This window comes from Lycorma delicatula, chromosome 1, assembly GCF_047948215.1.
Source record: "Lycorma delicatula isolate Av1 chromosome 1, ASM4794821v1, whole genome shotgun sequence".
Classification (NCBI taxonomy): Eukaryota; Metazoa; Arthropoda; class Insecta; order Hemiptera; family Fulgoridae; genus Lycorma; species Lycorma delicatula.
The window spans coordinates 51,827,038-51,940,396 of NC_134455.1; the positions used below are offsets into that span (position 1 = coordinate 51,827,038).

Below are 113,359 nucleotides of genomic sequence, written 5' to 3' on the forward strand. Positions count from 1 at the left end.
ACAATGTGTGCGGTTGCCATCTTACTTCCGAACACTTATTTATTTTTTATAATTTAAAACTAAATGAATTACATATGAAGGGTAAATACGAATAGCTAATTTATTTGAAGATTACCTTTCATCCCTGTGAAGTCTGTTTGATACAGGAGGTTGCGTTTTTATTAAAGTACTGTTTAGTTATATTTATTTTTTCTTCACTTTGTCTGAAATAGTACATTTATACTTTTTGATCTCTTGTGAGAGAAGAAATTGCCAAAAATTTAGTTCTTTTGCCAGGTAATGTAGTGGTTAGGTTAGCTTGTTGACTATTAGATTAGGTAGTCTGCAATTCGATTCTTGACAAGGGTCTGGTGTTTTTTTATTAATAATCTCTTCCATCGTATCTACTTTATTAAATCTTTTAAATAAGTGGATTTTTTTAAACATAGATACTCCATTTAAGTTGTTCATTTTTTTTCTTATGTTTTGAGAGTAAAAAACACCATTCTTATGTAATAATACAAGAAACGTAAATACTAAGGACAGTTGTTTTTTGCATATATAATATTATTACATTTTAGTTATTAATAAAAACACAAATAATTATTGATTTCTAATTCACAGGTAATGGCAGTTAATATTTATTATTTCTACATTCAATTTAAATAAAATGATTTATTTCTAATACAAACATCATTAGCAGTTTGTTGTTATGTGATGTACTCGCAACATTTGCTGCAACACTTTTAACTACCATTACACCAAAATACAAAATTTGTGAAAATAAAACAGTGTACTCTTTAAACTATACAATATAGGTTTTATTTTATTATTCTGGTGTCTGTCAAGTGGATATATATTTTAATGAGGAAGATGAGTTGGATGAGATCACAGATGAAAAATGTCTTCACAAAAAACAAACCAGAGACCAGTATATCTAATTCTAGCATTTTATTATCAAAAAGAATACATTCTTAACTTAATTGCACTGAATATTATTATTAATAATTAATTATGTTGGTTTTATTTCGTGAAAAAATATTTTTTATGTTCATTACAGTTATTGTATCTGAATCTTTTCCTTTTGTTTCTGGTATTATAAATACTGTTAGTGTTATAATTCCTATGCATACCAAAATGTAATATATAAAAGCTGGTATTATTTCATAACTGAATACAGCAATATTTCTTATTGTAGCAGTAAGACACATAAACCAAAAGAATGACACAGTTGCTGTGATTGAAACTGCCTAAAAAAAATTTAGAAAAGAGGAATATATTAATTATTTTCATTATAAATATCAACTATTTTTAAGAATGAAAAAACTTCAACTTGCCAAGTCAATAGGATGACAGCGTATGTAATTTATTTTACAGATACTCATAAAATTATTAGATATCAAAGTTATTTTAATAACTTTTAAGATATTTTACTTATTTTTAAAATAAATTTCTGATATCAATCCTGTACAAAACAGTTTTGTTTGGAAATATCTACTTATTTCTAGATTTTCACATTACCTAGTGGAGCTTTTACTTGACTCCTGACATCATTCTTAAGTAATATCCTTCAGGTCAGATATAAGGTTTTTGAGAACCCTTGCCTTATTTTGATAATTGTTTGTCTGATACCTTCAGATATCATTTTATAACATCCAAGAAGAAGACACATAAGAAGACACATAATTTTGTTAAAATTACTGAAGTCTTCTAACTAATCTCTGTCTATCTTTCTTGATTATTTCCTAATGAAGAGATCAGGTAGAAAGTTATGAGTCTTTCTGTTGAAAGGTTTTTATGTGAGCCTTATCTATCTGATGCTTATGGCATCACTAATAAGAAGACACATAAAAGATATCTGAAAAAGTACATCCCAAATAACTCCATCAATAACTCAGTTGAACACACCTGCGTGCATTTCATTTAACACTTAATATGAATTTACATTGTACTGCAAAATTTTTTAATTTTTAACTTTTTTTTTTTGTCTTCAGTCATTTGACTGGTTTGATGCAGCTCTCCAAGATTCCCTATCTAGTGCTAGTCGTTTCATTTCAGTATACCCTCTACATCCTACATTCCTAACAATTTGTTTTACATATTCCAAACGTGGCCTGCCTACACAATTTTTTCCTTCTACCTGTCCTTCCAATATTAAAGCGACTATTCCAAGATGCCTTAGTATGTGGCCTATAAGTCTGTCTCTTCTTTTAACTATATTTTTCCAAATGCTTCTTTCTTCATCTATTTGCCGCAATACCTCTTCATTTGTCACTTTATCCACCCATCTGATTTTTAACATTCTCCTATAGCACCACATTTCAAAAGCTTCTAATCTTTTCTTCTCAGATACTCCGATTGTCCAAGTTTCACTTCCATATAAAGCGACACTCCAAACATATACTTTCAAAAATCTTTTCCTGACATTTAAATTAATTTTTGATGTAAAAAAATTATATTTCTGACTGAAGGCTCGTTTCGCCTGTGTTATTCGGCATTTTATATCGCTCCTGCTTCGTCCATCTTTAGTAATTCTACTTCCCAAATAACAAAATTCTTCTACCTCCATAATCTTTTCTCCTCCTATTTTAACATTCAGTGGTCCATCTTTGTTATTTCTACTACATTTCATTACTTTTGTTTTCTTCTTGTTTATTTTCATGCGATAGTTCTTGCGTAGGACTTCATCTATGCCGTTCATTGTTTCTTCTAAATCCTTTTTATTCTCGACTAGAATTACTATATCATCAGCAAATCGTAGCATCTTTATCTTTTCACCTTGTACTGTTACTCCTAATCTAAATTGTTCTTTAACATCATTAACTGCTAGTTCCATGTAAAGATTAAAAAGTAACGGAGATAGGGAACATCCTTGTCGGACTCCCTTTCTTATTACGGCTTCTTTCTTATGTTCTTCAATTATTACTGTTGCTGTTTGGTTCCTGTACATTTTAGCAATTGTTCTTCTATCTCTGTATTTGAACCCTAACTTTTTTTAAAATGCTGAACATTTTATTCCAGTCTACGTTATCGAATGCCTTTTCTAGGTCAATAAACGCCAAGTATGTTGGTTTGTTTTTCTTTAATCTTCCTTCTACTATTAATCTGAGGCCTAAAATTGCTTCCCTTGTCCCTATACTTTTCCAGAAACCAAATTGGTCTTCTCCTAACACTTCTTCCACTCTCCTCTCAATTCTTCTGTATAGAATTCTAGTTAAGATTTTTGATGCATGACTAGTTAAACTAATTGTTCTGTATTCTTCATGTTTATCTGCCCCTGCTTTCTTTGGTATCATGACTATAACACTTTTTTTGAAGTCTGACGGAAATTCCCCTTTTTCATAAATATTACACACCAGTTTGTATAATCTATCAGTCGCTTCCTCACCTGCACTGCGCAGTAATTCTACAGGTATTCCGTCTATTCCAGGAGCCTTTCTGCCATTTAAATCTTTTAATGCTCTCTTAAATTCAGATCTCAGTATTGTTTCACCCATTTCATCCTCCTCAAATTCCTCTATAACACCATTTTCTAATTCATTTCCTCCGTATAACTCTTCAATATATTCCACCCATCTATCGACTTTACCTTTCGTATTATATATTGGTGTACCATCTTTGTTTAACACATTATTAGATTTTAATTTATGTACCCCAAAATTTTCCTTAACTTTCCTGTATGCTCCGTCTATTTTACCAATGTTCATTTCTCTTTCCACTTCTGAACACTTTTCTTTAATCCACTCTTCTTTCGCCAGTTTGCACTTCCTGTTTATAGCATTTCTTAATTGCCGATAGTTCCTTTTACTTTCTTCATCACTAGCATTCTTATATTTTCTACGTTCATCCATCAGCTGCAATATATCGTCTGAAACCCAAGGTTTTCTACCAGTTCTCTTTATTCCGCCTAAGTTTGCTTCTGCTGATTTAAGAATTTCCTTTTTAACATTCTCCCATTCTTCTTCTACATTTTCTACCTTATCTTTTTTACTCAGACCTCTTGCGATGTCCTCCTCAAAAATCTTCTTTACCTCCTCTTCCTCAAGCTTCTCTAAATTCCACCGATTCATCTGACACCTTTTCTTCAGGTTTTTAAACCCCAATCTACATTTCATTATCACCAAATTATGGTCGCTATCAATCTGCTCCAGGGTAAGTTTTGCAGTCAACGAGTTGATTTCTAAATCTTTGCTTAACCATGATATAATCTATCTGATACCTTGCAGTATCGCCTGGCTTTTTCCAAGTGTATATTCTTCTATTATGATTTTTAAATTGGGTGTTGGCAATTACTAAATTATACTTTGTGCAAAACTCTATAAGTCGGTCCCCTCTTTCATTCCTTTAGCCCAGCCCATATTCACCCACTATATTTCCTTCCTTGCCTTTTCCAATGCTTGCATTCCAATCTCCAACTATTATTAAATTTTCATCTCCTTTTACGTGTTTAATTGCTTCATCAATCTCTTCGTATACACACTCTACCTCATCATCATCATTGGCGCTTGTAGGCATATAGACGTTAACAATCGTTGTCGGTTTAGGTTTTGATTTTATCCTTATTACAATGATCTATCGCTATGCGTTTTGAAATACTCTACTCTCTTCCCTATCTTCTTGTTCATTATGAAATCTTTTAACATCATTGTCATATTTATTACTTCATTAATAGAAAGAATATATTCAGATGTTCAAATGGTATTTTACCCAGTCTGATATAAAAAAGGAAAACGTAATAAAACGGGTCATTTAATGCAAGAACCATAGGTCAAGCATATTAATTGAAGCTATTTGCAGAGTACATGTTTATAAAATTTGTAAATCCTTTCCCCTATTATCATTTTTCCATCATCTAATCATTATTATTTCCTAATTGGGTTTCCATCTGTCTGCTACTTGATAACTACTTCTCCATTTCACCCCTTATTCAATATAAATTGTTTCCTTCTCTTAGTTCTTTCCATTCTCCATGCATTCATTCTGTTTCTACTAGTCCGCAAATCCAGTTTTCTCTTTTTCTTCAATTCATCTATATTTGATACTTTTCCAAATGTTGTTTGAACAATCAGTATTCCTAATACTGATTGTTCAAATGTTTTTGAATGATTGTTTCATTTCCATTTTTTACTGCCTTTTGTGTTTCATTTTTGAAAGCACATTGTTTATCTATTACTAGCTTCACTATCACCTTACTAGCCACCCATCACTTTACAAAGTTCCTGAAGATCATTCTCAGGTATCAAACCAGTCCAGGGCCACTCCAAGTCCCCTAATAACTTTACAGGTAGCCTTGTCCATCTGTAATTATGACAAACAAGGAGTTGGACTTTCATAAACTTTATATCAGATTAAATGATAACGAGGTAAATTTGTAAATATTTTAGAGTGAATATATTTACTATATTAACTATGACAAACAAATGACAAATATTAACTCAGAAAATTTTCAATTACAGCTCGTGCAAGCCAAAACAGTTTACGTAGGAAAATGAATGAAATTATTTTATTTCAAGTGAAAGGTTTTCATATACTTTTATCATTTTCTCAAATATTACTTATTAAATGTTAATTTTTACTAAATGCTATTGTGAAATGTACTTACTTTATGCTGATGAGGAACTAACTCATTCATAATTACCCAAGGTACAGGACCAACACCAAATGAAAATGAACCAATATAAAAAGTAATGAAGGATATTTCTACTGTTTTTGAAGTTACACCCTAAAATAAAATAATAATATCTAGAATTAGTAATATTTAAACTCTAGTATGATTTAGTCTTTCATTTATTATTTTTTTTAAGAAGTCGTTGAATTTAATGTCAATTTTGAACTTTGGCTACACATCTTCTAGAATGTTTTGGTCTCAGATTTAAACATTCATGTATCTAAATACTCAAACAAATAGACCTCCCAATAAAGATAAAGTTATTTCCTACATTTAAGATTGTAATATTTTAAATAAGTTCTTTCACAATGAATCAACTTTCATGACACTGCAAAGTAAATTACAGTAAGTAGTACTTCAGAAGTATATGGTTGGTGAAAGCGGTTGACAATGTTACGTAATATTGAAATTCATCCTACTAACGTGGTTGGAATCAATTGTATGACTGAAAAGGCGTATAGTGTTCTTATGTTGTAAAACCTTACAGTTCATTGTACTATTGTCATTCATTTTCAGCCAGTACTGTTTATAATAAGGTATAATGACATAAAAAATAACCTTTACTGACATAAAAAATAACGTTATTCAACGTACTAGCTGCAGAGGGCGTGCCTAGGGCACGCCTTCGCAGTTAGGCCCTTCGGGCGGGTTGCCCTGGCGGGCGGCGTCTCGGAATGAGATTAGGTATTAATAATTAATTACCTCTTGTGTAAAAATACTCTCTTTTGAATGATGAAAATTGATATAACGAAAGTTAAATTAGAAATTTAACTCTAGAAATTGATACTAACGAATCAGAATTTTCCACTAGTGATTGATACATTCCGGTGCCTACTTTTTTGTTATAGTTCATTATTTTATGAAGAAAAAATCACATAAATAAATAAAAACTCCACTCTTAAATTAAATGCACTAAAAGGTAAAAAATAATATTAGGACGGTATCTCAGAATGGATTTGACAATAAGCTTTGTTTGATGATGTTATGTAAGATTATGTGAAAGTCATAACTTCAAATTAAGAATTTGATTTTTTTGCCAATGTTTACTTATGCGTGTTTACACTCCACTCAGGCCATTCATCACGCAGAAGAAAAAAACTGGCAAAAACATCTAATTTTTAATTTGAAGCTATGATTTCCACATAATCTTACATATCATTATCAAATCTTGTTGTCAAATACATTCTCAGATACCGTCCTAAAATTATTTTTTTACTCTTAGTGTGTGTAATTTAAAAGTGATGTTTTAACATTTTTTTACATATTTCTTATGTTCTACTTTTTAGTCTTCATAAGTTTATACTTTACATCTGCGCTGGCACACAGGTTTGAGCATATTTAGCGAAAGATCGGATGGTTTTACGGTGGATGAATGCAATCAAAACATAGGGCTAAACGATTTAATTTCCGGTCGATCAAAGGTGTACCCAATGCTTTAAACAGTTAGCGCTCGACCTGCTGATATTTACGCCAATTGAATCGTGAAAATCAGACGAAAGGTTGCCGAGATATTACGGAGGCACCCCATTGCACCCCCTCACCAATTTCCGAACAGCGCTCTGAGGGCACTTGAAAATATTACCATCCAATGGGTACCACTGGGAGCAGTTGGTGTATCGTCGAGGGAGGTCGATAGAAGTTTTTAGGTGGTTTAAAGCATTTTCAGATGGCCAGGAATCACTTACGTCCTAAAAAAGCAAAAATGGGCGAATCAAAAATCAAAACCATGCTAATTTGTTTTTTTTATAGTAATGGCATTGTCCATAAGGAATTGTTTTTGTCTACAGTACACACTATAAATCAGTATGTTTACCTGAGAAATTCTTGAAAAACTGTGGAAAAGAGTTGCCTGTGTGAAACCAGCCATCAAAGACAACTGGATGCTGCATTATGATAATGCACTTTGTCAGACTATACTATCAATTAATAAGTTTTTGGCAAAGAAAAACATTACTGTAGTTCCTCCATTTCCTTATTCACCTGACTTGAGTTGCCGCGACTTTTTCCTGTTCCTGACTTTATAAAAACACCTCAAAGGATACTATTTTGGAACAGTAGAAAACAAAAAAAAAGTAACTGACCATCTGAAAGATATTCCGGTTTCTGAGTTCCAACACTGCTATGAAGAGTGGGCAAACCATTTGAAGCGTTGCGTGGCTTACCAAGGGAACTATTTTGAAGATGATAGAGTCCATGTATAATTGTATTGTAAATAAAAAGTTTTTCTGAACCTATCTCATAATTTTATTAACAGACCTCTTAGTTCAGAACTTATGACAAATATATGTTTTTTCTAATTCTTTTTATGCAATTTTGGCCTTTATTATAGTTTTCTTCTGTAGCTGTACACCCAGTTTTGATTTATATTCTTTAGGTAACTGAAAACAATAAATGCATGAGTTGATTCTCTGAATATTATGAACTTACACTACAAAATAGATTTTCTGAAGCTTTTTTTACATCTCTTGAATCTGTTATTATAAATTCTGTTGTTATTATTATAAATCCTTCCTTCAGTTTTTGAACATAATCCTTCCTTCCAATTTTACCACTGGTAAATGTTTTTCACATTTACCCCTGGTTGGTGTTCAATATTTGTAATTAATGACTTCAATGTAATTCTTTCTTTTCAGATAGATATTACATGATAATTGATCATTTTGCAAGAACTGTACAGAAAATAATATCTTATTTTTAACAAATAAGGCTCAGCTACTCATGTAATTTTATTTTCCAATCTGGAGGTTAATGACTTACATCTTGCATGTTTACATATTGAATTAGAACATTTTTATTATAAGATTATACACTTTTTTTATATACCTGCAGAACAGAACATTACCTATTTTCTAATTCTTTAGATCCCTAATTTGTTTGAACTTATTTTTTGAGTGGTAATGGTATTTTAAACTTGGAAGTTTATTCTCTATGTATACTACATGCAGCATGATGATATGTGCTCCTCTTATTCCAGAAATAATGATACAGTTCATTATCTAATAGAGGATTGTTATCCATACAGGAAGATAAAAAAAACAAACTTAAAATTAACATATCATCTTGCAAATACCTTACCCAATTTAGGAGTAATAACAATAGGAGTCATGCTATTTTTATGAGGAAAAAAGTTTATCAATTGAATAAATTTACTATCTGTTTGGGCTTAATAATCTGTTAAGTGGTTTTCATTTTAATGTTTCTTTACTCCATTTTAGAAATTTTTAAATTAATTTAAAAATATGATATATTTGATTTACTTTAGAGTTATCCTGTTGTAAACAAACCAAGTGACATATTAGTAGACTGTGCCAAAGTTATGCATACAAAATAAATAACAGTAAATAATATAAGAATGAATGTATTATAAATACTGGTGAGGACTAAAAAATTGAGTTACCCAGTACATTACTGCACTAACACAATTGCCACGCTGCAGTAAAATCTCACTACTACAAATAACAGGTAGGATAGCTCTTACACTGAACACAGTATATTTTATTATTTTAGACTTTTAATTCTAGACAATGTTCCTATGGACAGTTGACTAGAATTATAATTTTTCTCCTAAAAAATCTACAACCTGAGATTTATATTATAGAAATGTTATTTAAGTTATTTATTTCATCAATTGGTGACAGCATGTTGGAAATGAGAAATTAACACCAGTGGACTTAAAAATATTAAAAGAAATTAATGATTTGGTTTCAAAATTACAAATAAACTGTAATTCTAGTTGATCATTTTGAAATTGATAATGCAGAATGTTATGCGTCGATTTAGCCTTGAAATTCCTATGTGGACCTAAATTCCTCATTAAATTTAAATGAGCTATCCTGTTTTATTTACATATTTTATGGTTTATAAAAAAATAATAAATTTTATGTTGCTCATTAATTTGGATAAAACTTTATATTTACTTTTAGAAGTTTAGATTTCAAGAATTTTTTAATTATCTGTGTTATAAATTTACTTCAAGTTTAATTAATCTATTTTTGTTACTTTTGTGAAATTTTAAACTTAGTTAAAAATGTTATGTTTATTTCAAATTCATAGATGAACATAAAAATGTAATTTAAATTTTTTATACAGGTGTCCAACAAAGGAATGGAAAAAGTTTCAGGAACTGCTCTACTGGCAAAACTAGTGAAAAATGTTCATTTAAACATAGGTCTGGAAATGCTTTGTTTTTGAGTTACGGCTAGTGAAAGTTTCACTTGGATTTCAGCTCTTCTAATGAAAGAAACATTACTGTAGTTTTTGGGACCAAAATTAAGAAGTAAAGATGGTGGTCTCTATGTAATTTGAGCTTGGAAAGGGATAAAACATGTCCCAGAACTGTAACTAATAGTTTTTAAGATATTCGATGTAAAACATAAAATTTGGTGTTGAAAAACAGGATGTTTAGGTTTGTTTAGGTTTGTAGTACATTAGCTTTGTTAAATTACTAATAAATGTGGAAGATTTAGTAACAAAACTTGTAGAGAATTTAATTCTGAGAAAATTAATGTAAATACAATCAATAAAAAGTAAATAAAGACTTTTAAAAATGGGTTTTTTATTGAAGCAAAATAGAAGAAAAATAGATAGAAAATCATATTCTTTGTGTACGTAATAAACATGGCTCTTAATATAGCAAAAAAAAAAAAATTAAATTTATGAAATGATAACAGAATAACAAATCTCAGTTACAATAATTATTTGAAATTCCCTCAACAATGCTCACAGCACTCTGCTCAACGTAAAATATTTCCAGTGATTCAATAGCATTTCCCATTTTAATGAGTAACTCTTCCTCAGCATTAACTTTTTTACATGGTATACTATTGTTCTCATATGACCAAAATGAATCAATCAAGTGGTGTTAAGCAGGTGATCATGGTGTCAAATTGATTGGTCCATCCAGTTTAAGAAATTAGCATTCAAGTGATTTCTAGCTACTAAAGAAAAACCCAGATGAAACTTTCACTAGCCATAACTCGAAAACAAAGCGTTTCCAGACCTATGTTTATATGAACTTTTTTCACTATTTTCACCAGTAGAACATGTGCAGAAAGTTTCTCCATTTCTTTAGGGGATACCTGTATATAAATAAAAAATAATTAAAAAATTAACTTTCTAAATACTTAGAATGTGCATCTAGATTAACTTTTATCTCATTAACATTTACTCTCATTAAACAAAATTATAAAATAAAAGAAGAGTTGTAATAAACAGGAAGTTAAAATACCAGTTATCAGTTTATTTAAATTATCATTAATGTAATTTAAAATTATTAATAATTACTGTGGGTAACATCCAAATCTTGTTCTTATTTAGTTAAGAAATCCTAAAAAGCTTTTCACTATAGCTTATTGAAATTTCTTGTCTTAACAAAATTTATTTAACATAACTGAATTATCTTCCATTAAATAAATGTAATTATTTAAAATCTGACTGGGATAGTTTACCAACTGATATGATATGTTACAGACCAGCCAACTAATCCAGGTAGATTAGGGTCCAGTCTGAATGAATGTGTAATCATTTCAATAGAGGATACTTCTACTAATGTTATTTTCAGGCAAATGTGAGTGAAGATCATAGTTCAGAATAAGTCGATGACCTTGTTCTTTTCTTTACTGTTATAATGTAAATTACAATTTTAATCTGTAGCAGATTTCATATTTCTCCATTAAATTCATTTGACAGATTGTTAACAAATGTTTTGTTATTGTTTCACAATAATGCTAATTAGAAATGATTTTGGAATAGTAAATGTTTAAGAGAGGTCAAGTGTTCTATATAAAATCATATACATATATAAAGAAATATTTGTACCGCACATAGTTTCTAAAAAGTATTAAAAAAATTATCTTGATTCAGTATGGTCGTAATTGAATAAGTGCAATCATAAATAAAAAGCAGTGGCTTTTATATGTGGTTGCCTATAAAATCATTCTGACTATTATTATATCTGATTATTTTCATAATTCTTTGCACAGCACTTAATTATCATCACAGTGAAACTGTTTCTACCAAGATTGAAAATATTTTTATTGATTTTAGTTAGTCTAAAGTTTAGTTGAAGAAATTTGTTAGTTTGTAACTGTGAATGCTTGAATGCTCTTTTGAATTTTTACAATTGTATTCTTCACATCATTAAGTTTTTGAGATTGTTATTACTTCTATTAATTTCTAAATATTAAATAGAATGTTTTCTTCTGCCATCCCTTTATTATTTTGTATATTTGTTTTTATCATCTATCTATTCTAAGTTTTACTTATGGCATATTTCTCATTTCTGTTATTATACTGGTCTACAAGAGTTCTGTTTGCAGATATTTTTTGCTTATTGTTGTGTATTTTTTGATACTGAATACAAATATTACCTCTAAATTTGTCTTCAGGCTTATTTTTTTTTTGTTGTAATTGTCAGTAGTAAAAAATTGAAATTGTTAAAACAATCTATTTTCTCCATTAAGATTAAGCGGTTGTAACATTTGTTGTGAGTAAATGTTTATATTAATAATGAAATATGAATGTCTAAAGACATTTTTAAATGGCTCAAGAGTGAAACTATTCAGAAATGATCAGTATAAGATTTAATTAATTTAATAACCTTTATTAACATCAAAATTGATAGTCATTCTATTACTATTTTTGCTATGGAATAACCAAATTGAAGATTCGGTTTCATTCTATTATCATCAGAAATTTTGTCGTTTGTTTTATTCCTATTTTATCTCATACAAATGCGAATTTTTTTTGTTTTTTTATGAATTAGTAATTTATATAAAAAGCCTCATAGTTGTATAATCTATATATGTAATCTAATATGAACTCTATTTTGGGTGAAAATAAATCAGGACAAGTCTTGTCTCTTCATATCTGTGCGACTTTATATGTAACTCGCTAACTCGGATGCCAACGCCGTTTGTTGTTTCTATGGTATGAAAAGAAGACCAGTTGACAGACTGTTTGTTATATTTGTATCTCAAAAATCACAATCGTCATAAGTAAATTCAAGAAATCTGTTGCATATTCTAGTCTTTCTTCAGCCAGAAGACTTTTTCCATACAATGAAGAATTATCTGTTCCACTTCCACCAGAAACATGGAGTTTAAAGGAAAATGTTGAAGATGATTGGCTATGGTGATTTAGAAAGTAATGAAGAAGAAGAAGAGGATCCAAATTTTAAGGTAAGAGCCCTGAACCTCACAAAATTATTCAAGCAGAACTTATTGATCTGGTTTGTGATTTTGTTTAAAGTGCAGTCAGAGTTACTGTCATTTAAGTTAAAAGGCTGGAACCTCTTTAAAAGTGGCATTAAAATATGTATTTTCCACGATTCAGTTTCGGCACCTGTTATCTTTACAAGATAATGTAATGTATGGCAATAACATAAATTCTTTATTGGATTTACTAAGCAGTATCACAATCCTGCAGAATGAAAGCTGTTTATAGATTCCTCTGAAATGAGTTTGAAAGCCCTCCTTCATAGTGCAAATGAGAAACCATCAATTTATCTTCCGTAGGCAGCACAAATGAAGAAGATGTATGACAATATGACATTTTTATCGACAGTGGTACATTATGAACAGTGTTTTGTTGGCTATATGTGTAGATGTAAAGGTAATAGTAATAGTCATTGTTTTAGGACTAGAGCGTGATTATACAAAGTACTGTTGTTTCTTATGCGAGTAGAACAGTAGAAGAAGGGAAAAATTACATTAAAAAAGACTATAGAGAGATGCACTCATAGCCGGGCAGAAAAAGTTATTTGTCAAGCTCTTGTGAATCTGAAGAGTGTGTTCTTTGACCGCTACGCATAAAATTTGGTTTGATGAAAATGTTTGTCAAAGCAATAGATCATAACGGGCAAGGTTTCTCATACCTTAGGAGTGAGTTTCCCAATATTAGCGAGGCAAAAATAAAGATGGGATATTTTTGTACCAAAGATAATAAGCGAATGAACGGATTTAGACTTTGACAGGAATTTGAATGAATTTGAGAAAGCAGCACGGGTATCATTTCAAATTATTGTTAAATCATTCCTGACAAAAAGAAGGCTGAGAACTATATAGAATCGGTGAGTGAACTTCTTGAAAATTAATGTGCTTGGTGGCAATATTATATTCATATTTAAACATTTTTCTAGTTAACATTGGTGATGTAAGTGATGAGGAGCATAGTAAATATTTTCACCAGAATATATCAATGATGGAAACATGCTGTCTAGGAAAATAGAGCCAAAATATGCTTGCTGATTACTAAGACTGAAAATGGACATTCCAAAAACTGAATTCTGGAGAAAAATAAAGAAAAGTAGATATTAGGTAAGATAATATCAAACTATATATCATACTGTAGGATATGTAGATCTTAAAAAGTCAGGTTATATACTTATATCATACTATAGGATATGTAGATCCTTAAGTCTGGTTTTCTTTTAATCCATTTTATTAAAAAAAAAACCTGTCCTCTACTAAATTTTGGTTTGCAAATTTAAGATTAGTATAAAAAACACCAAAAGACATACCTTATTGAATGCATGTAACAAAGAAAATATTTTTTTTTTATCCTGTGTTGTTATTTTGTAGTTGTTTTTGTGATTTACCTATATTTATTTATATGTAAAATTCTAAATTTTCAGTTGATTTTTCACTTCTGTTCCATTTAAAAGTAGGTATTTTGTGATTAAATATAAATAAAAAAATAGCCTGGTCCCATTAGAATAAAAAAGTTAAATTGCATCATTTATGTTTTTTTATCTTGTATTACGTGCTGGCAATCATGCATATGGTGTTATATATTTATGTTTACTGCTATGCTGTAACTTGAAGTAGATGTACCAAAATAACTTACAAAGATAGATTCTAACAATACAAATGAGGAAATACAGATAGCCATGAGTGATGCAGAAATTATCAATAGTAAACGTCTTCCTAATCGATCAATAAAGAATGCTGCTCCAGCAATGCCAATCATCTGAAATTAATAAAAAAATTGCTATATTATAAAAGTATATACAAATCAACTTCTTAAGTGTTCAAAACAAGATTTTTCATAAACTAACATTGTTTCTATATGTTCTCAACAACATTACTTGTAATACTTAATGGTTCTTATTTTAGAAGATTAACAATAGTTAATTTCTTTTTAAAAAAAAGGTTGTACTCTCTCTATTAAAAATAAAAAATATCAAAGCATGCAAGTGGTAAGATATGGGAGCAGCCTAAACTCATGTTTCTGAACACATATAATGTGACTGAAGTCATATACCAAATTACTTAAAAACAGTTTATTTTTTGTGTGCTTTAAGCATTCCAAACAAAAATTCAAGGCTCGTGAAACAGTTTCAGAAAATAAAAGAAATTATTATTTAAATCATAGAAATGTAAAATAAACTATAAAATAAATACAGTAATACTAAATTATAATTTTTTTTCATCAGAATATTGACAACAATAAATTATTCAAAAAAAAAGTCAAAACTCCTTTTTTTATTTTTACACATAATTATCATAGATGTTTGTAAATCTCCTATTGGCAAAAGTAAGCTTTTACTTTATTTAAGCTTTATGTATCACTTAATTCTCATAGTAAAACAATGTGCTTTAATTACAGGGTGTGCAATATAAAACCGAACCCATAATGAAAATGCCACCCAACACTATTTATAAAAGACTACTAGATGCTAGTTGTGTTCTCACACAACTAGCATGACTATGGATGTATAAGTTACTACTGATTGTTGTTGTCGTTTGTCAGGTGGTTAACACGTCAGTGAAGTATATGTTTCGTTGCAGTGCTGTTTTGTGAGTGCAGTTGTGTAGCTATAATTGGGCTATATATAGCCTAACTATAGCAGTAGTTGAGGCCTATATTCGCTCTCCACAGGCCATTGCCGATATTGAAAGTATCAAGTCGGTATTGAAAGTATTTTTTTGCCGATCCAAAAAAAATCACTATGCAAGTTATCCCAAAAATCTGGTGTTAAATATACATTAAATACACATCTTAACCTAAAATTCTTCTTGAATTAAAATTGAAACCATACTGAGTTAACCGTACTGAAGGAGACAGACAACGAGCTGTTGGCAGAGGACGGTATGTCCTCCATGTTTCCCAGAGTTATCTACTTGTGAGTTTTTCCTTTGGGGCTACTTAAAGGAGAGAGTTTGTACATCTAATCCCCATAATATTGATGAACTGAAGGTGAACATTCAATCAACGCAATTGACAACAATGTTTCAGACGACTTTCAATATGATCAGTCGAGTGCAAAAGTGCATTGATGCCCAGGGTGGTCATTTTGATCATCTTTTTTAACAATAAGGTAAATAAATGCAATATTTAAATTACGTGTTATGTTTTTGTTATTTAATTTATCCATATCATTCATAAAATTTCATTCCAACATAACCTACTGATTCTGCAGTGGTTACGTTACGGGTTTTGGTTTTATGTTGCTCACTCTGTACTACAGTCACCATCATATATATATATATATATATATATATATATAAATAGTTGGAGATGCTATCACTGTCTTCAAAACACCCTTATTTTATGGGTGTATATATAAATATATAATATTATGTGAAATATTAACCACAAACACAGTAACTAGATAAGTTAAACCTACCATATTAATTTCCAAGAATAAATTTTTGCAGCATCCCACATTTTCAGTTTGTATTGAATTATAAAATTACATTATAATACAATTCTTTTAAAAAGATTGTTTAATTTTATTTTAGATTGTTTTTGTTTTGAAATTTTTCAGTACTTGTTTTAAGAATACATATGCAAATTTTGCTGTTCAGTACTGGAATATGCCAAGTATTAAATTGTAATTTTATTATGTTTTTAATTAAATCATCATCTTCGAATGTGATCTGGTAGTTCATCATTTTATATTTCTGTTTATATTTTTGAATGTAATATTTATCGAGTATATTCATTTTTTTATCTTTATTACACACACTTCTAAAGTCTCTAAATTATTTTTACAATTGGTAATATTATTTGTATTCTAATAAACTACATTACATATACCTTTTTTGTTTTTGTATGCTGTCTAATGTTCTGTAAATCTTTTTTAAATTATGTATTATTTTTACCTATATAAATGTATTACATTCATTGCACATAATTGTGTATGTTCCTCTTAATTACTCTATATCATATTTATTATTGTTATTTTTTAAATATTCTATAATGTGATTATTTGGTTTATATGCTCTTTTTATAAATATTTTTATCATATGCATTAATAGTTTTTTCTATTTTTTTATTTGTGTAATTGTGTTTAGGTATAAACTATTATTAATCTCTGCATTATTTTTTTTTTGTTTTATTTTAATATAATTAATTACCTTGGTATTTTCTATTCTGATTTTTGTCATTTATTTCTACAATTTCATCATCAAAACCATTAGTTATTTCATTTGTTTTATTTCATGTATTTCTTTTATGAGTTTATTTTTGTTTTATTTATTTATTTATTTATTGAGTAGCTCTTAAAATAAGGTATTTATATGTATTAATCTTTTGTGACCACAACTAGTTAGAATTTAAATTTATTGTAATATTATTTTTTGTGGGTTTTCTATAAATTGATGTTTCTATTATGTTGCTTTTGTTTATTTTGATTTCAGTATCAAAAATATGTATTTTTCTGTTATTTTCAACTCCATATGTAAATTTAAAATTCTTATTGCAATTATTAAATTTATTTAAAATGTCAAATGTCCATTATTTATGGTTGGGTTATATTTGATTAAAATATCATTTACAAATCTTATCCACAATATTTGGTGTCTTTTTAATATGCCATGAACTATATTATTTTCAAATTCTTGTATAAATATTTAAGAGATATTAGCAGATATAAGTGATCGCAATTGTAATTCTTCTGTTTGTGAGTAACAATAAATTATTCTTACATTCAAAACAATTTTGAAAACAAATTTTTCTTATAATAGTGATTAATGATGCCTGGTGTATTCTGGAGTTTCATTTAATATATTTTTTATTATTTCTATTGATTTATCTTTGGGTGTATTTGGAGTACATTTTAGTGATTATCATAAACTAATCATTTTTGTGTTATAATTAACTTAATAGAATTTAATTTATTTTTACTTTGTAACCATTTTTTAAGTTGTTTGTGGGTAAGATTCAATTTTATTCTAAGTATTTTAGCCATGAAACATGGAGGTGCTGTTTTATTAACACAGTGGTCAATATGTTAATATTAATATATGAGATCTGTAAATAAAGTATTGATAATGGTTCAGAAAAACACTTTATTTACAGTCCAATTATAGATGGACTCTATCACCTTCAAAATAGTTCCCTTGGGAAGCCACGCAACGTTTCAAACAGTTTTCCCACTCTTCATAGCAGTGTTGGAGTTCAGAAACCGAATCCTTCAGATAGTCAGTTACCTTTTTTTTTAATGTTTTCTACTGTTCCAGAATGGGGTGTCCTTTTAGGTGTTTTTTCAAAGTCAGGAACAGGAAAAAGACACAGGGACTCGTCAGGTGAATAAGGTGTTGAGGAACTACAGGAATGTTTTTCTTTTCCAAAAACTCATTAATTTTTTTTTTTTGTTGTCTGTGGGCGAAAAACGCCTGGGCGTTATCATTGCCCGGTAGATATTAGTAAAAGGGTAAAATAACTCCGAAATAATAAATTATACAAGGTGTAAACGTAACATTAATCATATAATAAAAATTTAGTAAAACAAGCCAAGAAGGCAAAATAAAAATTCAAAACCAATACCATAGACAAAGTTGATAAAATATAAAAGTTAAAATAACATATTAAAGAAAGCATATAACTTACCTAACTCCGATGGGTTGTGCAAAAATCCCCTCCCCGAATAATAAAATTAAATACGTAGAACCAAAAACCAAATTGAAAATAAAGGTTAAAATTAAAAAAAAAAAATACTCTCCTTACAGAAAAACATATATGAGCATATTAAATCATTTGCAGTAACCCGGTACTATGCAAAAAGAGAAACACCTGTTCCAAAACCCCGCTATCGTTGCACAAGATATCACGGATGTTTCTGGGTATATTACACTGACGACGCAACGCCGCATAACATACGCAGTCCACGAGAATGTGGTGCACAGTCATGCGGCAGTTGCATCGTGTGCACAGGGGTGGGTGGGTCTTCTCCTGACATTAGGTATTCATGTGTGACCCTTGTATGTCCCAACCGTAACCGGCAGAGGACCACTTCCTCACGACGAAAGTTTCTGCAAGAAGAGCCCCATGGCAACACTGAATCCTTAATCCGTCGGAGTTTATTACTGACGGTAGTCGTCCAGTCACTTTGCCACCTCGCTCGCAGTGATTGTTTTATATGATTGATAAAATCAAAGGTAGCAACTCGGGTGGTGAAAGGAGGCTGAATACACGCTTCCTTGGCAGCAGAATCTGCTATTTCGTTACCTAGAATTCCAACGTGGTTAGGGATCCGGCAAAAACCTACCTCCTTGTTGCGTTTACCTAACTCAGCGATTTTATCATAAATGTCAATGATGACAGGATGTCTGGAATAAAGGTTTTCCAACGCCTGGAGAGCACTGCACAAGTCACTGCAAATAAGAATGCTCCTACATTTAGGGCCAACGATACTTAGAGCCCTATCCACAGCGAGTAGTTCTGCGGTGAACACACTCGTAACACCGGGTAGGCCAAACAGATAAGTCTGTTCATTGACAACAAAAGCACAACCAACATTACCGTCATGCTTCGACCTATCAGTGTATACCACCACGCCTGGGTTCGACTTGGCAAGGAGAAACTGAAACATCTGCCGGAAAACAATAGGTGGCGTGGAACGTTTATCGTACGTTGTAAGATCAAACGTAAAATTTACATGGTTTATTCTCCAGGGGGGGGGGGGGTTCGAGCACGGATGTGATGGAAAGAACGAGGGAGTGTCAACACTCATACGCTGCAGCAGACGTCGTGTACGGACACCCACAGGCGCAGTACAACGTGGACGGTCCTCATACTTCCTCAAATTAGGATTCTTAAGAACTGGGTCGAGAGCTGGGTGATGCGGCTGCCCGCTGAGACGGGCAAAATAAGACAACAAAAGCTGGTCTCGTCTTTCCCAAAGTGATGGCTCGCCACTGTCTACAAGTAAGCTTGTGATAAGGCTCGATCTAAACGCACCTGTGGCAAGCCGAAGCAAAGCATGATGCACACCGTCCAGCATTTTAAGTACTGTTTGACGAGCTGAAGAATAGGCGACACAACCATAACCCAAACGGGAATGAACAAGGGAGTAGTAAAAACGTAACATACATGACCGAACGGCCCCCCAGTTGGTGTTACTAAGGACCCACATCATATCTAAAAGTTTTAAACATTTTGTCCTCAATTCCTTATATGTTCGATCCAGGTAAGACGGCTATCAAAACCAAAACTAGAAAGTTAACGTAAGGAGAGACAGGAATAAGCTCCCTGCCCAGAAAAACCCGCGGATTAGAAGGGTTCCGTAGCCGAGAAAAGACTACACATTTCGTCTTGTCGGTCGAAAATGTGAAACCAGTAGTTCTTGACCACGCCTCAAGGCGAAATATAGTGTTCTGTATCAGTCTCTCCGCAGTGGGTGTAGAGCGGCTCACAACGTAAATAACAAAATCATCAACGAAAAGAGAACAAGAGACATGAGCCTGTACACAATTGGTAATGCTGCTTATGGCCACAGAAAACAAGGTGGCACTTAATACACTACCTTGAGGCACACCATTTTCCGAGACGACACTGTCTGAAAGCGAATCGTCTACACGAACACGAAACGTTCGGTGATTTAAGAACCCCCGGATAAAAGCAAGCATATTGCCATTGATTCCCCACCTCCTAAGGGTGTTAAGAATGCCACGTCGCCAGGCCGTGTCATACGCCTTTTTATATCGAAGAAGATAGCAACGAGGTGTTGGCGGTTCAGGAAGGCGTTTTGTATGGCTGTCTCCATTGACACCAAATGGTCAATGGTTGATTTCCCCTGTCGGAAACCACACTGTTCCGAAGAAAGAAAGCAATGTTTTTCCAAGTACCATGCAAGTCTGCGGTTCACCATTCTCTCCATTATTTTACACAATACGCTTGTTAAAGAAATAGGGCTGTAGCTTAAGGGATCGGTTTTCTCTTTACCAGGCTTTAGTACTGGTATAATAAATGCTTCTGACCAGCCGGGCGGAAAGACTTGTTCGGAGAATAAACCATTGTAAGTACTCAAAAGATGTTGTAGTGCTGATTTAGAAAGGTGCGAAAGCATACAAAGGCGAACGTTGTCTGGTATAGGGGAAGTGTCACGTGAGTTCTTATGTGCGTGCAACAATTCTTTAAGTAAGAATGGAGTATTCAATTCACCAACCGAAACACCAATATTTCCATCTGTGCTTTGTACTTCTGAAAGTCGTTACTATATGATGAAGCGAGAGACACCGAGCGGAAAGATTTCGCTAAAGCATTTGCTACAGCCGAAGATGATGTAAGGAGTTCTCCCCCGTTGACGAGACCGAGAATAGATTGCCCTGGCGACCTGAAAATTGCATGGATTTTTCTCCACACAGTAGACGTGGTTTTAGTACGCGAGATGGTGTTCACATATTTCGTCCATGAATTCCTCTTAGCGGTCAAGAAGACCCGACGGCATACCGCCCTAGCCCTGCGGTACAAATCTAGATGTTCAGTTGTAGGTCTGTTATTGAATTTGCGTAGTGCTCACCGTCGATTCCGATAGCACACTTGCAATCATCATTCCACCACGGAACGGAAGGACGTTTAGGATTACCCGATGTTTGTGGGACATATCTGCTGGCAGTTTCAAGTATTAAGGACGTAAGAGAGGAAAGTTGCTCAAGGACGTTCGCAACGACGTCATACTGCGATTGGAAGGCCTTACGATATCGCCTTACGATATCCATCCCAATTCGCCTTTTCAACAATCCACCTCCGTGGCTTTCTCCGAATCTCGTGGTCCACATCGAAACCAATAACATAACAATTGGTTTATGGTCGCTGCCATGAAAATCATCACAAACAGACCAATCAAAACGAGGGAGTAAAGCCGGCGAGCACATGGAGAGATCGATATTAGACACAGTACCAGATGATAAAGACATGAATGTATGAGACCCATCATTCAACAAACAAAGGTCCAAGTACTGTCTCACATTGTGTACTATATTTCCCAGAGTGGAAATATAGTGCACTCATTAATTGAGGGTACAGTGTGACAAGGTGCACATTGTCATGATGCAGCATCCAGTTGTCTTTGATGGCTGGTCTCATGCAGGCAACTCTTTTCCAGTCTTTCAAGAATTTCTCTGCAAACAGTTTGATTTATAGTCAGTTCCTCATAAGCAAAAACTCCTTATGGACAATGCCACTACTATTGAAGAAACAAATTAGCATGGTTTTAATTTGTTCATTTTTACTTTTTTGAGACGTGGGGAGTTTGAAGTGTGCCACTCCTTGCTCTGGTGGTTTGTTTTTGGGTTGTACCCAAATATCCAAGATTCATCACCAGTAATAACATTTTTTAAAAAATCAGGATCAGTTTCAATTCTCCCCAGAAGATCGTGGCACACTTACACCCTGATGTTTTTCTGTTAAACAGTGAGGTTTTTTGGGACTAATTTTGCACAAACCTTTTTCATTTCCAATTCGTTTGTCAAAATTTGATGGACTGTGGTTTGGTTGAAATTCAGTTATTCTGCAATCATTCTGACAGATAATCACCAGTTGTATTTTATCAAGTCTGATTTGCTCAACATTGTATAACCTTTTGACGTTAACAGTCTTCCAGATGGATCATCCACAACTGATTCCTGGCCATTTGAAAATGCTCTGAACCACCTAAAAGCTTGGGCTCATGATGAGCGTCATCTTGATTCACCCTTTTCAATTTTGAAAACATTTCAGTAGAATTTTTACAGAGTTTAACACAAAATTTGATTGTACAACATTGCTCATAATTACTATCTACTTTTTTGTAAAGCCCAACAAAAATTCATTTCACAAAAAGTTTGTATACTTCTTACGTGGCAACAGTAAATTAAAAAACATTTATATATAATATAAATCAGCTGTTCATATAACCATATGTTTACTGGTATCTTTAGAGTGTTGCCACTTTGTTTGCCAAAAAAAAAACTACTCTTCTTATTTTATTTACAAACCTCATATATATAATGTAAACTTATTCAGCCATTCCACAAAGCTCAGAATTAAAGATCACTCACCTTAGTTTTTTCATTTTCAAAGCGCTTTTGAGCCTAAGCTCATCTTCAGTAATTAAAAAATTTATTTATTTTTTACATTTACATTTTAAAATACATGATTTAAAATAACTAAATAAGCTTTTGCAATAGTTGCCAGCATCCTAAACAATTTCCTTGAATTTTCTGATAACTGGGCTTAGACAAAGATGTAAATGGAGACCCAATGAGAAAATGTCCTGGAGTTAAGGCAAACTTTAATCTGAGTTAAAATTGTAAATAATTCCTCAAAGTTAAGAATCGTTTGACCAACAACACAATACATGTGATGTTTGACACTTTTAATTGCACTTTCCCACAAACCATCAAAATGAGGTGTGGGAGGAATGAATGACAAATTGAAATCTTGTTTCATTGAAAGTGATTAAATGTTTGATTTAAAATTGTCTGATTTAAAGAGTTGATATAAGTTATAAAGTATGTTTTTAGCAGAGCGAAATTATTACTACTGTCAGAAAAGATTTGCTTAAGAATATCTCTACAATATATGAATCTTTCTAAGCCTGCAATGAATGACTGTGTAGATAAGTCAGAAACTGGTTCTAAATGTATTACCTTAGTGACAAGACATATAAACAGTGCAATATAAGCTTTAGTGAAAGACTTAGATCACTGCCTGTCATGGCGTATCATAATTGGACTGCCATAATCCACTGCACAAATAGAGAATGGTCGAGAAGGAACTACTCTAGAACGTAGTAGCTGACCAAGTTGTAGAGTTTGAGTTCTTGCAAACTTGAAGCAAGTCAAAAATTTACTAACGATTGATGAAATAGATCTTTTGGCATTTGATATCCAATACTTCTGACCCAGGGAATGATGTGTTTAACTGAATACCAGCATGTAGATGCCCTAAATGTTTGGCCTTAATGATTAGTCTTGTGATGTTAGCATCAGGATGTTTTATATGGTAGTGTAATAAAGAGTTTTGCAGTCTGCCTCCTACGCATAGTAAATATGAGTTATCCAAGAATGGATCCAAAGAGATAAGTTTACTATGTTTAGCAATAATGTGATTATTTTTAATACTATGTATCTCAAGATCAAAATGAATGAACTGTGATTGTTGCAAGAAGAAGGTAAGCGTGTTGTTTAATTCCTGTGTAGTCAAAAGACCTGAATTTCGTTGTAACTGATTAAACTTAGTATTGTAAATGAATCTAAAACTGAAGTTAATATGCAGAATAGCTTGTGTAAAGATGAATATTTCTGTGTATAATCAGGTATGACAGTGGATAGACATGACAATAACATAGATTTGTGTTTTCTGCTAAGCATTCTGGATTTAAATCGCAATTGTTAAAGGCAAAATAGGTTATTATTAATTGGCCAATAGGAAGAAGATCATGAAAGCCAATTCAGACCATGCCACCAGAATGATATATCAATTAATTTGCTTGGAGGACAACCTCCTAGACAGTACGTCAGCAAGAATATCTGAAGATTTTAACGATTTGTGGTATTATGTTGGATTTCTGAAACTCTATTGCTAATAAATATCTTCCAAATAGATTGTTGTCCATGAATCCAGTAAAGTGCAACCATAGAATCAGTATACAAGTGTATTTCATTAAAATTTATCTTTAATACATTAATTACCTTTATTAACAAGCAAGTAAGTAATAAACACCACATAATTCAAACTTGTAATGTTATTTGTTTTAGAGAGGCCAGTTTTGATTTTGAACCCAGTAAATTACATAGAATTGAATCGTCAACAAATAATGCTTGTATATAAATACAGCAATCATAGTCCTTTTTTGAGGCATCGAAAAAACCATGTAATTGAATTGACTCAACCTTAATATTATTATTAGGAATTATAGATCTGTTTATTTTTATAGATTCAATTAAATACGACTGATTGTAAACTGTCAGCCATTGAGATGTTTTGGGTAATGTTTCAACCCAGTCAATTTTAATCTGCCACAATGACTGCATAAAACAATAATGAGAAAATACAACAGGACCAGTGAGACCAAATGGATCGAATATACTAGCTATGATGAAAAGAATATTTCTTTTTGTATAGATGTTAGAATAATTGGAATGAGCAAGTTGATAAAGTAATATGTCTGAAGTATTATTTCAAAGGATTCCTGAAGTTTATATGTATTGTTCTTGATTGGGTGGAAAAGAATAATTATGATCAAGGGAAGCACTGATTGAATTGTTGGAAAACAAAGAATGTAATGAAAAACCATACTGTTGTAAAAATTTAGTAATGTCAGTTTTCAATTGATAAACCTGATCTAAGTTATTTGAACCTGTAACAATGACATCAACATAGAAGTTGTTTTGAATAGTGTTACAAGCTCATGGATAATTAATTTCATTTTCCTTTGCTATTTGTATTAGACATCATATGGCTAGGTATGGTGTGCAAGGAGCTCCATAAGTTACCATACTTAATGCATAGTGTTTTATCTCCTGATCTGGAGAACCATGCCACAGTACACGTAAGTTTGAATCACCAAGTTTGACTAAAATTTGTCTAAACATTTTTGGTATGTCTGATGTAATGACACAATTATGTATTCTAAATCTATCATAACAGAAAATATATCTCGTTGGACTACTCGACCGACTTATAATAAAGTATCATAAGTGATTACTTAACTAAGTTTTAGCCAAACCATCGAAAACCACTTGAAGTTTTGCAATTGAACTAGATGGTTGAAATACTTAATGGTGGGGTATGTAGCACACATTAGCTCATTTAATTAATAAGTCAACAAAGTTAAGTGATGACCCAGGTCTAAGTATTCTTGGATGAAGGTAGAATAATCTTTTGAGCTTAGAATCATTATTTAACCATTTTTCTAAATAAAAAAAATTATTCCTAGCATTAACAAAGGAATCACCTAAAAAAATATTGGAATAATGGAATAGTATATTTACATGGTAATGAAATCACAAATCTATCTTGATAATTCTGTGCCAGTTTAAATTGAAAATGTTTTTCGCATAAGGAATTGTTATTATATGAAATATCAGTATTGATTTCTTTGATCTTCCAGAATTTCTTGATTATGTTGGAGAGATTTGTAGAATCATTACAAAAAAGAAATGATGTAGTGGAATTATTGCACTTAATATTAGTTGGAAAACTACCGCTATCTATATATCCCATTTTAGTCTCTTATATATCCTAATTTAGAAAATAGGATCATTAAAAGTTTGAACATATTTCCTAGGAAGAATGAGACTCAAATAAAATTGAGCTCCAATTAATATATCAATGCCATTTGTGATCTTAAAATTAGGATCAGAAAACAAATAAAATTTTAAACATGTCGACTTTTATTAACAACAAAACAGATTAATTTTTAACAGATTGAAAAAACTTTTTCGTTATGTACAGTAGAAAATAACTGGAGAAGAAAGAATACTTACTGTTTTTTTTATGATAATGATAAAATGCTGCTTACAAGTAGTATGGTTTAATAACAAAAATTAACAGAATTTTACTTTTTTTAACAGACTTGGTTTTTATGCACTGTAAAATGAAAACAAAATTACACTTCTTAACAGTTTTATGAAATTTTTACGATAAGAATTCGACGTAAAACTCCAAACACGATTGATCAACGAAAGGTTATTTAACACATTACCACAATTACCTGTAGTATTTAAACAAATTGTGATGAAAAAAATCAGTGTTGCCAAGTTGTTTTCCGTAGGTCTAAAATTATTGTACCTACTAGACACATCTGTTTTCTTTTTTTTGTAACATTTTCTTCTAAGTTTTCGTCGGTTTTGTTAATAAGAGTCGACATGTTTAAAATTTTATTGGTTTTCTGTTGACATTATTTACATCAATCTTCTTATAATTAAATTCTCTACAATTTATGTTTAAAAAATGTATGATTTATTGCCAATTTAACGTTATTGTACGTCAAACGTAAAAAAAAATGTTTTTGACCCTATTTTTGGCGTTTTACATGGGATTTCTTAGAAACTGAGAGAGATACAGTTGTGGGACTTATTTTTTCGATACCAGCTCAAAAACCATAAGAAACAATTGAATTTGCTCTTTAATTGACCTTCCCAGAATTTCAGAAAGCCTAAAACCCGGAAAAATTGAAACTCGGGCGAAATCTTTCACTCTGTATAACTTGCTAACGAAGCGTTTTCGGACCTATGTTTATATGAACTTTTTTCTTATTTTTAGCCTCTAGAATGAGTTGTCAAAGTATTGCCCTATCCTCCTGAATCACTCAGTATATATAAACATAAATTCAGCCTAATGAATCTGCAGACAGAATTTGATGGGAGACATTCCTATAAATATTATTTGAGTTGGTAACACATAGCTAAGACATTTTTAATAAATCAGATAATTAGTACAGTACTGTATTGACATATTATTGACAGCATGTTAAAGATTTTAAATAATATAACATTTAAAATTAAAAAAAAAAAATGTTTATTGATTGTACAAATATTTGTTCTACAAATTTTAACGTGTCATGTATTTTAATATGTAAATGTAAAAAGGAAAAAATTAAGAAGTTACTGAAATTAAGAAGTTACTGAAGATGGGCTTAGGCCCGAAAGCACTTTGATAATGACAAAAAGTAAGGTTAGTGTTCTTTCATTCTGTACTTTGTGGAGTGGCTGAATTAGTTTATATTATATAATTAGCTAGAATTTATGTATAGAGGAAATATGGGCTACAAAAAATTAAATTTAGTAAATATATTTACTATATTGAATAATGGCATAATGGCCTATGCAGCTGCAGCTGCAGTATAAATTTGCCAGTTTATAAAAATTATGAAATTTCATAAATTTTTCCTGAAGAACTTAGGTCTAAATCTCTCAAATTAATTTCACAAACGTTTTTATTTGAATTTGAAATTTTTTTAGCTCTAATCATAATATTTTTCAAGTATGCTTATTAAAACTTTTCAAATATGATACTTAAAAAGTATTAAAATAAGAAATAGTATTAAAAAGTAAGTGAAACAGCAAAATAAAATTACATTTTTTAATAAATTTAATTTGCTGGAACCATGTAACCATTTTAAAGAATACGATTCAGTCATTGATTGAAGATATTAGTCAAAATGTGATACTGCAAAACACAAATGCTGTTTGCTACAACTAAGACTAACTGCTTATTCAAGTTTATATCTGCAGCTGCCCTCAAAGTTCATATAAAAAAAAAGAATCTTTCAGACTGACCTCAATTCATACTATATGTAGTGAATATCAGTACATACAAACATTTACCAAGGCATTATAATTTATATATAAATACTAGTGTGTGCTATGTGTATATCATGTTTTCCGTAATACTTCACAAAAAAAACCCAACAGTAGATTTAAAATTACTGATTTTTTTCGAGCTAGCTACTTGTCTTCCTCATGAGAGAATATTTTAACTCAATGTAGATCCTGTTTTTTGGAAATGGTAGTTACCTTATGGCAGGACCAATCCTCCCATTACAATTGATGCAAGGTTACTACTGATCTTCCAGAAACATATAAGAAATGGACATCACCATTACGTTTATTATATCACTGAAGAAAAAATACCAAACGCAAATAGGAAATCAAATTGAAGCTTTCAGTATGAATCATTTTTAATATCAAATGAACTCCTGAAACAACTTTTGGTATTAAATGTTGAAATTTTTACAGTGAATTAAATTGAGGGGGTATTCCATTTTAATTCAACAAATTTTCAAAAATTTTATTGCATCACTATTTTTGATTTTGATGATATTTGGTATATGATAACTACCCACCTTGTAGTGGCCAAAAAATATTTTTTTATATTTAAAAAAAAATAATCTTTTCTTGAGTAATAGACTATTTTCTAACTTGCCGACAGGTAAAAACAGCCATTTTTGTCACTTTTTTCATGAGCTGTAGCATTCTCATTTTACATCATACAAAGGTCAAAAAGGGCGTTTTGGAAAGAGTAAAGATGCAACTTCATCTTAGTGTACTCAAAATTCATTTTGTTACATAACCAAATCTTGCAATGTTTACTGAAGTTAAGTTTACAAATTGTGGGCACAAGATAAATAATGAAGGGCTTAGGGTAATAGGCTTTTTTTTTACCTCTTAAGTAGTACATAAAAAAAAATTGGACTTCCGAGTATCCTTCATTAAAAACATGGCTGCCAAATCATAAAATTTTGAAAAGTCTCATTTTTGGGGCACAAAACCCACATGTGGAACAGGTGGCAAAAAACCAAAATGTTTACAGCAGTAAATACTTTTTATGCACTTTAAAACCATATAAAATCTATTTTGTTACACAAAGGGGTTGACGAGTAATGAAGCCATCAAAACTGCTAAAAACACCATTCCTTCTAACTGTGAACAGTGTCTTCAAAAAAATTCACAGCATGTGTTTTATCAGATAATAATGTAGGCCTACTATACAAAATATTTTATATGTCTATAATGACATAGCTTATATTCTAGATAGTTTGTTACTTAAAGTATGACTCACAACATAAAGTCATGTTTAAACACGAAACTGAATAGACATGAATGCTTGCATAATTCTGAATGTATACATTGTAGAAGGCTCAGTTACTATTTTGATTTCAATATGATATATTGTTGCTAGTGTTAATACTGTGGTTAGGTAATGTTCACTTGTTTGTAAAGTAATTTTATTAGCAGTGAACTTCTTTCTCTTTTATGCAATATTTTTTATTTTATTAATTACAAAAATTTTTATTTTAGCTGTAGAGAAACTGGGATAAGACAAAGTGAGGTGCAATTGGTAGTTTTATAATTTATACTAGCTGTATTGTTATTGTAAGAACCTTGGATTTTATAAAATCAGTTTATGGAGTGTTCAATGGCATTCATAATGAAACAGTATGTCGCAAATTGACTTACAATAGATCTTCAGTACTGCGCGATATTGTAGAGTTTACTGAACAGCAAGTAACATTGATATCTTTAAGAAGTGGATGTAGATAAACAAAAAACATCTGTACTTATCATAAAACCAAATATTTAGATGAATATTTTCATGTTAATGGGAAAAGTTGCTCTGACCCATTTAGCTATCACACTAAATTGGTTAAGAAATCACTTTGACAAATGTCTTTGACACTTTCAACAAGCAGTCCAAATTTAAAATTAATTTCAGGGAGAGCACTGTGTACAAAATGCTTAAACAAAAAATCACAAGATGATACAGAAAGCCACAAAAACCACAAGAAAAGCCATAAAATAATAAACCACTAGATGATACAGAAAGCAAACTGGAATTTCATGATATATTTGAGCTGCAATTTGTTATAGTCGAATCTGTGAATAAAGCTTGTTCAGCACTTGGCATTTACCCCATTAAGATTAAAAAATTATCAAAGGAACCAATTTTAAAAATAAAGTTACAAAAATAGCAGTCAGTTACCAGTAAATTAAACGATTCCTTTGATTTAAATATTTCTACAGAAGAAACCAGTTTAATACCACAAAATTATGCTGATTTAGGTAGGGAATATGAATATGAATATGCTGGCCTTTGTGGCGTGAGTGGTAGCGTTTCGGCCTTTGACTTGGAGGTCCTAGGTTTAAATCCCAGTCAGGCATGGCATTTTTCACACACGCTACAAAACATTCATCTCATCCTCTGCGGAATGAATTGCTTGACTGCAGACCTGGAGGTAAAAAAAAAAAAAAAGGTAGGGAATATGAAAAATTAATCATTAAACTAAAGGATTAATGATTAATCCTTTAGTTTAATGATTAAGTCATTAATCATTAAACTAAGTGAACAGTGAATAGTATATAGTAAACTATATGATAGTTTATTACCAAGCAGCTGGATCATTCAAAAAATTCAAAATGTGTTTAGTTTTAGTATTTACCCTCTATCAATCCAAACAATTAGTTAAAACAAGTGGAATTTTTTACAAATTGGCAAAAAGAAACCCAGTCACGCAATTTATGAAAATGTTATTAAATGTGTCTAAGATTACAGTAATGATGAGCTCAGCCGAATGATGCCAGGCAAGAAGGATTGTGTCTATATGACATGCTTACTGGAAAAAAATTAATATTCAAAAAAGGCTTATCTTATTTAACTTAAAAGAATTGTACACAGCCTTCAAAGAAAAAACATAAATTAAAAAATGGTTGTTCAAAATTTGCTAATTTAAGACCTAAATTTTGTGTTCTGGCTGGTGGGTCAGGTATGTTGGTGCTTGTGTGTATATGTGTGTGTGTGTGTGTGTGTGTGTGTGTGTGTGTGTGTGTGTGTGTGTGTGTGTGTGTGTGTGTGTGTGTGTGTGTGTGTGTGTGTGTGTGTGTGTCACCCACCAAAATGTAAAATTCATGTTATCTGCTCTAAAAATGGAATTTGATTATAAAATTCTCCTTTCAACCATGGTATCTGATGCAGAAAATGAAACGTGTGTATTGTCAGTGTGAAAAATGTCCAGGCAATAATGAAATACTATGCTGATTACTTCAAGAGAGCTGGAATGATTTGACTCTGAAAATATCTTCAAACAGTGGGCTTCTTTTGACTGTTGTGAACTACTAACTACTCAAATTCTTTCATTTCAAGAGTACTTAGATAAACTTATTGAAAATTTAAATAATCTAAAAGAGCATCAGTTTGTTGCAAAGAAAGAAGGTAATTTCCTCAACATTAAAAAAGAAAACTTGTTGGAGAGTGAATGTATTGTAATCGGAGACTTCTCTTAAAATTTTCCTTTTGTGATACAGGATGAAGTCCAGTCATATCATTGGTCAAAAACTTATGCCACAGTACATCCATTTCTCATATATTTTAAAAAAGAAGGCAAATTACAAAGCCAAAGCTGCTGTGTGATTATTGAGTACTGAAGTACAATACTATATCATTCTTCTGCTAACAAAAGGAAGTAATAAATAAAGTAAAAACACTGTTACCACAAGTTAAACAATTATTTTATTTTTCCGATGGCTCAGCCCAGTATAAAAACAAGAAAAAAATTAACAAGTATAAATTTTCATAAATGTGTGCTAGCATCACTAAAATTTTGAAATCGCAGCTGAATGGCATTTTCCTGCCTCATACCATGGAAAAGGACCATATGATAGTATTGGTGGAACTGTAAAAAGGACTGTGACTAAAGCAAGCCTTCAAAGGACAATCAACAATCAAATTGTTACACTTTCTGAAATGTTCAATAATTGCAAAGACAATATTAAAAATACAACATTTATTTTCTGTTCTAATAAAGATGTTCAAGAGACTAAAGAATACCTCAGTTTTTGTTATCAGGTAATCACAACAGTCCCAGAAACAAGAACCTCTCACAGTTTTGTTCCAACAAGTCAGAAATGTATTCTGAAAGTCTGGGTGACCTGTGAGTCAGAAACATTTACGTTAGTATTGGTATACAAGGACATTAATGTTTCTGATTGCTTTACAGGTGTACCAAAGCCAAAATGTAAAAATTATGTCTGGTGTGTATACGATGGCAAGTGGTGGTTAGACGAAGTCACTGAAGTCAAAATACATGAAAATGAAGAGGAATATCGAATACACTTTTTCCATCTGCAGGGTCTTGGTACTTCATTCAAGAAATCATTCAGGGATAATCAAACACGGGTTCAACTTGAAAATATTTTAAAAATCCTCATGCTTTCAGAGCTTTTTCTATCACTACTGGAAGAGGACACAGCATTACACTAAAGATGAATGAGGACTTATCAGTTCTACTCAGTAAAAAAGTGGCTGGATCACTAAGTTATGTTAGTTAAGTTTGTTATCAAAAAGTGCAAGATTTATTCATAACTTCAGGAGTAAAATAAGGTAAAACTGAATTGAACAACTTGTATTTGAATTGTTTATTATTTAGTAATTGACTATTTATTAATTATTAATTTATTCATTCTAATGAGTTTAGTTGTAATTTTTATAATCTGAAAAAATACATAACATCAGTATTTTTGGATACGTTGTTTACGGTTAGAAGGAACATTATTCTTAGTGGATTTGTTGGCTTCATTGCTCATCAACTCCTTGAGTAAAAATTACATTTTAATGGTTTTAAAGTACATAAAAAGTATTTACTGCTGTAAACATTTCAGGTATCTACTACAAGTCCCACATGTGGTTTTTGGGCCCCAAAATTTGACATTTTCAAAATCTTACAATTTGGCAGCCATTTTTTTAATTAAGGGCACTTTGTAACAGTCCAATTTTTTTTTATAAGTACTACTAGTACCTTAGAGTTAAAAAAACAGGCCTGTTACTCTAAGCCCTTCATTATTTATATTGTGTCCAAAAATCAAAATTTGAAAAAAACAATTTGTAAACTTAACTTCAGTAAACATTACAGGATTTGGTTATGTAACAAAATGAATTTTGATTTCACTAAGATAAAGTTCCATCTTTACTCTTTCCAAAACGCCCCTTTTGACCTCTGTATGATGTACAGCTCATTGAAAAAGTGACAAAAATGGCTGTTTTTACCTGTTGGCAAATTAGAAAATAGCCTATTACTCAAGGAAAATATTTTTTTAAATATAAAAAATATTTTTTGGCCACTACAATGTAGGTAGTTATCATATACCAAATATCATCAAAATCAAAAATAGTGATGCAATAAAATTTTTGAAAATTTGGTAAATTAAAATGGAGTACTCCTTGATATTTATTTTTAATGAGATAATTTTTACATAAGTGTTAACCCTCTTTTTCTTTCCCATTTAGTGTGATTTATCTTTCAAAATAAAAAAAAAAACCACAATAATCTACTTTTTTTTTTAAATTTTTATTCCCAAGCATATTTGTTCAACTAGTGAACAACAAGCAACCACCATGGTCCAATGCAATGCAGATGATATGAATGACATATAAATGAGGTGTAATTCATTTACTTAACAATAATATTATGTTAGATATAAGAAGTGAGATGAAATACAATAATTTACCTGCATAAGAAGGAAAAATGATGCTATTCTTCCGTGCATAGTTTCTTCTTCATGAAACACATATTTATATAAACGAAAATTAAATCCATCAAAAGCTGCCATTCTGCTGAGTAACATTAATAGAAGGGATGCAATGATAGCATTACAAGGTTTTTCTTCTTTTAAAATACCTTTAAGTGTGGTTTGTTTTGATACAGATTGTTTCAAGCTTTCAATCTCTCCCTGAGCAAAAAAAGGAAAAATTTACAAATTCAGTGATTTTTGCTACTGCTGTTCAAATGATAGGAGTTCTTTTGCCAACTGTTGTGTTTTATGGTTTCTTGTCTTAGTTATGTATTAATTATACTAGGGAGTTGAAATAACAATATAGACAATAAATAAAATATAATAGTATTTGTATTTGTATGTTACAGTATGTATTTTATGAATATGTAAATATGTATAGTACAGTATGAATATGTGTATACTCATTCATATGTATTTGTATATATACAGTTACACATGCACATGTGTGCGTGTTCTGTATGTATATTTATAATTTTACTGAAATTGCAATATCTGAGATTGCGATCTCATTGTTATACTTTTGAGTTATAGTTAGTGAAAGATTTTGCTCTGAATCTCCTTTAAAGCTAAAATAATACTACACTAAAATTCTTGGTAAAATTTAGTGCTTTTGTTTGATATTTGGCATGAAAATTTAAACAAAAAACAGGTAAAAAATAAAGCTAAGAAAGTTTGATGTCATAAATCACATATATAGGTTTGGTATAATCTTTGCAAAATTGCCAGTAAAGAAAATAAACATTGTGAGAGGATTTTTTTAGAAAATTTTGACATAGTAACATGTTAAAAATAAATTTGTCTAAAACAAATACAAATTAAAAGATTTTACTATTTAAACCAAATCAGAACAAAATGTAGGAAATATAAATTTACACCAAACCAAAAAGTATCTTAACATTTAGCTAACTAAAATCATAATTGCTTTTACTTTAAAGATACTGTTTAAAATGGCCTCTATATTTTTTTAAATTAGCCTTGCACAATTTGCAACTCAGTACAGATAGTGCAAATTACCCAAGTAAAATTAATGTTTTTAAGAACAAGAAATATTACTTACTATTGGTAACAATGTAAATCAGATTTGAATGTTATGTTCAATAGTACTAATAAATTTCTTTGCTGAAGGTATGATAATGTTTTTATTTTAACTATTAAAAATTTCATTATTTTTTTAATTTTTTTCAATTTTTTTTTAATATTAAATATTACTACATATCAGTATTACTAGTCATATCAGTATTAAATGTTATTTATTCACATTACATTCAAAATAACAGCTAACACTTATTTTGACACACTATTTTCAGCTGATGTTTCAAAAGCATGACATTAATCATGTAGTATAAGAAAACCAGCTGAATAATTGGTTCATTAAAAAACGTTCACATTAAAGATATGCTATTGAGAAATCATCATTCTGAACTACTGTTCGTTACTTATTCTTTGCCACTTGTTTGGGACAACAGACCAGATTGACACAATGATTTCTTTAGTTTTCTCCAGTATATCAACTGAAATAGTTGTATGGTGCATGTGATCAAGCTCCAAAGCCTTGTCAACTAAGGTTCATGGAGCTTTTTCGTACTATCACAGAATGGTATTAATTAATGTGTCAGTTTACAAAACTATAACTGAGAATAACTCGTATCCGGTTACTAAATGCATTTAGGCCACTACACTTATTAGTAAATAAAAACAATATTTATTTATTTTTATTTTACTTATAAAATATTATCATGTGTAGAATATATTATTATTTCATGATAAAATTTTTTGTGAAATTTGGTATTTTTAGCTAACTATTATAGTAGTATCATTTTCGTCTTACATGAGCAAATTCACTGCATTCCGTCATAGCAGATAAATAAATATCACTGCAGCAAGACAGACTTAAGTAATAACAATATCTTATTAATGGCTTTAACAGATAAATTACTTGTATTTGTAAAAGTAATTAAGATTAATGTATGCATTCTTGTGTTAATAAGATTTTTTCTTTTTATTATTTAATCAGGTGGGAAACTACCTTCTAGATTACTTTCTTTTTGTATTTATTAAAATTTGTTATTTTTCCAATTTATTTAGTGTAAATTTGGTAATGACTATTAAATCTTTTTTGTTTATTAAATATTTATAAAGTTTTGATCCATATCATTCGCTTTACATTTTCATTTTTGAAAGTAGTTAGTTTCATATGTACGACTTTTGTTTTGTCCTTTACAGATAATTTAGTCATGTGTATTGTGTGTTTATTTTGGATTATGTGCATTTCTGAATTTGAAAGTGGGATTAAATTTTGTTTAGAGTAAATCAACAAGTATAACAAGTATTTTGAACGTTCATATTTGGAAGATAGTTGCCCGTAAGTAATTTAGAAATTAAAATTTTAAAAAGTAATCATTTCAAAGCAATCATGCAAGGTAAGTTCTGTCTGATACATTTTCTGATTTCAAGTCAGAAAAACTTTAAGGTAGTTGAAAAATTTTAAGGATGTGCATTGTTTTTAAAGTACCTTTTTATCCTTTCATGGTGCATATTATTTGAGTTATCTTTGTTTTTTTTTTTTTTTTGTAAAACTGTACACTCAGTGAATCCCTCTGCTCATAGTATTTTTAGGATAAAGTAATAGATTATATTTTTTTAAGGTCTCAAGCTTTCTATCCACTATGTACTGGCTCAATTATCCTCCCTTCAATACAATAAATTTCAAAATAGCATTTTGAAAATTGTATTCAACAATTAAAATTATGACATCTGCAAATTAGTTCTCATTTTAATGGCAGTATTTAAGCTGGTTACATGCATGTATAGAAAATATTTAAAAATGGCATTTTATTGGTAGTTATTTATTATTAATTACCACTTGAAAACAATAGAGGGTTTACAAATTTCTGTTACCTCTGGCACAGTAATGATTTTTGCATTTTGGCAAAAAGTCACACCCTTTTAATATTTATGTGTAAATATTAAAAAGTGTGTAAAGAGGTATTTACATTATTGCTTTATGACACTATAATGATTTACAGAATATGAAATTCAGAGAAATATATTTTAAAAATCTAAATTTAAAGACAAGGAGGTCCTTAATTAGTAACAAATGGACTATGCATGGTACCTTTTAAAACTTCAGCAATAACTGTTTTTACTAGCAAAGGAATATGGAACACTACTCAGATTACTACTCTAATCCACTACTATCAACTTTCATATTTATAGAGTTGGGTTTAAGGGTGTATATTGAAAGAAAACTTGACAGAATTCTATGTTAAAATTTCTTCTGATATTTAATGATGTTTAATTATGTAATAAAAAAATGCATTATTAAATTAAATCTATGAATGACATGGTTAATCTAGTGTGTCACCCTAATTTAACTGAAATGAAGCTCTATCATAAAATATAACAGGCAATTATATAGATAAATAAGGAAAACAGATTCCTCTGGTACCATAATTATTTTTGCATTATAAAATTACAATTACTTGAAATTCTAGAAAAAAATTAATATTTTTTAATTGCAAAATGAACGTTTTCATTATGAATTGCAACTAAAGTAACCCACTTCTGTTAAAAGTCACAATTTAGTTAGGAAATAATTGTTCCTCTTACTGTACAATTGTGGGGTACTTCAGTGCCTGGAATGTCACAGGGCACTCCAGAAATTGAAGGGTGAAAGTGGAAATAAAATGGCAGTGCCCAAGGTACTGTTTAATAAACTGGTTTCCCATTGATTACTAAAGTTGAAGAATTTTGGATGCATTTCACTGCATGCCGATGACATTTTTTAATGATCATAGCAAATGTCAATTAAAAAAAAAATCAGTTTTGCGGTCATATAACATAAAAGACCCTTAATTTTAAATTATAAACAAAACTTGTCTGATTTAGCGCTAATAATTTTTAAGATTTAAGATTTAAATTTAGAAATACTTTTGTAGAAAATATGTTTAAAAATGTTTACTAAATTTTACTTTTTCCTTCGTACAAGTTATTAAAAACTGCGTTTTGATTATGATTTGGTCTCATAAAGCACTTATTAGTAAGAATAATATCTACTGCTTGTATGAAAAAGTGTTTTAACATAACTACCATCATGTACATTTAGCTGAGGTGTGAAACTAATTCAGTTATGAGCAATTAACCAATACAATTGAATGCTCATAATTCCATTATGAGCATTCAGTTATGAATAATTCAACTATTGAGCAACGGTTTTCATCTCCTCCATAAAAGAAGTAAAACTTATATTTTTACAAATAAGTACCATTTAACCTACTTCACTTTGATATAAGGAACCACGAAAGAACTTTATGCTGTCTTTTGCTTCATTTTCTTCCCCTTTAGCTAGAAGAGAATATGGTGTCTCTGGCATCCATATAAATGTCACTAAAAATATAACTGCTACCAGAATACAGTTAACAGCTATTTCATTTAGGTTGATATCTTTCCCTGAAATAAGTAGAAATACAAAGAATCAAAATATCATTCGACTGGAAAACTCTTGTTTAATTTTTATCTAATTGACTGTATTTATCTGCTATAATTTTTCATCTATGATGTTGTGTGTTTTCTTACAGTTGAGCATTGTAATCTAAAGTTGTTTTTTTATCATTATCCTTATTTTTAAGAAAATAATTAGTGGAAACAGATATAAATAAGAAAAATTGACTATTAGCCAAATATTAATCAAACCTTTGTTGCAATTTTTACTCAGTGAATTACACAGATTGTATTAATTTAGTTGTTACTTTAAGAATATTTCAGCTGTTCTTAGGAGAACAAATTCTCTAGAAAGATAATTTTTAGTTGGTTTACACAAAATTGTTGGTCAGTAGTATGTCACTTCCATCAGTAAAAATGCCCTGACCTTCTGGAAGAAGTGTAGGTAGGATGGACATCTCTGCCTTTCCCACCATGTCGCCTTTTAATTAACCTTGATTCTTCATTTCTCAGTTTCAGTTTTGTGGAAGTAATTCCACTAGAACCATTGCTAATATATTGGAAGCTGTTCAGCCAGTGCATCGTTAGTATGATCCATGACAGGTGAGTACAAACTTTGGGACTTTTATTTCTTTCTGGAGACTACATAATAATCTTAATGGCTGAAGTGTTCTTTGAGTAAAATGATGTTTCTTAAATACAAATACTAGTGAAGGTAAACAAATAGAAGATTAGCTATGTTTAATAGTAAATATTAAAAAGAAATAATTGGCATGCGAGTTAATGATTGAAATAGTGATTTATAGCACATTATATAAAACATTTTAGAATTACCTTCAACTGAGGTAAAAAGTTCTCCTGCTACAAACTGAAGGTAGAAAAATATACTTAATATTCCTCTGACTGAAATCTCTGTCACTTCTGCAATGTACAGAGGAACAGCTACCGACACTACACCAGATGCAAAACCTCCAAGTGCAGTGCCTATACTCAGTGATATCAAAATTCTGTGTGAAAATAAATATAGGATCCAAGTGGGCATTATTGTAATCCCTCCTAATATCTGCAACATAAATAAAATTCCAATATAAATCCTGACAATTTAAATTCTTGTATTAATGAATTACAATATGAACATCTATTTATAAAAGCAGAATAATTACACATTTACAATAACAGCAAAATAGTACATCATATAATGTGACTTAATTACATTTGTAATGCAGCCTGATTGTGAACTTGAACTTTTTTTTTTTTAATCACAACATAAATATGTTTCAAACATATGCTTTGGCAAGGTAAATATTTTGCTGAGTATACAGATGAAGACCAGAACAGTTATCTCATTATGCTATCTTCTTGCAACTGAATTAGTTGTCTTGTAGCCTAAAATAAGTATGTTATGTTTATATAAATAGAAGAAAATACCAATCATTGTAAATTTATGATATTAAAAAAAATCTCTGAACTATGTCAGAAAGCCAAAAAACTTCAGAGCCAAGTCTTGAGTGTGCAGTCCCCAGCTAAACCTAAATATTTCACTAAAATTAAATTAGTTTAATTTGATGTTTCTTTTGGTTTCACTGAATTCCTTTGTATTAATAACATCATGTTCTCACTCTATAACCCTTTTTTCTGCCTTTTTGTCAATAAGAATATCTATTTCTCTTGCCCACTAGTACACTGACCTCCACTTCTGTTTATAATTAGAAATTACTATGAATTCTTGGAATTTTATCTCTTTCATGGGTTATGTACTTTTGATAAAAGTATCTGTTCAAAAAAGTCATCCTGTTCAATTATATTGGTACAGCAATCTCTTAGTGGCATATATTACAAATCCAATTCTACTTTCATTATTCATTAACAATGTATATCAGTTATTCTTTAAATTCATTCACATAGAATATGTATGAAACTGCCATGTATTTACTGTTTGTCTTAAAGTAAGTATTATTTACTTAGTGATGCATTTTGATTGGAAACTTTCATTTAATAACTCTTTATGCTTAGTAAGGTGCATGTGTTCTTGCATTTCTTGAGATATTCATGTTAAAACAAATAAAGTATACAACTTAAAGTTTCTTGCAGAAGTTTACACAGTTAATGTGGTAGTAAAGAGGAGAAAAAAAAGCTGAAATCACAGACAGCACAAATCTTAAAGAGAAAGATTTGAAGTTGGATTCTCCCAGTAGTAGCGACAGCAAAAGAATGAGAGCATTGTTGAAATAGAATATAGCACACTACAGTTATGTTTCAGTGAGTAGGTGTATGCTTAAATTTACCCAAGAAGTTTGCTGTTGAATTAGTAAAGTAATTTTAAAACTAGCTATTGCATTTTATGCTTGGGTGCTGTGCAATATTGAAGAGAGTAATAGGAAACTAGTTTGATTAGTATGTAAAAAAAGTTCTTCAGTTTACTTTGATGCCGCTGTCGCTACTAGTGAGTGGAGATAATAACTAATCAAATTTATTCATCCTCACCTAATTTTCCATGCTGATGAAACCGAAGCTGGTAATTTTTTTTAGTATTTATGAATGCCTATGTGGTAAAAATAAAATGTTAGTTGTGAGGCACCCCTCCCCCAGACCTTTAACATCATCATATCTTCACATATCATGTAGTAATTGCATGCATTTTTTTTGTTCAGATTAATGGTGGTTATCATAATATTTTGTTAACAGTTCCTAGATCCAGATCCATTGGAATTTTGAAGATCTAATCACTGATGCCAAGATTTTTTTATAATGTAATATATTCTGGGTTGCATAGTTTAATTGACACAGTGCATCATCAAACGGAATACTGATACTGGCCTTCTGTGAGTGAATCAGAGTACTGCTAGTATGAGTATCCTAAAGTAATAGTATACACAGTATGTCTGAAAAATTCCTGAACTAAAATAAAAGTACAGATTTAAAGATAAACTAAATCTAGTTATACATTCGTTGCAGCGCCAGTAGAGCCTGTCAAATGCTCTGGATATATCAATTTGTGGGATTGCCTTCAACTGCTCGGTGCAAGCCCTTTGGACTGCCGGAATGTCGTCGAAAAAGCGGCCTTTCCTTCAACTTGAGTTTTGGGAACAGAAAATAGTCTGCTGGGGCCAAGTCAAGTGAATAAGGCACTTACGATAATATGGTGATTTGATTTGGGGCGTAACAAACTGTTGCCATGTTAAAACTGTTGCCATGTGTGCCGGGGGATTGTTGTGAAAGAGAGTTGTGAAAGAACTGCCCGGATCCTGGTACTCGAGCCGGATTTGACGAATGCGACTCATCTGGCGTTCCATTACTTCCAAATAGAGTTTGGAATTCATGGTTCGACTAGTTGGGACAAATTTATGATGAATCAGGCTCTTAGAGTCGAAGAATGCAATCAAAATCGTTTTCACTCTAGATTTTTGCTGCCTGATTTGCTCCAGGACACAACCGAGCAGCAGATTGACGATTCGTTTGCGGATCATGAATGAAGCCTCAGCTTTCATCCCCAGTTACAATTGTTTGGAAAAAATTCGGTACGCTATCGGCAGTTTCAGCGAAGTCTTGAGCGCAAGAAAGACGCACCTGTTTTTGTTCTTCGGTCAAGAAGTGTGGAACGAAACGAGTACACACCTTTCGACGGTTCATTTTTTTCTGTTAGAATTGTACGTACCGCGTCTTTACCGATGTTAGATCTTCTGCTATGTCCGAACGGTAAGTTGAGGTTATTGGAGTAGGAGCGCGCGCACTTTCCCAACGTTTTCGTCGTGAACAGCTGTTGACGGCTTTCCGCTTTGTTCGTCGTCATCCAATGACTCTCTACCGTCTTTAAACCGCTTCCACGTATATGTTGTAGTACGAAATGCGGCTTCATCACCGAATGCTTGCCCCCGGACGGGGAGTCTTATTCTTTAAGACTTTGGGGTTGGCGTTCCCACGGGCCTAGCCTCTGTAGCTTTTCTTCCCACTACATACTTAGCTGCAGAACATTTTACACTATACACGTACACTACACCAAGAACATTACACAATTTACAACATATACCCACCCTTACACGACTACATTACAACATTCTACACTATTTCCTCTTACACATACACTCGGGGATGTAGCGACACCTTACGAAACGTAACCGTAACCCAAGGTGGAAACTATCGTTCTGACGGGTGAATGGCTCTATGTAGTGAGTCTTAAACGATGTCCTCTGGGCACCGGGGCGAACCCAGTTGTATTTAGCTCTCAGTGGGCGCGCGCTCTGCTGGAGTAGTCCGTTATATCGCCGGTACACGTGGGACCAAAATTTCAGTTCCATATATAAATCCTGTGATGGTTGGTAGTCCATCTGAAAAAAAACACCAATTTTAGTCTAGTGAAAAGGCCTCGGTCAGCTTTGTTTGACGAGAATAAAAGTCCTGCAGAAGAGAGTTGTAAACAATTAGACGTTAAGTATAAAAACGTTCGTTTTGGTGTTCTTAGGAAAAATCTGGAAGGTGGCTCCCTTAATAAGGTCTCACCTTTCCTGATCAATAAGATAGTAACTGGTGCAAGCGGTTCCCCCAAGGACATAAGAAAACTGAGAGACGGATCAATATTAACAGGGGCTCTCAGTGATGAGCAAAGTAGATCGTTCCTACGTTTGACAAATATGGGGTGGTATAAGTATAAGTGCGGTATGTCATAAAACCTTGAATACTAGCCGAGGAGTTATTTTTTGCCTGGATCTCCTTGAGGTGGACGTTAAAGAAATTGCCGAAGAACTTCGTCCCGAAGGTGTTGCAGAAGTGAAGAGAATAATGAAACATCAGAGTGGGATGGAAGAAGCTACTCCCTCTCTTATTTTAACCTTCAACCTTCACACACCGCTGGAGAAAAGTAATGAAGAATACATATTGGTTAGAATACGATCATTCATCTCTAACCCACAGCGGTGTTTCTAATGTCAAATATATGGCCATACTACAACTTTTTGTCCGAACACCGCAATATGTGCCAGGTGTGCAAAAGAAGGCCACGAGGACACCGACTGTCAAGAGGAAGAAAAATGTACAAACTGTGGGAGAACACAGCTCGATCTCGAGATTGCCCATGTTTTAAAGAAGAGAAGGCAATCCTAAAAATATGTACCGTTCAAAAGATTTCCTTCCCAGCCGCCCGAAGAGAATATAAAAAGACACTTAGCTCCCGAAACCTCATTAAACCAGATGTCTCTTTCGCCGCTGCGACATCAAGTAAAGCTCTTATAAATGGAAACAACCAACAGTGCGGATCATGCAGTGAGCTGAAAAAGCTTGTTCAGATTTTATCTGATCTGGTTGCTTCACTTACTGCAACTATTTTTGAGTTAACGAAAACGAATAAGAAGTCGGTACTTACAGTTAGTGAAACTAACACTAGTGGAATCCCCCTGAAAGTTCCTGCACCTAAAGTTTTACCTTTGCGGACAGGAGTAAATACAGCTGGTGGTAAACCACCAAATAAGCTCCCTATTAAAGGAACCCACACAACTGCCTCCTCTGGGATGTTATCTGCAACTTTCCATTTCTCAAAATCTCCCCCTCTAACACCACGTTTACTGGAGGATATGATAGAGGAAACGCCCGATCCCAGAGCATCGGAGTTTCTCAAAACAAAAAAAATCGAAAAAGAAAAATCGGATCACCTATAACTAATTTTGTTATATATTTATGTGTAATTCTGTATCCAACTAACTTTCTTCATGAGCATTATTCAGTGGAATGTTAGAGGTCTTCGGTCCCGCATTGAAGATGTTAGAGTGTTGAAGTGCGCACATGAACCATTAATAATGTGCTTCCAAGAAACATATCTATTACAGCAAGATGCGGTAACACTCAGAGGCTATACATGTGAGAAATACGATTGTCTTGTAGATAATAGAGAGCGTGGTGGTGTTGCTATTTTCATGCGAATGAGGTGTCGGCTACAAGGCTACAACTAGCTACCTTCATTCCTGCTGTTGCTGTAAAAATCTCAGTCCCGTTTAAATTGTATATCGGAACTTTGAGTTCAATGCTGTAGAAAAATCAAATCTCCTTTCAAATGCCATGGCCGTCATTAATAGTAGGAGACTTCACCATATTTTCTGGGGCCATCTTTCTGCTCCGCTCGAGAAAATATGATAAACAGTCAGACAAAACTTGGACCTTTGTCTTATGAATGATGGGTCATACACATTTATGTCTCCCTCTTCTGGTACACTGTCAAACATCAACTTCTTATGTTCACCGAATTTACTCTCTTCTTAATTGGTCTGCTTGTGACGACCTTCACGGCAGTGACCACAGGCCAATTATTATAACCATTGGTGACCGCGAGCCGAATGAAAAGCCACGTAGATGAATTGTTGAAAAGGCAGATTGGAACGGTTACCATAAAGCCTTCCCCCACAGTATGACGATGGTGCAGACGCCCTTGACGAACTTACATCTCCTACGTCTCTGACACTTGACAATCCTAATAGGTATATCCCACAAGCATAGGGAAACCCAAGACGTCTTTCTCTTCCTTGGTGGAATGATGATTGCCGAAACGCTATTAGCAATTGACGACAGGCACTGTGCAAATTTAACCGCAGGCATACAAATGAACACTTCGATTTGTCCCGTAAGGCTAGAGCGGTAGGTCGTCCAGTATTCTTGGACGCTAGGAGGAAGTCATGGAGGAAATATGTGGACACCATCTCATGCACTACTCCCACGTCTGCTGTGTGGAAAAAGATCCATACAATTTGCGGATCACCAATACAATCCATTCTCGGACTTAATTCATGAAGGAGAATTCCTTACATCACCTTCTGCAGTGGCAAGTAACTTGGCAGACTCGTTCGGTTTGGTATCTCTCACCTCATAATACAGTAACGAATTTCAGAGGTACACGATACAGACGGAAGTACTACCGTTAAACGTTAGTCATTCGGTCGGTAAACGCTCCATTTTCATTCAACGAGTTATTACACGCACTTAAAAATTCACATGACACCTCCCCTGGGCTTAACACATTCGTCTCGGTATGATCTCGCACCTTCCAAATTCAGCGCTACAACACCTAGTGTGTTTTTAATAATGGTTTATTCTCCTGACAAGTTTTTCCTTCGGTCTGATCAGAACCCATTGTCATACTTGTGCTTAAATCTGGTAAAGACAAGAAAGCCCCTCAAGCTACCGCCCTATCTCCTTGACAAACGTCTTATGCAGAGTAATGGAGAGAATGGTGAACCGCAGGCTTACATGGTACTTAGAGAGAAATGGCCTTTTATCTCCAGAGCAGTGTGGTTTCCGACAAGGACGATCTTCCATTGACCATTTAGTGTCATTGGAAACAGCTATTCAAAACGCTTTCCTGCTATGCTAGCGCCTCGTCGCTATCTTCTTTGATATGAGGAGGGCGTTCGACAAGGCCCGGCGACGTGGTATTCTAAATGCCGTCAAAAAATGGGGAGTAAAGGGCAACATGCTGGCTTTTATCACAGGTTTCTTAAATGACCGAACTTTCTGTGTTCGTGCTGGAGATTCTTTTTTGGGTAGCGTCACTTTAGAGACTGGTGTCCCTCAAGGAAGTGTATTGTGCCAACTTGTTCGCTATAGAATCAACGTATTACTGATTGCGTGCACCCACCTGTTTTATGTTCGTTGTTTGCTGATGATTTTGCCGTATATATTACGTCCCTTTCAACAGCCACAGCAGAGAGACTTTTACAGAACACAATATGTCGCCTTGAAGCTTGATCCAAGGTGACCGGCTTCACATTTTCACCTGAGAAAACAAAATGTGTAGTCTTTTCTCGCTTGGGGAAACCATATACTCCGCAAGTTTTTTCAACAGAGAGCAAATTGCTATCACTCCTAATATCAGGTTTTTAGGTTTGATTTTTGATAACTGTCTTACGTGGGCGAAACACATTAAAGAGCTAAAAACAAAATATTCCTTACTGCTATATATGATACACCAACTCGGGAGGCGATAGGTCATGTGTGTTGCGATTTTATTATTCTTTAGTTCGTTCCCGTTTAGATTACGGTTGTGTCGCCTACTCTTCAGCGCGTAATACCGCGCTGAAGATGTTAGATGTTGTACATCACGCTTTTCTCAGTCTTGCTACAGAGGCTTTTAGATCAATTCCTGACACTAGCATACTTGTTGAGTTCGGTGAACCATCACTTTCGGATAGACGTGACCAACTTTCAGCATCTTACTTTTCCCGTCTTAAAGGGCAACCGGATTACCCGGCTTTTACCGCAGTTCTTGCGAATCCTAATTTACAAAGATATGAGGACCATCCATGATCTACTGCACCTATGGGTGTACGTATCCGGCAGTTACTACAGCTTTTAAATGTAGACATACCTGTTATTTTTCCAACGTATCCTCCGTGGAGAATCAACGTTATAAATTTTATTTTTGATCTTACCATATACAAGAAACAATCAATATCATCTATCATCTTTGAGCAAAATTTTCACTACATCCTCCAAAATAAACACAGATGTAATAGTATACACAGATGGATCAAAACAGAATGATACCGTTGGTTGCGCATTTATTCTTAATAACAGAATCTATATGTTTGGGTCTATCTAATGTTACAGAACTAATTTACTGCAGAACTGTACGCCATCAATAAGGCTTTATATATCGTTAACCCAAAATACCGTCATATCGTTATTTGTAGCGACTCGTTTAGTGCACTCCAAGCTTTGGAAGATTTTTACTCTAGAAATCCGTTGGTCACCGAAATCTATAACGCAATCGTCGAGTTGAACCATCGTAACACACAAATGAGTTTCTGCTGGATTCCTAGCCTTGTAAGAATTGTGGGTAATGAACGCGCAAATTCTACTGCTAAGAGCAGGGTGCTGTTAAGTCAACCTTCTTTCACCAAGCGTGTTACTAGATGCGATTTTAACAATTGTGTAAAACACGCTCTTCGAACAAAGTGGCAAGGTGACTTGAGTGCCACAGTGGATAATAAACAACTATACATTAAAAACACGGTGTTGCCATGGGATTCGTCTTTTAGAAAACTTCGTCGAGAGGAAGTAGTCCTTTGTCGATTGCGGTTAGGCCATACTGTTAGTCACACATGGATATCTAATGTCAAAAGTAAATGCACCAACATGCGTACGATGCAACTGGCGTTTGACTGTGCGCTACATCCCTGTGGATTGCATTTATTATGCGGCCTTGCGTCGTAAATTTAAATTGCCCAGGAACATTCGTCAAATCCTGAGCAATGATAAAGAAGTTTTGGACCGGGTCTTTTAATATCTTAGAAATATTAATATTTTACATACCTTTTAATAGTGGTATGTGTTTTTTTACTGTTATGTGTTTATTTTAAATTTATATTTTCTTCTGTTATTTACACTCCTCTCGGAGTTCTTTACATTTATTTCATTTTTATGTGGCTATGTATATATAGTTATTTTTATTTTTTTTTAAAGTTTTTTATCTGTGATAATAGTTTTATTCTTTCTTTAGTGATGTTTTATGTTATTAGTTGTTACGTTTTAGCTTTTTAATATTTTAGTTTATAACTAGGATTAGTTTTTTATCTTAATTTTTAGTCTTCCCCTTATCCGAGTAGGGACTCTAAGTACCCCTCTTGGACTTTTTAAACTCTTTTTATTTTATTTAAATTTTACGTTTTTAGTTTTAAGCTTATTTTTAATTTTGTATTTTACGGCTGTGATTTAGTTTTATGCGTTTTTAAAAATAAATTTTTTAGCTGTGGTATTATTTGTAAGTTTTTGTTTAATTTTTTAGTTTTTAAGACAGTTTTTTGTACTATTTTATTTTATTTTCTGTTATAAAATTTTATTCCGGGCGATTATAACACCAAAGCGTTTTTTACCCACCAAAAACACAAAAAAACCGAATACTTGCTGTATCATAGAATAAGTTTCAACGAAAGATTTTTGAAGTCGAACACAAAATTTTAACGCTCTTCTCTGTTCAATCTCGTGAGCTCGCACAAGTTCACGTGTACACAACATACGCGACCGAATATAACTCGAGACTGGAGTGACGAAACGTGATGAAATTTTATACACACTCTCGTCAGCATCGTACTACATTGTACAAGTAGGTGGCGCAACTTGTATCGACTATAAAAATTAAGTTCGGGAACTTTTCAGGTCTACTGTGTACAATGTACTTAATAAAATATGTTGAATTATATTATCAATCATACATTTGCAATATAGGTATACATGTAGTGTTAACCAATTTTTTTTTGACATGTAGAAATTATTGCATATAATTTAGACTATGTGATGGTGGAATTTTGAAACAAATAACAAAATGATTTTCCACTTATTAAATATGGTATCTTATAAAAAAGCTTCCTGTAATGTACTTTTTCAAGCTTAAACATGTACAAAAAAATCTTTTTTTGTACTCTTGTTTGTTATGAGAGTACTAGTTGCTTTAATCTGAAATAAATAATCAAGGCTTTACATTGTCAGTGATTTGATTCTGTAGATTTGTTTATTATCTGGGTTCAGATCATCTCATCTCATCATCACTTTAAACAATAACACTATAACTAACATCTCAGCAGAGGGGGCTGACTGACAACCAAGTACAACCTCTTAGATAGGCAGTACAGAAATGCTGTCTTAAATCCACCAGAACCTGTTATCTTGAAAATGTTAGGATACATTATTTTTTCATTTCTTAAAAGTTTAGACTTTGTGTTTAAAATAGTTAAAATAGTTATTTTTGATCTTTTTGCTTATGAAGGGAAATTAAAAAAACATCTTTTCATCATAAATCAACATGATTCGCTAGGTCAATGATTTATAATATCTGTAAGTTTACTTTTATTTTTATCTTGTAAGTACACCTCTATTTGTATTTCATACTAAAGTTTATACTTTTCATTTTGTGCTGAATACAGTCTTTCCAGCAGGCTTGTTTCAGTCAGTTTGAAAGCCTTTCTTTCTTTCTTTTCCTGTTTAACCTCCGGTAACTACTGTTTAGATAATACTTCAGAGGATGAATGAGGATGATATGTATGAGTGTAAATGAAGTGTAGTCTTGTACATTCTCAGTTCGACCATTCCTGAGATGTGTGGTTAATTGAAACCCAACCAACAAAGAACACCGGTATCCACGATCTAGTATTCAAATCCGTGTAAAAATAACTGACTTTACTAGGACTTGAACGCTGGAACTCTTGACTTCTAAATCAGCTGATTTGGGAAGACGTGTTCACCACTAGACCAACCCGGTGGGTTCAGTTTGAAAAACTACTATTATGTAATGCAGTTTATCATTTGGAGAAGAAAACATTTTAACTACCATCTGGGATCTAAACCGGAATACTGATGGGTTTCCCAGTTTTACATTAGAATGTTACATGAAGGCTGAATGCTACTTTTGATCACGTATCGCTGATCAATAAATGGCAGCGTTATTTATGAAATTTAAACTTCTACTGAATTAGAAAGAAATTTCTTTTAATTGGCTAAAGGAGATAGGGAGACTAAAAATTGTGGTAATGATACAATGACAGATTAACATACAACTACGGATGATTTGCTCAGGAACAATATACTTTATCATTAACACTTTGCATTGCAACATATGCATTAATTATGTAACATTGTTCAAAAACACTTATTTTGATGGTATTTTTAATATCAGATACTACATATTCCCATTCGTTTAAGGTGAAGACACTGAACATTTGCATAACCATTGAACATACGCACAGAATATAGTTCATATTATTAAACTGTAATTTATTTTAAATTTAAGTAATTCAGCCTAAAAGTGGTACAAGTGACAAAATCATCCTACTTTTATTATTTGAAAAGTTTCATTCAATAAATGTGACAATTTTAATGTTAGTGTATGAAACTTTTAAGTCTAAATAAATTATTTTAAATTTTGGGGATAATATACAACAAAAACATTATTACCAGTGTCTGCTTTCGACCAATTTTATCAACAAGATATCCAGATGCTAGAGCTCCTAGTAATGCTGAAAAATTCATGATGTATGAGAACAACTTCATGTTATTATCATTGAGCTGGCCTTCCTTCTTTTGTATTATTGCCGTCATCAGCCATCCATCTCCTGTCCCAACAGCAGTTGCAGCCAAACCAGCTGTTAGGAATAAGAAAAATTAGTTAATACATTTACTAATAATAATTTAATATTTAAATGAATAAATATTTTATCAATCTTAAGTTTACTGTTAAAGAATCAATAACGTGTTAAAAATCTTACGTTTTTTAGGCTCGGTAATCTTTATTACTGATGAATTTAGTTTTCAAAAATACACTTATAGATTCATTTACGAATATTCAATAGATTGTGAAATTCATCATTTTTTAAACTTCTAAATATTTATTTGTCTTTATTTTTCAGTGTTCTTTATTTAAAGAAAAAAACACATTAAAAGTAGTGGTTAAGTAACTAAAGGGTTAAATGAATATTCTGCTTTGGAGGAGAATGTATATTTCCGTGCCTTGAGCATCTCAACCACCACCCCTAAAATTTCTAAGCGACGTGATAAAATATCCAGTAGAATAATAATTACGCTTTGTATTTAGATCCCAACATGAGATTTTTATATTTTAAAAATATTTTATAACTGCTCTTAAAAATATTTGATCAATTTTACTTTTGTTAAGGATTCACATTCTTCAGTGAATAAATTAATAACACTGCTATCTTCAACACTGTGTGTTAGGAAATGGCCTTTGTCTGTGCGACGAATAATTTAACTACAATGCATTATTCTGAGCGAATGAGTTATAGACGAATGTTTATCTCATTTAAACGGCCAAAGAATTTCAGCCCAGCTGCAACATGTATAAAAACAATGATGAGAAAAACAGCCAGTTCAATGTTTTTACAATGTGCGTAGTGTGGAAGTGATCAGATACTGAAGTGAAATCCTTTTCACTTCAGAAGAAGATTTCAATCTAGCCTGATATTATTAAAATGGAACTATGAAGGGAAAAAGGAAGCACAATATTATCTAAAATGATGAATGAGGTTTATGATCTTATGTTGGAACTAAGGATTAACATTGATGAAATAACTGAAAATAAATTGAAGTGAAGAAAAGTACTAAATCTTGTACTAACAAATTTCAGAACTATAACAATTTTATGAATTTCACCTGCATCATCATCTAAAACATAGCTGTTTCTAAGCTAGTTTAAATATCAGTGTAATCCGACATCATGAACTGAATGAAGAATATAACACACCATTATGCAGGGAATGTAACAATCATTATCCAAATTGGCATATAAGAGAATCAACAGATAACGTGAGAAATGAAAACCATCTGGTGTGCACCAGACTCTAACAACAAAAAACCACTTCTTTATGTCAACCATCTTGCATGGGTAATTTCAAAGTCAACACATTTAAAAAGAAAGAAGTGAAATAAAAAGAAAAAATAAAAGTAAAAAAAACTGGGAGTATGAGAGTAAAAAACTATAGTGGAATGCTAATTCACAGTGCAACCTACTACATGTTACATCTCATACATATAAAACAAAAAAATGAAAAAAAATTGTTTGCAGTACACTACTTGAATGCAAATATACAAAATATACAATTAATTATTAAAATACAGTCTGAAATTATTTTTTTGTAATATTAATATATACATATTTTTTTTACTTACCTTTCTTCAAGAAAAAGTCAATCTCAACATTCTTTAAAGAACCACAGTTTTACAATTAATAACCTATTTATAATTAAATTTAAATGTCACATCACAGTTAAACTATACACATGGATTTTTATTTTATTCACAGATTTTTTAAAAACACGTTTATTAAATAAAATTATCAACTTTAATAGTTTTAATTATAAAATCAGATTTAATTTGATTCTAGGAAGTATGTTTAATTTTGTGGATAGAGGAGTAAAGAAGTCCTTTCAGAATATCTGATATCAAGGGATCTTCTGCTAACATTTTTGAATACAACTATAGGGCTCTTGCTGCTCCACTGCATCATTATTATAAAGTACAGACTGCTACACCTGTTCATGCTCCACAGTGCGGATCCTGCACGGAACTTAAGAAGCTCATTCAGATGCTTTCCGATCAGGTTACTTTGCTTACGGCCACTATTTCCGGGCTGACGAGGATGAGTGAAAAGTCCTGCATCTCAATAACGGAATCCAGCAGTGTGGTCCGTACAAACGTTCCTACTCCCAAAGTGCTGCCGACAGCCACTATTTACGGGCTGACAAGGGTGAGTGAAAAGTCCTGTGTCGCAGTAACTGAATCCAACAGTGTGGTTCATAAAAACGTTCCAGCTCCTAACGTGCTGCCGGTACAGGCAGAGGCTACCACAGACGGCGGTAAGCCGACTAACAAGGTCCCCACGAAAGTGACCCGCATGGCCACCCCCTCTGGGATGTCAGTAGCGACATCCCATTCTCATAAATCTCCTCCGCCGTCACCTCATATACTGGAGGATATGGTTGAGGAACCTCCCGACCCAAAGGCGTCGGAGTTATCTAAGGTGAAGAACACAAAAAATACAAATAGAATCACTTACAACTGAATTCTATATGGTTTCCTGAATATATTTATTATTATTATTATTATATTTATATTTTTTACTTTATTTTAATTTTATGAACATTATTCAGTGGAATGTTTGGGGTGTACGGTCCCGCATTGCAGATATTGGAGTACTGGCGCAGCTGCATGATCCGATTGTCATGTGTTTCCAGGAGACTCATCTTCTGCGACATGACCCAATCACACTCAGGGGATACTTTTGTGAGAGATTCGACTGTGTAGTGGACGGTAGAGAGAGTGGTGGAGTGGCTATTTTCTTGAGGGATGAGGTATCAGCTACAAGGATTCGACTGATCACTCTCGTTCTCGTTGATGTTGCAGTGAAGATCTCTGTCCCCTTCAAGTTGCATATCTGCAATCTATATCTCTCGCCGAACACTGAGTTCAGTGCTATGGATATCTCAGACCTCCTCGCACAAATACCATCTCCATCATTAATAGTGAGAGACTTCAATGCCCACCATGTTTCTTGGGCTCGACTTTCTGCTCCACTCGGGGAAATATAGTACACGATGTGAGACAGGACTTGGACCTTTGTTTGTTGAATGATGGGTCTCATACATTCATGTCTTTATCATCTGGTACTGTGTCTAATATCGATCTCTCCATGTGCTCGCCGGCTTTACTCCCTCGTTTTGATTGGTCTGTTTGTGATAATTTTCATGGCAGTGACCATAAACCAATTGTTTTTCGTTTCGGTGTGGACCACGAGGTTCGGAGAAGGTCACGGAGGTGGATTGTCGAAAAGGCGAATTAGGATGGATATCGTATGGCCTTCCAATCGCAGTGTGACGTCGGTGCGGACATCCTTGAGCAACTTTCCTCTTTTACGTCCAAAATACTTGAAACAGCTAGCAGATATGTCCCACAAACATCGGGTAATCCTAAACGTCCTTCCGTTCCGTGGTGGAATGATGATTGCAAGTGTGCTATCGGAATCGACGGCGAGCACTACGCAAATTCAATAATAGACCTACAACTGAACATCTAGATATGTACCGCAGGGCTAGGGCAGTGTGCCGTCGGGTCTTCTTGACCGCTAAGAGGAATTCATGGACGAAGTATGTGAACTCCATCTCACATACTACTCCCACGTCTACTGTGTGGAGAAAAATCCATGCAATTTTCAGGTCGCCAGGACAATCTATTCTCGGTCTCGTCGATGAGGGGTAACTCCTTACGTCATCTTCGGCTGTAGCAAATACTTTAGCGAAATCTTTCCTTTCGGTGTCTCTCACCTCGTCATATAGTAACGACTTTCAGAGGTACAAAGCACGGATGGAAGTATTGGGGTTGAATATTGGTGTTTCGGATGGTGAATTGAACACTCCATTCTTACTTAAAGAATTGTTGTACGCATTTAGGAACTCTCGTGACACTTCCCCTGGACCGGACAACGTTCGCCTTTGTATGCTTTCGCACCTTCCTGACTCTACACTACAACATTTTTGAATATTTACAATGGTTTATTCTCCGGACAAGTCTTTCCGCCCGACTAGTCGGAGGCATTTATTATACCAGTACTAAAGCCTGGTAAAGAGAAAACTGATCCCTTAAGCTCAGCCCTATTTCTTTAACAAGCCTATTGTGTAAAATAATGGAGAGAATGGTGAACCGCAGACTTGCATGGTACTTAGAGAAACATGGCTTTCTTTCTTTCGGAACAGTGTGGTTTCCGACATGGGAGATCTTCCATTGACCATTTGGTGTCGATGGAGACAGCCATACAAAACGCCTTCCTGAACCGCCAACACCTCGTTGCTATCTTTTTCGATATAAAAAAGGCGTATGACACGGCCTGGTGACGTGGCATTCTTAACACCCTTAGGAGGTGGGGGATCACTGGCAACATGCTTGCTTTTATCCGGGGATTCTTGAATCACCGGACGTTTCGTGTTCGTGTAGACGATTCGCTTTCAGACAGTGTCGTCTCGGAAAATGGTGTGCCTCAAGGTAGTGTATTAAGTGCCACCTTGTTTTCTGTTGGCATAAACAGCATTACCAATTGTGTACAGGCTCATGTCTCTTGTTCTCTTTTCGTTGATGATTTTGTTGTTTACGTTGTGAGCCGCTCTACACCCACTGCGGAGAGACTGATATTGAACACTATATTTCGCCTTGAGGCATGGTCAAGAACTACTGGTTTCACATTTTCGACCGACAAGACGAAATGTGTAGTCTTTTCTCGGCTACGGAACCCTTCTAATCCGCGGGTTTTTCTGAACAGGGAGCGTATTGCTGTCTCTACTTAGGTCAGGTTTCTGGGTTTGCTTTTTGATAGCCGTCTTACTTGGGTCACACATATGAGGGATTTGAGGACAAAGTGTTCCAAACTTTTGGATATGATGCGGGTTCTAAGTAACACCAACTGGAGGGCCGATCGGTCGTGTATGTTACGTTTTTACTACTTCCTTGTTCGTTCTCGTTTGGATTATGGTTGTGTCGCCTATTCCTCAGCTCGTCAAACCGTACTTAAGATGCTGGACGGTGTGCATCATTCTTTTCTTCGGCTTGCCACGGGTGCGTTTAGATCGAGCCCTATCGCAAGCTTACTTGTAGACAGTGGCGAGCCATCACTTTGGGATAGACGAGACCAGCTTTTGTTATCTTATTTTGCCCGTCTCAGCGGACAGCCGAATCACCCAGCTTTTGACCCAGTTCTTAAGAATCCTAATTTGAGGAAATCTGAGGACCGTCCACGTTGTACTGCACCTGTGGGTGTCCGTACACGACGTCTGCTTCAGCGTATGAATGTTGGCACTCCCTCGTTCTTTCCATCATGTCCGTGCTCGAATCCCCCGTGGAGAATAAACCATGTAAATTTTACGTTTGATCTTACAACGTATGATAAACAATCAACGCCACCTATTGTTTACCAGCAGGTGCTCCAGTTTCTCCTCACCAAGTTGAACCCAGACGTGGTTGTATACACTGATGGGTCGAAGCATGACAGTAACGTTGGTTGGCTTTTGTTTTTAATGAACAGACTTATATGTTTGGCCTACCCGGTGTTACGAGTGTGTTCACCGCGGAACTACTCGCTGTGGATAGGGCTCTAAGTATCGTTGGCCCTAAATATAGGAACATTCTTATTTGCAGTGACTCGTACAGTGATCTCCAGGCGTTGGAAAACCTTTATTCCGGACATCCTGTCGTCGTTGGCATTTATGATAAAATCGCTGAGTTAGAAAAACGAAACAAGGGGGTAGGTTTTTGCTAGATCCCTAGCCACGTTGGGATTCTTGGTAATGAGAGGGCAGATTCTGCTGCGAAAGATGCGTGTATTCAGCTTCCTTTCACCACCCGAGTTACTACCTTTGATTTTATTAATCATATAAAGCTATCACTGCGAGCAAGGTGGCAAAGTGGCTGGACGGCTGCCGTCGATAGTAAACTTCGACGGATTAAAGACTCAGTGTTGCCGTGGGGCTCCTCTTGCAGGAACTCTCGTCGTGAGGAAGTGGTCCTCTGCGGACCAGTGCCCCAAATTACGGTTGGGGCATTCGAGGATCACACACGAATATCTAATGTCAGGAGGAGACCCACCCCTGTGGGAACTGTCGCATGACTGTGCACCACATTCTCGTGGACTGCGTATGTTATGCGGCGTTGAGTCGTCAGTTTAATATACCCAGCAGCATTCGTGATGTCTTGGGCAATGATGGCAGGGTTTTGGAGCGAATGTTTCTCTTTTTGCATAGTCTGGGTTACTGCAAAGGATTTAATATACTTATATATGTTTTTCTATAAGGAGAGTTTTTTAATAATTATAACCTTTATTTTCGATTTGATTTTTTAGTTCTATGTGTTTAATTTTACTATCCGGGGTGGGGATTTTTGCACAACCCATCAGAGTTAGGCAAATTTTTATGCTTTCTTTATTCTATTATTTTATCTTTAATATTTTATCAACTTTGTCTGTGATATTAGTTTTGGGTTTTATTTTGCCTTCTTAGCTTGTTTTATTAAATTTTTATGATATGATTACGTTTACACCTTGTATAGCTTATTATTTTGGAGTTCTATTACCCTTTTAATAATAACTACCGGGCGATGATAACGCCCAAGCGTTTTTCGCCCACAAACAACCAAAAAAAAAAAAAAAAATTAGAAAGTAATGTTATATATTTAACAAAATTGGCTAAAACCTTTTCCATTTACAGCATGTCTCATCCACAACCCCCTTGTTTTTCTCTTTTCTTTCCTACCATTGGTAAAATGCGTGCTCAAAACCTATTTTCAGTCTTCTTAGTCAAACATCGACGGACCTTCAGAGTGATTTTCCTGTGAGTAATAACCTGGAAAAATTACTCAATTAAGAAATTAATGAGGGTTTTTTGAAGATTTCTCATAGGAAACTCAAATTTGGAGTCTGACATATGTGTGATCACTGAGGAGAATAGAAAAAAAAAAATCAATCCAGTAGAATGCCCAGTTAGACTGGAATAGGTTTTAGCTCAATTTTTTAATATGATTGTCCCCTTCCACATTTAGTTTTCTATTGCATTTTTTACGTGGTATTTACATTTCTCCCACTAATTCTTCTCTACACAGTCTATTTTTCAAAGTTAAAGCTTATTGAATTAGTTAATTTATAAATTCCTGTGATTAGAAGCCGAATTATCCTTTATCTGAGTTTATATGAGCTCAATTGAATTAGTTCATAATGGTAAGAGAGAATAATAAGACAGTTTAATATTGAGCTTTTCTTAATTTGTTTATTATAAATCTTTTTAAATTCTAACAATTAAATTGTTAAAAAATGGTCATCAATATGTATGTTTTGTGATCTAATAGCACTGGGTCTGATTGGTATTTGGATATTGTCTTATTTATGGAATGATAATTTGAATTTTCAAGACCTGTTACTGCACTTTCTTCTAAAAGGAGGCTGAGTCGTAACGAACCGTTTTTCGAAACTTTCACTATTCTTCTCTTCGCGATTGTCTCCACTTGTGCTACATAGTCTCCATCAAATGCTACTTCAATCCTGAAGCGAATTAAGAAATGAAACTTGAAGGCGCACCTTATTTTAAGTATACAATACTAACATGAAAGCCTATTTTGACGGAGATTTTATTCAGGATTTAATATTTCATTTAACCACGTTTCAATTAAAAACATAATTTTTTTACCTTTCCCCCTAAACTTTCCATTTTTTCCGAAATAAAGTCTTTTTCACCTTGTAATTTCATTTAAGTATATTATAAACCGATCTTGGGCTTTTTTCAAATACTCGAAACTACGAGTATAGTTTAAAAATCTGTGAAAAATTGGGTAAATCATTATTTTGGTCGTCTTTGTGAAGAACTTTATCAATTTTTAGCCACTCATTACGAGAAAAAATTAGCGGAAATTTTAAGTATTACAGATAATGCTTCAAAATCGTCAATATTGTCTACGATTTGTTTACGCTGTTTATTATTCCTAAGATATTAAAGTATTCGTAACGAATGTAGAGGATTTCCATGAGCTAACGATTGCTGATTATGGTAAAAGGGTTCATTAGTGTCAGTGGTTCAAGAATTGAGGATAAAATATTGAAATTGAAGAATTGAAAGGCAAAATTTCTATTTTAGTTTGTTTTTTACAGATGAAGCTGGTTCACCTTGGTGGGTATGTTAATAGTCAGAACTACCGGACCTGGGGTACTGAAAACCCGTACATATTTTTTTAAATCTTCCCTACATTCACAAAAAATAGGCGAATGGTTGCGGTTTCAAGGCGACGAATAATAAGACCCTAGTTTTTTTTTAAAAACTGTAGGTGCTGCTGTCTACCAAGAAGTTACCGTATTTATTCGAGTACCCCCCGCCACCGAATAAGCCCCGCATTTCGATTTTTTGGACTGAAAATCTAAAAAAGCTATATATCGGTATTTTAAAGTGCAACAGATATGATAAAAAAATACGAAAATATACAGAAAGTAAAGCATTTAATTCGTTCATTTAAATTACAATATTAATATTACATTAATAATTAATTACCGTAAGTACTAGTTTAGTTCAGAATCAGTAGGCCAGTAAAACGAAAAGAAAGTATCATGTTGAAAAGGATCATTTCAATACACTTTTTAATATGGTATTTTATTTTTAACTAATCACTGTTACTGTCAATGTCTGTAGAAGAGTTACCGGTAGTCTCCACGTCGCTCTGCCAAAGGTGATCGTCTTCACTACCATCAAGTTCATTAGATATTCCGCATTTTTTAAAAATTTTCCTTACTAATTCCGTGGAAATACCTTCCCAAACATCTTTTATCCAAACACAAATCCGGTTAAAATCTGGGCGTTTGATTCTTCCTGTAGCCGTGAGAAAGAAATTTTCATTAGTCATCCATTTACTGTACAGTTGTTTTAATGCAGATTTGAACGGTTTATTAATGCAGACATCTAGTGTTTGCAGTAGAGATGTCAATCCGCCTGGAATTATTAGTTGTCTGTCATACTCTTTTTTAATGTCTTCCACTTTATCAGTCGTATGCTCCGATAACTATCCATTACTAGCATACTGGTATTTTTTTATTAAGTAAATCTCCTGATCGCTTTTGCCACACACACCTGCTCCAATCTAAAATTGAGGTTTCGTCCATCCAACCTGATTCCTGTGCTCTGATAATAACTCCATTTACCTGTACGCGGTAGAAAGAGTTTTTCTTTTAAAAATAATGTACGAAGGTAATTTTGTTCCATCAGAAGGCATGCAAAGCATAACACTACACCTTTGTTTGTCATTACAACCAGTGCGAATCGTTACACTTTTTCACCTTTTTCGTGTACGATTTTGTCAAATGGCATTTCAAAATATACGGGGGTTTGATCAGCGTTTCCTATTTGAGAAGGCAAATAGCCCTTATCTTTTCCAAGATTTATTATGTATTTGTGAAAATGTAATATTTTTTGTTCATAAGCGTCTGGAAGTCGTTGAGAAGTGATCGTCTTTCGTCTTATTGACAAATCATTTCGTGCAAAAAAATTGTGTTATCCATCCACGGCTTGCTGTAAAATCAACTTTATTCAATTATTTAGCGATTTCACGCGAGCATATGATTGACACATATCTGTCGTGACAGCATAACCGCCTTTCCTTTTTCCCATAACAAAATCATTCAATTTGTTTTCTATGTCTGTGTATTTTGGTTTTAAGCCACGAAAAGCCCTTTTATTACCTGTGCCTTTCACCAGAAGTTGTTTCTTCTTACGCCAATCTCAAATGCAGCTTTCATCTACGTCAAATTTTCTTCCTGCCACTCGATTTCCATTTTTTCAGCCTCTTCTATAACGCGCAGTTTTTCATTTACTGTAAAAGATCCTAGGCGTTGTCCTTTTGTACTCATTGTAATGCCGTAATTAAAATAAATCATCGTATTAAACTTTACAAGATAAACTAATTAGATAAAATGCACGTAACCGTCCACATATACAAACAGTACAATGACTATCGCGAATAGACAAGACGACGATGGGTAACTGATACTGTAACTGTAGTGTCATTAGAACCGGATGCAGCCTATACAGAATGAATCGGTTTCATAAAAATACCGTAACTTTGTTCCTATCGATAATATGAACAGGATGTTAATAATTAAGGATATATTCTGTATAAGCGGCATCCGGTATTGATAAACGAAAGCCTAATGTAACTATATTTATGTGATTGAATTTAGGTACTTCTTAGAAAACTTTTACTTTACATAAATTATCCTGGCGAAAGGCTATGTTTCAAGTAAGCCCCGCACCCTTATTTTTTCTCTCCAATTCCAAGAAAAAAAGTGCGGGGGTACTCGAATAAATACGGTATTCAACAGTTTATAGCCTTACTGAAAGAGGCCAAGCGTGACTGCTGGTTGCAATAGGACAGCGCCACTTGACGTACAGCTCGTTTTACTATGGGGATACTACAGGATTTTTTCAGTGGAAGAATCATTTCTAAAGGAGTGTGTTTTGTGCTATACTTCAGTAAACCGTAAAACATTAATCGTAAACTGTAGACGTTACACTTACTAAACGTTTCCGTGAAAAACTGTTTGTAACGTGAGGAGATTTGTTGGAAAGTCGGATTTAAGTTTCGACGACTACAATACCGCCATTAATGAAAGCAGTAATCAATTTTTTTCCGGGATAAACGAACAGAATGGAATCTGTATTTTGTTACAACAGGCTTGTCTTTTTTAAAAACTGGATTATTATGAAGTTAGTTCTGTCTTTTTTTTTTAGACTGAGAGTGAATACTATTAGCTACAATCTCTTCCGTCTAGATGATTCATTTAATACAATCTTTGATCAATTTATTATTTATTTCTTGTTACATTCGTACGCTAACATAACCGTTCAAATTTATTCTTTTCCTTATTATTTTTTAATGCTGGTATAAAAATCTGTCCCGTAACCAGTTCAGGACTCTGAAGAATGTTTAATCTTATCGATATGATTATGTAATTATATTTTACGAGTATATTGCTTTTCCTTGTCGGTAAAACGGTATAAAGGAACGAGATTGAGAATTAAGAATTATTTATAATCGTAGAATATTAATTTAAAATATTTAGGAAATACAATTACGATATAATCTTTTTTCAGATAAAATTTAATAGAACCGATGTTCATTCATTACAATGAAGTGCAGTGCAACGTGAAACAAAGATCGATTTTAATAAAATGTGATTGCAACAATTATTTAAATATATCTAAAACTATTATACAATTTATTAAAGTTATTCCACGTTTACGCACGTTTAATTTTTAATTATCACTTTTATAAATCATATAAAAATATTTTCATAATACAATGTTGTACATCACGGATGATAAAATTAATTTTCAGTCGCTATTTATAAAAAACAAAGAAAAGGTTTTATAGTTTGTGTCAGACGTATAAAGGAACTATATTCAGAGGTTTATTAGCTGCATCAAACGGAGTCACATTAAAGCATGACGTTATGTTTTTCTGGTATTTATGAGCTTTTTAAAGGGTTTAAAAAACCAAGACAGTTACACAGGAATTTTGAAATACAACAAAACAGTATGAGAGCTGTTAAGGTATCCCGCGGTAATATATATTTTACCATTAATTTTCACTCGTTTGTTATAAAAATTATTAGTGATAACTTGTTTAACTCTTTCTTTCTACTTTTTCTTCTTATTTTGACCAGATTATTTTCATAGTTTTACAGTTATTATTGGTAGTTTTTTCTGAAAACTAAGTTTTCTGAAATTAAGGTTTACTGTATGCTTCTAGCTTTTTACGACGTTGTTCTCAAAGATGTTCGAGCGTATATAATTTCTTATTAAACCGATAATTTCGAGAATTGAGGCTCTGTTATGTTTATATTTATATTTACCGTATCTTGATCATTTGGTGACCGCAAAGACCTAATTGTATCAGTAAAATCATCAGCATGCTATTAACTCCAACCAACGAATTCTTCTCGGTGGTAACCTACGTAAAAATTGGAAGCGAACTCGTTACAGTCTGTCTTCTTCAATTTACAAATTACAGTTATGGTTAAATTAATTTTCCATGATAGACATTAATTTTTGATGTTGTAGAAAATGAAGGCACTTCATTTAGAGATTAAAACCAAAAGCTTTTACTTAATGCTAGTTGACACCCGTGATGGTAATTCATCGGTACTAGTAAAAAATAATAAAATCTAGATGTCCGGTTTCAAAACAATAAATCTTTTCCCGTAACAAAATGACCCATTCAGAAGGATATCCATTCACATAAAAATCAAAAAGTAATCTTTCTTTCAAATATAGTAACTTAGATTAACGGGATGGAAAATGAACGATCTTAAATCGAATTTATTAATTTTACTCCGGGCGTTGCCCTGGCGGGCGGTGTCTTGGAAAGGGATTATTAGGTGTCAAAAATTGATTACCTGTTGTATAAAAATATTTTTTTTGAATGCTGAAAATTGATATAACGAAAGTTAAATTAGAAATTTAACTCTAGAATTTGTTTGCAGCCTGCTCTTTAGGCCATTCACTCACGTATAAAATTTTTATACGTTAAATTCATCAAATTAAAATTTTTAATTTGAAGCTTATGATTTTCAGAATCTTATATATCACTATCAAAGCTTGTTATCAAATGCGTTCTTAGATACCATCCTAAAATTATATTTTACATTTTAGTGCGTATAATTTAAGAGTGGTTTTTTAATTTTTTTTTTACGTATGTTTTATTTTCTACTTTTTAGTCTTCATAAGTTTATACTTTACAGTTGCGCTAGCGCACAGGTTTGAGCGCATTTAGCGAAAGATCGGATCGGTACGTTTTACGGTGGGTGAGTTCAATCAAAACATAGGGCTAAACGATTTAATTTCCGGATAACCAAGATCCGGTCGATCACGAGTGTATCCGATGCGTTAAACAGTTAGCGGTCGACTTGCTGATACGTACGTCGTTTGAATCGTGAAAATCAGACGAGCGGTTGCGGAAATATGGCACCCATCGCACCCTCTCCCCAATTTCCAAACGGTGTCCCGGGGACACTTCAAAATATTATCATCCGACGGATACCACTGAGAATGGATGGGATGTTGTCGAGGGGGGTTTAAGAATTTTTTAGAACGCTAGGACCTACTGTTTTCGAGATATTTGCGATTTTCGCCCGGAAATTCGGATCCGGTTAAAAAGTACTAAATTTTCCAAAACTTCGATTTATAATAATATAACAATTGTACACCAGACATGTACTAACGAATCGGTATTTTCCGCTAGTGACCAGTACATTCCGGTGCTAAGCTAAAAGGGGGGGGGGCGCACACACACACACATACATACATACATACAAATACCGTTTAGTAGGGTGGGATTTTCTTTTATATATATATATGGGCTCAATATTTATTTATGTACGAATAATAAACCGTCAATTTTAAGTAGCAACCCTTTATCTTTCAAATCAATTGTTTACAAATATTTCGTATTACTATGTCAATATCGTATCCATTATGTGAATCTTAATTTTTCGTTTTAAATCTTATCCTCTCTCTTAAACTCCTGCGGCTGGGATTATACGTTAATTCAACAAAAATATTACGTATTATTAAAATAAATTTAACGGCCTGTAATGCACGGTTAATTAGGCCACTAAACAATTATTTCTTACGAATGATAATAATGTGTTGACTTAGTATTTTTATATCGATACATTATAAGAGAGATTAGAAGAGAATTTATTTTATGCTAACGTAAATCTACCTACGTGGTAGATCGCTCACATCCGTTCTGATTTTTCATATTGGCGTGTACCCGCCCACTTTCATTTTTCATATTCCGTAAAATAAATTTATTTAGAGCATGAAATCAGTAAGTTTTATTTTGATAAAGGACCAACTTTAAAAAAAATGTTTGGATACGTTTTTAAATCCCGTCTAAAAGATTTTAATAGAACCATTAACGTATGTGTTTTTAAGATGTTTGTTTTATAAGGGTTTGAAAAACATTATGTTTCCTTCAATAATCATTATTCACATTCTAATGGAATTTTGCCTCCCATAAAAACTGTATTTAACTATTATTTGGATTAAATTGACTTTTTCAGGAACAGATGCATATTCAACCGTATGCAGTATGGAATTTACAGTATGAGACCGGCGGAATTCCTTTCTAAATATAAATGATGTGCAGTTCAAGAATATTGAAGCTTCTTTCGCACGACCGGTTTAACGACCTTACTACAAAACTAGGATGTCTGAAATAGTTTCACATGATTAAATGACCGTGCAATCGCAGCTATCGGATGGCTACTCATCAGTAGGGGGCGGTTTTGTTCCGAAACTCGTAATACCCGGAATATCAATTCCAGTCTGTACCAGAGCGTATGAAAGAGTAAATCACTCATAACACAAAACCTTACACCAGTAAGATAAAAAAGAAATGAAAGTTGTACATACCTAATATTGCAGCTTGATACTGGCGATATTTAGCACCTTCATTTCTATTGCTAATCGCTTCTTCATCCTCTTCCACCATATGGGAGTAACCTCCAGATCCGCTCATGATTAGTAGCTGTTTGAAAGCAAAGATCTGGATAAAACTTTGTTCTTTAACACACAAAATAGGAAGTTATACTTAAGTCTAAACGGTTAACTAAGGGTTGATTTTGAAACTACAGATTCTATGTTTATCGCTTGCACTTAACAAGATGGTTGTATGCTCTATAGCACCAAGCCCAAAAAATACTTTCTGCACATTTTTCAAAAGTATAAAATAGAAGTAACATAAATTTTACAGATTTATTGCGTTTGTAATTCGGTTAAATTAATTAGTAACTATTGCTATTGATCGATCATTTATCATTTATAATTAAATTTTTTTGGATTTTTTTCCACAGTATGATTCTAAACACTGGAATTTAACATGATTGACTGTCCTTTCGGATAAGTTCATGCAATAAATTTTTAACCAACTTCGCATTATTAAGCTGACTTGAAATATTCAGCAGTTTAGATTCTAGTGACTATGTATGGTAATCGATCGCTATTGATATGAATTAGTTGATAGTTAATAAAATCTTGATAAAATTGACTTTTTATATGGAAAACACAGTAAAACACACTATTTTTTGGAATAGCTTCAGAACCGCTGCTGGCAATCCGACTCTTTTCTTTCTTTTTTGTCTCCGGGAATTACCGTTCAGGTATTACTTCGGTGGATGAATAAGGATGATGTATATATGTACGAGTGTAAATGAAGTGTAGTCTTGTACAATTACAGTCGACCGTTCCTGAGATGTGTGGTTAATTAAAACCCAACCACCAAAGAACACCGGTATCCACGATCTAGTATTCAAATCCGTATACAAGTAACTGACTTTACTAGGACTTGAACTCTTGACTTCCAAATCAGCTGATTTGGGAAGACGCATTCACCGCTAGATCAACACGGTGGATTTGGCGATCCGACTCCATAACACTCTAACGTTACGGGCGAGGGATCGGATTGGAGGTACAAGCAAAACTGTTGTACTTGAAAGCTTTCAATACGGACCTTCGATTACGCCATTCTGTCGATAATCTGCCAGAAACCTTCAATCCTAATCCTTGCTGTTTATAAATATTTCAATCGTCATATAATAAAAATATCTTAGTTTTCTAAAAAGCTATGATACGAAAGTTTCTCTATTCTTAACCGATTATTTAGTAAATAAAATAATCGTTAAGGTAAATGGCTGCAATTTTTATTTATTAGAAATGGATATTTTTGCAATATATTTGCTAGGAAGTAAAAAACAAGACTACAATAATCACAGAATCAAGGTGTAATGAGTTTTTCGATTATCATTATATTTTTTTATTTGAGACGCACAACCTAGGTTTCTTCTATTTAACGAATTTTTCTATATTTTCTCGTAAGACTATTTTCGCTTAAAATTATTATAAAAATCTTTTTTACCTCTAAAATAACTAACATATGACAAGAATGACAATTATTATCGTGCGATCTTATGAAATTATGTAGGAATGTGTGAATAATGAATATAATTCATGAAAAAATGAAATTCCACGGTGATATACCACTTCCCCGATTACTTTTCTCTGAAGTCCGATAGACTAAATTTTTTCCCCTTATTGATTTTTCAAGTAAGCGGTACTCAAGAATAGTTTTCACTTTTACATATTTGTTTTAAGAGCTGATTAAAAACACAGATTAAGATTAAGAGCAGATTAAGAACACGTTTTTTATTTGGGTGGTTTATTTAAGTGGTCGAAGTTTATCTATTTAAATAAAACTTTTTGGTTTCCACCCGACCGAATAAAAATTTACCTTTAAATTTTTATTTGGATAAAAATGAAAAAAGTTGCCGACGTTAACTTAAGCATTTTCTTCAGGTATTACTTCGAAGGATGAATAAGGATGATGAACTTTTTTTCGTACGTTGAATAACAATAATATTATAACGATCATTACCAATTCACGTTTCATTAACTGAGCGTGTAAAAAGTCGATGTTATTATTTAATTAGTTTTTTGATCTTTCAAGTCCGCTCTTCAAATTAATCGGTTTCGTTGATTTTTATCTTACTTTGCAGAGGAAGTTTTTGTTCTGATAGTGCCGTTATATATTTCTTGTTGACTGAAGTGGAAGATTTTAAATGAAATATTGTACTTCCATATAGATAATTTGAAGATGTTGATTTTAATAGTTTAGCATTTTTTTTTTTTTATGAAGTGTTGGTTTATTATTGCATAGTGGTATATAACGGGATTTTATTTCGATAATCAAAGAATATTCACGAAAAAACTTAAAAAAATTAGTCGGCAAACTTGAGTAAAAAGACAAGACTTGACTCTCCTATTCCAGATAACCTTAGTTCACGCTCTGTAAAAAAGATAACTCTTAAATTTTACATTACAAAATGTTTTTAAGCTTTAAATTCTTTGTCGGTAATATAACCCGGTTAATACAGGAGGGTTAATCCGAACATTTCATGTTCGAATCAGGATTACGGTGCGATAGCTGCATTAAAAAGTATACTTACACGATAACTCGGTTGGTTGAACCTAATTGTCAGTTGAAGGTAATTGTCGGCTAATACAATAATTCCTGTTCAAAAATAATAGTTTTATCGCGTAATATATACGTGAATTTTACGTATTATAATATTTTATACGTAATGGATAAACTCAAACTTTGGAAAAATCCAGAGTTGAAAAGTTTAAATATTTACTAAAAAAATATTTAGTTATTCAACAAAACGGTTTTAAAAAAATGGCCATCCATGTAAGGATGGCGGGAATAACTTAAGAGATTTACAAAAAATATTTTTTTTAACGAAAAAATAAGACATTATTACACAGAAATGCATTTTCGAATCGGAATATTTAACTCTACTTAGTAAAAGAGAAAAAGAACGATTAGAAAAAGGAAAAAGAAGAATTTATAATCTTTTTGAGGACTTTTGGAAGAAAACTATTCGCGGAGAATAAAATTAGTTCCGAAGTAAACAAGAAATAAAAATCTGATTCGATAAGAAAGAAAAGATTAATATTTTACGGGCGCTTTCAAAAATGGATAAAAATAGTTCGAAAAAGAAAATATTCGATTTCTTTAAAAACAGGAAAAAACGAATTAACTTGCTTCTCAAAACTCGGAAAAGACTGGAGAGAAAAATAGAAGAAATCCAGTACAGAGGAATTTTTAAGCAAAATTTCAAAAATTGAAAGGTTTGTAAGGCAAAATAAAAAAAACCTAGAATTATATAATATCCATGATGGGGAGAAAGAAAGAAACGATACAGTGAAATGAAGGAATATTGGAAAAAGAGAAAACAACAGGATAAGGTGAAATAACAGTTGTAATACGTGATAATATAGTGTGTAAATCGTATTTTGTAATAGTGGCTAAATCAAATAGAAAATGTAGTAAATTTTAATCGATTAAAAAGTAAATGGCGACCGATATAATTATTGTATTCCTTTACTTTAATTAAAATTTAATTTTACGGAAAAATATAAACAGATTAACATATTTTCTACTTTTATGAAAGGAAATCTATCTGTAGTCCTCATTAAATTCATGAATATAAAAAAATAAGTAAGACATGAAATAAGAGTACATAAATTAAGACGCATTTTCAAAATTAACTTTTGAAAACTAACATTTTTTGAGAGGGAGAAAGTAAATGCGACCATAGTATTTTACATTTATCTTGAAGAAAGTGTTTTTAAGGTTTAAATTCACTGGCTATGATATACTGCGATTAATGTATTATGAAATTTAACTAAATGAGTTATGCTTAAATGTTAGGATCATTTAAAATTTAGGATTAAGATTGCGAGGTATTATGGTTTTCTACTTTTTACTAAATACATATGATCTTGACAAGTGTCAAGATCCACGAATCTCAAACGACAAAACACAAAAAAATAATTAGAAATAAAAATTATTACGGCTTTATTATTTGTGATAATATTGTAGACGCATTTGTAAACATACTTTTAAGAACGCTACCTACGGATCCCTATTCAATAAATCTGCACAAGTTGTATGATGACTTTCGGAGTAGCTAGTGAATCAGTCGGTCAATTGAATCTGAATTAGTCTACTTGTTTACAAGTAGGTACTATCTAATGTCGACATCTAAAATCGACAGAATACATTTGTATTAGATTATTTTATGTCGAAATAATAAGCTTTTTTACTATAATCCCCAAAAAAACGTATGGAGTCGCTAAATCCCGTAAAGTGGTTTCTGATTAGAAATGGCATGTCAGAGAATTTCAAGTCGGAAAGAAACGTTAGACCTTACACGGGTCGTTTTAATAATCAAACAGATTATTAACGAATCACTTATTGGTAATTTGAAAACTGTCAAATCCATAGTTGACAGTTTTTTTTTTTTATTCGACTGAAAGTAGTAAGAGTAGTATATTTCTGAACAACACATTATAACTTATAATTCAGTTGTGATTGGGGTACGGCTGGAATTGACCCCAATGACGTGGGTTTTTCCCATTCTAATCTGTAGACAGATGGATGAAGAAATACTAGACCCTTTATGTTTGAATTCTTGAGTAACTAACTTTGAACTAACCAACTGTTTGACGTTTTAGATGACTTGTCAAACGGAGCCTGAGCATACTTCAGAGTCATTTACTGCACTCAACTATCCTAAAAGTAAGTCTGCAATCCCAGAAAGACGCAGGAAATAATATTGAGTATTAAATTTATTGATCGATTCATTGATTTCTTAATTTCCTCTGTTTACGATTTTGGAGTTAATTTTGAAAGGCTCCTTTATGTTACCGACCAAAGTGAATATAAAAAAGTTAAATTTTTTTTCAATAATTTTTTTTTTACTGATGAATTAATTCACCACAGAAGCTCACAAAGAAGCTTGTACTTGGGTGTGTGAAAGTGGAAATATGTAGCGTATGGAAAATGCTATGCCAGACCGGGAATTGGAACCCTGGACCTCCAGATGAAAGGCCGAGCGCTAACACTTCGCCACGGAGATCGGCTTGTTTACCTTTATTATAAGTACCAGCTAAGGTACTGATGAAGGTTAACCTTCATAGGTTAACCTTCACCTTAGCTAAGGTACTAACCTATGAAGGTTTACTGATTAACATTAAGGTTTTCATCCTAATTTTTATTTCTTTGATTCGAGTTATTGCTTTCTGTTGATGTTTTACTTAAAAGGTGAGAATTTATTAGTAAGATTAACGATTCTTCTGAATTATCCGTACTGAATTAAAATAAAATGGCTTGGTAAGACACTAATAAATAATGTCGTTATTTCAATATTTCTATAAAAAAGCAAAAAATATTAATATCTTTATTAAGAACTAAAATCCATAACTTGAATCACCACTGAGGTAAAAAAGTTGAGTTCTTGACATTGTCTTATTCTGAAGTCTTTATTTTGTAAATAAATGAAAATTTATTTTGTACAAAATTCAAGCCGTACCAGGCTTGCTAGCCATAGCGGTAATCATCTTTTTCTTTAACATAATTTTTCCTCGCAGTGGAAGGGCTCGCAGACTATTTACACATAGATCCCCGGTCCAAAATCGGGTACACATCTGAAATTCATTGTTAAATCAAACTCGCCTAACAAACAAAAAATGAAAAAGTAATACTCACCAATTTTATGTTTTTTCACAACTTTCATTTTGTACTTTAAATCGGGGAATATTGTAACAGCGAATACCAAACGAATTGTGACATATCCAACATTATGTTATATGTTATTAAGTAACGTGCTTACAAATTATCAGCAACACATATTTAGACTTATAGATTTGTGGTTACTTGATAAAAAAATATACTTTTCTAAAACAAGGAATTCTCTTTATACGCTTTATTCCTTTGAAATTCATGTAAAAATCGATCGTTAAAAAAAGTAAATAATAGAAAATACTTTCTCTGAAAATAATCATGCCAGTAAATATGGATCTTGATTGTTTTATTAGAATTAATATTAATTCACTATCTTACAAAATGATAGAATTTTCCAATTAAATTCGCGCTGCCGGCGATTCTGATTTTTTATCGATATCATCAGCCATGAAATTAAAATTTACTCTGTAACTCAAATCAAGTTTCGTCTCTCTTGCATCTATAAGTCAATGAATATCATATTTTAAAAATAAAAGTCATTTAACGGGGTGTTTGTTTACCAATATTTCAAAGAAATGTACGGTATTACTTTCGGTTGCACGGTGGGATTGTAAGGTGGAATTGAAATTTTTTTAAATTTTGAGGTATGAACAATACGAATATACTATTCACTTAAAATGTAATTTCCTTTGTATATATATATATATATATATATATATAGGCCCGTGTATAAACTTTGTGGCCGGAATATCTCAAAAACTACTCGATTAATTACATTGAAATTTAGATATGCTGTAGTAGTTTGTATGAAGTTGTGCATGTCAAAATTTGATGAAGATTGGTTGGGTCGTTCTTCAGTTACGCTCAATTTAATGTCGGCAACAGACAACATAACCTCAAATTGAGGTTATATTGACTTTGTATTTGTGTATTTTTATTATGCAGTGAGTACAGTGGTGATTAATTTCGAATTTGATGCTTACGTGTAGGTCTACTCGCTATTTTTAATTATTTCATCAGTTGCTATTATAATAATTTAATTTTTTTATAAACAGAAAATATTAATAAAAAAAAGAATTATACCAAATATTTCATTTAAAATTGTATTATTTTACTTATTTAAACGTAAAGCAATATTATAATGTAATGCATTAAACATGTTATTTAATTTGCAATAAAACATTTTTATTTAGCCTCTAATATATTTTAATTTAATTTACTTAATATATTTTATAATATAAAAATATGTATTTATAATGAAAATTGAACCTCTATAAAATTATTTTTATCGTCTTCTAAAGACGTATTTAAAATGAAAGATTAGATTCTAAAAAGTTATGACGAGCGCCTGTTTGGATTAGTAAAATAAATTTGAGGGAATGTTTTTGCTTTGGATAATAGCAGCGTAATAACATTTTGATAAAGTGTAATACTTGAAATACTTGTGCCGTGGCTGTAAAAACGAGGTCCTTTTTGCATTTAACCTTTCAAAATTCCTTCAAATAAATTTTACCATCACGATTCAATTGAGAAAAACCCCACAGTTTTGACATTAAACCTAATATTTTCTATCGATTAGTTTATAAAATATAATTCTTCAATTTTGTTTTTATACGTGTATCTCCAAGACATAAAAATATAAATATTTGCTTATTCTCAAAATATTATGCAATATTATTAATAGATTATACTAAACTCAAAACCTTTTGATGTTAATTCATTAATTTCTAATAAAAATAAAATAATAAAATTCTGTAATATGAACATATAAACATTTAATTTAGCTTTTGTAAAGATTTAATTTTTTTTTTTTTTTTAATAAAAAATTTGATAATAAAATTAATTGTTCCATTTTTTCACTTAATACGTAATGGTTTTTCTCATTTTGACGTTTCGCGCTAAAACTTTTAATGTATTGTGTAAGTAGATGTTTTAAATTAATTCTGAGAGTAAAATTGATTTATTAAATAAAGTGGAACTTTATTCTACTCTAATTAGTTAATACGAACTATTATTGGTTTTTTTTTTCTAAATGAATTGAATAATAGATGATAAGCTTTAATTTGCTCACAATAACACAAATTATTTGTCGGTAACTACTGAAATTTATTGGAACTTATCATTTTGTAGTCGATAATACTATAGAATTCTTTGTAATAAAATATCATATTACACAACTGTTTGTTACATCATTTAAAATATTGTTTACAAAGTATTTAAAAAAAATAGTAATTTTTTTACACGACTGCTCAAAAAGGAATGTAATGTATTTAGGACATGTATGTAGGGTATGTATGTATGTTACACCGTAACGGCTCAACGGCTGAACCGATTTAGTTGTTTGAACCCGCGTTGGAATCCTTATGTTACCGGGAGTGTCATAAGCTGTATAAATATGTTGTGTATATATGTGTTTAAATATATTTTTAAAATTTGAAAAAATAATTATATTATACAAATAACGCAGCAAAATCAATACGTAGAACGAAATGAAAAATGTCATTTTTAAGACGTAGGCGACGGGGAGTTTATAGTAAGTGGGCAACAAAGTTAAGTATTTTAGCTAATCATATTGACCTAAAGCCTTCACGGATGTAATTGCATTGGTCCGAAATTTAGGGGTTCTGCATTTCAGCATTACACTGTCGTATAACGATCGATTACGCTGGCCGGACATCCAATTTTTTTGGTTCTTTTTTGGCAATCGAGTTTTTTTAAATATTTAACAGATTTAAAATTTGTTCAAACTTTAGTTGAATTTTCCCCCCGCAAAGAGATTTTTAACTAGCTTAAATTTCTCATAACTTGATATTAACTAATAAATTATTTAAATAATTAATAATAACAGTTAAAATACATACTGACAACGTTTAAACAGAACATTTTTCAGTCACGGAGATATTTCAGCTAGAATATTCTTTTTGTCCTACGTTATGTTTTATAAAAACATTTAATAATTTTTTAGCGCAGTTCTTGATTAGAAATCTTAAGACTATGAGACCTCACACCGAGATAAAAAAAATATTTATAACCCGGGTTTTTAGCTTATACATTCAAATGCAAACGTTTTAAACCAACAGGCGAATGAACATAGTATATTGATCATAACTTTTCATCTATAACCGCTGTTAAATAATTAACCCCAAAAAATTAAATATAGGTTTTAGTCGTGAAAGTTTAGAAAGCGTAAACACTTTTCGCAGAAGTTCTACCTGGGGTATTTTAATTAGTTTTGTTAGTCGGTGCAGCAATCTGTCCAAACAATGCACACCAACCGAGCTTTTTTTAAACTTCGACGAGTTCTAACTTAAATATTTACTTTCAAAGTGGATAATTAAGATTGATCGAAGAAATAAACAAAATTTTAGCGGATTTTACAATTTATTAAGATTCGGTTTGAAATTTTCACTTGAATTGCTTAAAGTAAACAAAAAAATTAATTATCGATTTTAGCCTACACATTTAAATACAAAAACACTTTTTCTCTACCTAAGATAACTGTAACTAGAAAAACTTACTCAAAATTTTATGAAAATTACAATTTTTTTTATTACTTTTATTGTTATATAAAATAATAATAAAAAAAATTAAAAGTAACTTTTTATGACCAAGAGTATACAGTGGCTTTATCATGTTTGAATTTCCTGAAAGAATCACTAGCGGGCTTACAAGAGCTTCCGGTTTGAATATTTATACAGCGACCTCATAGTGATTGTGGATGTGGTTTTTTAATAAGTAACATCCACTAGTGTTGCTGATATACACTGATTTATTGAATTATTACTTTACTCTTAAGTTTTACTTTTGAGTATGTAATTTTATTCAAATCAGTCTATTTACAATATTAATAGTCCACAAAAAAAAAATGAACGTATTTGTTAACTTTAAGGTCACTTTTAACCACCAGTTCTACTCAAATAATTGTACTGTTAAATTTTTTTAGTTAGTAAAAAGATTAAAAAAAAGAACAATATCATATATGTTTCAAAACTCTTTTAAGTGTTGTATTTACTGCGGGCGCGTAGTAAGTAATTATTTATTACTGAGTTTTAAAGTAATAATTCGAAATACGTTTTTAACGTTTGTTTATTTTTCGTCTTAAAAGAAAAAATAGAATGTATATATTAAACAGTAATTCCACGTTTATGTATAACTGCCGTTTTTCAGGAGTTATTTTTTTCGAGATAGGCGTTTAAGCCAAAGTGTAGCTTCATATTAAATGGTTAGTACTGATGTTATAGAGTTTAAATCTCCTTGTTCGCAGTAGCTTACAGAAGTGTGAGAAAATTGTTATTTAAATACCTGGATCTTTAGTTAGAATTATATTTATTTACTTTAAAAATGTAAATTTATCATAATGGATTCCTACGTATCTGTAAGCACACTTGTATGCATTTTGCGAAAATTTTCTTGCCCCGTATTTATATAATTCTCCAATAATTTCTCTTTCTTATCTACTTCATTGTGTGTCGGAGGTAAATTTATTTGTACTACGCTTAAAAATAACATCAAAATTTAAACAAGAATTATTATTTATGAGTACTGCCTATATCTCGATAAGTAACACTTCAGTTTAGTAATATCAACATTCTTATTAAATTTTAATATCTTATCACAAATAAAAATTTATCAACTATATCCTAACGATTTCTTCCTGAAATTAAATTTATATTATTAAAAGCGATTTGACTATTTAAAGCTTTATATTTTAAGTTAATTTATAGAATGTAATATGTTCTTTACAACCAGATAAAATTTACTCCCTGGAGTGAATGGTAGCGTCTCGGCCATTCATCCGGAGGTCTCGGGTTCGAATCCCGGTTAGGCATGGCATATTCACCACATACGCTACAAAATCGTTAATCTCATACTCTTAAGCAGTACCTAAGGGTGGTCCCGGAAGTTAAACAGGAAAAGAAAAAAATGTAAAATCTGCTGGGTTCTTTAACCCGGTCAGTTTATTTTTATTTTTTAACAACGCTTCAGTCCCCTTTCGTCTCTTATTGGGTGTTTTTCTTTTCTTTTTGAAAAATATGGGCCATATGGTGACTAATTCTGGAATATATTTGAATAAGCATTATTTTTTAATAAAGTCGAGCTCTATCAGTCTTAATTCTGTAATTATGTTTTCTAATTGTTTTCTAATTACATCTGAAAATGTATTTTGTTCATGCGCCAAAAAGAACTATTTAAGATCATCTTACAAAGAAATCGTTATTAATTCGTTTAATAAATTCGTATGAAAAATTGATTGGTTTTTAACCACTCTTTGCACCAAAGAATGCATTCATTTTTTTACTACGTTTATTTCTTTTTGTTAAATAATCATTTCTTTGGCAGTACTAAACTTTACAAGTAACTTGGTAAACGATTCGCACAATACTGCGCTGACGTTTAGGACTAAAGCTTGCAAGCAGAAACGTTCTCTCTATTTAAGATTTCAATTGGAACAGTACGTAACCCACACTGTGAGTTATGTCTGTAAAAACACCGGAAATGAACAAATTAGGCTAATTTTGTTAGAACGTCTGTGGGCATTGCTTACACGACCGAGTTGTTTGTACATATTTAAAACCTGTCACCACACAGTCAACAATGTTTGTTCAAAGTTATCCACTGAGGCGACTTGAGGCTATTGTTGCTAAACGCAGCAGAATCCATGCGTAAACGGCATGTTACATACACAATTTAAACTTACAAAAATGTTCGTCTGAATCTGGTGGTCAAAGACATTTTTAACGGTAGCTTAACAGATTAACAGGTGAACGGAGTTTTTAATTATTGGTAGACTTTTGAAACTCTACAATTTTCATATTTTACTAATTATTTAGATTTTTGGTTTATATTCTATTTTGATACTGTACTTCTTTTACGATTACTTCTTTCTTCTTATGGATTTAAATAATTAGTAAAAGAGTAAATTAATTACTGAAAAATATAATAACTGATTAGGGAGTATAAAAGAAAATAATGAAAGAAAAGTGACTTTTTATTACATGCTTTTCTTTAACAGTAATCTCTTTTCCCGACGTCATACAATGATGAAATTTTACCCAGCGACGTAAGCGGGGTAAAAATACAATATTCCATTGTTAATTTCATGTATTTCTTTAGAACATTTATATTTAATATGTCGTAGGCACAAGGGGAATATGTTGAAGGAAGCTGAATAGATGTAGCTATCGATCCGTTTGATTTTGACTGTCGATTCAATACGGGTATATCAGGTTGCTGTTGAAACGGATTTTAATACAACTAGTTTAAATTTACTTTTTAAAATTTATTTACGCTAATCATCTGATTCAGTAGTTGAGTGGCCTATCTGGAAATTCATAAATTTCTCCTATAGCTGTACATTAAAGGGACCAGAATCCAAAAAAAAGTTTTTTTATTTTCCGTTAAGTAAAATGAATGTTAATAAAATAATAATGATGATTGTATATTATGAAAAAATGAAACGATCTTTTTTTGACCCTACGGTTGAAACTCCGGTTACACCCGGACAACATTAGTTTAGTCCAGTACCACTTTATGCTTAGTTTTATTACGATGGTTATTTAAAAAAAAATTTTTACCGGATGCATTTTGAAGCATAAAGATTTTCATATAGGATTGGCAAGGTTATTTTTCTGAGCTTTTAGAGGGGTCTATAACGGTTGGCGAATTATTTTTTCTCTCACTTAAAATTGAATTCTCTTAAATTGAGCTTTTTTTTCATTTTCAGCACAGACTCCACATCTCTTGTGAATGAACAAGTAGTGGTTTTCTTGTCATCTACGTTTACGATTTAGTTTGAATTTATTCGCTGAAACTAAAAGAGTAAATTCCGCAAAATCTGAATGCACATCTGTCATAACGACTTCTTGAAAATGTATCTGGAGCTCTTATCTTTTCTTAAAGAGAAGTGTCTTCTAATATTGTAATCGTATAAGATTTGTGTGTTAACTACAATATGTGATAATAATACGGTTTCACGTTAATTACAGAAAAAGTTACTTAACCGTATTTTTAACTGATAAAGCGCAGTTTCGATTATCTAAATAATAATATGTAATCACAACCGATGAATTTTACGAAATATTTACTTTTTTACGTAACATTCAAAAAATGTAATAATGAAATAGTTAATTATTTATTGGTTTTCCTAGATGAAGATTTTTTGTCGTCGTGGCAGATGTTTTTGCATTATTACATAATGATTTAAAATAAATCATTATCAAATAAAGTTAATTAATTTCATTAAAGTCATAAACCAGAAATTGACCTTGATATCAGCGGTTAATAGCCCTCTATTAGTATTATTTGTTTTAAAGTGCATAATATTGGAATTTTTTAAACTATTTATAATGATGTTATATTTAGGATTTTTAATCACTTATAAAAAAAAGTTTAAACTGTAAATTTTTCATAAAATAATAATGCATAATAACGTGTTTCTGAGAACACTTCAGTTTGCTTATAAATTTTATTTTTGTATTAATAATTAAAAAGAATAATTGTTGTGGAAGAAAAATTACATTTCTTTTCAAAATTATTAAATACAAAACGACTAAATTTCAAATTAATGGTACTTTTTTTGCAAGAGATAAAATTTCACTATTAATTACCGGCTCTTTTTCAGTGGAATATCCGATAGCGCAGTTATTTGTAACATTGTCTTAAGAAATCTCTTAAATGTCATCCAGTGATCTATTTGATTTATACTTTTTTTTTGTCAAATTTACTGTATTTGTTAAATATTACCTTGTTTATTGATGTGGTGTCCCCATCAGATTTCGTGAAACATCTGATTATTATTATCATAATAATTTAAAAAATCTGATGTGGACACCACATGACTTCCTTGTACGCCTATTAAATTTCATATACACAATTTTTTTAAATGAAGGGTACATAAAATTTTATTTCATTAATAGCTTATGATATTTTTTTCAAATTTATTATTATTATTATTGAATTATTATTTAGTGTATACTTTTTTTTTATAATCAGAGGTTAATAATTATTAATAAATCAATATATTTAGATTAAAAGAAAAAGTAAAAAAAAATATATGTATATGAAGTCGGATTCAAACCGATGTACCTTCCCATTGTAAAACCAGATATTTCATTTGGCTATAACTCTGAAACCAATAAAAATAAGTACCGCTTATGATATATCGTTGAAAAGCTCTTAATGAGAGCTTATTACCGCAGTTAAGAAAAATTTCAAAATCCATAGTTTTTGGATTTTGGGCTTTTTTGGACACTTTTGGTCAAGTCGATTATGATCAAAAGGAGAGGTGTATAACTAGATGTTACAACAGTCCTAAATCCAAAATTTCAACATTCTACGGCTTATAGTTTTTGAATTACGCGAGATGCATACGTACGTACAGACGTCACGCCGAAACTAGTCAAAATGGATTCAGGGATGGTCAAAATGGATATTTCCGTTAAAATCTGAAAACCGAAATCTTTCGCGATCACAATACTTCCTTTACTTCGTTTAAGGAAGTAAAAACATAGTATTAGATAGATATAAGACATACAATTATTTAAAGAGTAATAAAGGGACTTTTGCTCTATTCTAATATTTCAGGTAATATTTTACCAATCGTGTAACTGTCCACTTTAATAAAGAATTGAAGGATCGTATTTCACTTTTAAATGAAATAAGTTTAAATGAAGTGCAGCAAAAAATGTGTATATGCAATTTAATAGGCGTGCAAGGAAGTCATGTAGGAACCCAAGATTTTTTTCTATTCTCACGCCATTAAAAAGAAAATGGAATCTGTAAAAGGGTAATGAAATTTTAATGGTGTAATTAAATTTTTTCTAAGATTTTTTCGGTAAGTAAATAACACGGCAAGTCTCCTACGATGTTCTTAACAAAATCGATTAAGTGCTTTACTCTGTAATCATATAATGTGCGCCACGAAAAGTTAGCGACACTTATATTTAAACCGTTTTACATTCTTTTAAAAAAGAAATCTTATCTTAAAAAAATAAGCGAATAAAAACATCTATTACTTATTTCTGCAAAATCATTAATCTTAAAACCAAGATTTCCTTCTGGAATCGATGTATTTTGGTGTGGAATTCAATGATTGCAGCAGCGGGTCAATACTGGCCCGTTCCTGACGGAGCAAAAGCACAAACCACACTGTAATAAATTGAGCTTAGAGCCTCTTGGGAGACAGCAAAAGGCGCAGTTCGGCTTAAGAAAAGATAATTAACAATAATAATTAGGTTGATTACATTATTAGAGGCCTATTAAGTTATCCTTAATTTGTTTAAATAATCTTTTAGTTATATCTAACTACTTATCATAATTTCAATTATTTTGGATCCAACTTATTTCACTGTCGGTAGCGTATTTATAATCAGCCGTTAATGCATTGTATAAAACAGAAGTAGATATTCAGTTAAAAACCGGTGGCTTTTGGAATCACAGATATTCCTAGAACTTTACAAAAGTAGAAATTTGACTCTACAGTAGTATACAAAACAAAAAAAAAATTGCAAAAATACTACTTATTTATTCGGCCTTACAAGTTGTGTCTTAGGCGGCCTGACATAAGGCACAAGTTACTCCTGAAATTGGAACTGCGATGCTCAACAGTAACATGTATTCCATGCTGAGTTTACTAGAGGAAATAAAAACAAAATGGTTTCCCTTTACTTTCGGTTACGAAAGCAAAGGGATACTGTTTGAATTCGGTATGCATAATTCCGAGTTATTCTAGAAATGAAACGTACTATAGGACATTTAAAAGTCTATTAAATAATTTGAAATATTAGAAACTATATTCTTTCACAGGTATAAATTTAAACGATAGCCATTTAATAAACTGACGTATAAGCTATGTTTACATTCATAAAGAGTTTTTTTCTCTTATTACGTAACCGTGTAAAAAGGAAAACAAATGTAATAAAATCCCAGAAATTAAGAGTTTAATAAAATAACTTTTTTTTTAAATTAAAATGTAATGCCGTCTTCGTTGGTTTCGATGCCGAATGAAATTTGCAAATATATGCTACACCCTGATTACGTACCCAATCATTGTTATAATAACAAATTATCAATCGGTACACAATTTCACTTATAAAATTACAAACTAAGAAAGTATTTAACCGACATAACCGAGTGATAATACTGTTTCATCGATGGTGTTTAATGTAATCAGAATTTCATCTTTTATAGACAAGTTATTTATATAATTCCTATCAAATCAAACGGGTATTGTTTCTATACGTTTAAACTATCGGGATCGCTGATTTAATTACATTTACCTTATGTAACACAGCGATAATTCCGCAAAGCACTAAAAAAAAATTTCAACATCTACATAAGAAAGGAAAATTATTAATCATAGTATTTGTTGTAGATTGTTTTTTTAAGCTAATTAAGGTAGCTGCTAATATAAACCATTCAGCTGTATAATAAAAATTTTACTTGTTTTTTTATCAAAAGTCCAAAAATTAGTAAATTTCTACTAAAAATTTATTAAAAATAATGCGTTTTCGACACTAGCATTATCATCACCAGCAACTTACGAAATGTATCAGCGTATTTAAAGGCTATAAAATATTTTATAATCTGTCCGATTACTCTCTAATAAAAATATATTTTACTTGAATAATAATTAAATAAAGTAATTATTTTAAAAAGTACATACATTTTTAAAACTAATGACGGTAAAATAGAAAGCTCGTTATTTTAAACGTACTTTTATATACGTTTTAGTTAAACATTTATGTATGATGAGATTTCTGCTGAAGACCTCAGAAAAACAGATATTGATGTAGTTATGTAAATAAAACGTACACGTTTACCTACAAAATTAAAATGTAAATAAAAGATTCTATTTAAAACAAAGTTGAAAATCTTTTATTTGATTGGGTCAAGTAACCTAAGAAATATAAAATTTAGATATTACGGGTGATTTCTATATTAGCGAGTAATCCAAAAAAATAATAAGTCGGTTAGTTAATCTATTAACACATACGTTTTTTATACGCCAATAAACGTACGTTAACAGTTACGAAACGATACATCAGTAACGGTAATAAAACATGTATCGAACAAAAAACAGAAAAAAAAAATTCAAATAAAAATAGTACTACACAGCACCACTTAGACAAATAATTTTATAAAAACAAAGGAATAGATTTATGAAATACCCAGAATCACCATACAAAACAGCTGTTGAAATTAAACTGAATAGTTGCCGTAGACGTAGACGTCAACACTACGATCGTTAGGAAACGACTCTGTTAACAAGAGATGTCAGCCTTCAACACTTAACTAATTCCCAGAGTTGAATAGTGCCATTAGGTAAGACTGACTAACTGTTGAGTGGAAGTTTTATTGGCAAGTTTATTTAATTTTTCAAAGAATAATACTGACTTTTAACCCTTTCATAAAAAAGTTAAACGATAATCAGCTTTCAGATAAAGTGGTGTTCTTTTCAATAAGAATAATAATAATAATTAAACTATTATTCGAGTTATCTGTGATTAATTCATAGGCCATCAATTTTACACGATATGAATTAATTTTAAAAGGTTATAAGAATCAAATTATAAATAACATTATATTTTTTAGCTTTAGAATACATCTAAATACGGTTCGTTTTCATTTTACAGTAATTTTAACGAGTATAAAATAACTATGAAAAACTACAATTTAATTAGCTTTATCGATTATGAGATACGGAGAATGTTTCAGATGAAATTTAATCGTACTAGTACGTATTAAGATTTATTATAATGTAAATTTGTATTTTATTTCTTTTTTAATATATAATTTTAATCCTTTCGTACTTAAAGTTTTTGAATGAAATGAAAGTACTTTTAACAGACATCTGAAGAGGAGAGGTTCTCAATTGGACTTTTTTTTAATGCTGACGTCCAATTTTAGTGAAATAGTTTTTGATAGATTAGTAAGAAGTATGTGATCAAGTACTTTTTTATATAGCGTAATTCTCAACCTTGATTTTTGCTAATCGGATCGATTTCAAAAATTGTTTATATTATAGGGGAAGTCTCTCTTGTGGTTCCTCGTAAGTTTTGTTAAGATAAATTAAGTGAAGGAATTTTATGCGAAAAATTACGATGCTCTAATATTTGATAATTTTTATTTTGTTGTTTTCTTTGCTACTTAAAATTAGAATCTTAATTGGAGTTATGATTAATAAATTCACGTCTATCTGACATTTCCACTATTTTTACGAAACAAAAATTCAATATAACTGGTTAGATGTTAATGTGTACGTTACAACCTATTCAACTGGTGAAAAATAAGCGACTTCCTCCGGTCCAGTGATATATAGAAAATTTGAGTTAAAAAATTAATATACAAATACATCATCGCCTTGCACAGAGTCTTAGATGGTACTTGGTAATAATAGGTTTACGTCGCTTTTCTGTATTCCTTTTATTATTTGTTCAAGTATCCGTTTTTTTCTTTTTTTTTGCGATCATACGGATACATCAGTAATTTAAGTAAAGATTTAAAGTAAAACATATTTGAGAATAAAAGTAATACTTCTTTCAGTAAATTAATTTTGATTTTTGAAGTCTGCACACATTAAGGATTAATAAGTAGGTAGATGTTTTTAATTTAGCACCGATTTTAAACAGTTGAAGTTATTTTTTTAAATGTACAATTAATAAATATTGATAAAAATATTATTGTTTGGTGTATATATATATAAACATCTACTATCAGTTCCGTGAAAGTAATTGCATTTATTTAAAAATTATAATTTTAATAAAAATATAATTAAAAAAGAAAACAGAATAAATAAAAATTATAATCTTGAATGAATTTAATCGTGATATTAACAGTAAACAACAAACAGTCAATATTTTTTCTTGTGTGATCCAGTATTATAAGTAAACAAAGAATAGTAAATATTTTTTTTCTTGTGCAATCCGTTAAAAACAATTACCAACAAAGCTTCTATACGTTTTGACCCTTGGTCATCTTGAATCCCTCAGTTCAGGTTTGAGTCCCGTAGTCAAGTAGAACCAGTTACGGTAGTAACACTTAAAAGTTCCGTAGGTGTAATTTTAAACGAAAAATTAAATGTTTAATCTGGAAAAAACCAAATCATTTTGTTTAAGAGATGAGAAACCTCTTGATAAAACAAAGTAAGAGAAGGAATGCACAAAAGCAATCTTATCACTTCCATTGAGTATGAGTTGACTATACGGATTACATAGTACAATTGACTAAAATAGACTGTATAAATGCATATGTACGATTTTTACATTTAGTTTTCAAACTAATTTCCTTGAATAATTGCTTGAAAATATTTATGTCATAATGATTTAGGTATTTAATATATTATTACACTGCAACAACCTAAACCTAGGCAATAATGATGAAAAACATTTTAAAAATTGCCAAATAGTTGTGTAGATAATTTAACTTTAAGTTGTTTTCTGAAAGAGATTGACTCGGGAACCAGTAGAGGAACATTGTCTACAAGATAAGAAACTTCATAGATATCCGTGCATTTTGCAAGAGACTTGAACTCACAAAAAAAAAAAAAAACATTAATTCTTACAAGCACATACGAGTAGAACTGAAAGCATCCTTATTCATTTGAAACCTGTTAAAAATACATATAATGTTAAAATGTAGTGTTTTAAGCTTAACCAGTTTTATGAAGCTTATTACAATTTAACCTGGTATTACATAGAAAAATCGGTGCGGACATCACATGACTTCATTAAATTAAATTACACCTATTATATTACATATACATTACATTACGCCTATTAAATTACATATATACGTTCTTTGCTTCACTTCATTTAAACTTATTTCATTTGAAAGTGAAATACGATCCTCCAACTTTTTAATAAACTGGACACTTACACAATTCCTAAAATATTAGTTTTTGTTAACACCAAGTATTTATACAATTATTAATTCAACTATCTTACCTGAAATATTAGGCAGCTTCTTATATATAATACTACGTTTTTTTAAATTATTATGATTTAACCATTAACAAAATGAAAACAAACCGAAACAGGAGGAGGTTATTTAATTTTATAGCGATATTTATTATCAAGTAGACTGAAACAAATTAATAAAAAAAAAATATGTATTTATACAGAAGATATGGAGAACCAAGTAAATGGTGCCTGTGACACATATCGCATTTCATTATCATTATGTATATATACATATATATATATATATATATATATTTTTTTTTTTTTCATTAAATTCGATAAAAATAAAAATAAAAATTGGAAAAGATTACTAAAATTTTAGTTTACATTTTTAAAATACTTTTACTGGGTTTAAAATCAATATGGTGTTATCGGGTTTTTGTCTTTGTATATTTATTCTGAGTTTATAACTCTTGTTACTACAGATATATTTCTCCGTGTTATCTTTCTTTTTCCTGTATGATTATTTCTTTTTCATTTTTGATTTTTCAACAAATAATGCAATAATAAAAATCTGATGTGGACACCACATGACTTCCTTTTACGCCTATTAAATTATGAATACGCATTTAAAAAAAATGAAAAGTACATAAAATTTTATTTCGTTAATAACTTCTGATATTTTATTTATTATTGAATTATTATTCATTGTACAATCCTTTTGCAATGAGAGGTTAATAATTGTTAATAAATCAATATATTTAAATTAAAAAAAAAGTTAAAAAAATATATGTATATGAAGTCGGATTCGACTCTTTTAGGCATTTTTTAGACGTTAACTACAAAGTAAAACTCGTAGGATTTCAATAATTCATTGAATAGCTGCTCGTTAATAGATTTCTTTTTAACTTTTAAAAATAGAATGGTTGTTGAGTATTTCACTTGCTGTCTTGGGAGGATGTTGATCGAATGACAGGAATAATTTTCGATTGGAAACACATATAAAAAAGTGTAAAAACTATTTTTATTAATATATTTATTTTAAATGACAAGTTTAATTATTTTTATGTTTTCAGTTTTTTTAAATTTTTTGATAAAGTAAGATATTATTAGTTAATGTTGCTGGTGTAGAATTATATAACTTAATAAAATGATTTTTTCTGCTCAGGTTTGCTGCACCTAGTTGATATTCCCGAATGTTAAAAAGTATAGATCGGTGCTGTCCAAACTTTTTCCAACTAAGAGCGCATCTGAATGATTACAAAGGTTGCGCAGGCGCCATGATTCATTAACCATAAAAAGGATTCAAGAAGCAGAAGGATTAAAATGAGATTAATATAAATTCTGCAAATAAATCTCTTTAACATGTTTAATCCTTTTTGAAGGAAAATGTTTATAAAATTCAGGATAATTATTATGGATGCTAAAGATCTCACTAATGCAATATATTGATACAAACTATCCTTTTCAAAGTGTTACAGCAAGAAGAAAAAATATCATACAATTTTTTTTTGTCTTCAGTCATTTGACTGGTTTGATGTTATATACACTGTTACCTGTAAAGAATGAATACGATTTTATTTTCCTTACATTTAATATCCTTATATTCTCTTATAATAATACTGTTTGTAAATTGTATTAGCTTGTAAATTAACTTAAATGAAGAACCTTTTTTTTGTTTCTTTCTTCTTTAAACCTACACTACTTACCTATACTACATACTTTCTTAAACTTACTATATACTGTACCGTATACTTATCTATACTACATCATTATCTGTTTCTAAAAAAAATGTAAGGTTATGTTCTTTTGCTCATCTTGTAACTGACAGAATACTTTTATATGGAAATTTATTCAAAGTTTTATTAAAAGTTTATGTTTTTCATAGTCCTTGTAGTGGTAATTATAATGTAAATGGATAATCCAATAATTTAAATGGTTCCATCTAAATTTATAATTATAATGGATGTAAATTAAATGAAACATTCTAAAATTCTTAGTTTAGGTTGATTTTTGCCTAGCTAAAAAAAAAAAAAATCAGCTTTAACATCAGTACTGTACAAAAAAGGTTTATATCTGTGAACTGAAACATATTTATGACTTAGGTTAAAGAAGACTAAAAAATGGCAATAATTTCTAATAAATCACAGCATTTTGTTCAGAAAATAATAGGTATATATGTTGGAGAAAAAATTATTTTGGTTTTACATTTGAAGATCCTTATTTATTAACTCCAATGAGGCTATACACGAAAAATTGATGAGGACATTGAAAATCTGTGTCTATGGTTGTCACACAACTTAAGATATTGCATCCAAAAAGAAGCTCAGTACTCCAAAATAATTTTAATACCATCTCACCATACTAGTAAGTGACTTTTTTTCAAGTGATTTAGTAGTCTGACAACTGTCCTGATACTAAACCAATTAAAAATCTGGGCAGTTAAAAGAAAAATGATAAAAAGAAATTGTAGCACTCATTTAATCAAACAGACGTATGATTTCTTATGAAGAAAACAATAAAATATGCGTGATACTCTCATTAAATCTTGCCAATTTTAATGTATGAACTGATTAAGAATAAACTATATTCTGTATTTGCCAGTAAAAATTTACAAATTGTGTTGGTTATCACACTTTTCTAATTAAATTTATACAAATTAAATTAAATTTATTTTAAATTTCTATTTATTTTCTACTTGGATTAATTTGCATGTTACTGATAAATAATTTTTGTGTATGTATGTAAATTTATTCTTCTACTGATTGGAATAGTGAATATAAATGAGTTGTTTTAGGCAAAAAGGGATTCAGTAATTTTTTTCTTATATTATCAGGCTCAGTGGTTCTTTTATGGCTACAGTGCCTGTAAAGTATCTAAGGTGCAAGAGACTTAAATCAGTTTTTCACTTTCTCTGAAAATAATGATATTCATTACACAAATCCTTTGGTGAAAATGTAGAGCTGAATATTAACTACACTTTTGTGGGCTTGGCATGAGAATCTGGTGCACACATTAGCATGACTGGCCATTTTATTGTTTAATGGCTGGTTTAATGGAAAAGGCCATTGCTACTTCTTTTACACTTTCTTTTATAAGCTAGGTATGGGATATTTTGTTACTTTGAGGATGAGATTAATTAGGAACAGTATGCTTTAAAATAGGTATCCATTTTAATGTGTTGATAACTATCTTTTCTAATTTTTTTTTAATTACTGTTTGTAAGAAGCTTAATTATAAATTATAATTTTGAAATTAATAGCTTTAAAATAAGATATTCAAACGCAGCTAGGATCACATTGAAAAGTTTCATTTTAACACATTAGTTGAGAAGAGAGATAGATAAATGCATGTTGCAGTAATTGGATAGAAAGTAAATGTCAGACAGTGCTTAAAGAACACTTACTTAATCTGGTCTAATCATACAAAACTATGATAGACTTCTCATAGTGATGTTATATACGAGATAGTTGAATGTTATGTTATGAAGTCGCTAAGTATGACATACAATACAGCTGTGAGGTTGACCAAACATATAAAAGCTGTGATCAACTACAAAGGAATAGCAACAAATCTGCTCTGTTTTATCCATTGGCATAAAATACTTTATTATCTTGTAATGAAGTTTGTAAAATTCCTTTTGAAATATCAAATAGATCATATCTGTTTTCTTACACTAATCAGCTGAAGGTGACAATGAAGTGATGGAAGTTTCCATTGTCAAAAAATTCATTGATTGGTAATAATTGAACCAGCAGTTTGAGATGCAACATGGTAAATATATACTGATCTTAAAGACTCACTGGAGTTATTACTTGGGGATGCTCTATGAAATGGCTACCAATTGTGTTCCTGTAAATAATATCATGTAGGAAAATGTTGAATTTGTGCCTTCTGCAGGTCATATAAAAGTCATTGCTACCTGATCCCATAGTTGAGATAAGGTTCACTAATTTTACTTACTACTGAGCTACTTAGATTTGTAATGCCCAAGTAGCATGCTCAAGGAAGTTGTTATGGATGGGATCCTAAGAATCGTTTGATTGACAAAAATAAACCAATGAGTCAAAATCCAATTTCAATTGTGTTTTGACTGAAGAAATTTAAAAAAATGTATAATCTGCATACCAGTATGTTAACCACATGTGTGTTATATGTAACAGATACTGTGTTAGTATTAGTCGTGTGTCAGCAAGTATCTATTCTGACTGAACCACAGAGGCAACTACAAAGTTGTATTTCAACTTTACAAGTTGATATACATCTTCAAGTTGAAATTGTGAATTTTCAACTTTGCAATTTTTTTTAATAATTTGTAATGTAAACTTCTTATTTTTTATCACAACTTGTATAATTCTATACATGAAATGATATTGTTTTAAAATTCAACATTCTTATGATAAGTAATTTTATATAAATATAAAGCGTCACATTACATTAATGTTACGGTTAATTATATGGCTTAAATATTTTTAATATTTAATTTCTTACGTAATTTAACAATTATTTGTACATGAAATACAAAATAAATTAAACTATTAATTTATTGCATGCACCAGTGAACAATGAATATATTTTCTGTGTCAAGAGGAAAGTAGTAAGCTTCTTATTTTAATGAGATTTATTAACAATTTACTAAAGTATTAATATTCAGTTGCAAGTAGTTAAGCACAATATTCAATTCTATCTTGAGTTAAAAATAATACCCACCTTAACTGCTAAATGAAATAACTTCAAATTCCCTCTAATACTGTACATCAACCCACCTTTAAAAAATATTGATCATTTATCACAAAAAAATAAATACTACAAAATGTAAGAACGAATAAGTTATTTATTAACCAAAATGTGAATTTGGTTACTAATAAACAGGTATGTTTTATGTCCTATATAGGAATAAAGCTCTATAATTTTGAATATTCAATAATTAATAAGTTATTTGAAGATAACAATATAAGTGGGATTTGTTTTCTTTTAGGTTTATAGTATTAATGAATTAATAGATAAAAATATAATTTTTATCTATATGTTGTTCTAAAAGAAGAGAAAATGGTAGGGATGTAAACTTCTAGTAAGATAAAACTTCTTATGGGACAAAAAATCTGATTTTCATAAGTACATGTAGGTGAAGGGTTCTAGCCCAAAATTTCTTCTCAACCAAACCCAAGTTAACCTAACAAAATTGCATTCTTTGAGAGCAATACTTATTCATTAATAATTATTTAATGTATCTAAAATTCCAACAATTCCACAAGCGTCTGATTCTTTAAATTGGTAGCTGGGATTCCCCAGTGTTTTGCAAGCAACATTTTCACGTTAAAATGAATAATAAGTAGTACACAATTAGGAATATAGTTGTTTTAATGAAAATGATAAAAATTAAATTTAAGACACATAATAATAATGGTAGATTGTAAATTTGACCTTTGATCCATTAGTCTTTTTGTTTATAAAGAAACCATTCAAAAATGTTGTTTTTTCTATACGCCTATAACATACATTAAAAGATAACTAATAAATTATGTATATTGAAATAACACTTATTGTATTAGAGGTTTTTGCCCTACAGTTCGAACCGCCATGTTGGTACTCTAACTTGGATGCTTATAGTATTTTTGTAGACTATTTACCAGGCTATTGGAATTTTTCAGAAGGGTCGCTAGTGTGCGGCAGTAGCCGAGGAAAAAAATATTATCCTCAACAAGGATCCGTGGTCATAGGACTGGTCAAACGGCCATCCATATACAGTTAACATGAACAAAAATAGAGATGCATCAGCATGCAGTTTGTTTGATATATATACAGGTTTATCAGAAAAGAATGGTGCGGTTTTGAACTTTGTTTAAATTAAAACAGAATTACTTACAGTTTATGTTTTTTATTTTTCAAATTTGTCGTCTGAAACATTTTTTTTACATAATTAATAAATTTCAAAATGTGCGCCCTTAGTCGCTCGACAAATGTCCAAACGATACTCAACTTCTCTAAAACATTGGTTAACATTTCTTCGTTAATGGTTGTCATTACTTCATTAATCCTGCTTTTTAAGTGGTTTAGGTCGCGAATTCTTTTGTGTATAAACAATGCTTTTGATATACCCCCACAAGAGTCGCAAGGTGTCAGGTCTGGACTCCTTGGAGGCGAAAGTATGGGTCCTTGCCGGCCTATCCATCGATCTCCAAATTTTTCGTTCAAAGCGTCCGTGAGCAATGAAGTGCGGGGGAGCACCATCTTGTTAGAAATGAAGTTGAGGAATGTTTTCGAGTTCATCCGGCTGAGGAAAGCAATAATTGGTTAACATGTCAAGATACACAACTCCATTAATTGTTTTTTCAGCAACGAAGAAAGGCTCTATTACACGATTTTTCATCACACCACACCAAACATTAACTTTAGGCGAATCGCGTTGTTTCTCAATAATTGCGTGTGGGTTTTCAGAGCCCCATATTCGTGAATTGTGTCTGTTAACACATCCATTCACATGGAATATAGCTTCGTCTGTAAAAATTATATCATCTAAAAATGATTCGTTATCACTTATTTTGTCCAACATTTCAACAGCGAAATTGTAACGTTTTACACCATCATCGGGTTTCAATTCCTGCAGTATCTGGATTTTATAAGCGTGTAATTTCAGTTTTTTATGTAAAACATTTTGAACTGTTGATTTTGGAATACCTAATTCGACGCTTCGACGGGAGATGGACTTCCCAGGACTTCTAATTGCCGATTGTCTAATTAGTTCAACCGTTTCGTCTGGTACACTTGGTCTGCCGGTTGATTTCTGTTTCTTAACTGATACAGTTTCTTCAAATTGTTTGAACCAACGTGTTATGTTATTTTTGTGTGGTGGATCTCTTCCGAATTCACGTCGAAACGCAAGTTGAACTAAAATTACGGATTTTAATTAAGGTATCAATAAAACACACTTTGCTTTGTCTTTATCCGAGAACATAGTAACTCACTAAACTCACCGCAACAACAATACAAGAACTAACGTTGTGGTTACAACTGCTGATAAACAAACTTTTGGGTTGGAGGCTTTCAGGGATACCAATAAAACACATAGAAATTTCCCTACAATCTTCCTATGAATTACTGAAACCGCACCATTCTTTTATGATAACTTTGTATTATAAAAAAATGAAGATAAATTTTTTTCACAATCTTTTGCAAGAACATTTTCAGATTCTTTCTAAAATTAGAAAAAAAATTAAAAATCTAATAATAAAATTAATAACCTTTAAAAAACTTATTCTTGTTTTATTACTGTTCCAATTAATGGTGAATAAGCAACTACAGTATCATATATTAATAAAAAATATGCTATTGCATTTGGTTTGAAATTTTCTTCGGTTACAACTACTTCTAGTCAGTAACACCTGCTTTTACTGATTCTATTCGTTGAGATCACATATAATGGATAATTGCTTTTATATTCCAAAAATGTGTTTGGCGACTCAATTTTTTTATAATATGATTTTTGAAATTCTCTAAATATATTAAACAGCATTTGATTTCCTTCTAAATATCTGTATGGATATATATTTGAATTTATCGTCACTTTAATACCTTTCATTTTACATGAATTGAATTTTGACATGTTTTTAAGAGCATTATCTGTTATATCGATTTGTAAACCTATAATAACATGTGGTTCGTCTGATTGTGATGATACTTTTACACTCCATCTTATAGATTTTGTTTGGGGTATTCATAAGTTCCCAATGTCTAAATTCCATACGCAGCTCTTTATTTTTTCTTTCCATATAACTAATGCCAGTTGATATTCAGGTACAGTTTTTAGATATGACACACTTTTATTACATTAGGGGTTTATGCACTACAGTTTGAACTGCTGTGTTAGTACTCGATCATGGACACTGCCCATAGTATTTCTATTGTACGTTTACCAGGACAATAGTACAACATCAGAATGTAGTATCCCATGCAATTCCATTTATTTCCACTTTAGATTTATGATCTGAAATTACAGCAGCTATCACGTTTATATCATTATTACTACATTTCAACATTAATTCTTATCTATTGTTTATAATCTTCAGAAAAACCCATTAACATTGATAATGGAATATACAAATTAAAATTACCATTATCTATATAAATTTTATTATTTTCACCTTAAAGTCAACCAGCAGCTTCATTAATTGAATTTGTCATTGAAAGTTCATTTTTCATGATTGCTGTTACACCTAAATTATTAGTATTGGCTGTTTCTTTTCCATTTATAAGATATTTAATCTCATTTCATAAAAATGCACCTGCAAAAGTTTACAAATCTGATGTTTAATTTTTTACCATTTTCACCTGTAAGTTTTCGCTTAAAAACAAAAATCTATCACCAGGAACAGTATATTCATCTGGTTGGTTTATAGGAATTGTAATTTCTGCACCATTATGGAATTTATTAATTAATTAATTTATTTATTTATTAAAAACACACCATTATTGATAATGTGGGTGGTATTGCTTATTTGTTAATGAATCATCTTGACGTGGATATTTTTCACTTGAATAATTCATTATGAAATCTACATTAAACAAAAATTAACTTTTAATTTCAATACTTTATTGTTTAAAAAATTTTAATTTTTTTAGTCTCGGTCGGAATTCTGGCTTTGGTTGTTTTTATGAAAATTAAGAGCATAATATTTCATAAAATGTTGATTTAAGTCGTAAAAAATTCACTTTATAGATTTTAATTTTCCATTTACTATTTGAAGACTAAAACTATTACCTTTTTAATGCTTTCTTCAGTTAATTTGCAAAGTTTTTTAACAAAAGCAACATCATCATAATTATTATCATATACAGCAGGCATATTGTGTACATTTATAAAAATAAAAAATAATCTATTCTCAATAGTTTATTTATATAGTTTCAGTACCAACAATAAGCTGACTTGTTCACCATGTAAATTTAATAATTTGTCATTTTGATCAGTCAATAGTATATCTAAATTTTTAATTTCTTTCACATTTACCAGTAAAAATATAATATTTAATGGATATTCTTCAATTATTTCACCGGGGTCGAAAATTAATGTAAATGCGTACAAAATATTTTCTTGATCACCACTGTTGAAACTGTGTAATAATCTCACATTTTACATGTATAACATTTACAAAAGCTAAATTTATTGGTTAATCTGATACATGAGTTACATTTAGTTTCAAGACTCTCGATCCACAACCCATTAAATTTTCGATACTGTAAATTTTATCTGTAGAATCTATCCATACTGTGTTTTTAATTTCAGTCTGTAATGTATTGTTGTTGCTTTAATTACAACAAATTAATTCTTTTTTAATTCAACTTGTACATATTCACCAATATCTTCAATTTCCAAACTTCTGTTGGTGTTGTTATGTAATGTATTTTAGTTAGCACATAATTACTCTTTTCGTTTTTTTTTTTACATTCTCATCAAAACCAAACCATAACTTATTTTAATTTTATTCTATATCTGGAATGCTGTTTCATATCATTAACCATTGTAAACCCATTTCATACTGTTCATTTGAAAGATTGATTGGTGGAAAAAAATATTTTTAATCGCAAGCAACAAGCATGAGGACCTCACTAAAAAAAGAGGCTCGGATGTGCGCAACCTTTTAAGGTTGCGCAAAAGTCATAGGCACTCGATAAATAGCAAAGAGTGTGGTTGTTACTTGAGAGCAGTTTAGATGTATTTCAACTCTCTTGATGGTTAGGTTCGGTCAACTTAATACCCAGGGAGCCTATACAGTCCAAGTAGAGTTAGATGAGGTTGTTGAGAAGCGGAGCCTTGATGTTCTCCTTCTACAGCATCCGTATGTGGTCAAGGGTGATCTGCTGTGTTTTTCAGGCTGGAGTAAGTTTTACGTTGGTGATAGTAAATCTGCCGTTCTGTGTTGGCAGTCCAAAGATAGTGTCTTCATATGGCAGGCCTCTGACACGCCGTGAATAGTAAGATTGCCATGAATGTTTTGGACCTGGTCGTTGTAAGTTCGTACTTTCAGTACAGGGATCCCATTGAACAGCATTTGGAAAGATGGGATAGAATTGTTAGCCTGGTAGCGGGTCGTCCTATTCTTATAGGAGTTTATGCAAATGCCAAATCGCTTCTTTGGCACAGTGGGATCACGGACGACAGCGGTAAGTTAATCGAAGGTTTCATTGCGCAGCATCAGTTTGATGTTTTCAATGTAGCCGGCGAGTTGTCCACCTTCGCTGGTGCAGTCAGCTTGCGGAGGGTCTTCCACGGTACCAACACTGATGTTACCATTGGTAAGGATATCCCTGGTAGGATTCTTAATTGGTCACCGACTAATAGTTTTTGATTGCGTAGGTGGGCTGCGTAATGTCTTTAGGGCGGACGTTCCTGTTCAGCAGAGGCGCTTTCTGCACAGGCGGATGGATTGGACCAAGTTTTCTAACATTCTTGAGGCTAGGCTAACAGGCTGAGAGTTTTTAGTCAAAGTCTGGACGAGGTCCCATCAGACGACCTGGCAGAGAATTTTTCTTCTGCGGTGGTAGAAGCCGCTGAACACTCCATTCCAAGAAGTACGGGTCGAGAGAGAGTACCTGGATGGAGGACTTGAGAATTGACCGCGATGAAGCGGACGGTGGGCCGGCTCAGGAGAGCTGCGCAGCGTGCAGGTGATCGTGATCGGCGTGCAGTCTTGATTGCGGATTTTCGTCGGAAGAGGCCCGAGTATTTTCATAAGATTTGGTCTTCTAAACGAGATTCCTGGCGCTCTTTTGTTCTAGAGCAAGGGAATAAGGATCCATGGGGAGTTGTTTATCGAGGAGTCTTGGTCATAAATGGAAAAAGGACATTCTTCTGGCTCTCTTGACCCAAGATGGTGTTATAGATAAAGATCGTGTCCTCACTTATCTGATGGACGATCTACTTCCAGATGATACTGAGGTTGGTGAGACCTCGTATCATCGACGTGTCTGAATGGAAGTTGTAGGTTTTCGCTCTGAGATTGTGTCTTCAGAAATTACTGAGGGGGAAGTTCGCTAAGTAATTTGCAGACTGGTTAGGAATAAAGCCCCCGGGTATGATGGTATCACGGTGGAACTCCTTGTTCGCACCCTGCTTGTGATATTGGTACACTGACTAGGGTTTTCAAAAGGTTGCTGTTTGCTGTGCACTTCCCAGCATGTTGGAAACGTGGTGTTTTAAAATTTCTCTTCAAGGGTGGAGACAAGGATCCCACTGTCAGTTCCTCTTACCGTCCTCTGACGCTCTTGCCTATTGTAGGTAAGGTTTTCGAGAAGATCCTGTACCTCCGTATCAATAGTAGGTTAACTTCTATTGCTGATGGACGACCAGTATGGTTTCCGCCCCGATAAGGGCACAGAGAACGCACTTCTTACGGTTATAGATTTGGCTTCAGCCAGCAAGTGCAAGTATGTACTCTGTGTCTTCTTGGACATATCCGGGGCGTTCAACAACTTATGGTGGCCCTCAGCCCTGTTTCAACTGCAGTAGCGTGGGTGTAGGCTAAATGAGATTAAAACTCTCTCGAGTTACTTCAGCAACAGAACTGTCGTACTTCGTGACGGCAGTTCGGAGGTAGGAAAGACCCTGTCTAAAGGTTGTCTACAGGGCAGTGTTCTAGGTCTACTCGTTCGGGTCGTTGAGTTGGACTATCTCATGTCATTGCAGATTCCCAGTGGTTGTCGCATCGTGGCTTATGCCGACGATGGGCTGCTGCTGGTCGAGGGTAATTCGCGTGCCTAGATAGAGCTCACAGCGACACAAGCATATAAGGTGCTAAGGTTGTGGAGTCTTCAGCATAAGATGGTTTTCAGTACGGGGAAAACCACTATGATGTTTTTGAAGGGCCGCTTAGCCGCAACCCGCCATCTGCGAGTTGTGATGGACGGCCTTCCAATTAGGTATGTCACCGTTCAGAAGTATCTGGGTGGTATCCTTGATGAGAGGCTTCTCTTCAAGGGGCACCTCCAGTTTGTAGCGAAGAAGGCCATTGAAGCTTTCTTCGGTGTTCGTACAGTCATCCATCCCGATTGGGGGTTGAATTACCGCACCATGCGTATTCTTTACAGAGGTATCTGTGAGGCCATAATGTTGTACGCTGCGCCCGTCTGGGCTCATAGTTTGCAATTCCAATGCTATAGGGACATTCTTTTACGAGCCCAACATCTTATGTTGTTAGCTGTTGTCGGTGGCTACAGGACTGTTTCGCGAGAGACAGTCTCTGTGATTGCTGGCATGAAACCCCTGGATATTTTGGCTACGGAACGTAGCCAGCGGTATATCTCAAAGAAGGGAGGCCTTCGAACGTCAGGGCGTATGCGGGAAATTGAAGACCAAGGTTTTGACTCTTGGCAAGCTAGGTGGAACGATACTTCTACTGGTCGATATACGCATGGTATCTTTCCAAATGTTAGGCAGTTGCGAGCTATTAGCTGGGTTTCCCCCAATCGGCGTATTACTCTTTCGGGCCATGGTGCTTTTAGGGATAGTTTGGCTAGGTTTAGGTTGGTTGACTCCAGCTTGTGCCCGGAATGTAGGATCGATGATACGGTGGACCATGTCCTGTGTGTCTGTCCAAGGTACGAAGCTGAGAGTACCAGAGTTAGTAGGGAACTTCAGAGAGTGAACTCCTTCTTAGATCTGCGGGTCAACTGGAGGACTCGCAGAGACTGGTCAATTTTGACTGGCTTCCTGAAATTCCTCGCCCAACGTAAGGCGACCGAGGGAATTTAGTAGAGTAGAAACTCGGGTGGCTAGGGTCCACCTGGACAGTTTGATTGACCGAAGCTAGGCGCTTCGGCAGCGAGCCACGATTAGTTAGATAAGAGGTGTCAATTGTTAAATTGTTAAGCTGTCGGCGAAACGGCGACTGCAATGGGCATGGGATGCCATGCAGTCGTGATTTGTAGCGGCGTTTTGACGATGGCATTTTAGAATGAGCAAACGACACTGTCGGCGGGATGCGGCTGCACTGCCGAAGGGCATGGGACACTATGCAGCCGTGAGGTGTAGTAGCATCTCGACGACGGTTTGTGGTGGTGAATGTCACGCGGGACTGCGATGGAGCTGAGTCAATCTGCCTCTCTCTGGTAGACCAGACCGTGATGAGTCCGTAATTAACGAAAGTCAGGGGTTTATTTCAAGCGTAAGCTGAGTTTACTATGTGACTAGGCCTAATTTTCGTTGTTGCGTCAACATGTTTGGTGGTATGTTGTGTTGTTTTGCCTCGAATTACGAGACATTCATGAAATTGGCTCATAATAAGTAGAACTAGGCGCTGGGTTCACGCTTCCGCGAGCTCGATTAGCTAGTTAAGAGAGAGACGATATAGGACATTCAAGATGGCCGGACGAGGCCTACAGCGAATAATCTGAGTTATTTAATCCCAACGAGGCCAGGCTTATTACTATGAGATGTAAAAGTTAGAGGGCGATAGACGACTCCCGTTAAAGCCCAACAGGGCAAGGAACGGTGGGGGTGGCGTGGTGACCGGAACGTCACTAGGCGGATGTCTTCCTCTACGGGGTTGGGATGTTCCAAGAATATGTTCAAGAACCCTAAATATGTTCATGTAGAAAATGATAAATATGGTGGTATCTGCATGTTAAATTGGATGTAAAAATAGCTTTGTGATGCCAACTGGTGGGCAGTCATTTATTTCTCACAAAATAATTGTTGTTAGAAGAAAATATCAGCTTCAGCAATTTATCTTCTCTGAGGATTCATTTTACTCTTCCATTTTTGGTCTTCAGTATAGTATGATTTAGGATGTGGACAATGAAGTGTTTTCTGAGTATGTTAGTGGTTGTTAAGAAAAGGAGGATTTTCATAACAGTTTACTTTATGCCATTGAAGTTTGTACGGTAGATGAATGATGAGTTGATAAATATGTGGGCAGGAATAAAATTTTACAAGATAATCTTAATAAGGTTTTAAAAATTAATAAACCTTTGTCTTCCAAGTCTGTAAATTTATTCAATAGGGCAATTTAAATGTCTTCTACATATACAAAGCTAAATCGTTTTCTTCAAGAAATGTGTCTGGTAACTTGTACTTTTCTCTTTCATACTGCTAAGATTTCTGTCAATCTATCTGATCAGCAATGATGTTGGTTGCTTCAACATCTATTCGAAATGATTGGACATTGGTTATGTCTAACAAGAAACTACAGAGAGAGATATCTAATTAAAAAAAGCTAAAAAGATTTGTAGATTTTTACCTAAAAAAAAAAAACCAAAAATAAGCATCAATTTTAGGTACTGACACATATAAGGCCAATTTTGTCAGGCCGAAATTTAAATTAATATTTGTAACTAGATTCAAGTTATAGGTTGGTTGACTCCGGCTTGTGCCCGGAATGTAGGCTCTTTTGATGTAATCCAGAAATTGGTTAAGTTCGGTTTTTGATGTTTGTACAAAATTGTAAAGACAAAAAAGATGGTTATAGCTCCTTCAATTAAGTCGTACTCAAAGCCAGTTTTGACAAGGTAATGTGTCTGATGTCAAGTCACTCAGTTTAATGGCCTTTTCTTTTTATGGTTCATTTAGATCTGAAGAGAAATTTAAATATCCGATTGTGGTAATAAATCCATGGAGGTGGTGAACTCTTTATTTGATACTCATAAGTGGTGAGAAAAATAAATTAAGCTTAATCTATCAAAACATATCAGGGATCTTTGTTTAAAGCTAATGATGTTTTATAAGCATTACAGTTTGAAGTTATGATATTGGTGATGCTGAATCAACTTTGAATGAATCTTCCTTAAATTCCAAATACTTTCCTAATTATTTAATTCTTATAGAACACGCTATTTCTTGATATTGGTGAGTTTGAGTTTTTTCTCTGTTGACTGTGTTCTTCCATTATTTATTTTATTCTCAGTTAAAACCAACTGGAATAAGGATGTCAACATGCTTCTAAGCAATTATTATTTTAGTCCTAACATTAATGCCGATTATATTTATCAATATTTTAATAGTTTAGCAGGCAAAATCTATTACTTACCAAGTCTTATTGAAGATTTTGAATTATCCTAACATTCATTGACTTTACAGTTATGATTTCTCCTACAGTCAGTTTTCATGCAAGAAAGAAGGCCAATACTTTACTTGATTTTATGAAAACCTTTAATTTATGCAATCTAAATTTAATTCACTTATATGACACAATGTTCTCAATTCACAATGTTCTATTTTATGCATAAGTTTGTGTATCCATTATTTATTCCTAGACTAAAATCTTTACGCTATGGGTTTCTTTTAATTTTATAAAATGTTTAAAGCAAAAGTCAATTTTCATTTTAATAAGTTGGTTAATCTCCTTAAGATAAAAATTTTCATGTTTCTTTAAAGGCACCAAAATGTTTTGTTGGCTGACTTACTGAATAGGGTCAGATAGTTTGAGTAGGACCTTAATGATAAGCCAAAAGATTTATTTTACAAACAGAAGTCTTATCTTAAAGACTGGTAAATATTTGCTGCTTTAGAATGAAATCACACTGCTGTTAATGCTGAAATATTTAAATAGAATTAAGTCATTATTTTCAATCAGTTTATCAACCATGCATGATGGAAGTCATAAGTGGAATTACAGGTCCTTAGATTTTGGGATGAAAGAGTTGTTGATATAACACTGATTTCAGCTGAGACTGTGAGTTCCTGCAACCACTGCTTGTTACTCCACTCTTTGGCCAGTTTGAATAAACTCTACCTTCATTTTTAAAGACCTCTCAAAATTGATTGCCGCTGTACTTGCCTGGTTGTACAATATTGGCCTAGAATTTAGTGTTTTCTAGAGCTGTACAGTTGTCCTAACAAGTTAAAACGAATTTGGTTTTCATATTAAAAACAAAAATTCTAGGTAATATTATTTGTGCTCCAAATTTTATTTGTTTTTATAAATGAACAAAAAAAAAATATTTATTTGTTTTTATTAAATAGGTGGACGTGTTTCACAAAAATCATCATTTTATTTCATAAAATGCGTGAATCAGAAGATACAGAGGTACAACAAACTGACAAATATTTTACCCGAAAATATTATTTTCGTGTCACATTATACTGTCAATTAAAGATTTTGGCCTTATTGTTTCTGTTAGACTTATCTTAAAAGAATTTATCATTCATCTTTGACATTTGACATATAAAAATTACTTTTTTGGGTTTCATCAGGTTTTTACCAAAAGTAACATGCTTATTTAATTTTCTTCAATTAGAAAAATTATAAATATTTTCACTTTGTAAGATTTATGAAGACATAAAAGCTATCCCTTCAAGAGCAAATTAATCTTACACAGAAAGTGATTCAGTTATTAATATTATATATATGCTAAATAAGAAACAGCAGTAACATTCCCATCAAGAAACATTTTTTTTTTACTTTAATAAATGTACAAATTATACAAAAACATTGAAAATCCATTTTTTCTTTTTGAAAAAAGTGAAATTTCTTTGCAGTAAACTACAAAGACAGATCGGTAAATCAATCTCTTTCGTAGCAGGTACAAATAGCAATAGAATCTTGTTTAAAAATAAATATCTGTAGAACATAATTATTTTGATTTATTTATGAGTTGATATGTACAATTCTTTTATAGTATAAAAGATTTCTTGCATGAATTACAGTAATCACAAAAAGGTCACAACATTGAACTTGGCATCGTAATATGAGTTTGTAAATAAAGTAGACTAGTTTTTTTTTGGCAGCCAAAGTGGCAACAATGTAAAGTTACTAGTAAACATATGGTTATATGAAAACTAAATTATATAAGGTATTAATATTTTTAGTCTATTATCACATGAGACCTAAACAAACTTTTCATGAAATGAGTTTTTGTTGTGCATTACAAAAATGAGATACAATTATGAACAACGTTGTGCAATCAAGTTTTGTGTTAAACTCAGTAAGAATGCAACTGAAACGTTTTAAAAATTGAAAAGGGCATATGGAGATGACATTCTGTCACAAACCCAAGTTTTTAGGTGGTTTAAAGCATTTTCACATGGACGTGAAAAAAGTTTGTGCATAATTGGTCCCAAAAATTCCTCACACAAACAGAAAGACAACAGGGTGGAAGTGTACCGCAATTTTCTAAGACAAATGAAACTGTTCCTGATAAAAAAATGTTATTTACTGGTGATGAATCTTGGGTATTTGAGTACGACCCAGTAACAAAACCAGTGCAAGGAGTGGCACGCTTCAAACTCACCATGTCCCAAAAAAGTAAAAATGAGCAAATCAAAACCGTGATAATCTGTTTCTTTGATAGTAATGGCATTGTCCATAAGGAGTTTTTCCTGTAGGATAGACTGTAAATCAGTATGTTCGCCGAGAAATTCTTGAAAGACTGCAGAAAAGAGTTGTCCGCATGAGACCAGCCATCAAAGACAACTGGATGCTGGATCATGACAATGCACCTTATCACACTGCACTCTCAATTAATGAGTTTTTGACAAAGAAAAACATTCATGTAATTCCTCAACAATCTTATTCACCTGACTTTAGTACCTATGACTTTTACCTGTTCCCCACTTTAAAAAGACACCTCAAAGGATACAATTTTGGAACAGCAAAAAACATTAAAAAAATGTAACAGACCATCTGAAGGATATTCCAGTTTCTGACTCCAACTGCTATGAAAAGTGGGAAAACCATTTGAAGCATTGCATGACTTCCCAAGGGAAATATTTCAAAGGTGATAAGAGTCCATGTATAATTGTATTGTAAATAAAAAGTTTTTCTGAACCAGTATCATTATTTTATTTACAGACCTCGTAGATTGCCAAATTAAGAAAATATTTCTTAAATAACAGTAAATATTAAATAAAAGTTTGTAGGTTAGAAATAAGAAATATTTCCTGTGATTAGCTTATTATAGTTGAATGAAATTTTATATATAAAGACAGAGTAAACACGGGCGACTTGGTCCTCGTCAAGATTTAACTGATATATACTATTTAGTACTAAAATGCCGGCCTCTGTGGGGCAAGTGGTAGCATCTCAGCCTTTCACCCAGAGATCCTGGGTTCGAATCCTGGTCAGGCATAGCATTTTTCATACGCTACAAATTTCCATTCAAACTAAATGATCATTGAAGTCAATACCTGCACGTCTCATAAAAAAAAATCTTTTCTTGTGCATTGGTTAACAAAAATGAGAGTCCAAAATTTATAATTCTATTACATCAGTATGTTAATGTGTCAGAAAAATTAAAAAGTTAATTAGTAAAATTTGTTTTCTTTTGAGGGCAGTAGTGTTAGGTGCTTTGTGTATAAAGAATTTATTACAGTATGAGTTACAGTAGTTTTCAAACTAAAATCATGCACCACCATCAACTACTGAAAGCCATTCAGTTTCTTTACATGCACCATATATTCATTGGTGTTTGTGCTTTGCAAATTTGTTTCATAAAGCTTCAATCTTCTACAGAACCGCTTTCATCCCAAAAAGGACATCATTTAAAATATAAATTTTTGAGAAAAAACTCAACAATATTTAAATATTTTATACTTTTTTGCATGTTGTAAACATTTTATTAAAAATATCTTTCCTAATTTACAATTGTTTAAAATTTGTACATTATCTACTATATTTTAATATAGTATATTATAATTTAATATTATTATAATTTTAAAGTAGTATTACATTATAATATAATTAATATTTTGGGACAAAATTTATATTTTATTGAACATCTGCAAACATTTAAAATGAAAATTTTAAATGATTAAAAGAAAATTTCATTTTCAAAGAAAAATCGGTCAGGTTATTTTTTTGGCCCAAGTTTCTCATTCTTTGAGTACAACTTTTACCAAAAAATTTTGATCCTGACTTTACAAAAAGAACATTTTTATGTAGGATTGCATTTTTCCTCATGACCGTTCTGAGAAATCTTTCCACAGTCTTCCACTGTGCATTACCTTGTAATAGGATTCGTAGGGTATCTTCAGGGTGAAACATGTACTCACATCTTAGGTTGCCGAGCATTATATGCGATCATATTTGTGCAAGCGTACAAAGGTTTTATTTAGTGCCCAGCTGCTCGTTCTGTGGTGCTGGAGTATACTTCAATATTGAACACTTAATTGTATTTTATACCATAAGGATCCCCTATCCAGTTACATAGAGATCAGTGGTTCTTACAGTTTACACAGATTCTTTCAGATGCACTTGGTTCCTGACAATTCAGCAGTTCTGTACACAGTATATAAGAAAGTTCCTCACTTCATTCAGGCACAGTCCTATTTCAGTCTTCGAAGAAACTTTTAAAAGTCTCTAAGGTCTCATCAAGTCTTATTTCACCCACTACATTTTTTAATACAATAAACTTACATAAAATTTACAAATTATTAATCTTGTAATTAAATATAAATGATATTTAATTACAATAGAGTAATTATAATCACAAGGACTTGTAATTAAATATAAATGATATTTAATTGCAATAGAGTAATTATAATCACAAGGACTCAAAGACTTAATTTATTAAAAGAATCAGTACCAACTTTCATCAACACAGCACAATTGCTAACTCTGATTTTTACATCGTTTTTGACTTTTTGCCAGTAGAGAAATTGCTTTTTCTCAGATTTTAACTTCTGTAGATCATAAATACTGGTAATTTTAATTCAGCAAGCAACTATTAATATGTTGCTTTTAGAAATATCTGGCTTAAAATTCTTATTCATCGTAATTTTTCTAGTTCTAATTTTTTTGATTTTGTGCTAATTAACCTATAAAAATATTTGCTCATATCCTCATATTACCTCACTAACTCCTGCTACTATCTAACTTGATCTTTTGCATTTCTAGTTTTAAATCATGTAACTTAACAAACTTCAGATTACTTTGATATGACTTGTAAAATGTTAGATTATTAAATACATCTTTTGATGAACTCTTCTTTACATGTCCTTATGCAGAGATTGGACCTTTATTCATTTTAATTTAAGAGTACTGTACCTAACTGAATGCAGTAATTTGACTAAAAAGATAGAGGAATGAAAAATACAATTCCTTGGAAAATTTATTTGCATTTTTCCATTATTTTCAGCCGACAGAATATACAAAATTTAGAAGGCTTTAGAATTGTTTTGTTGAGGCTGTAGCCACCAATCGATTTGCCCCCTCAACAATTACTGAAAGGGCTGCTATCCTCTTTTATCCTTTCAGGGATTCTTGATCCAAGTTTTCTTTCAGAGACTGGGATCCTAGTTATCTGAGTTTTCTGTCCTTGTTTTCTGAGAAATCCTACTCATCTACGTGTATGTCTACTGACTGCTTATTCTTACTGCCAAGACAAGAACCATGTTATCAATAATCAAACCATGTTATTCAGTGAGCATCTCTATAATTTAATATTGACACAAAATAAATGAAGGGATTTAGAAATAATAACTTATCTACAGATTACTCAACCCACTTTGCTCACATTGGCACTGCTACTTATCTTGTTACAGAGTAATATTTTTTTTATTGGTTAAGTTTTTTCATTAATCAGTTTTATCAAATTAACTGATTCAATCATAATCTTTAAATTTAATTTCATCTTATATTGTCCTATCATCATAGATAAGATAAAATATTATAGAAAGAAATTTTAGTTAAAAACTAGCTGCTTAAGCCTGCCATTATCTGGGTTACTCATTAGAAGAACGGAGATCAGATTCTTACATCTATTGTAATAAAAAATTCTGATATAATTAAACCTAAACCTATGTAAAATAATTTTAAATAAATTTGTTAAAATAAATAAAAAAAATTAAATATTATGAAATTAATTAAATTTAATAATGTCTTGAATATTAACATTATAAACAAAAAGATAAACATTGAACTTTATCTTATAAAATATTATCTATTAAGTTAAAAAATAACACAATTATTAACATATGAACAAAGATATCGATAATAAATAATTCTGTGAACACATTTTATGCAGTAGATTATTTAATAATCCAGCAAAGATTGAATAATTTATTGGTAAAAGTAGTAGTATAAGAGGCTCATTTAACACTATAAAACATGCAATAGAAGGAAAAAAGTATAAATCTTGTATACTTCTTCAAAAATTTCATGTAAGTGCAAAGAAAGAAATTAAATGTCTCCAGTAATAGTAAGTATGACAGAAAATATTGACCAGAGAAGGCTGTAAAATAAAAAGAAATTTTAACAGTTCACAATCTAGTTATTGTTCATTTTACTGACATCTCAGAAATCCAACAGCAAAAGCTGATTTTCAGCTTTTAAATTTATTAAAAGTTATGTTTTTTGTCGTTATTAGGAAAATTCATTTTGTAGATACTTTTAGGCTAGTGCAGTAGAATTATGCATTACTGAAATCATCTTAGTGCTTCAGATTATTCTATTTTTTTTTTAGAATCAGTCATAAAGGAAGAGAAAGATTTAATAATTTCACTGAAAAATGATAATAAATCTTGTGAAATACGCAATGTCAGACATAAAATCCTGAGAACAAAAATTTTAAAGAAATTACAGAGAAATTAATTAAAATCTTGCTTGAAGGTGGTATTAGTTCCTAAAAGATTAAAAATAATCAAAATTAATTCAATATGTGATGATAATTTTAATTATTTTTAAAAAAGATTACTGAAGACCAGGAAATTAAAAATCGGTTACTTTGTTACCATCTCACAAAAATATTTAGAAGGCAGTACATATCTTAAGTAATATATTACTTAAGTAAAAATAAAACATACATTTGTATTAATAAATAATGAATAAAAATAAAATCATAATCTATGAGGTTTAATGACCAGTAACAAGAAAAAATCCAATGTAAAAACATTTTTCATATGAAGGATGCATACATTTTTTCATCTTATACAAACATTTTTAATAGGATACGATTTGGAATAAACTTATGTAGAAATAACAGTTTCTTTGCAGACAGAGAATGTTGTAGCTAAACAAGAAGATAAAATAGACCCAGAAGCAATGTAGCTTTAAAACCTGAATCACAACAAACAAGGATATACAGTATACTGGCTTACCATAGCACATCAATACTCTTTAACTTGACAGTTTTCAAGTAAGCTATATTAATATTTAATTATTATTATTACTTTTTGCAACAGTTGAAAAGTAGAGTTGTTAAATGATTTCTTTTCTCTAGGATGTTATCCTTGGAAGTATGGACCTTGAAGTAAGCAGTAGGAAATATTAAGGCTTATAAAAGTATTTTACAGAAAGCATGAACATGAATTGTAATACCCAAGTGTTGTAGAGACAGAAAATAAATTCAAGATGGTGGAAACTATTAAAAGAAGGAAATTAGAAACTGAAAGATAAAAAGATATCTAAAAAAATATATTTCCTAATGTAATTTGGGAAACATAAACAAAAAATGTTTATTAAAAAGGAGATTATAATAACTAGGTAATATTATGAGGTTAGAAAGTATTCATTGCTGTCAGTGCAAGGGAAGAAACCGTGGAATGAACAAGAATTTCCTGGTTGCATAATTTGAGTGCTTGGTATGGCTGAACAGCTGAATTAGTTTTGGCTGAATTTGTTGTTTAAAATTGCTGTCAATAAAGTAAAAGTGAACATTATGATCTCAACACCAATAGAATGACAGAAGAACAGCTGCATTTTATTAATATAAAATATTACATAAGCAGATAAATTCATTTGTTTGTCTGTTTGTGGGTCATCATGTGTGTTTATCTGGAGTAATCTCATGTACTACAAACCTCTTATATCTAAATCTTCATTTCTGAAAAGCTTACTTCTTCTAGAGCAAGAAAGGCTAAATAAAAATTATGCCATCCTACCTTTTTTTCATTTGTTAACGATGTTGCAGAAAAATATCATTTATGTACCCTTCACAAGTGAGGGAGTCTCAGACTTGCACAAGTTCGGCTAGATGTTGATATTAAGAGCGTATGTGTGCCTGCAACCTACCGACTATAACTCCTATTTCACCATTCCTCCTCACTCGAGGTTGGATCCGCAGTTAAGCAATATGAAACCCCGGAGGTGCCTTTGAGTAAGAGTCAAGAGTCTGTGTGCCTCATCACCATCACCCATCCGCAAGCGTGGACACAAGCGCGGACAAACGATGGCTCTGGAGAGGGCTGTCTATTGCCCCTTTGCTCTCCAGTCAGTTCTTCACCTGTATTCAGGGCTTCATTCTCTTTAACTCTTTTATATTCTTTCTCTTTCCTCCCTCTACTCCTCCTCTCTCTACTCTTATTCTTTCTCTATTTTCTCCTCTTTTATATTGCTGTAATAAGAAAACATTTTCTTATTACATCAATTTATGACTTTGCTAGAACCTGTTCTAAGGACTTCTTTCTCTTTCCTCTCTTTTCTCATCTTTCTCTTCACTCGTTTCTCTCACTTCTCTGCTTCCTCTTAATACATTTGTTTATACCTTTAATGGCACCTGCATCGGGATTCTATTTTAGTTTAAACCTCACCCTAACGGATCTATGTAGTTCCTGGCCACTAACTGTTTACCATATCTGTATATCAGATGCCAGGTGATCTGAGGTAAGACAACAGTCAATCCCCAAAAATTACATAGAAAAAGCAATTCTTTCTTAGGAATAACAAGCATTCATGTTATGCTTATCTATTAAGAAAAGAGAGCATTGTCCATTCCCACTTACTTTCTTCATTGGAATGCTGGTGCCTGTTGCAACCCAAGATCACAAAAATGTGATATCAAACTTATTCCTTTATTCTGTTCACCATAGAATTGATTTTGTAGTCAATACAATTAAAGAGACTTCTTACTAGTGCTACTTGCAACTCACAGATTAATCTATCTCTTTCTGCTTAATCTAATTGCACAAAATTCTAGAAACTAATTTTCAAGTCCAAGTAAGGGATTCAGCTCACCAGACTGGTCTAATGGTTAACTAGTCGCAAATCAGTTGTTTAAAAGCTGATTTTCAAAGTTGAAGGTTCGAATCCTAGCAAAAGCTAATTGGTTTTATATGGATTTGAATATCAGCCAGTGGAGATTGGTATACTATGCTGATTGGGGTTCAATTAACCACACATGTCAGGAATGTTGACCTGAGTCTGTACAAGCTACACCTCATCTTCCACAACCCCAAAAAGTAAAAAAAAAGTATATAATGAATTTCTCACTACCCCCCAACCACACCCCAATGAAACCTTTCTGTTTAGCCTCCAGAACCACCATAAGGTATTATTTCAGAGGATGAATGAGGATTATATGTATAAATCTAAATTAAGTACTCTTGTACAGTGTCAGGTCAACTGTTCCTGAGATGTGTGGTTAATTGAAACCCAACCACCAAAGAACACCAGTATTCACAATCTAATATTCAAATACGTATAAAAGTAACTTTCTTTACTATTATTTGAACTTTAGAACTCTTAACTTCAAAATCAGCTGATTTGTGATGGCAAGTTCACCAGTAGACCAACTCAAAACTATTTAGTTGCGTTGATAGTGACGGATATGAATATGCATGTATGAAGTGTACAAATATGAGCAATTTATAGGATCCAACTTGAGATCTATGTGCTCCTTGTAATTTGATCTACTTGCAAAATATTCACTGTGAGAGCAAATATACATATGATACGTTTGAAAATGTCATGCTCTCAGCAGTGTAAAAGAAGCATAAGGGAATGCAGAACATCAGTTTAATTTTGAATACAAAGCATGTGTCTGGTGACTTTACTTAAGTTTTTAAAAGCATATTTTCATTGGAAATAATAATTGAGGTTTCGGTTTTTAGTGTGCGATCAAACAGTGTTACTGGCTTTTTTTCAATTAGATTCTTATCCAAAATAGATAAATATGTGAAAAAATGAAGAGAGCTACCAATCTACATCCAGTGAATCAAATGGTAAAAAGACAAGATTATACAATGACAGTTATTTAAATTATGGTTTTACATCATTGGATGGATAGCTGCAGTGCTTTGTTTGGTCCCTAGTCATCTCCGATGAAAGCATGAAGCCATCAAAATTCGACAGTTGGAAACTAAACATCCAGATCATAAAAGCACACCCTTGGAATTTTTCGAAAGAAAATTACATACTTAGAGAGGTAAGCCATCATCATCAGATTGTTGTCAGACTTAGTTTGAGAAATAATTTCCGTAATCCCTCTTGAACAAACTCAAAACTTATTTCTTGAGTTTGTAAAACGCCTGGGCGTTATCATCGCCCGGTAGCTATTAGTAAAAGGGTAAAATAACTCCGAAATAATAAACTATACAAGGCGTAAACGTAATACCAATCATATAATAAAAATTTACTAAAACAAACTAAGAAGGCAAAATAAAACTCAAAACTAATATCACAGACAAAGTTGATAAAATATAAAAGTTAAAATAATAGATTAAAGAAAGTATATAAAACTTACCTAACTCCGATGGGTTGTGCAAAAATCCCCTCCCCGGAGAGTAAAATTAAATACATAGAACCAAAAATTAAATTGAAAATAAAGGTTAAAACTTATAAGGACTAAAATCTCTAAGGTATAAGGACTCTAGAATACTATGTCACTCAACGCATTCTTTTTCAACAAATGTTCTACCTTGAGATAAAAGTAAAACCCTTAATGGTATGTAAGAGGTTTGAGACTTTTCTACTCATTTCCTCAAGTTACTTTCAGTTAAAAACCTTAATATATTATAATCTACTCTTTTTGCTTCTAGGAGCTAACAAGAAATATCCTCACTTCTAGAAGCAAGTGTAATGTGTGTTACTTCATGTATGTAAGTTTAAGCCCCAATGTCTACCTAGTTATTCTTTGCCTTTTCCCCCTTCATAAACATAAATTTAAATTGTTTTATATTCAAATGTTCTTTTGTAAAACACATTTTACATTGAAGGATACTTAATTATCAATTTCTATGTTGTCAAAGAGAGCCACTACCATAAGCTATCTATAATCAATAGAAAATTGAAATATTTTATTTTAACTTCTTTTTGAAACAGTTATTTTGGAGGTGCATAATAAAAACCTCAGATGCTGTGTAATCCGATCCTTTCTTGAACCCCATTTCTCCTTCACATATGAAAATTTACAGAGCTGACGAGTAGTATAGTGTTTATATTATATTTAAAAAATTAATTATTATTGAAATTAATACAGATAAAATTTTGCTTGTTTGTATACATTCCTCACAGTATGGTCATTCCAAACCATAAAACTGATGGAATGATGGAAACAGATTTTTAGTTAATGAATGATGAAAGTTATTTGGAGTAATTATTTTACCTCTTACATATAAAAAAAAGAAATACATGTTAAAAATGTTTACTATGGAACACAAAACTTTCATTATCATTATTAACAGAAACCGTTTTTTCAAATAGGTCAAATAGGTAAGTTTTTCAAATAGTTCAATGCCTTGCTGTCTAGTGAACACTTTTATCAATTAGCTCAGAATTCACATTAAAAAATGTCAAGTGAAAAAATTAAAAACATTTTTTGTAATTTTTTTTATTCTAAATGATATCTTCTCTTAAAAAAGTGTTCAAAATTATTTGTGGTAATAATATTTAACTCATTTAATATATGTAAGTAAGTGATTCTACTAAGAAAACTACCATCCCAGTAACGCCAGATAGTAAAATAAAATTGCTGTAGTAAGTCAACTGTATTGAAATACTTTTATATTATGATACCCAATGTCTTATTTAATTAATTAACAAATTCCCAAAGAATTTGTAGAAATTGTTACTGTACCCAGTCAGATTTTCTAAGGTTATGTCGGGGGCAGGAGGAACCTACTTTTCTCTACATTTTGGATTATTACGTATTTGATTATGCAATATTTATATACATATGTGTGTATAAAAATTTTTGTCCACTCTAGCGAATGCAAATCTTAACCGATTTTGACAAAATTTGGTGGTATGATGTACACCTGCTGGGAATAGAGCCCTATTATATTCAATGAATAGGTTCACAGGAAGTGGAGTTAGAGCCAAAAAATGGGTTTTTGGGTACATTTTCAAGGTTTTCATTTTGTAACTTGAAGCGTGATATGTTAGAAAGCCTTAAGTTAGTTTCTGTGATCGCCACAATGTACAAACTGGTTTCTCAAGGGTCCCAGAACATCAGATTTGTAGCATAAATCAGATTATTGCAAGCTAGTTTTCCAATGATTCAAATTCAAAATATCATATTTGAAGCTAAAATCAGATTTTTGCAAACACCACCAGGTTTGAATTAGTTTCACAATAATTCAAAATGTGATCAGGTATGAAGAAAAGGGATTGGTGATCAAAAAATCAGTTGACAAATTGAACCTTTTATTTTTTATAAGTGTGGCTCCAAACCATACAAATTATCAGTAACATTATCAAAGAAGGTTGTTGGCAAGTAGCAGTGTTAATCAGCTGATGCAGTCACAATTCAGCAACTATGTAAAAATGAGGAAGAAAAAACACAAATATACAAGTAGAATGTATTTATTGGAACAATAAACAATACTTCACAGTATTATAAAAGAACACATATACTAATACGACATGAAATAAAAAAAAAAACAAAAAAACAGCAAAAGCAATATTGTTTTAAAAAATCATTACAGCAGTGCAACATCCTTTCTTAATTAGCAAAAACTGGAGATCCGCCTTCCTGACACACTTATTACAACAGAGGTTTTTTTTTTTTAAATGCAATAAGTTTACATAAAACCCTCTCAGGAACAATTTTTTTAAATTCACACGGGTCCTCCATCTTGATATATAGTTTTATAGCATTTTATTTGATAAGTTGAATTTTGTTTGTCAAGTTTTTTTAATCAGTAACAGAAATATTAGTTCTTAAATCCAAGTAAAATAAATCATAATTCACCTTACACCAGAGAGTAGCCATATTTTTAAATACTGTATAAATTCCTTAAAAAAATAGATTAAAAAATCCATTTGCACTCAAAAACTATTTATCAAATCTTTAGCAATTAATAAGTAAAAACATATACTCATATTCACAAGCAAACACCATAATGATGCCTACAAGTAAACTATTAAAAGTAATCATAAATATAAAGAAGACCAGTTCACTGACAGAATCATTTTCAAAAAAAAATACTTGTGATTTTTTATGTCCATAAAAAAAGTTGATAAAGAAATTTTCAATTTTTTTGCCCATGCTAAAGTTAAATAAATATTCTTCGGCAATCGTATTAAAATGTAAATTAATTCACAGCATTGTAAAGTATCTGTTATAAATTCATCTTATACCAAGCATAAACTTGATTAGAAAATCTTATACGTTGTATAAACACCTCTCACTTCATAAAATTAATTTAGTATATGAGAGAAATATCTGCATTACATATTTGTAATGTTATTCTACTTCAAGGGTATTTCTTTTTTGTAAAGAAAATTAAATTATTTCACTCACTGCCTATTAACTGACTGTAATTAATCTGAAGAATATTAATGAAAATATAATAAATCAGCAACAAATTTAAAGCAATAAAATTACTTTTTTCCTGATAAGTAATATTACTAGATAAAGTAAGGAAAATTCCAAGAATTTTTTTTATTTTTATAAGCAACTAGCTGACCCGATGGAGCTAGATAGATAGATGCTAGATTTTAATATATAATCTATATATTTAATCAAATTTAAGCAAATGAAAGTTTGATGAAACATTAAAAAACCTAGAACATTACAGAACTTCACAAAATTAAATCTTTCCCTCTTTCCTTTCTTCTCATCCTCTCTTTCTTGAATCTTCTTTTTTCCCTTCTTCTCTTTTTTCTTTTTCCCCTTTATCCCTATTTACCTTTATCCATTTTTCGTAAAAATATTTCTTTTCACGTAACTAATATATATTCTGAATATGAGCCAAATCAGACCATAAATGTAATTTTTCCAATTATCTCAACCCCAGCGCCATATAGCAAGTCTCATTTTTTCTGAGGTATTTCTTTCCATAAGTAACACTTATTCTCAATATGAGCCCA

At 31.9% G+C, this 113,359-nt stretch overlaps 1 protein-coding gene across 5 annotated transcripts; it reads right to left on the reverse strand.

Moving 5' to 3' along the window:
• Positions 1 to 915: 915 nt before the first annotated feature.
• Positions 916 to 81,850, reverse strand: LOC142318192 (facilitated trehalose transporter Tret1-like). Of its 5 annotated transcripts, none has more exons than XM_075354757.1 (9): positions 81,675 to 81,850; positions 64,836 to 64,950; positions 50,290 to 50,477; positions 39,199 to 39,427; positions 38,201 to 38,373; positions 33,859 to 34,080; positions 14,492 to 14,614; positions 5,582 to 5,701; positions 916 to 1,229 (listed from the first exon to the last, which is right to left on the reverse strand). In XM_075354757.1, the coding sequence occupies exons 2-9, from the start codon at positions 64,939 to 64,941 to the stop codon at positions 981 to 983; spliced, it is 1,410 nt and encodes a 469-aa protein (XP_075210872.1). In that variant the 5' UTR covers positions 64,942 to 64,950; positions 81,675 to 81,850; the 3' UTR covers positions 916 to 980. The 5 variants fall into 5 exon arrangements, with proteins under 5 accessions (XP_075210872.1, XP_075210863.1, XP_075210880.1 ...); XM_075354748.1 differs by having other exon boundaries at positions 81,685 to 81,849; XM_075354765.1 differs by lacking the exon at positions 81,675 to 81,850 and adding an exon at positions 81,170 to 81,315.
• Between the last annotated feature and the right edge of the window lie 31,509 nt (positions 81,851 to 113,359).

Bases quoted from the DNA above. Each gene is read 5' to 3' on its own strand.
- LOC142318192 (XM_075354748.1), bottom strand. The intron at 14,615-33,858 runs GTAAATTATTGT...TATTAATTTCAG, and splicing joins CATTTTTCCTTCTTATGCAG to ATGATTGGCATTGCTGGAGC. The intron at 5,702-14,491 runs GTAAGTTATTTT...ATTTTATTTTAG, and splicing joins TATTGTTAGAATCTATCTTT to GGTGTAACTTCAAAAACAGT.